A 144,179-nucleotide genomic window follows, 5' to 3' on the forward strand; every position below is an offset into this window, starting at 1 on the left:
CATCAAAAAGTGAATAGTCAAATAATCTTTTAAAAAATCTAAAAATATTCTCCCACTTTATGAGGAAGCAATATCACTAAATAAACAAAAATTTATGTTTGAAATTTTTAATTTTGATAACAAGGAAAATTAGAATTATATTTCTGATTGGCAAATTTTTAAAAATTAAAAATTTGATGCATAAAAAATTTATACTTGTACTACAATAGCCCCCGGAGTATCGTATAATAATCCTGCTCTATAAACGACTTATAAATAAATGACATGACAATTTCAGCTTTGAGATCATTGGACGCGAAATTTTATTATTTTTCCAAGCTATTTCGAGAAAAATGATTTACTCTTTAAATTATTATAGCAAAATGAGGAAATTTTATGCCGCCGACAGAAAAACAAACGACTCGATAAATCTTGTCGGTGGTGTATATATATATATATTGTAAATTCGTATTGAATATAAAGTTTAGCAACTAAAACTTTTGTAATCATAATATATATAATTCCGGAACCTCACGCGAATATAAGAAAATATGTGTGTAGGAAGTAGCACACCGGAAAACAATGTTCTAAATTTAATCATGTGCTAATCGTTTATCTAGTGAATTTCTTACAGTTTAGTAGTCTAAATAATCACTAAATTTTAGTTAAATTTTAGTAAAAAAATGTCTAAAATATTTTTTAAAAAAGTATAATTTAAAAATTTGACAGTTAAGAAATGTTTATCAAAATTTTATATGTCAAAAAGGAATTTTTATTGAAAATTTAGTGTTATTGCTTCTTAAAATATATATATAATTATAATCATCATCGCTTTATGATTTATGTAGTGCATAGTTTTATTATTATATCACTATAGTTTCTAAGAAAATTCTATCACGTGTGCATCATACACGGAAAAAATTAATTCAGTATATTTTACAAAACTGTGACGGAGTAGCGGATACAGCTCTTTACGAAACTGAGTTTTGTAAAATGTGATGGATATTTTCGGATAAACTACAGAACTTTCGTTGTTTATGCTGAATATTTCTGGAGTTTATCCTGAATATTTCGTGACATTTTACAACACTCAGTTTCGTAAAGAGCTGTATCCGCTACTCCGTGATAGTTCTGTAAAATCTACTGAATTCATTTTTTCCGTGTAAATGCATTAAACGATAAAATCTGCCAAAGATATTTTATAGTGCACTTCATAAAATTTTATTTAAAACTATGATGAAAATGTAAAAAGAAACAAATAAAGTATATGATAAAACAAACAAAATGAATCAATAAAAAACCTTCTATACATTTATTTCACTAAAACAAAATTCTATTATATTAAAAAATCTTTTATAATAGTTAAAATAGAAAATGTAATATATTCTAGAAAATAAATAAAAGGTAAAATCAGTATTTTACGAAATAAAAAGACTACACTATATGGTTTCCCAAATGAAACTAAAAAAAATAAATAGGTAATGTAACACACAGAACGTGATAATGTGCTACATTTTAGTTTCTTTTTTTTCTTTAAAAAAAACAAGAATTAGGGCGAAATCGTGGTTAAACAATTTCAATAAATAGAAAGAAAGATCAATTCAAAAATATATTTTTTATAAAGAAATAAAAAAAAAAAAAAATTATGAACATTTTATTTACTTAATTCTTTATTTAATGAAGAATTAATAAATTTCGACTTGATAAAAAATAAATCTTGACTCACAAATTAAATAAAGAATTAATTTTTGAGTCAAGATTTAACATTTTTTTCTCTATTGAAGTTTTTTTTATTATTAAAATGATTGTCTTTAATAAATGAGCACGAGAAATGAGGAAACTCAAGATAAACTCCCACAATAGCTTCTTGAATAATTGTAAAGAAAATAAATAATGCATCACACAGTACGTGACAATGTGCTACAAGTTATTTCGTTATTTTTCAAAGAAAATATATAGTCGTGCGTCTCATAAAGGAAAAATGATAAGATTTTTCAAAAGACGAGAGTTTAACTGTAATTCCTTCCTCGGAAGTAATATAGAAACTATTAAAATATCTAAACCCAACGCACACATCCGAAAACGATTTTTTATACATATAAAAGTAGGTGTGAATGAATAGAAAAAAACATTAAATTCCCTCCCTCCCTCCCCCTTTAAAAAAAAACTTCTACCTAACTACCTGAAAAATTTGTCGTTTTGTGAAAAAACGATTTTGTTTAATCAACAAAAGACATTTTCAGCTATATGTATATGGGTTGTTCCATATATATATATATATATATATATATATTTGAAAGACACATTTTACTCTATACATGAAGGAGAAAATGCTGGTACAAAATTTAATGATGTTTGTGGTCTCTATTGTCAAAAGCAAAGGGCACACGTTCTACGTGTCATGGCGTGTCTGTCATTCAAAGCATCTGCAGCTACTGTCATTGGATCACTGAACAAGTAAAACTATTTATAAACCGCAAGCTAATTCGTTCCTCGAGTGCGAGAGAGAAAGAGAGAGAATAGGCAACGCTAAGAAAATGAATCTGAGGTGTATTTGATTAGTGACAGGCAATGTACTGTCAGCTTCCGCTGCATCATCCATCAATTATATCCATGCTCATCAGCTGTTCGTACAGCTTAAGAAAAAATGCTCTTCTTATTAAAAATTTCAAATTTTTCATAAATTAGTTAATGATCAATTAAAGACTCTCTCCAGATTGTTTAAAAGGCACAGCCTTTTTTCAGAAATTAATTTTTGTAAAACAGCTGTTATTAAAAAAACCTTCATTGTAATAGAAGAGTGTGGGGGGCAAGATCAAAGGTGTGTCCTCTATTTTGGATCAGCCATTTTGAATTTTTGAAAAATCATGCCAGATTCGTAATCAGCGACCCAAAAAAAATCCCGAGTAACAAGTTTCAAGTGGAACTGGTCGATTTTTAGAAATCATGATTTATATTTTAATTACTTTTTAACTTTTTTTAACCCTTTTTTAACACTGTATTTTCAAAACAAAGGTTCCCAATCAAAAATTTACTACTGGCGCAGTACTGGCACCCAGTATTGGCGCCAGAGTTGACGTAACTTTGGGATGATAACATATTTTACCAGTATTGGCTACCAGAGTTGGCACCAGTACTGGTAATTACTGCTGGTTCAGTACTGGCCGAGTACTGGCAGTTTTGTAATTTCTTGTATACGAAAAGAAATCTTTAACTGTAACAGAGATAAGTTTCACTCCAGGTAATACTTTTTGGTATACTTAGGAAAAAGTGTCTGAAATTTTTAGTAACCCAACACAAATTAAATATTAATTAAATTAGTCAACTAACTAATCAATATTTTATTATATAAAATCGAAAACACCAAGAATTTATATTCTTTATTTTAATGTAAATTGCAAATCATCATTTTAAAAAATCAAAAAATAAATATAAAAATATGTTTATTATATAAAACCAAAGTTCTGCGAAAAAAAGTATACTTAATTTTTTATAGGTTTATAAATCGGGTAAAAATTTTTTAATTTAAGTTTTTTTCAAAAGTATAATATCTATTTTAATCACATATATATTTTCATCAAAATGAATTTTTGAAAAACTTTTTTAAGAAAATAAAAGTTGTTTTTTGATTTTTAACAAGTGTTGTCAAGAAAATTTGTTTAAATTTTTATTTAAAAAAATATAATTTTTTTATGAACAAATTTATTTATTTTTACACTGAGGAAACTGTTTGGTATCATCTACTGAAGTTTGGTTCTCCAAACCAAATTTTTTATTTGATATATGTGCAACTAATCCGTTTGGTTCGGGCTACTAAATTTTTTCGTTGAATCATTTTGTTCGGTCTACCAAATTTTTTGTTTTGCACAACTAACTTATTGTTTTTCAGCAAACAAAAAATTTAGTTAAATGAAAAAAAAACCAAATTATTTTTTGGCTCACACTTATATTTTTTATTTTTCACTTAATTTTATCACTTTTGTTATCCTCTTTTATTACCCTATGTCTACTTAAATTAATTTCTATTGCGGAAAAACCTAACACTGCTGGGGATCGAACCCTCAGACTATGCAACGCAAATCAAGAACGCTGACCACTACACTAAGAATCCTAGTGACAATGTGAGTGTAAATTATTTTCATAAAGTATACAGGCTGGAGAAAAACTTCCGTTCTTTTAACAAGCTTATTCTCTCTGTTCGATATGCATCACTACACACACTTTTTTACCGAATTTCTGAAACACATAAAAATCCCGAAAACACTTGAATAAAACTGGACGACACGAAGAGCGAAGCATGGTTAACGTGTGACATATTTACGAGAACAGCGCATGCGCAATTGAGCATTCAGACGGTTTGGTTTGGAGAACCAAATTATTCAGTTAACAGACGCAAAAGCTTGAACGAAATTTTTGGTACAGCCAACTAAATTTCTCGATTGATTGCTTCTTTCGTTACTGTTATGTCAACTAAATTTTTGTAATCTTAACTAAAAGTGCTCCACCAAATTATTTTATTAACATTACATTATTACTTTTCTCCGTGTAGTTTCATCGTTTAAAATTTTTTTTTGTTTATTGCATATCTGAAAACAATAAGAAAATCTTGCAAAATGTTTTAGGCTTGGTCTCAGGAAACTTTCTGTTTAAATAATTTTACCCACAGAAAAGCAAAATAAAATACATTTTAATTTTGAAGAATAAACTCAAGGTGAAAAAATTTTTATAAACAAAATATTTAAACAAAAAGATTCATTAGGTTCAATCTAGAACTTTTTGTAAACTAGTATTAATCAAAAATAAAATCTATTTGAGCCAGTGCTGGATCAATATCGGCTCAGTACTGGTTTGCCAGTACTAGGAGGGTGGTACTGCAACAGTACTGATACAATGAAAATACCAGTACTGGATTTAAAATTTTTTTTTCGAAAGTACAAAAATTCCAAAGAGCAAAATCTCGAAAAGTAAAATGTCCTAAAGTATAAAATTACGAAAAGAAAAAAATTTTAAACTGTTCAAGAAATAAGAGTATAAAATTTGTTTAAAAAAATAAGATAAAAAATGTATGTTGTAGCCGATGGCTTTTAAATATTCGAGAATGTGTTTCACATTGTTCTTATCTGAATGTTTATAATATAAAAATTCATAGTAAAAAAAATTATTTTTTTTTTACAATTATAAAAATAAAACTTTTTAAAAGTATAAAAAAAAAATTTTCATATATTAGTTCTGTCATAGTTATTATTTATCTACAGATGTAGGTATACAGAATGTATTTCTTTATTATATACATAAAATAACAACACATGAATGTTTCCTGACTTGAAGTTTCACTTTAAAATTTGAAAAATAAAAAAAACAATTTTCGAAAAAAAGGACTATTGAAAAGAAAATATTTTGGAAAAAATGTCCTTTGGAAAAACAATAACTTGGGCCCTTAAGAATTGGAACTTTTGTTTTGGAACAGTTGTCTCCATATGGAGAGTTGCATAAAAAAAGGGGTGGTAGAAATTATTCGTTTCGATAATAATAATTATAATAATAATAATTTTAATAATTTATTAATTAAATAATTTAAATACCAATAAAATAGAATACGGTGATTATCAACATATGGTAAAAATTGTTGAGGTCAATAATTCTTAATTATTTAGAATCCTATACTTTATATAATATTATTCTAATTTTAAACGAAAAATCTTACCTTACATTCCATTTGACCGTCCCTGATTTCCATTCTGGAGTGGTACTTAAATTTATTTTCCAAAAAAATTTCACACGCGATTTCAAAAAAGTCAAACACTCCGGAACTCACAATAATAATATTTTATGTTAAATAATACTTCTTAAGGAACGGACGCGGTTTTAAGAAAATGCGAAAACTACCGAGATCACGTGAAAGTCAGAATTTAAAAAAAAATTAAAATTTTGGAAAAATATTTAAAATTTTTATGACGCAATTTACTTAAATTTAAATATTTCCGAAACAAAAATAATTTTTAAAAAAATTACGGAAAAATATATTTAAAGAAAAAACAAAAAATCACTCGCGGTTTTGAGAAAATAAAATTATCACTCCCGAAACAAATAAAATATTTGTAAATTTTAATTCCTAATGGTATTCTGACCTGCTATTTGAACCGCGTCTATATTGTTCTCAACGTACCAATTAGGTCAACACACTGCCCGCCTGAAGATGAAAACTGAAGTCCCGTCACTTTTGTTGCATTTCCTGGAAAACGGACAGACCCAACTGATTATATATTACGTAATTTTTATTTTACATATACGCATATTTATGTAAATGTAATAATCTTTCTCTTTTATAATACACAAGACCCAATATCAATTTTTCCCAATAATTCTAATTGCTTAAGGTCATGTGATTGTGGTGAATTCACATGTAAATATTCTCCTCTCGCAAAATACTGGACAAATTGAGTTTAAAATTTTGTGGATAAATTAGAAATAGTAATAATAATAGTGCCAAGGTATATTATTATTATTAAAAAAAAAATTATTCTAAAAAATCTCAATTTGAAGAAATGACTAAAATCAAGAAAACCTGCGAAGAACATTTTTACATGTGAAATTACAACAATTGAATGACTTTAATCATTTAAATTCGAGTTGAAATGTTTTTGTCAAATGTTATTGTTTGGACAAATTTAATGGTTTAATTTTAAATAAGATTTCTGCTAAATGAGAATTCGATTAATTAAAATTAGAAAAAATAATTAATTTTAGGTCTATATTTATACATAGAATTTAAATTAATAGTGTAATTTAATGTACAATTAAATAAACAAATTTTTTTTTGATTTCAAATAAATTTTACTTTATAAATTTTCACAATTTTTTCCACGGATATAATTTTTTATCTCCAATGTTTTTCCCTTATATTTGAATAGCTGTGCTTATTTGAAAACCAAGTAAATCAGTGAAAAAAAAGAAGAAGATGGAAAAGACTGTAGAAGGAAGAAGGAGGGAACTTTTTTTTTTGTGAACCGGATAGTGACAACAGCTGTGTCTGGCCCAAAACATAATAAAACAATGGTCGATGGTGACAGAATTTGTTTAGTTTGGCATTAAGTTGAACCTATAGCTGATCATTGGGTTTGCACTTTTGACACTTTCTGTAACTAATGTTTTCCGCCTTTTCCTGTCTCTAAACATCTTCTTTCAACATGAACATTGAACTTAAAGTAATATGATATTGACACAAATATTTCGGAAAGAAAAATGCCATGAAAATAGCAATATCGAAATTTGTGAACACTGTTTTGAAATAATAATAACTCTTTACAAATTTACATTAAAACAATTTTATAAATGTTATAAAAATAATTTTTGTTTTTTCAACAAAGAAAATTCTTCAAAAAGAATTTTGTAAAAATGATATGCAATAAGTGACATTTTAACTAATGTAAAATAATCTAACTTCAAAAATTCCTCTAATGTATCTATAACATTATCCCAATCAAAAATTTACTAATTGCGCAATACTAGCGCAGTACTGACAAATACTGGCGCAGTACTGGCACCCAGTATTGGCACCAGAGTTGGCGTAACTTTGGGATGATAACATTTTACCATTATTGGCTACCAGAGTTGGCACCAGTATTGGTAACCACTACTGGTTCAGTACTGGTCGAGTACTGTCAGTTTTGTAATTTATTGTATACGAAAAGAAATCTTTAACTGATGTAACAGAGATAAGTTTCACTCCAGGTAATACTTTTTGGTATACTTAGGAAAAAGTGTCTGAAATTTTTAGAAACCCAAATTAGTCAACTATAACTAATTAATATTTTATTATATAAAATTGAAAACACAAAGAATTTTCATTCCTTCTTATAATATATATTGCAAATTATTATTTTAAAAAATCAAAAAATAAATATAAAAATATGTTTATTATAAAACCAAAGTTTTTATAATATATAAAAACAGTTCAGTAGAAATAAAAATGTTTAAAAAAAAATTATAATGTATATAATTATGCAATTAACTATTTAATTATTTTATTATTCACTTTGATTTATTAATTATTTTATCAAATATAAAGAAATTAACGCAATGAATTCAATTCAATTTACATAAAACAAAATTAGTTTACAAATTAACTCATCACAAATATAACGATTTAATAAATAATGAATACTAAATTCTTGAAATTAGGTAATTATTAAAAAAATTATCTAAATTATTTTTAAAGTAACATTAAGTTTTTGTTTATAATTCACTTTTGGAAGAAAACTGAAGAATAACATCCAGAAACAAATTACAATAATTTTATTGACCATTGAAATATATAAGTTTGTAGTTTTAACTATTTTTTATAATTTCTATTAAGAAAGGTTAATTATATATTTTATATTATTGATAATATAACATTTGTGCAATTTTACTTGCGATTGTATTTAATTTTTTAAATTAAATTTATATTATACCATATATATATCTGAAAATAAAAAGAAAATCTTGCAAAATGTTTTAGACTTGGTCTCAGGAAACTTTTTGTTTAAATAATTTTACCCACAAAAAAGCAAAATAAAGTACATTTTAATTTAGAAAAATAAAATCAAGTTGAATAAATTCAGTACAGACTGCCCAGCCTCGGGAGCCAATACTGAACCAGTACTGCGCCAGTAGTCAACTCTGGTATAATACTGAAATTTTTGGTTGGGATAGAGAATCAAATATATTTTGTTTTCTCGAACAAACAGAGGGTAAACATCTGATGTGCTACTGCATCCGAAATTAATTATTTTTTTGTCGACAATCTCACGACCCTAGAACTAAGATTTAGACATCTGCCAAAAGTCGGCCGTAATAGCAATTAGTGGTTTTTACGTCTCGCAAGAATTCAAGGTTACTCAGGATCTTGAGTAGTCTTCTTTTAAATTTCTTTTGAAAATTTGCGGTTCAAAAAAAAAAAAAGTTACCGGGCTCGTCCCGTCTGTTGTTAATGATTAGGCGAGTCGCATAGCGCATTTCTATAAATATATATATATATACATAGAAGACGACGATGAAGAATACGAATGAGGATGAGGGGGGAAAAAGAAGAAGAAGAAAAAGAAGATGCAACGGAGACAGAAAAATTATGCCTTTGGACGCTTTGAGGGAGAAATCGTCATCCGACGGTGGTACAGAGTGTCCTGAAAGGGACAAAGTGGTCGTTACTATAACAGCACATGTTCAAAACGTGTTCTCTAGTATAGATTTTTGGGACCCGGTAGTGGGATGCTACAAAGAAACTATATAAAAGTAATATATATATACATACAGGAGTGGGTCGAAGGGAAAGTCCGACTTGCCTTTAGGGATTCAAAATATTAAAATTAACTGCACTTGAATTTAATCAGCGCCAGGCCATTTGAAACATGAATGTTTTGAAATACACAATATAGTATTTAAATTCAAATGTACCTGCTAAGCTGGATATGGTCTCTCGGTGTGCTTTTCCAAATTGAATTATAATAATTCAATGAAAAAAAAAATATATCACATCATTCTCTGTATGTACATAAATTAGATCTGACTTTGATCGATTGTTGATTTTCCAAGTACAAGTTTATTAAAAAATTATTTTGAAACATACAATATTTTTTTTCTATTTATTGTATATTATAACTTTCTCATTATATAAGGTATATTTTGTAGGTGTCAGATTAATGAATTTTTAATGTTTCAATCAAATGCATTCATTCTTTACATTATATAATGAATTTTCTTCTGTAATAATTGTTTAATTTAAATTTATTCAATTAATCTTAAATCTATTAACACGAAGAAAAATAAAAAGATTAGACGTTCCATGAGAGTGAATATGTATTCTATATAATATTCTTCCAGTGAAATATTATACGGAAAAAATTTTATATTAATCAATCACAATCGCAATTAAATTTATAATAATTTAAATTGTTTTAAATATGAGGGAAAAATCTATTTTTTGTTTTTAAGTTTGTCATTTTTATTAATTGGTGCGGCAAATGTCAAAGCTGTTTCTGATAGGTTTTTTTCATACTGTACACGAATCTGTAAACGAAAAGTTTCTATTAGTTCTAGTTTTTTGAGAAAAACGAGTTTAAAGTGTTAAAAAATCGCGTTTTTGGCAAACTTTGAGTACATCTAGCACTGAAACAAAAGGTCGTATAGAACCTTCCACTTGGGCTTAAATTGAAGTTACTACAATCCCCGAAATTCACCTTTCCGGCATCATGACCTCAAAGTCATTTGTATTACATTTTTGAGTTCCAAAAATTCATTTTGGAAAAGTTTGAACGCGCGTACCTCTAGCAATGAAACAAATGGTTATGGAAATTAATTTTCAGGAATCGTAGCACCAAACTTTAGTTTAAACCCAAAAAAAGGTTATATATGACCTTTCATTTCATCGCTGAAGGTATACGCACTCAAATTATTCCAAAATTAATTTTTGCAACTCAAAAATGAATTACAAATGACTTTGAGGTCATTGTATAAAAAAAGGTGATTTTTGGGGATAGTTGAAACATTAAGCTTCAATATTTAAGCTCAAATGGAAGGTTCTACGACCTTTTGTTTCAGTGCTAGAGGTACTTAAAGTTTGCAAAAAAATGCAAGTTCTTATTGATATTTTAAATCCGTTTTTCTCCAAAACTAGAGCTGATAGAAACTTTTCGTTTACGGATTCGTGTTCAGCATGAAAAAACCTATCAGAAACAGCTTTAACGGCGGGAAAAAATTCAAATGCAAAAAAAGAAAACTGTTAAATTGCAAATCTCTGAATTTTTGTTGACTTGTCAGAAGGGGGTGGTGAAAAATATATATCGCGGGTGGCGGCAAACGTTTTGATCGCGTAGTGGCACACGCACGTGTGCGTACCGGGTGTCATGCCGCGTCAAACATCTTCCATATCCTTCTCTGTCGGCATATTGTATAGTACGGGATAAGAAGAAGAAGAAGAAGCAAGGGAGTAACGTGGAGTAATGCCAGCAAGTGGTGGGGGTGTTTGGGGGCTTTATTTAATGAGGGGTGGGGGTGTATAAAGGGGGGAGGACGGTAGGGCAGAAAGACCTATGGTTGGCGGAGGGAGTTGTGATGAGAAGCGAGCGGTTATTTCTGGCACTACGTCTCGAGCTTCCAATGCGCATCCTTCCTACACGTTGTTCACTCTCGTATATGTATCTCTAAAGTGTACTAACTTTCGAGTTTCATATGAGTGACATTGTTATTAACAAATTAGACAATTTGCTTTAAATTAAAATTTGTTTCCATTAAAAGAAGCAAATTCATCGAGATTCTTAAGAACAAGGATTCTTAAATCACAAAGTGTCAGTTTGACTATAATTTATAAAAACAAGTGCTTGAAATTTAAAAAATTGTGACCTGTGTCAATTGAGGATTTATTGGTTGCAGATTTTTGAACAAAGTGCAAAAATTAAAACTTGAGTGTTTGTTTTTAAAGAACAAAAATTGAATTAAGTGAAATTTGTTTAATTAAAAAAAAATTTTTTAAAAACAAAATAAGTGAAAAATTTGCTTCAGTGACATAGTGAATTTACAAAATTCAAGTACAGTGCTTTTCTTGGAGATTAGTGAATGAAACGAGGAATAATAAAAAAAAAAGTTGGATAAAAATTTGCATAAATAAAAGGTAACGGAAGCTGTGTGAAAGACGTGGCGGGAAGATACGATTCGTGCTAAAAGGCGCCGGGGATTTATAACGACGGGTGGCCTGAAATAACAGCAGAGGGTGCAAGCTGGAAACAGTGAATCAGCACAGCATCCAGTAGTGAGAATCTCCTGACGTGCATCAAATTCAATAATGCTTAATCATTGTGACAATAATTAATTAAAAAAAAAAAAAAGAAATTTTACCATTTTTAAAAAATTTTGAGACACTAATTTTTGATTCTCAATTCCACAACAAATTGAAAGAAACCAGAAGCTCATTCAAGATAACACATTGCTTGGAACTAATTTTCCTAGAAACAATTCAACGATCGGTGAGTAAACTCTCTTTTGCGTATATCTAATTTGAATTTGGGATTTTTGTGTGAAACATCCATGGTCCATGAAAGTCGGCAATAAATTTAAGAACTTCGTTTATATGCAGATTGTTTTAAAAATGAAGAGAAACTAATTCACACTAAATCACAACTAAAGTCCAAATATACATTAACTATGAGATATAAACGCGATAATACATTATCGAAATATATGTTGTTGTTTTTTTAAATAAAATGCTCACAGGAATGTGCACGTGAATAATATAGAGATGATCTTAATTGCCATTGCACGCGGTTCGACAATTAGAAGCATTTAAGTCATTTATATTTTCTGATAGAATCGATCGATCGTTCTCAGTCAAACTTGTTTTCTTCACTCTTATATGTCCTCTCGCAATCGTCTCTGTACATATATAAATACATATGTGACAAATGAGGCCGATAGACATCTTGTAATTATTTTAATGCTTTAATTTTATCAAAAAAAAAAAAAAATTCACATGTCATATAAACAAACAACTCAATTTCCATTCAGATTTCACTATACACGCATAGAAAACAATTTTTATGTGCAATATACTTTTGTGAATATTTCCATTATAAAATATTAAAAGCATAATCTATTGTTCATTCTCTATAAACAATCCGACATTATTCTAAATTTGTAAAAAAAAAATAATTTTTGTTTAAATCAAACAAATTTTTGGCAACTGGTCAAATTAATATTTATCCGATCTAAATAAAGATTTATTTGAAAAAAAAAGTTATTGATTTTTTTATGTGTTTATTTAAAAACGATAATACAATTAAGTTGAATTAATTAAATTAAATTATTTTAAATAATTTTATTATTCTTAGTAACCAAATTTAGAATTAAAATTAATTTAAAATGACTTCTCAATAACTGATTATCTTTACGCGCAAATTTCGAAAAAAATTCAAATGTACAATTTTCTTTTTTTTTTTTTTGCAAATATCAAAATTTCCATAAGATTTCGTGTAACTGTTTGAGGAATTTGCGATATAATTTTTGTAACTCGTGTACACGCAAAGTGCCGTCAAATTACCCAATTGGTGTCATTTAACAAGAACAAACTGGAACTTAAAAGAAGTTATGGAAGACGACACAAAACGGAAGAATAAATTATTCAAAACACAATTTTTTAAGGATCTTTTGTTTTTTTTTCTATTAATGTAGTACTATTATTAAGAAGTATAAAGCAAATTATAAATAGTTATTTCCAATAATGGAAATACTAAATTATTAACTTATAATTAATGGTAATTTTAGTCAATGGTAGTTTCAATCAATAGGAGATTAAATTAATATATTATTTATACTAAATACTTCGCAATGGATGGCAATCTCATCTTTCATAAAATTCAATAAACAGAGATTTATTATAATAGTCAACAAATGATAAATCCATTACCAATTGACAAGATACATGCGTCGCATAAACTTCCTGACACAATGTAGACATAATATATGTATATACATAAAAACTCTCCGGAAGAAGATGAATCTGTGATTCGGATATATGCAATATTGAAACATACATTTAACAAATCATCTTGAATCGAAGACCAGACACAAATGTTTGTGAGTCACTTGTTTAATTGAAACCATAAACTGAGAAAACGTTTATAAAAGTGACACTGACTGACCCGAATAGGTCAAACGATGCAGCAAACCAGCATTATAAAATTAATGTCTCAAGCGGAAGTATAAGGGGGCAATAATTTCCGGTATAATTGTTTGTTTGTTTTAAATGATTTATGAGATTTATATCATTCTTTCCACGCGTGGAAAATTAGAGATTTATTTCGATTCAAGAAAATGAATGATCATCTATTAAGGAGTCTGGAATTACACTCGCAATATGCTGTGCGGGTAGCAGATATTATATGGAGGAAACCAATAATGATTACATTCTACAGACAATTAAATTTCGAATCAACCAACTTGAGATTATAGAGAGAATAATACCTCAAAATCAAGATATATATTTTTAATCAAGGCTTTTGTTGCCTTGAAAAACAAGAAATAATAATTTTATCACTATTAGTAGTTTTAAATAATAATTTGAAACTTTGAATTTCATAATTTTAAATTCATTGATTATGAGTTTAAAATTATTATTTATTAAAAATATTTATTAAAATTTATAAAAACTATTATTGAAAAAATAAATTGTAATAGAGAATCAATATTATTCTATATGTTTATGTACGTATATAGGAAAATAGAAATCATTCTTCCAATTCAACATAATAATTGTTCTTTATCGTGGGACTTATTGCGCATGGTGGGAACACTGCACACTGCACAGTGCCACTTATTGTTGGACCCTTCTTCCCTTTTTTTATTTCTCAATCCCCACTTGACTTGATTTTCACGAGACCCACTCATGCCTATATATGAGATTGAACATTTTATTTTTCTTTTAATATATATATATATATTATATTTTACAACGAAATTGATACACGCCTATTGTCATACCAGAAGCAAACTTTAATTTCATAGTAAAAAAAATCGAATTTTGATATTTTTATTTAATTTTACTAAAATAATGAATATATTTAAAATAAAAATAATAATATATTTCAAGGTCATTTTACGTTTCTTAAAGATATTAAGATTATATAGTGAGCAACAGTCATGAATACAAATAGCCCATCTTCAATTATGAAAAATGGTTATTTATGTTTCTGATTATTTTGATATACTTTAAATAGAAGTCCAGTATTTATTCGAATTGGTTAGATTAAATTTTTTTTTTATTAATATAATGATTTATCTCATTGAAAGGGTGCTTGAGAAAATCAAGTGGTACATTTTGTAATGAAGACAATCGCACCTAATGCCTTTAATAATAGGGTCTTTTAGTTATATGTTTCGTTTTTTATTTTATATTATTTATAACTTTTATCAAATTTAAACATTAAAAAAATATAGTGCAATTTTAATTAATTATTTTGATATATAACTAAATATTTTACTCACATTAATAATAATAAAAAATAAAATAAAATTTCTTTCATTGTGAAAATATGTATTCAAACCAGAAGGAAAAAATTCTCTACATCCATATAAGAGTAAATAAAGTTTCTGTATAGAAATGCAACTTGATGGAGAATAATGTTCTCTCGCATAGAGTAAATGAATTGTGCCCAAGATGCAAAACTATAAGAGACCAGAGGGAATTGAAAAATTGTGGAAGAAGGAAAAGAAAGAGGTAACAGGGGAGTTGTAAGTAAGCTGGTAAGAAGCGAGAGGTTACGATTTATTTGACAGATCGTGCCGGTCAACGCGCGCCTCTCGGTAGCTAGAGTGGTTTATTTTATAAGGCCAGATTGCCGGCATCACTTCGTTGGAATAGAATAATGGATGTTTCGTTCCTACTCTTCCCTTCAACTCCTTGAATTCATCTTTCTTTTTCTTCCACTTTATTCATCCCTTTTAGTCTCGCGAACCGCTCTCTCCTCTTCTCATTTCCTTTTATCAGGTCTCTGGCCTTCGTCTCGAAAGTCAAGTGTCATTACTGAGAGAGTAACTCTATTTGTTAAGGAATTATTTTTAAAAAGGGCAAAAGGTATCGCCAACTGGAAACGTTAAACACATCATTTCCCACGTTATATAATATATATTTAATAATATAATACACAATAATAAAATATAAAATAATATATTATACTTTATTGCATATAAAATATTATTATATTAAATAAATATAGTGTTATAAATTAAATTATATTCAATAAACTAGAGAAACTTGGAAAAAACTGTGGTTTCTAAAAGAAATTATTTATCACAAACCGGAAATCTGCGTTCTTTTGTACAGCTTTACGATTAGAACGTGACAAATTTCAATGCGGAAAACTGTTCATTTTCAAATTCTTTACGTCTAATAATTCACACGAGATTCTCAAAAGACATAGAGAGAGAAAGATTTCAATTCTATATAATGGCTCCTGTGGACATTTTCTATATATATATATATTTATAAAACAATTTTACTATAGAGAAACGTTTTAAAAGTGTGCGTAAAATTTATATTCCGTGCGTCTATTTTTGAAAAACAGAAAAATTATGTTTGACATTCGGCAAAGTTTGCACATAAAATATCAAAAATTTTTCATCAAAAACAAATTCTTTCGAAGTAACGTGTACGCGCGTGCGGTGAGACAACAAAACGATAGATCAGTTGGCGCCATGCATTGTGTAAGATTCGCGATCACCAAATAATCTTTTAAACAAAAGCAGCTATATATCTATATAATATAGAGAAAAAAAAAGATATATATCTTTCATTCTATTTTTCTTTTATATACGAATTAAATTCACTAAGCAGATAAAATTGTCATTGAAAAATTATTTAAATCAAATAAATATCGTTTGCTTGATAAATAATTATATTAATATTTACCTGAATTATTACTTGAAACAAATAATATTTATTTATTATTAAAATTAATTTAAGTGGAATAAATTTTTTGTTCAAATAATAGAGCAAAATAAAATAAAAATTGACACACGTCATTATAGAATAAAATATAGGCAAAAATTAATAACTGTGTGTGCTTTTCATGCTCGAGTTATTCAATCGACAACTCCTTGTCAACAACTCATGTAAGCAGTAAATCATCATTTGGCGATTGGACACAAATATAACAGATTTATTTCACAGACTCGTATATTTTATTTATCTTTAATATTCAGTTTGTCGAAGATATATATATATAATATAAGCGCTCCAATTCATAAATCATTAAACATAAAATATATGTAATTACCGGAAGAAGTAATTTATCAAAGAGATATACGTATGAGTTTGTAATTTGCAATCTCATAGAAGATCAAAAATGATGCTATTGATTGTTAATCATATTTCATTGAAAGAAAGAAAGAAAATTTATTTCATTCAAATAGTCGGTTATACACTTGACTATTATCAAAATAGATATTTATTTGTATTAAATAATTATTACTTGATTCAATTAAATGGCAGTAAAATTATTGGTTCCAATATACAGTTTATTTGATTGAAATAAAAATTATTTGCTTCATATATTTACTTAATAATATAGTAAAGTAATATCGTTTATTTTATTTGAATTATATTTTAGCATTGTGAATACCACATAATTTTGAAAGTATATAACAAAAATAAGAAGAGGAACAAAAAATAACCAAAAAAAAAATACTTCTATATGAGTAGTTCCAAATAATAATATTTAAGTAGAAAATTGAAAAATATAATGCAACTTGTGAGACAATTTTCTAAATATATATTGCAAGAATGCAAGATGCATTTTCACATTCAGATATAGCCATTGACGTGTCAAATGCCATTCAGTAGAAATGAACACTAAGTTTATAATTATAACAGTGAAACTTGGTTTAAATCTCCCCCTAATTTCTGAGGCGTCTTCTTAATGCTCGGATGGTTCACCTGACAGAGCAAGCGTGTCGCCTGGTTTTGCGAATTAATACATATATACATATACATAGTACACGCGCGAATACGCTAGGAAATGTCTCATCCGCATCGGTAGAAATGCAAATACAACTGGTTGCTAATGTTGTTTAACCTCTGTAATTGTCAGACGAGAGCACACCATAATTTATTGCAAAGCGCTGGCACCAACGCATATATATATTATATATATATACGCATATAATACTACTATAATACACATTATCAGAAAAAAAGAAAAGATAGACATCTTAAAATAAGATAACCTCCATTATTATGACCACATATATATGAATTATTCACAATTTATTATATTCCATGTCAAAATGCACTATCATTGCAACATGTTAGAAAAATGATCTTTGAGTGTATAATTATACAAAACATTTCGTTAAATCAAAATAAGTCATTCATGAATTTTTAAAAATTGAGTAAGTTAAATTTCAAATTTATTGAATATTATTTATTTATTATTATTATTTATAGTGATATTATTTATAATAATAAATTTTTTATTAATTTATTTATTAAATAAATTAATTTTCAAATTAACAAAATATTCACTCTCAAAATAATGATTTACTCATTATTTTACAAAATAAAAAAAGAAGTATATAAATATTATAATATTTCACAATTTGCAGAATATTTTCGCACCTAATTTTAGATTATTATTAATTTCAATTTGAATGTTGCTGGTGAATATATAGTATATGAAAAAAAAAGGAAAGAGGCGACGATTCCAAGTAGAAATCTCGACAAACAAGTTTTCTCATGAGTAATATATTTATATTCTCGTGAAAAAGATTTAAAAACAAATAATTTTTATTACATTCAAAAAAAAAAAAAAAAAAAAAAAATATTCAGTTACTCGCTTTTTTCTTATAAATGAAATTCATCATGATTTCTTCGGAATATAAAAATAAAAAAAACTTTTCCATCAACATTGATTTTGTAAAACAAAATCATTATAATAGTTTTACTATTTATAATAAATATTCGCTGTAATGATAATTAATATAAAATAAATAAAAATTATTATACATTAAATATATAATTTCACGAGTTTACAAATATTAAACTATAGTTCAATAAAGAAATTAGATATAGTTAAGTAAAGTTATCAAAAACGGAAGTTTGCAAAATGATTTATTTTTGACCAAACAAAAATTCATTGATTTTTCCAGACAACACGCGCGTAGTACAAAAGTTATTAATAAACCAACGTAAATATATTTACGAAACACGTTCCTCATTCAATACAAAATTCTGAGAAAAATGGTCATAACCCACGTATTAGAATCAGCAAGTTAGACATTTTTATTAAACGAATTTGATTCTAATTTCTGCAATGAAAATGATTCTCAACAAACTGTACTTCAAGGCATGAAAATGTTTCAACCAAAAAATAAAATTTATGTCTGGCTTTTCACATATTCTTAGGTCAAATGTTCTTGTATAAATTGAATTAAAAAGAAATTTTGTTGTTTATATTTCAAAGTAAAAATATTCCTCTAGGGTATAAAAAGTATAACCCAAAACATGAAAAAAAATATCTATACCACTGGGAATAAAAGAAACACTATACAAATTTGTTGCCTAAAGTGGTTTGATTTATAGTAGGAATTTTTAAAAAATGATGCTTATAAAGTGTATAAAGGGTTAAACACGGTCATGTAAAATAAATGTCAACGTAATAGAAGAAAAAGTGAGGGGGGAATGAATGGGGTTGTGGGGGATAGGTCAGAATTAACGCACTATATTTATAATGGTACCAAGAACCGGCAGTCATCTGTCTTCACTTACAGTTTGAATTATACTATGTCTTAGACCGTTTACGTCCCTCTTGTCGTCTATATACACATGGCAGCATATACTTTGCGCACATGGGTCTTTGAGTATAGAGATTATTTCCCTCTCTCTTTTTTCACCATACGCAGATTACAGTACATATAATGACTGAACAAAAGTATATACACACGTCAATGCATGTTGCATTTTGAAATTTTGACATTTGTAATTTGAATTCTCAACTAGCGTGACACTATATTTATAGATTTAAATAATCATATTGAACTGACATTTTCTCGAGAAATTATATATGTACATATACCATAAATTATTGATATACAAACTATTTAAAAATATACACTCTGAATGAAATTTATTTGAAATGATCGCAAAACTATTTTCAATTATAATCGAAAAAATTTAAACAAAAAAAGAAAAAACAGACAAAACAAAACGTCAAGAGAGAATTGTTGTTTCAAAAAGTTCGTTACAGCATCTGAAAGTATTATTCTTACCCTTAAAAATCTTAAATTTAGAAAATTAGTACATCAAGTATACATATGGTTTTCTTGAATCAATGATACTTTTTTTTCAGCTAGTGTAAGCTAAAATAATCTATACACCTATTTTTTATTTGTAAATACAGAATCGAGATAATTATAAATCTCGATTCGCTAATTACTTATTCTCGTAATACGAATATGTACGCGTAATAATAATAATAAAAATGATTATGAGAATAGTCATCGCGTCGTCGTTTCCCTCTCACGCGTTAAAGGAAAGCACGAAGTTCAAGTGCCATATATATATATACCATAATATATATATTTACTGTGCTGTGAAGAAAAGATCTTGCCAATTACTGGTTAGAAAACATAATGAACATGTGTGTGTGTGTGTATGTGTGAAAGTAAAAAAAAAAAACGTCGATGTTGCGCTGCAACCGTAACAATTAAGAGTATTACAATGTTATCGCATGTATCTATGTGAATGTATGAGGCGTAATATTTGCTATCACGCTCATATACGTTTATGTACACTCAACACTTTGTATTTGAATTTTTGGTCCTCCTATTTTTGTACAGAAGTCGTTCTGTAGATAAAATTTTATCCTTTTATTTATTGAAAAATAATTTCCTAATAACACTATCATTTTATATATATTTATAAAATTTTGAGATAATAACACAAATTTTCAAGTTCATTTCGACCCTAAAGAATTTTTCATACCTTTGCAAAACCAGCATATCTTTACCATTTCATTAAAAATAATTGAAAAAACATGTCTGTTACATTGCTATATATAATAACAAGAAGAAAAAAGGTTTTCTCAAAGATGCGCACAAAAACCAAAGTACAAAGGACAGAAATCACGTAACGAATATGGATCCGGTTTCTTTTCTTGAGTTAGTTCCGTATATTTGATTGAACGAGGCGTTACCCATAGGGTCGTCGAAGAGGACAACAGGTAGTTCTTTTTTTGAACAGATGATGAGTGCTTCGGTAATGAGTATACAGGAGAAGAAGCAGTAGCAGCAGCAGCAGATGCGATGAATGGAGAGAAGAAAACCAAGTGAAAGAAGACGTGTTACAAGAGGTAACAGGTTATTTGCCTAGTGGGGAAAGATTACGTCGTGTAGCAATCTCAATATAATACTTTCGGTATGGGCCAGGTGGGTCTTGTCAGGCGCCTCTGACACCACATGTGTATGTAAAAGGAGTACACACACACATTTATTTCCTTAAGAAACACACATCACATATGTGAGAGTACTTGGCGTTTCACACGCACGCGCCAAATCAGCACTTTAAATGTAGTCATTACCGCGCCGACCACAAGAGAGTATATAAGTACTACCGGTGTTACATCGAAGGCACGTGGGGAATATACTCTCAGATTACATCAGTGCATTACATTCGTTTTCCTTTAATGTAATTTCATTGCAACTTGCGACTTCCTCGCAAGAAGATGAAAATTCATAAGATTCTTTCAAACATTTATGTATGCGAAAACGTCCGAGTGTGAAGATATGAAGCTAATTGACGCTTCAAACCGATAACGTATTTTTATTCATTAAAAACCATTGAATATTTAGCAAAATATTATAGACAATGTTATTTAAACATTTTAATGTATACATAATATTAATTTAACTAAACATTTATACTTCAGTATTGGAAAAAATTTGTATTAAATTAACATAATTTAAATTAGTTGTCTACTTATTAAAAAAAAAAAAAAAGATACGACAAATCCTAAACAAATAAATTTGATAAATATTATTCTGTTTCATAATAATTATTCAGATTTTAAATTTTAATACTCAGATTTTGCATATATGGACCACGAATTATTTATAAAATAAATTATACTACATTATGAAGTATTAAAAATATGCGCATTGTAGCGCCACTATTTAACATTGGCTCATTTTGAACTGTAACAAAAATAAGCCCAAGTTTTTTCTGAGCAATAATTATATCGTAATTTTAAAACAGTTTTCATTTTATACGAAAAATAGAAAAATTTAATTCAAAATTTCAAAATTAGCGCTTATATGGCTGAGGTCAATTTTACAGAAGTACAAATATGCGCGTATGTGAATCCGATAGAGTAGGGTTCACAACAATTTTATTGCATAATAATGACCGCATTTATGACATATTACTCTTGGGATAAAAGTTACTATTGAGTATATACCAAAACGCTCTAAAGCTATATAATTTATAGATTCTCTTACAAAATAAATCCTCTTTAAAAATTTCTGACAGAGCAGTTCTTTAAAAAAAAAATACCATGTAATTTTCTCACTTTTGATGATTCGTTTTATTTCTAAATTATATGAATCTAATTGTTATGGAAGAAAAAAATTGCATATAACTTCCAACCAAGAAATTACAGAATGGCATCTTGAGCACTCAAGTTGTAATGATATAATTACATAATATTTAAACAAATCGAAAATGTTGCCAAGACATACATATTTTTTTCTTTGCAATATTATTACGCAATTTTCTCAAGCTTTTTTTTGCATAAAATAAATAATTGCCTGATTTTGAGTATTATAAATAAAATTAACGTATAGGAAAATATCGTTTCGAACTTCGTTGCGCTTATTTCGCCAATTAGCAACGACTTGCGCTGCATTATTGCAATGAGTCGAAAACAAAAAAAAAGAGGGGACCAAGAGGTTCTGGGAACAAACTCTCTCTCTCTCTCTCAATCTCTTTTTGTGTCTTACTTATACATCTTAATGATGGAACAGAAATGATTTAGCCAAGGGTCGCTCTATCAAGCGAAGAAATTTAACCGAGGCGAGAGAATCATTAAGTTACAATTTGTCGTACGTCGAAATTCATCTTCGGTTTCTCGTTATATATATTATATAGTTAGGCTAACATTTAAAATTGCATCCTCGTGTGAATATTTATTAGGTTCTTATTTTTTTACTCTGAATAAATAAAATTTGAAGAAGTCAATTTTAAAAGGAATTATCTATCCTGAAATGATCTTATACAATATATCCCAAGCACATGTGACATACTAACATCTAAATAAAAACGTTATAACTCCATATCAGCATGAAGCCCTGTACCAATCGAGATCTGTATCATATAACGAGGATCCCACTTTTTTTCAATGAATTCTAGTCCCTTGTGGTTCAGCAAGAAAGGACTGAAAAGTGTTTCTCCTTAAGCTTTTTGACATTATATATATAAAAACCATATTCCCTGTCCTATTTATATGAAAAGTAATGCCTCCTAATCGGCTTCTTACTCCTCTATTATATACACTCCCTTCATTAATCTTTTATAAAAAGGGAATAATCTACAGTTAAAGGCATAAAATCTCAAATATGATAGTTGATTCAATTGCATATATGTATATGAATATATATAAGTACACGGGGTGTGCAATAGCTTCTGAAAATGAATTGGCTGAGCTGCAACTCTTTCGGGATGTGAGTGTGAATAAGACCTCTACTGCATCAAAGTTATTTAAATGAACAATTACGCCTACCTCTGAAGCGCGACGATTTCCTAATCTTTTCTAATTATCTCTTTCGTTATTCGGCTGAGCTACCTTAATAGGATATGCTAATTGCTCGAAAGCACATACGCACGTGATCTTGAAACTATACTATTCTTGCATTTCCTATAGGAATTAAAATTATTAAAAAAATAAGAAATAAAAATGATTCTTAACAAGAGTACAAAATTTAACGAACTACATATCTATATAGTTTCGTCTGCTATTTACTGAATTTATAATTCTGATTTGGAATAAATTTTATACAATCTACTGATCTACATTAATCTTTCATTATTCAGATGGAGCGAAATAAGTGAATTTTTATATATATATATTATATTCTTCATTCATTAACGCAACGAATATAATAACTACTAATAATATATTACTCCCATTAAATAATATAATCAAGATTTATTTTTCTAATTATGCACACTGAAGACGCATATCATACCATTTTATTTGTATTAACACAATTTTTTCGATATGTAAAACAAAATTTGTTTAATTCAAATAAATATTTATTTAATCTGAATAAATGTTTACTTTCTTTTAATAAATTTTTCAAACGAAGAAAAAAAAATTTCCCTTTATATATGTGAAATGACTTTTACATGCGTAAATATATCTCGGTAAAAGTTATATACATATAAACGCAAAATACGAATTCTCTGAAAGAATATATGATTCCAGAGAATAAACCGGTAATAATTCTCCATAAAAATTGGTCTTGAGAAATTACTGTTAATTTACTAGAATTTTATCAATCTCCATATAACGTAATACGAATATAACGCCTATATAAACAAACTCTAAGAAACCCTTTCAAGCGCTCATCTTTTCTAGGATTTTAGTTACATTTGATGCACCAGTTCACGTACATTTATATATATATATATATATATAACTTTGTAGAGAAACTTGCAATCTTGAACACGCTCCTGAACATGTACTTATCTCTCTTATCCTCGAAGAGGATCATGGGGTGTGCATATCATTCACAGCACAATAAACGCACCGACAAATATCATCATAGCGCGATAATATCTTATTTCTTTATGATTTCACGTTTCTTGTATATAACAGCGACTAACGTGTTTCATTTTTGAAAAATTTCATATGCATATCTTCTATATTTATACATGTTGCCTTAAGGTGGAAAAAGTCAAAACGAGTAGTCCATTATATGGTGTAAGTATATGCTAGAAAAAAATATACTTATATCACATATATTTTGCATAATATATGTAATATTTGTGTGTGTGTGTATATATATAACAGAAAACGTGTAAATATATAATATACATATATATACAGGTATACGTAAATGTGGTAAAAAATCATCGAAATCAATGTGGAATTATAATAAATCAAAAAGTAAAGAAATTTACATAATTATTTGTTTTTTCATTTAAAAAGCGTTAATCGAATTACAAGAGAGAGAGAAATTTTCAGAGCAATGTATATAGGCAACTTTTCTCGCGCGATTACTGTACTGATTTCTTCCTTAAAAGATGTTGTATTATAAGAAAATTGCATTCCTGAACGTATACACCTTATCTTGCGGTGATCATTGCGACTGACAGCAATCCATTTATCGTATAGTCCTCGCAAGCTTTAAATCCATGTAAGGTTCTGAGGCACATATAACAACCATGCAAGAAAATCAAATGCTGCTGAAGATATCATTTGCATCTGTGTGCATATCTGAGAAATCCCTTTCGTGTATAAGCTTCCGTGTATATATATATATATATATATATATATATATATATATATATATATTTTCTAAGACTGTGAGTACCACCCAAGTGGCACCTCCAAAACTTGTACTTGCATTTGTAACTACATATGAATATACATATATATATCTTATCTCGATATACATACACTGTGCACGATTACATCTTTTTGAGAGATGCAATCTCACAACGTTTGTTCATCATATAAATATATGATGATGCGTTGCGCTCAGAATGTATACATCTTAAAGTCCTCTTTTATATCTGCCAGTATAACCCATTAATATAATTCATTCCTTGAATGTGTCCAAAAATTTTTTAAATTAATATTTGAAATAAAAAACTATATAAATTTACTATACAGATAAATATTTAAAAATAGAATTTTAATTTTTGTAAAAGAAGTGAGTTATTATTTCTTTTAAATCTATAAATGAAATTTCATTTTTCCTTGTTTAAAATAATTTTTTAGTAGAATTTATGAAAATGGTAATTGTTATTACCTACAACTATATAAGCCTTTCCATAAAGATACGCATATTTAAAATTTGCTGCAAAGCAAATTACGTAACACTAATCGATATAATTTCTCACATGTTTTTAGAAACTACTCTAAAAACATAGTAAGTAATAATTCTTGATTGAATAAATCAATATCTTAATTTACATATATAAAAACACGTTTTATCTTAAAAACTTTAACTAAAATCTTCAAAGAAGGGAAAAGAATTTTTCTCCATATATGATGATATTACTAAAAGATAGACGCTGGGAATATCACATCAAAGAAGAAAACATAATTTTCAATTGCTAGAAACGAGGGAGCAATAAAAATAAATTTATAAGAGAAGAAATTTGACGATAATAAATTTTTATGATTATAACTGTTCATTGTATTGTCATTAGAATATTTTTCCATCCAATATATTTTCTCTATATTCATATTTGGAATTTATAAAATAAAATATGAAATGACATTAATGTAGAAAATTTCACACTTTGAAACTTTGGTTGGTGAAAATTTGGAAGAAGATAACTTATTACAAGCACGTTTCTAATTATGATGCCGGCACTTTGAAGATTGAAAGATGGACTTTTATTTTTACTCTGAATTCCCAAAATTATATATAAACTTCTACCAAAAATGGCCTCTTTCAGGTTAAATCCTGAATATCCGGATGCTGTTCGGGTATATTTATAATTAAACCATATTGCTTGTACTTAGAACAACCATAAGATACCAGCGATTGCATAACTATATCATCTCTTGAAATCATCAACCAGAAATTTAAAACATCAATTAACGCTATCATTATACATGAAGCTACAAACATATTTAAATGCCCTTCAACGATTAATTTGTTCTTATCTTAACGAGCATGTGCGCATGCATAACATTTTTCTGACACTAATGGTTGTTTTAATTAATAATGTACGTGAGAGTCTTTAATTACTCCGGTATTTGAAGTTTATATATACAAGAGAATTCGAAGACGTTATTTATATATATTCTTCTTCTTCTTCTTTAGGAGAAGAAATATTATTCTAGTAGCCACATCAGTAGAGAATGAATAATTTTTTCGCACATTGCGATACATACTCATAACTACATCATTCTCGTTGATTATCACGCGACGGTTACAGGAGGATGAACATTGAACACAGTGCAGCAGCTCCCTTCGAGTATAGAGTATATACTTTGGACAAAGAGGTCAGTCAGAGTGGGTGTTTTTAAAAGCAAGTTGACGGAGGCGAGACGTGACTCTGCGCGAATAAATTGGCTCTACTTTTGCGCACATACACTCTCTAGAATTTAGATTCATATATATATATATATATATTGCGAACAATTTTATAATTTCTAAATATACTGTAAAATTATTCCCACAAATGATTCTCATTTACAGAGAAGAAAATTGATCCTGTTAAGGAATTGATATGCAATTTATTTCTTCATCGGGAATGAAGGTCAAAATAGTTCATATTTTTTCAGCATAAAGAAGAAATGATAATTTTATTCGTAATTTCGTTATTCATTATTAATTATATTGATATAATTACTATTTTTTTTTTATTTTATTATTATTTTTTTTTTTAAATTTCTAAAGTTCACCATGTCAATTTTTAAGTAGCCATATTTCTAAGGGATGAAATATTGTTAAAATAACAATATAATTTTCCGCTATTAATTAGATGGTAACCTTGTGCGAGAAACGAGTTAATGACGGCAATCTCTATGCCAATGACATTCGAATATGTTTATATGCATAGCACAAGAATTGCACATGCTGTGACAATAGAACGTCGTAGTAAGACCAGCAATGACTATTGTTCGGCGTCATTTTACAGCAAAGAAGGTATTAGCATACCATAAATTGACCAATAATGATTTTAACGACATTTCATTTAACAACAAGTAGCTTTTATATTTAATTATACATGAAACTCGATTGATTATCGTTATGTATATTGTTTGAAACAGTTTTTTGTATTAATTTTGGATTATTTCAAATATTTCTTTGCTTCCATTAAATATTTATTTGATCTAATTATAAACGTTTGGTTTATGTTAATAAAATTTTTCAACAAAAAAACAATTTGATTGAACCAAATAAATTTTTGGTTGATTCAAACAACACTTTGGTTAACGGTATAACAATGCATTTATTTGGTTGTTTCAAACAAATTTTTTTTTTAGTATATAACTTATAGAGAAACTTATAAATTAAATAAATTTGCTTAAAAAAAGCTTGATGAACCAGATTTGGAAATCTGTTCTTGAACCCCAAACCTATTTTAACTAGTTGCGTATTATCGAAGTAATTGAACCAATCTTCCCAACATGTTGCGTATATAGTGAGTCACGTTTGATCGACTAAAATAACCTCCCACTTGAATGATGGACAATTATTAATAAGCACTAGTTTTGAGCCCACGGGAAAAAAGCCCATAAATATTGTATATATATGTATATATATCCCATCTGTGAATCCCTTATATATTAGAATCGAGATTATAACAATATACAAACAAATCGTTTGAACAAAATATACTTTTTCCAATCACCCAATTTTCATTGATAAGCATCTCTTTATTTGAAAAAAATTGTGAAAAATTATGTATACATATATTAACAATTTAAAAATTTAATTTTTTTTCTAACAAACTTATTCAAATACAAATTTATCTAAATTAAACATTTTGAGATTGAAAATTATATTTATTATATTAAATTATATTTTTTTATTATTTATTTTAAATTTGTTTATAGATCAAATTTATTTTTGACTTTTAAAATAAATTTTTTTCTAAAGCAAAGAAATAAATTTTGACTATAAATAAAGAATACGAAATATAAAAATTCCTATTCAAAACTTATGAATATACTTAAAATTTCAAATTTAAATATAATCTAAAGTCTTTAGAATATATAACATATATATATAGGATATAAAGTATAAGAGAAAAAGACTATAAATTAGTTATATATACATAGAAAAAAAGTAAAAATAAAAATCAATGATCTTGGGTGGGAAAGTAATATAATATGTATAAAAAGGTTCATTTCGCGGTCAGTGGAAATGTAATTTATTCGGTCATTTCAGGGCTTCGTGTACAAATTGAGATCCAAGGATTTTGTGCAGCCGCGCGAGTATTATAGTGTACATATACGTGTCACGCCAACGGCCAAAAAGAGCGGGTAACCGCCAATAGTCAAAACATGTCGAAAATAGAATTAGGCCGATTTACGAAACTGATTTTAAGCATGGTTCTCCACTTTAGAAAATGATTATATATACTCTCTTAAATGCATAAAAGCGCCTTCCACCAACCTAATGAACGCGTATACACACTCTTTACAAAAGGATGAAAAAAATCTCTTAAAAATAAGAGATTCTTTAAAACACAAAGAATATTTATATGCTTTAGTACTTTAAAACAAGCACTCGTTCTTTTTAATTTGGCGGGACTGCATTTTTGTTTTCAAAACGAACATAAGTATATACAATGTTTTTCTTATACACTTGCAAGGAATTTTAATAATAATAAAAAAAAAAACTCACGACTTTCAAAAAACAAAAAAAGAAAAACCACCGTTTTTATATTAATGCACTAAAGAAAAAATTTATTTGATTTAAATAATCAATTAGTACTTTCTAAATCTGAATTAGGAAACAATTTTGAATTTCGGGAAACAAACGAAATTATAGGTTATGTTTACGTCAGTTTTACCTTTATTAAAAGTTCCTTTTTATTTCTGTAAAATCAAAATCAGTTTTTATTGAATATTTTGAATGTAATGAAGATCTAAACATCAATGATTTGTATTTTCACTTAGAAATTTTAAAACATAACCTATAATTATTTGCTTCTCGGGTCCCTTTCTTCAGAGCGCGTGATATAATCTAAAACCACTTATTGAAACTACTATTATTCATAATCACTTCTGCGAACAAAATATATTTATTTCATTTCTTTATAAAGTCAATGAATGAAACATATTTATAAGATCAAATTTTCTTTAAAAGGATTCAACCTAAATTTCTTAATTCAAATATCCCCATGAAAATGAAACTTTACGAAGAAGCAAATATATGAAAAAGTATGCAAAGGTTTTTGAGCGACTGCCAAACTATTTCCAAGCTATATAGCTATAGCTGGGATGATTATGGAGTCTGATGGCGCGGGTGGTTTGGATTCCAAATATTTTCTCACGTGCAGCTGTCGTCACGTGGCACCTATATACATAAGACACATATATGCATATACAACACAAGAGTCGAATTGCCACTTGTTCTTTGTACATTCAAATATAGTTCTACGTATTGTCATTTCATTGTGTGCCAAGACACATTATATTCTTCATACACATGCACAAGTTGTTGGCGTTTATACGTGCGGGTCCATTGAAACAACCCGCCACGGGCCATTATATTGTCCAACTCCTTCAGCACAGTTCACATTTTGCGATCGCTGACCGCGGAGTCGATATATACATATATATAGAGAGAGAAGAAAAAAATGTCGTCTTTGTCAATTCGTTGAGGTTTGGAACGTGTTTATCCATCCTTCTTATTCGACAGACGATGACAGCGCCTGGGTCGTGGGATAACAATTCATATTTTGCAAATAAGAAAGAAAAACACATGAGTTATCACGAAAATAATTTTTTTTTCTTCCTTTAAACGATAATTCAAGAGTTAAAAAAGAGAATAAAGAAACGGTTGAAAGGAACGTCGTCGCGTCTTTATTGTATATATATATATCTTTTATTGCAATTTTTTTTTCTTTGCATAAATGTTTGCATAAACACTTATCGTCCAACAAGGTATACACACGACGTTGTCTCCTCTTATATCGCGTGTGCCAAACCCTCTCGTGTAGAAAGTTAAATCACCACATTTAACCGCAACGGCGGCACGATACACACTGTCAATGTGCACAGCTATCTAATACAAGTTATAGATGTTGCAGTGAACATTAAAACCATAAGAAACAAACAAAAGATAAGATCATAAGGAAAATCTCTTTCTCTGCCAATGCGTTTGTCTATATTCGATTTTATGACCTTGTCCATACAACATATAAGTGGTTTGCAAACTTTTATTTCCGGAAGCAAAGACCAGTATTTGTCTTTATTTTCTATATTATAGAATAGAGCTTTTAACATTCCGCAACTATCAGGATTTTTATTTTCTTTTATTCATATTTTATGTGACAATGTCATTTTAATTTATCACTTTTGTGTAGCATTATTTATCCCGCGGTCAAATTTCATTCAGAGGTCAATTTTCCAATCTCCGGTTTAATAAGTACATAGACGGTTTATATATATACATATATGTGTGTATATTTTTGTGTATACATTGAAAGAATAAACCACAATACATTCAAATAATTATGTACTTCCGGTTTATATGAGTCAGTAAGAAAAAAAGTCGCAATTTTCATACTTGAGTTAATTTGTAAAAATTTGAAAGAATTCCAAGATTTAATAATTGCGGATAACAATTACACCATAAAGCAGTGTAAGTATAGCCATATTACTGAACATATTATTGTTGTAAACACTTTTGAATAGAGAAAAAGCAAAATTTTATATACTTATATATGCATATATAATGCAAGGCTTGACACTGAAGCCATTGACTGAAGTAATAAACGTGTTAAATGAATCGGAATTAGTGGAAAGAGGGTCTTATGTATATATGGCGACACCCTCGTGTCCCGTTCCGGATGAGATTGCGTTGCCATTGCCAGAAAATCATTTATATGATGGACCTTAATCTCACTCTGCGTATATATATATATATAAAGAGGAAGCTGTCTATAATTGATATTTCTTGAAACCTAATACTCAATAAACTATAACAAACAAAGCTAATAAAATGTTCATTTTAAACTTGCAACAACATCGCACTTTTAATATTAAATACTCCATATTCTCAAGTCCAACACCATAAACATCATCATTGATTAACTGCTTCCTCATAAAAAAAATTGACCCCCTTCACAAAAACTCTTCCTAAACTACAACTGGGTCCTCTTATTACAAACATATTTTTTACAATGTAACAATTTTACAATATTTTCCTACAATATATACGCGTGCTTAACTATTTCGAACAATAGGACAATTTCCAAACTAGTAAAAAGCAACCAATTCATATTGTAACGTATAATTTTTCTTTTTTTTTACTACATATAATTGCTTTTTAGTATATAATTTCCTTTTTTTTTATTAGTATGTGTAATTGTATTATAATAGTCTAATTAGTGTAAACATCATATATTTATTGGTTCGCGATTGATTAAACCAACAATTATACGTTATAACATTGACACAGAAATTTGAGTAAATTAGGGTTCTTTGTGATCTGTTCTTGTAAAGCAGTAGTGTAATTTGAATAATTACCGGTCGAGAGTAATACTACATGCTGGCAAAAGAGGTCCTTGAACTGTATCTTTTTTCAAAATTAAATTGCAATCTTTTATAGAATCTATATAACAAATAGATTGGACCTTCAGTGCATGTAAGTTGAAAAGTAACATGGACCCTGCTTTAATTTACATATACGTCGTCCCATGTGTGATGGACATGTAATTGATCAATTATTTTCAAATACATAATTTGATTTCATCAACGCGATCGTAATATCGTAAATGTATATATATATATAGTTCCATGAGAGGCAAATCACACTCTGACAACGATGAAATGTGTCAACAAGTCTTATTTCGTTCGAATTAATGACGTCCTAAACACATCACACTAACCTCCATCGCAATGTTACGTGCTTTAAAATAATAGGTATTTTAAACAATGCATCATATAATATAAATTGTTCGAGCAAATTATGGGGTCTATATTATATTTTACAAGAGTACTCGAATTATTATCAACAATACTGTCATACACTGAACAAAAAATTTTTATTTGATTCAAATTAATCGGTTTTACTTGACCTATTATCAAATAAATATTTATCTGCATCAAATTATTATTATTATTATTATTTGAGCCAATTAAATGATATTTGTTACAAATACAGAAATTTTTGGTTCAGATACAGTTTAGTTAATTCAAATAAAAATTATTTGGTTCAAGAAAATATTTATTTGATAATAGTGAAGTAATCGATTATTTGAATCATTTTTTTTTCTGTGAGAATAATAATAATTGAGGAACCTTACGATTTTACTTCTGATATAAAGCATTTTAATTATATATGTGACCTTCCACGAGAGAAGGGACCTTACGTCAACAAAATTTTAGGTTATGTTTAGTGATTTTTGAAGTGAAAATAATCACAGAGAATCAGCTCTTAATACGAAACATTTATGTTTAAGTCTCCATAACGTTCAAAGAATTTGATAAAAATTAATTTTGATTTAACCTAATTAAAAAGAAACTTTTTATCGTATAAGCAGCACCCACTCTATGGGTACAATCAAAAAATTTTGATAACCATTTTTCTTTTCTGTTCGCGAGTCATCCTTCGTTAGCGATACTAGCGCTCTCACGGGAAAACTGTTGCAACTCAGGTGAGAAATAAATGGCGGACATGTGAATTTAATTGAGCAATCCAGTGTGACGTTATCCTGCCTACCAAGTGTTAATTTTGTGCAGATAATAAATTATTTTACCGAAGTTCATATATATATATATATAATAACACTGATTTCGTGTCATTAAAATAACTATTTGCGCAAAATTACCACCTGGTAGGGAAGATAACATGAATTAATTTTTGTAAATATTTTCCACAAATCGCTATTTTGTTTAATTTTCCTAATTTACAGAAAACATCAGTTAAAAAAAAAGACATTTTTCGAGAGATTTTGTATAAAGAAATTATGGGGGGGGGATTTAATGAATTTAATTCGTCGCGTCTCTCTGTGAAATAAGGAAATGTCAACGAACGCATATGTGTACATAGGCCTCTCTTGTGTTTCATATTATGCGGGAGAGCCAGACGAAATGAAGTGGGCCCCAAACAAACATCTTTCTCCCGCGAGACTTACATACATATATCGAGGGGTCAAGATTCTTCCTCATCGTATTCTTACATCTGTGGACCGAGGCGAATAGCATGGATTATATGCTTCTGCTTTGCCACTCGAGTGACCGTCTGAGTCTGAAACCTCCTCAGGAAACCGTCCATTACGATGATCAGACCCAAGCACTGCGTGTTTAGTGCTCATTTCATGTGTATTATGTCCGAGTCAGAATGAATCAAGAAAAGCTATGAAATGTTGCCTTTTACACACAGGGGGGGATATATGTTTCTTAGAATATAATTTCCAAATAATTATCCACGTGCACCAACTTAATTAATTACATAGAGAATATATACATAAAACCTATAGCTTCTGATTTGAATTTAATTGCATACAATTCATTATATTTTAGAATATCATCCTTATAGAATAATAACTAATGTCAATTCTTTTATTTTTTATGTTGCAGGTGAGTGTATTAAAATCTCGTTATAATCAATATGCCTTCGTGTGAGTATCAAATATACATATATTTTATTTATGTCTATATAGATAAATTTTTTTTTTCCAAAAATGCATTTCGCATTTATCTGTATTACGATTTTGGATAAAAATAATTTTAATTCTTTTGCTAGCGATAAACGAATACGATGTGACAAGTTTCTCACCTTTCTTATCAGAAGAATATACAAATAATGTTAGGACCACTCTTGGGACGACAGTTTAGATATTATTCTGTCAGCTTTTTCAAAGATGGCAAAAGAATATGTTTTTTTTTTTTTAATCTCAATAAGAAATTCAACAAACATTAAAGATAAGAGAATACCCCTCCGTTATATCGTGATAAAATTGAATATATCGAAGGGCTATCCATCATCCAGAATAGCTCAATTTTAATCGAAATTGATTGTTCGGATGTTCAAAAACCACTTTAGATTAAGGAATACCGATGTAAGAAATAAAAAATATATGTTTTTTGAAGAAGGTGCAAATATAGTAGGAAAAAAAAACTTATCGCCATCTCTTTGAATTCCAAGTTTCGTGAATACAGACATTGATAAAACAATAATTGTATAAGATTTGTTTCAAAAACAATGACAAGGATATACAATATCCAAGTCCAAAAGAACTCAAATTCTGTGAATGAAATTAGATTCCTCTTTCATTCGAATAGATTCATTTTCGACCTACATTCTCTCTAACTATATGTATATACTAAACCAGAGTTGTTCAAAAATAGTATTGGATCTTCTGCACATAACTCGGCAAAAAAATTTTCTGTATTTATTTCTTCTCGTGCAGATGTTTTCGAAACAGTAGGAGGAAAGGAAGTTGCTAAATGGCGCCGCGTTCTTGAATGGATATATCCATTTCTCAAGGATTTTCAAATGTTATATAAGTATTTCTAAATATTCTCTAAAATTTAAAACAATATTTCCTTCAAATTTTAAATAAAGCACAAAAAAAAAGAATGAAATTGACTAATAAATAAACGAAATAAATATCAATGATGCAAAGAAATAATTTATGAACTGCTATAAGGAAGATATGAAACTCGTAAAGGAGATTGTAAAGAACCAATTCTTTGGTTTTGTGTCGACCTTGTTATGCGTAAATATTTCCTTTACGATTTATTTAATCGGTCCTCTTGAACTTGAAATACTTGAGTGTCTTCCTATCGTTATGCGTGCTCGGGAATACCGTAAAGGAAGATAAGTGTTTATCTCTTTGTATAAGGTTTTCCTTAAATAGGCCAGTACCTGTAAATCTCGAGTGTTATATGCATATATACGTCGATAGAGAGTCGATATCATTCAACAAAAATAACCAAAATAAGGCGAGTGCTTTTCAAGTATATTAATTTTTTCCTTTTTCTTTATCAAAAAAAAAAATTCATGTTCAAGAAAAATGTTTTCAAAACCAAAAAACTGTTTTTAATTGAAATATCACGTCGACATGCAAATTGAAAACAGACCAGAAAGACGTCTGATCGCGCAGTTTCCCGTTCCCGGAAAAATTCTTTGTCTTTCTAATATTATTATAAGAGTATGGACACACGTGACTAAAATATATATTTAAAAAAGATAAAAGTATAATAAAATTTATCGACGGTTTCCAAATGTAGGATTCAAAAGGCGATGTCGCTAATTCGAAATCGACTGTGAAACGATCTATACGCACACACCTTGTCTCCCATAAATATTCCAGCATCGTGCACGATTATTTCCCCGCGGCCCCTGCGTCCTTCTTCTCTCGCCTTGGGGTCTCGCAGGAAGCGTTGCACGTCCCGAAAACGTTCTCTATGCACATCACGGGATTGCCTATCGTCACTCTCCTTGTTGTTCACGTGACCACCCGACATGCGACACCGATTTTTTTTTCTCTCTCTCGCTCTCTCACCCAACTTGGCAAACCTATCCAAAACTATTTAATATTGCTTCTCTCTATTAATTTTCCATTTGACCATCAAATGCATTCTAACACAGAAAAAAAATGGTAAAAAGTGATTGTGGGTAGAGGGTAAAATGCGTTTAGGTACAGGGTAAAAGGTAATATTGTGATGGGTAAAAATGTTACCAAAATATTACTAGAAAGATGGATGCAATTTTTCAATCTGACTAATTGAAACATAAAATACGTGTTTTCATGGATTTATAACTTAATGAAAAACTTACAAAATGTATTTTTAAGATGAAAAATCCTGAAAATGTTGTAAATTTAATAAATTAAATTATTTTTGTAAAGAAAATGTGTTTGCCAACAATGCCAGCTGACACTTGTAAACAAACAGGTTTGGGAAGCAAGTGTTCAAAACCAGAGTTGGGAACGATAAAAAACTTGTCCAACAATAATTTTCGTAAAGCATATTATTAAATATATTGTTTTACAAAAACAAAAATCTTATAGATAAATAAAAAATGTTATAAATAAATAAATATTTTTAGGTTCATTAATTAAATTTATTAGATAAACCATAAAAGATAATCAATTACTACAAATTTTCTCAGGAATGCACAAAAAGATGCGCACAGATATATGGCGCGAAATTCAAATAATGTCAATTTAAAAAATCAATAATTTAATTTTTTCTCCATTTTGAATTCTTACCCCACGAGTAGAAATCTTTCTTTTTTGAAAAAAGGAGGAGTTAAAATCTTTTTTTTATTGGCAAAAAAAACTCCATTCTTTATTTGGGGGATGCGACTAAATATTGTCAATTTATAAAATTTAATTTTTTCTCCATTTTGAATTTTTGAGGCAACAAATAGAAATCTTTCTTTTTTGAAAAAAGGAGGAGCTGAAATCTTTTTTTTATTGGCAAAAAAAACTCCATTCTTTATTTGGGGGATGCGACTAAATATTGTCAATAAAAAAATTTAATTTTTTCTCCAATAAAAAAACAGATTTCAACTCCTCCTTTTTTCAAAAAAGAAAGATTTCTATTTGTTGCGTCAAAAATTGAAAATGGAGAAAAAATTAAATTTTTTAAATTGACAAAATTTGGTCCCAACCCTCAAATAAAGAATGGCGATTTTTTGCCAATAAAAAAAAAGATTTCAACTCCTCTTTTTTTCAAAAAAGAAAGATTTCTATTTGTTGCGTCAAAAATTCAAAATGGAGAAAAAATTAAATTTTTTTATTGACAATATTTAGTCGCATCCCCCAAATAAAGAATGGCGATTTTTTGCCAATAAAAAAAAAGATTTCAACTCCTCCTTTTTTCAAAAAAAAAGATTTCTATTTGTTGCTTCAAAAATTCAAAATGGAGAAAAAATTAAATTTTTTTATTGACAATATTTAGTCGCATCCCCCAAATAAAGAATGGCGATTTTTTTGCCAATAAAAAAAAGATTTCAACTCCTCCTTTTTTCAAAAAAGAAAGATTTCTATTTGTTGCGTCAAAAATTGAAAATGGAGAAAAAATTAAATTTTTTAAATTGACAAAATTTGGTCCCAACCCTCAAATAAAGAATGGCGATTTTTTGCCAATAAAAAAAAAGATTTCAACTCCTCTTTTTTTCAAAAAAGAAAGATTTCTATTTGTTGCGTCAAAAATTCAAAATGGAGAAAAAATTAAATTTTTTTATTGACAATATTTAGTCGCATCCCCCAAATAAAGAATGGAGTTTTTTTTGCCAATAAAAAAAAGATTTCAACTCCTCCTTTTTTCAAAAAAAAAGATTTCTATTTGTTGCTTCAAAAATTCAAAATGGAGAAAAAATTAAATTTTTTTATTGACAATATTTAGTCGCATCCCCCAAATAAAGAATGGCGATTTTTTTGCCAATAAAAAAAAGATTTCAACTCCTCCTTTTTTCAAAAAAGAAAGATTTCTATTTGTTGCCTCAAAAATTCAAAATGGAGAAAAAATTAAATTTTATAAATTGACAAAATTTGGTCCCAAATAAAGAATGGCGATTTTTTGCCAATAAAAAAAAAGATTTCAACTCCTCCTTTTTTCAAAAAAGAAAGATTTCTACTCGTGGGGTAAGAATTCAAAATGGAGAAAAAATTAAATTATTGATTTTTTAAATTGACATTATTTGAATTTCGCGCCATATATCTGTGCGCATCTTTTTGTGCATTCCTGAGAAAATTTGTAGTAATTGATTATCTTTTATGGTTTATCTAATAATTTTAATTAATGACCTAAAAATATTTATTTATTTATAACATTTTTTATTTATCTTTAAGATTTTTGTTTTTGTAAAACAATTGGGATCGGCTAAACTGCAATACGCCATCTGGTGGGGACCCATTCTCTCCCTCCATTTTCTTTCTTTGTCTCTCTTCAATTAATAGGTTAGAAAGAGTAGAAAAAACAAAATGGAGGGAGAGAATGGGTCAAAGTTACTAGATTGTTACTAGACCACCGTTCCCAATATATTTAATAATATGCTTTACGAAAATTATTGTTGGACAAGTTTTTTATCGTTCCCAACTCTGGTTTTGAACACTTGCTTCCCAAACCTGTTTGTTTACAAGTGTCAGCTGGCATTGTTGGCAAACACATTTTCTTTACAAAAATAATTTAATTTATTAAATTTACAACATTTTCAGGATTTTTCATCTTAAAAATACATTTTGTAAGTTTTTCATTAAGTTATAAATCCATGAAAACACGTATTTTATGTTTCAATTAGTCAGATTGAAAAATTGCATCCATCTTTCTAGTAATATTTTGGTAACATTTTTACCCATCACAATATTACCTTTTACCCTGTACCTAAACGCATTTTACCCTCTACCCACAATCACTTTTTACCATTTTTTTTTCTGTGAATATATAATTAGAAAATATTAAAAATATATTAATAGAAAGAAAAAAAAATATTAATTAAAAATTATTTTTATCCATTTTTTATATATTATCAAACAAGAATTTGTTTATGTTGCAAAAATTTTGCCCAACAAATTTTCAATAATTAAAAATTTTCCCATTGTTCTCGATTTTGAAGAGGGATTTTTCAATTTAAATTTCAAACTTGATTCAAAAATGTATTTTTTTTTTTTAACTTTTTTGAGAGAGGAAGTTTTGTCTGATTTCTCTCAATAGATTGTTTTGTATAATCACGTGAACTGTATCCTGGATTCAACTTCTCAATGTTTATCTACAATCATGTGGTCTATATCACAACACATATATATGCCATTCGCGACAAATTTTCGCGAGATTACATTTTAGATGTATGGAGGAGTCAAGAACTTTATTTTTCTTTGACAACTCTGTTTAGGGAGACAACAGGAAACGAGATATATCCTTAATTTACTGCCTTAATGCAACCATTTAAGAGCCTGCCATCTGTTTCTTTGGCACGAGCCATTCTTCAAATGAAGGTGAACTGATTATCAAAATAATACGAACAGACGAAAAGGAATTAAAATTTTTTTTTTAAAATAATTATTTAAAAATTAATATAAGAAAAAAAAATTATTTTAAAAAATTGTTAGCGACTTATTGCCATGAACTGAAATATTAAAAAAAAAAATAAAATATTGAAAACCGCTATACCAACCCGAAACAAATTTCTTTAAAATAACAATGGAATAGAAGAATTTTCGTATTATTAGAATTGGGAGTAAATAAAAATTTGAATATTTAAAATGCTGTAAAGATATGATGGACCAAAAAAAAAAATTGTACCTCATCTGTGACCATGAGAAAATGGTCGAAACCCTACTTTTTTACGACATACGTTTAAAAGCACATACTAAAATATGCATGAGAGTAAACTGCTTTTAAACGTGAACTCATGTAATTCCAGCATAAAAGGTTTCTAGGCGCCTATAAGGGTACATAAAATTCTTTGTTAACTAAATTAAGCACCACTGTTTTCAAATTATGCAAGAGTTATATATAGAAATTTCTTCATTGAAAACAATCAATTTTATATATATTGCTCTACATAAAATCAGAATTTAGGACAATGAAATTAAATTTTTAAAATTATTTAAAAGTATTAAATTAATTTTTAAATTAAAAAAATGAAAACCTAGTTAATAAATCATTTTTCATATTAATTTACAATTTTAGCTAAATTAGTTTATAACGAAAATTGAGTTTAAATTGAAAGATATATAGATTTTTAAACGAAAAAAATATATATATACCCAGATAACACACATACTAGTACGGTAGTAGTATAATACTAGTACGACGTACTAGACGTACTAGTACTGTACCAGCCATGTACCTTCGCACGGTACCAGGTACTGTACTAGTACGGCGTACCGGTATGCAATATCGGTAGAATACGAGTACTATACGAGTACGACGTACTGAAAACTTTTGTGACTTAGTATAACGTACTGTTATTGTACTGGTACAATACTAGTATGATGTACAATATAAAATATTATATACCCTCCCCTTTCTCTTCCCACAATAGTATTTTCATTATTTTCATTTATTATTAAAAGAAAATCTGTGGGAGAACTGAAATAATAATAATTCATTTTTAGTTATTTATTTTTATTCAATAATTTTTTTTTATTTATGTGATATATGTCTTTGCATATATTATATAAAATATGTAACTTGTATTCTCACTTATCTTAAACTATCCGGTGTTTTATATTATTTTAATTACTTATAACTTTATCAAAAATTAATTGATTATTTGTTTACATTTAAACATTATTTCAAAAGAATTTAAACTTGATGTTTAAAATTGCTTTGATGTTAAGAAAAACATATTATCACATCCTAACCTATAAATATGTTATATGTATAAGAGTAACTATAACGAAATAACACACAATTGAATTTAAAAATATATCAATATGATCAAGACCGAATTTATGAATTTATCTCAATATAAATGTATAAAAAAGATTATAAAAGAAAAGATTTTGATGTTTTTCAATGAAATAACACCATGGCACAAAGCGGCATGGCAAAGTAAAAGAATATAAATCTTATAAAGATCGATAATTTAATATAAATTTAATATTGGATATTCAAGATAAGTACAGAAGCACAAGTTACAAACGTTAAAACTCTTTTGCTGCATCATAAACCACTTTTTTCACCAACATTTATTGTACCGTTTTCAGTGACGCGTTCATATTTGACAATTGTCAAGAAAGTGAGGTTGGGTTGGCATTACCAGCAAAGATTCCCAGTACGACGTACCAGTATTATACTTGTATTGTACAAGTATGTTGTGCTTCTTATTTCAGAAGTACGACCTACTGGTATTGTACTAGTACTATACTTTTATCGAGTAATCATATTTTATAATTCTAACAGTACGACATACTTTTATTGTACTAGTACCGTACTGGTACGACATATATAATTATTTTGTACTGGTATAAAACTAGTATAATACTGGTACTTCGTACTCGTAAATAACGATTAGTACGCTTGGTTATCTGGGTATGTATGTACCTACATGGCACTTCAACTTATTCTTCGAACATCATTTGTAAATGTACATTCACTTTTGCTGAACAAGAGGAAGTTAAATATTAACAAACTAAACGCATACATTATATACATTCTTTGAAAGATGATCAAATATATAATCAAACATGTTTAAAGAACCGGACAAGTCATTGACAATGACATTAACCCAGCGTTTGGTGCAATTTTTGAATGGTATACTAAAAATAAATCATAAATTTAAAATAATAATAATTAATGTTGATTAAAATAAAATTTTACAATGACTTTTATGGATTAATTGATTTAATTTATTTATTTTATTTTTAATAAATAAAAAACACCTCAAAAAGAGGGTATCCATTATTATTAACACTACATTTGGATTGTGGTTTTTTATTAAAATTTGGTAAAAAAAAAGTGAAAGTTATTGAAAGCATTTTAAAAAAGTGAGGTTATGTAATTAACATAACATACTTCAACATGCTTTTACCATGTTTTTTAAACAAACTTTTAATAAAAAAAAAACCACAATCAAAATTTAGTTTTAATAGTAATGAAAATACTCTTTTAGAAGTGTTTTCCATTTATTAAAGATCAAATAAATAAATTAAATCAATAAATCCATAATGTCATAATGATAATAAAATAATAATAATAACATAGACCTGATGAGGATACTTCTTGTATTGAAACGTCAACAATTAAAATTATATGACTACACTGCAAGAAGAATAGTATCTTATTTTAAGATGTTTTGGTAGCCTTTTTAAGATGTTTCTTATAACTTGCTTCTAAGTTATCTAAAACAACTTAAAATGCATTAGTTACTTAAGATATAAGATGGATAGGAAGATACTTTTGGTAACTTGCTTCCAATGTATCTTATAATAAGATACTTCTTTTTGCAGTGATACAATAAATGATTAAATCAGTAAAAGGCCTTGTAAAATTATTATTTTAATCAACATATATTAATGAAATGGATGTTAAAAAAAAACAAATAAAAAAATTAATATTATACAAAATAATTTTTAAAACAAACATTTTTTCGTCATGACGTTTAAAATTCTTTTGCCGCAAACAATTGATATGATAAAATTTATGCGTATAAAATAAAGATTATAAAATGAAAATTGTTTTTTGCCTTCTGGCTAAAGAAGAATCACGGTATATAAAGGCCACCCACGATTCTGACAATTTAAAAAAAAATTTCTTATCCGCCCAAGCGGATATTCCTAATAAGCGGATTACGTGAGCGTTTCACACTCTCTCATGATATGCCTTTCCGGCTCCCGACCTGCTCAACCTGATGTACACCATGTCTAATTTTCAGTTTTCGATTTAATGAGAAAAGCAGTACATATAGTTGACTCTCAATTCAGTGGATATATATATATCGTGACACCTACTTCAATATATATGTATACAGTCACGGAAATAGTCTAACGAATCCTATCCGAATAGTTTCTTTAAAATAGAATTAGGTAAAAATGATTAATGATCGATTTCCAAAAGCTCTTAAGTTTCAGCAGCAAACCACATTAATTACATAAAAAATAGACTTTCGTCACAGTAAATCTCAATTGTGATTTTTTTTTTTCTTAGAGAAGCAAACGTCTAAGATAATATTTAAAAAATAAATTAATTAAACCTATAGTCTAAATTGAAAAGTAACGTATTTTAGAAAAAAAAAACTTTCACCATAGAAAAAAATAAATAAAAATTTGCAGAATCAATGTAAAACTATCACTAAACATGATCTACAATTTCTTTACCAGCATAAGGTCCCTTTTCTCGTGGGGAGCGTCACATATATAGATTTAGACTAATTGTTTAGTTAATTCAATTTAAATTAATTAATTAATAAAAAAAAATTTTATTTTATGTTTAATTTTTCCTCACAAGACAGGTTGACTTGTTTTCCATGTAACGAAATCATTGCTAAGAGTTCATCTGTTCGGGGTACAGGATATGCGCAACATTCATGGATGAGCACGTGCTTCCGGTTCCTTGGGTTTTACTCCATTTTTACATCTGTTTGACACCAGATTTATGAGATAGTAAGAGTTCACAGTTCAAAACTAAACTTGACATCGCACGACAGAAAAATTGACAATTTTTTTTTTCTTTTTTTTTTTTTTTACTCATAACGAAAGCTAACAGAACGACCTTTAAGAGTACAAAAGAGAGAGGGAGAGAGTGAAACAAAATTGAATTTATCGGCGTTATTATACGACTGTCCTAATGAAACTACAATTTCGCTTTTTATAGCCATCTCAGTCGTAAATTACTTCAAACATTAAGTAAATAATTTTTCACTTAAGGTATAAATTCCTCTGCAATTACCGGAGAGACGCTTTATAATTTTTATGTGTCTTATTTTCTAACGATCATTTTCATATTTGGCGTAATATATAACATTCTCATTTCTGATATATTAAACTTCAAAAGAAATTAGTGAAATATTTGAAAGATTAAAATTTTTTTATTTCAATTAATTTTTATAAAAAATTATTAATTCGAACAATCAAATTAATTAGTTGTCTATGCAATGTATCATCAGGACTTCTATATAATTCCAATGAAAAAAGAAATAGATTGCACAATAAGAAATTGTGAAAAAAGTGAAGCTTTTTTTTTGCCTGAGGCGAACATTTTCTAAAAGATTCATAAATAAAAATAGGAGCATTTTTCGATTCGTTTGTTATATATATAAAAAAAAAAAAAAAATTCGTCGAAAGTATAAAATTACCATTTCTAGAGGAGATCATAAATCGAAAATTTAAATACCAAAAGGATAGGTCCCGTATTATTTCATAGACTTTTTTCATAAATTCACCTGTTGAAAAGGCCTTTATTACCTGAAGTTCTATTAACGCGGCACCAACCTACCCCTCAACAGGGAGAATACTAATTGAATAGAAACGCCTGAATCTACTTTATGTGTTCTCCCACAGCCTATAACTATCCCTATAATTATTATACTGCAAGACAGGTCGCTTAAATACTGCAGTCAATATTGAAGGCTATAAACTTCTTCTCACAATTTAACCTCATCCTCAATCTTTCTATTTATCCGTGATTGACGGACGGCATTTATTAATTTTTTTCTTTTTTAAAATAATTTGTTTTATATTTATTCATTCTATTTCTAATAATTTAAAAATACTTTTAACAAGGTCTTTAATGTTTTTAAATATAAAAAGAAAAGAGTCTTTAAAATTTCCTATACACAACTTCCTCAAATTAGGAAATGCTCTCTTTAGCAAACTTAATTATTTTGATAAAATCATTATAAGATACAATTTCTTCATATATGATTCATTTCCGTGAGAAGTTCCTGCTCTTCATCATATCATACGCAAGTTTCAAAAGATCCATTATAACTTTTGAGAGAAAAGTTTTACGAGTATATAGCGTGTGTGATACGGGGGTTTTTGAGACTTGTAATTACGAGATTAACTCATGACACGTTCCTCATAAGATTCTTTTTATAAAAGCCGACGATGGTGTTGAGTTTAAAGACACATATTTTACTCTAACTATACAAAGCTATACTGCTATGGTTATAGAATTAGTGCTTCAGATTGGGACATATGTTTTTAGAAACGCAAACATTCTCAGTTTTCTTTTTCTTTGACAGTGAGACAAACATTTTCATAAACTATACATATCATAATATATAAAAGTCCTAAAATCTACACCATAAGCGCCCTTTTCCGCGCATGGGAAATTTTAAACTCAAATTTCTCAGAAGAAAAGAAAAAAATGTTATTTATTGCATTTCTGTTAGGAAAATATCATTTTAACGTGAGACACAACCGTAGAAGTAACGACAAGGCGGAGATAAACATAAAAATTTCTTCTCAAAAGAAGTCATTTTCCTCTTCGATCGAGAATTTCCCTACCAGGGGTAGTTTAAGAGAATAGTATTAATGGAAACATACAACTATTAAAAATTACTAATTGCAATATTATGTACTTTCCTATAATTAACCTAATTTTTTCATTAACCGATGAACACTCCGTAATTGTCTCTACAGAAACTTTTCTCAACAAGTAGCGTAAAAGTATAAATAAAAATTGAATTGTGACTTGTAAAAGTCGCATTGTGTTTGTGTGTGTGTGTGTGTTTTTTTTTATACAAGTAAATCTTAATTACATTTCGCGGAAATATTAAAATTCTACTATTATAGTGTGTGTATATATATAGTTATAGAGAATATATTGTTGAGACTTCTGCGCGAAATTCCAGAGACGCTTCCCTCCTATAGCATAAAACCTACAATCCATTTCTTCTTTCGTAGCATTTATAGAGCCAGTCGAACATGAAGTAATTAACGTTCTCTCTGAGGCATTCCAAACTCTTTTGCAAACTAACACTATTTTGTATTATTAACTTTTTAAATTCTCAAGCATCGTTCACAATATTCCCAAGTCAATCATTTTCTTTTCAAATTTTGAACGTTGACATAAAAAAAAGAAAATTGGGGCTAATTTTAATTTTTAGTCTTACAAAAAATGTCAAATTATAACAAAATGTCTTAAAATTAAAAAAAAAATCTTAAACTTAGACACCATATAATTGTCCGTATGTGATCCACTAATAATTTTAATTCAAGAAAATTTATTTCAAAGTAGTAAAATTTTATTGGATCAAGAAAATATTGAATCAAATATACGTAACATAAGTTTTCTTGATTCAATACTATTTTTTCCAGATGCGTAGGAAAAGAAAAATTTGTTGCATCAACAAATTAAATTGATTTTATATTGACCAATTTTTGTCGATGAAACCATATTGTTGTATCTACAAATATTTGAATTTTCTAATAATAAAATTGCCCTCATTTCACATACTAAACATCAACAAATTTATACGAGAAATAGGAACAGTGTTCATTATACGAAACATCTGCATTTATAACAGTTTTCTATATAAGAGTATTTGATCTTAAAAACTGATAACAAAAAAAAAAGTGAAAATCTATTTTGACACATAGTTAAATTTTACTAATTAGTGAAAAATTTGTTTTTCTAAAAAATCATTAGAAAATTGTAGTTAATTTATTAATAGCAAAAATTCAGTCTCTAATATTAAAAATATGAAAAATTTGTATTAAAATTTTTAAAGATCATAGTGAAGAAGAAATTTGATGCGCGTAATGCATTTGTAATAGAAATAATGTAACTATAGAATGTGAATAATCTGTACTTTTATAATATAAGATAATACGCCTAATTTCGTACCTAACCGGAAACTCTCATTTCTTTCCTTGCAAAGTCAACCTACGTATATATGACCACATGTTTAGTTCATTACATAATTCATGCTATATATATATGATGCTTGAGCGAATTTTAATGACTCATTCTCCTTAAACGTCACTAGATGACAGATTTAATGAAGATTAGTCCCTTCAGAATGCAAATTTCAGACAGCTCGGTGCCTTGTTTATTTCCAATTTTTCCGTGACTCGAAATCTTCAAGAAGATATGATTTAAAATTTTAAGAAATATAATTGAACAATATTATGTACAAAAAAAACTTTTTGAAAATTGTGAGCTCTAAATTTGAATATTAAACAGAATTATTAAAAATAAAACTAAATATTTCGACAATTTTATTTTCAAAATCTGTTTATCACGTGTTTTTCACTTGCCAATACATGTTTGTATTGTTTCAATATTTTTCCAGACAGGAAAAGCTTCTTTCTTTTTGACCTCTGTTTGAATATAACGATCCATAATGGTGAAAATTATCAAATTTAACGCTCATTTTGTTCTATATTACTTCCTCATAACATTTCAATTTAAAACACAAATTTTTTATTTATAATTAATTTTTTTTTTTTAAATTTACATCAAAACATTAAGAATGAATTTAAATTAGTTTTGAATAAGGTTAAATATTTTTGAAAAATGGTAAACTTAGCAAAAATTTATATTCATAAGAGTAAAAATTTAAAAAATAAAATAAAATATGTCGTGTTCATTATGAATCTTGTATACTTAAAAGCATCAACCAATTTAAAAGACATAAAAATTTAAAAGGTTTTTCAAACTTATTTTATATATATATATATATATATATATAAAAGTTGAAGAAGTCTTTTAGACGTTGAAATGTATGAGTTGTCTATGAAATAAATATAGAGGGGAAAAAACAGTTAAAAATATAAATATATTATAAAGAATCTAAATGTCATTCCTCTTGATTTGAAAACGGAAGAAGCTCTCGTCTCGCTATATTTATCAAAATTCAAGAAAGAGGAAGAGAGAAAGATGCGACGTAAACATCAGCTGTGCACGTCGTAAAATTTTTGCCGATATCCACACGATTTTGTCGGTGACCTACGCGCCCATGCGTATTTTCGCGTATGCATATAAGAAAAGCATGCGCGTATATATATATTTTAAGGGAAGTATCTAAAATCGTTAGAGCTGTCCTCAACGGAGTGCGTTTTTGAGTTTTTGGCAACAGGCCAAAAGATGCAGAGAAAATCCACGTCGCGTACACATTCATGAGAAAAGAAGAAAGAAATATATATGTACAAATAAAATAAAAAAAGATTGCTAAAAAGTGGTAGAAAAAGAGAAATGTAATCTATATAGAGGGGAAGAGACTAAAGCGACTTGCTTCAATTTTTTTTTTTTTTCGTTTTCTATTCTCCTTGGAAAGACTAAATAAAATGGTTGCTTTTGTCGTCTGTTTCAGAAGAGAGACTCATGTCGCGTCGACATTAGCTATTGTTTCGCCGATTGACAGGATGGACGGGATGAAGGCCAATAACTGTTTTGTCCTAGGAATCTTTGGGATCCTGCTTCTCGGGACAATTCAAGGAAGGATCATTCGACTAGGTAAATTAAATATTCATTTCATTTAAATCAAATAAAAAAAAAACCATTTTTCTTTTCAAATCTTCGAATTCAAGTCTGATGAGTTTTTTTTTAATCTATTGAAATATTTATTTATCAAAAAACAATTGAAAATAAATTTTTTTAAAATAATATAATGATAATTGTATTTGAAACCAATAAATAGTTATATTTAGCACTGAGATAAATATATTTTTCCTTAATTCAAATACAATTTTATTTTGGTTTAAATAAATAAATTTCTCTATTTGTAGGTATTATTATTATTATTTTTATAATATAAAATGTATTTTTATATTATAAAAAATTCTAATTGCAAAAATGGTCTTATTAAAAGGAAACCTATATATAAGACTATTAAAGAAAAAAAATCATTCAGTTTTAAATACTAAATTATATTTTCTTTTCTTGTTTTTGAGAGAACACGGCAAAGAACAAATTAATACAGAATGCGACAACGATGACACAGTGAATACGAAGATTTGTAAAGAAAACTTGTTCAGTATATTTTGGTGGTACAAAACGAAGAAAGAAAGCAAAAAAAAAAGTTGGTGCAGACAGCCACGAAAAGAAAAATTCAAAAGACAATTTTAAAAGAAACATTAAAAAAGAGTCAAAAATATCTCTTTAATTTATATTGTTTTAATTAATATATTTTTTTTAACAGTTAAAATACATTTTTTTTCTATTTTGCTATTTTGAATAATTTTTATTCTTTGATCTAGTTTTTATCGGCAACAATGTCAATATATAATGAAATAAAAATTTGTGATAGAATATATAAAAAGGAAAATTCCTTTTAACTCCTAATTACAACGACTGCCATACTTGATAGATATTTATCTTCTAAATTATATGACACCTCAACACTGATGTGATATCTGACCACCGATATATTTTTACGATCCTGTTTCTACTTCTGAATACAAAACGGTGTCGGGCAACTTCCCAGGATAAAGAATATTGAGATCTCAATGTCGAGATCAATGTCACTATAGAGAATCTGAGATCTGCCAAAAAAGAAAAAAAAACAACTACTTTTCTTGTCTATATAGCTTCCTGGTGGTAGGTTACACCGTGTTTTCATGTTCGTATATAATATATACATATATATATATATCTATTCGAAAAAAAATTCCCTTCCGCCTGTTTTTTACGAGCTAAACACGCCTCTAATCTTTAAGATCAACACCTGATTTTCAAGATTTCAAACACCGGAGAATGAGCGTGACACGTTTTTTAACACTATAATACAGATGATCTGTTGATGAAAGCAGCAGTTATAAGGACAGTTAGATGATCCCAAGATTTAGAATAAAATGAAATGCTTTCGCATTTCTCTTCAGCGCAGGTAGGAAAAATCCCATAAAAATGGAAAATTAAGTGAAACATAGGTAAAAGTGATAATCACAAATCGTTAAAAATGAAATTTATATTTATTTTTTGGGGAATTTTTTCAAAAAGAGAAAAAAATAGTAAGATTTGTGTCTTTCTTCTTATTATAAGGGTAAAATTAGAATCGCATAAATTCGAAAGGCAATAAAAAAAAAAAATTGTCAAAAGGAATTTCATGTAAAAGACTTCCAAGTAAGACGTTTTTTTTTTAAGAAGAAGAAGAAAAAAAGAAGAAGCGGTGAGATGCAAAACAGTTTCGATACATCGATAATAATGATTTCCACGAAATTCAATGGAATCAACGGTAAAATCGAACACAGCAAGTGAAACGTGGAAAGATTTAAAAAATCGAGACACGCCACGTAAAATTGAGGATTCCTCGACTTTTCTCTGTCAATGATAATTCTTCAATTCACGTACACATACGTTTGACGACATGCATTACAATTTAATTAGCACGCGAGAGTGCGCATCGACAACTAAAAAAAATGGCGGCATTGATTTTCAACTTAAAAACGTTGCACGAGAATTATTCTAGAATTAAGAAAAAAATCACTTAATTTTATTTAATTCTCGTTTAAAAAAAAAAAAAAAAAAAAAAAGCATTGACCTTCTCTTTCTCATGATACATTTCAACTTGGTTAATAAAAACACCAATAAGTGAGTATATTTTTAAGACAAAATGCACTTTCCCCGCAGACAAAAATAATAAAAGAAATCTCGCGTAGCTAGACACTTCGTAATAATCCGTCAGAATTGAGAATGGGCCAGAAATGTGACTAATAACCACACGTTATAAATATACATCCCTGTTAGAACAAAAAGTTATAAAAAAATTCATTTGGAAAATCATGGAAGCAAAGAAAATTAAAAAGTATTAATTTTAAAAAAAATATCCAAAAAATGTAAACTCTAAGAATTTCTTTAAAAAAAAAAATTGAAAGTTAAAAAGAGAAAAAAAAATTGCCGACTCATAAAAAAAGGGTTTCGTGCAGAAAAAGGGCGGGAATATATTTAGCTTCCGAAAAGGTGTTCGCAGGTAATCATGTGTACACGTGCTATACGTGGACAAATCAATTTACATAATCGGTCAGGATTTAATGCTTTGTAAAAATCAAGGCTTTATAAATTCTCACAAGCGCAGGTAGCCCGGACAGTGGGTGCAATATTCGTTTATGATGGTTTTAAGAACATATACCCGACCCAACCAAAAGTCAAAATTCACATCTGGTTCACAGACCCAGTGACTTTCACAGTCAGTGGTGCGCCTTTACAAAAACGACCCTGATGGGTGAAACTAGATTTTTCGTCGAAATCGTAAACTCTGTGAGAGTCGCACACACGTGCCTGGCAAAAGTTAAACATGAAAAAGTTCTCTAATATAATAACGCTCGTGTCATATTACTCACACAGTGCCGATTATTAAAGACAAAAAGTAACCTCGTTAAAGGGCGCGGACGAAATTTTTATTTCAACGCAAGACAAATCTCTTGTAACTGTATCTATATACATATAACTGACTTCATTAGCCAGAAACTCAAAGTCTGAAATAAATATTTCATACGAACTACCTTTTTTGTTTATTAATATACTTTTTATTCCGTATTTATTTTATTTTTTACGGTTTAACATTTTTTTCATTCATAACAGTCAGATTTAGAATATTTATTATATTATTATTTATAATATACTAATAATAATAATATAATTAAATATTTTTAGTGTTTTATTATCGAGAAATAATTTAACAAAATACTTAAGCGTTCCTATTTAAAAATAGCAAAATTGAATTTGAAATTTTAATTTAGAAAAAAGGAACAATCCACCACTCATTATTTACGCTTCTTTGAGTTCGTAAATGAGCTTCGAACACACGTGCTGCAGATGAACATTTATGAAACAAAAAAAAAGAATTTTTTGTTTTCAATTAACAATTTTTTTTTTTTAAATTGACAAAATCAAATAATTGAATGAAAATAATTTAATAATAATTTGAAATGGACTCAATTAAAATGTGTCATTATTGTGACATTAAACATTATTCGATGAGATATATTTTTATTAATGACGAATATATGAACCTTTAAAAAGTCATTTATCATACTTTTTTCATGTTCGTATATATTAATGGTTGCTTATCGAGAGGAGTATATAAATCACATTGTCATTTTTCTGTGTATATATATATATATAACTGTAACTATGAGTATACATATATGTATGCGTATACTATACGGTGTAAGTTCTATTATGATTGGGCTCAATTGTCCAATTGACCGGTCGGCGTGCACTACATCGAGAGGCTTTAGCAATACATTACTTTATTGCTATATAGTATATAAAAACGGGTCGAGAAATATTGTCAACTACCCTGATGGGCAAACTTTACCCGCACAGATAATCCAAACTCATGAGAACTCCTTTTGTCTATTCAAAAGCGTAATAGCGACTAATATTATATCAATTGAAAGACAAAAAAATATGACCGGACCCGTTTTACTTGTATGTAAAACTTAGTGAATCAAAATTTACACTATTATTATCGAATTCACATTTAGCTCAATTTTATAAAAATATACATCATCGAACTAATTTTTTAATAAAAATTCTTTAAATTAAAAAAATATTTTTTTGATTAAAAAAATCAATAATTCTGACAAATTGCATAATTAAGCTATTGTTTATTCATTACATGTGAAAGTCATCCAGAGACAAAAAACAAAATCACATATGTATTCACTGCGAGAGAAATCGATAAGCTTTCACAGAACATTGCTCTGTTCAGTCTCCTAATTAAAAAAATTAAATATGGAGCACTCATTAAGATAAAATCCTCTCGTTTCATGATCAATCTTTTATTATCTAAAGAAACGTTGATAGATGGAAAATGTAATTATGCAGGTGTGTTAGTCATCAAAAGAAAAAGAAAAAAAAAATTGGCGAATATATCTATGCAACAGGTGAATCCATCAAAAAACTTCAACCTCAAAGAATTCTTCATCTCGTTTTTTTTACCTATCCCTAAAAGATATAAAAGGGTACACTAAAACACATAAAAAGGAATTTTAATTAGAAACTGAATATTTAATTCAATCGTTCCAGAAATTATGAAACCTTCTTAAAATTATTAAATTAATTACACAATTAATAGTCAATTAAAATTAATTAATTTATTAACTTATTATTATTATTAATTTCTTCGATTAAATTATTCAAAAAATATGAATAAAATTATATACGAAAATCATGCTTTCAGGTATATCTTGATAGACTTTTATATGATGTTTTTTTTTTGCATATCTCATTTAAAAACGTTAAATTAATTTTCAGTTTCTGTTAAAATTGCTACATTTAATACTTTTGAGTTATTTAAAATAAACTTGAGAATGTAAATAGATGAAGATAACTTGAATTATATGCGATACAAGAATATGTGAGGAAAAAAGACTTTGAAGGGAATTAAGTTTCTTCTTTTGTGGAATTAATGTCAGCCATTAAATGAAGAGTGGAGCAAACGAGAATATATCGTAACGATTAAAAAGCTTTAGGATTAAAGGACCAACTTGTCTTAAGTGAAGTGTGAGTTTCTTGTGCTATGGAAAAATATTCCATCATCTGTGGATAATCCGCCAAAAAGAATACTTTAAAACATCTTATTTCTGTTCAAGTAAAAAAAAAACCTCTTTCAGTTTCAATGTATTGGAAAATATTAATAAAATATATTCACCAACAAAAAAATAATATTGAGTGCATTAATGATAACGATAAAATACGAATACATTTTTTATATTTAAATTTCACTTTCAAAAGTTAATAATAATAAAATAATATAAACATTATTATTATTATTATTATTATTATTATTATTATTATTATTATTATTATTAATTGAAATTCTAAAGAAATAAAGTTGAAAATTTACGTTTAAACATGAATTTTAAATTTAAAAAAAATCTAAAAATTCCTTTTGTAAACAACGGAGAATATATTTTTCGACCCTTTCATTAACTCTTCTTTCACTAAATTTGATTATTTTCCTTTCGACATAAATTCAGCCCTACGTTTTACACGACTTCACCACAATTTTAACAGAATTTGCGTAATTAAACTAACACAAATCAGCTCTAGTGATACTAACGTTAATGTAACAGACTGATTTTCATGGGGAATTTATTTCGAAATAGAATCCCATCAGACGTTAAATATATGCACTTAACGCTTCTCCTAAATCTTTCCCAAAATTTTCATCACTTCCCATAAAGCACATACCTATATATTATAATCATTTTTATTTTATTTATAAGTTCAAAATATAATTAACTTTTAAATAATACACAATTTATTGCAATAAACATTTAGGAAAAAATTTTGTTTTATAATTTTCAAAAAAGTTTTAAAAATTAAATTTACCATTTTTCAAAATTATAATAATTTTTATAAAATAATATCTATTTTAAAAAATAATAAAAAAAATAATACAAATAATAAAAAAATTAATCATGAAAAGTAACAATAATCTAACCATATAAAATCTTACGCAAATTATGACATCGCATTATCAAATACTGACTCTATCAATTTAAATTTGCATAAACATTTTCTTATTCCTATCGAAGAAAATTACATAAGAAGCGAGAGTACGCGGGGAAAAGTTTATTATAAACGCTCTTCGCGCATCTATGAGAATCAGTCGAATTTTCCGCGATTTGCATTTATATATGTTTTATTCATGAATTATGCACGATTTGCGGCTTGATGTTTTTATCTTCGCTTACTTATTTGCTGTTCACGGCTTTTATGTATATACACAAGATTGACGCGCGTCCCTACGATGAAACTACATATAATTATTTTCAACCAAAAGCAATGCATTCTCTAAATTTATATTTTAATGCTGAAGAAATATAAATAGTTATAGAATTTAACTAAGGCCCTTCAACGATTTTTATTGAAAATCATAATGATATCGCTAAAAGTAAATAAAAATCATTGTACTGAAATATGATTTTTAAGTATTTATTTTAATAATAAATGAAAATGCATAATAATGATAAATTTCAAAATATACTCTCTAAATCTGAATTAGTAAAAATGTTTACTAATTTAAATTAGTGACTCACTTTTTGCTTTAGAATTAGTTAAATTTTACTAATTGTTAGTAAAAGTTACTAATAATTAGTAAAATTTTACTAATTCAGAAGCAAAAAGTGAGTCACTAATTCAAATTAGTAAACATTTTTACTAATTCAGATTTAGAGAGTAAAGAAAATGTAAAAAAAAAATATTTGCCTGCAAAAAACATTTTCCATTGATTGTTTGACTTTTCATTAAAAATTTTTTTGCTTAAAAAAGAAAAAACGAAAAAAAAATTTGTTGTAATTTAAAATATCAAAAATAGAATCCATTAAATAAAATGACGATAAATAATATACGTATATATATTGAGATGCTGTCTCTTATATGTACGCGAGTACAAGATAATAGATTAATAGTGTTTGGCAACGCATCTTAGAAAACAGTGGCGCAAAATGTAGTTCAGAGTGCATTTGAGTGACACAATATACTTCTGACAGCTGTCAAAAACTTTCCAATTAATTTATGAGTGACACGTGCCCCTCCTTGTAAGCTTCATCCTATATATAGAATAGGGGAGTTTATATATATGTATGTTTGAAAACTGCATTTTAGGGGCGCTCTTGCCATTTTTAATACTTATCAAAGGAAAAGAAATAAAATAAAAAGAAACAAAAAATTTACGTCTAAATTAACTCTTGACTTGAATTCGTTTTATATGTTATAAGAATTAATTTCGCATGATGAAGAAAGTATTAAAATTTTTAATCTTTTTTTTAGCCAAAAATTCTAATTGAATCAATTTTTTAAAATCGAAAAAAAACTTTCATGGAATAATAATCATCTTCAAATAAAAATAATATAATATGGGAAAATTGTTAAAGTATTAGATAAAAGTTTAGGATCAGAGAAAATAAGAGAAACCACACAAGTTACTGAAAAGTTTACATTACTCATTCCACAGCTTTTTTTTTTTACATAAGATTGCCGCATATGCAATATTGATAAATACAAAATCGGTATTTTTGAATTTTCAAAGCTTTTTGACATTGAATTCGAAGAATCCCTAAGTTTTGACAGATTTCTACAGGGTGGGCTGCTTGAAAGATGCTCATCAAAACTTGACTTAAAGAAACAAACGATGGTCATAGTTGTAATGTCGCCGCAGAATTATTATGTATTTTAGTTATTTCATCTAACTTCCTAATATAAGTTTAATTTTATAAAATAAGGTCAAAATAACAAAAGAAAAAATGTTTATCCTATTTTTACAGAGCCAGAATAAATAAAATCAGAGAAAACAAAAAAAAATTTGTTTCTAGATTCTGATTACTGAATTTAACAAAATTTTCTTTCTTCAATTATTTCAAATGTTTAATAAATATATGTATTACCTGTTCATTTTTTACAAAGCAAATTGGAAGCATTAACGCAGAAGAACTTACATACACCTCACGATATATACTCTTTGACTATTCTTGGCGCCTGCATGGCGTTGGCCAGATGGCTTGTGACGTCATTATATATATATATATAAAATTCTAGTTGCACGCAAACCTTTTGCAAATCAATAAAAAAAAAAATTTACATTCTCATAACGAAAAAAATCCCCGCATGTTGATCTACATAACGAGAGTACTTGAGACGAATAAAACAAACAAAAAAATTAGAATAATAACTGTCCCTAATGCTTGAACAAATTAGGAATCTCTTCCAACTGTATCTTCTTGAGAATTCATTACACATATTTAGGGCAAAAAAGATTTATTCTCGAGTTGAAAGACCAGACCCACGAATAGTTTGTGCTCTGCGTAAACTTGAAAAAAAAGTATATGAGAGAGAAAAAGAGGGAGAGATGAAAATAAAGGGTTCACCGGGAAGTCACGTGTAGTGCAGATGAGCATGGTCCAAAAGACGACAGAGTAAAAAAAAAATAACTTTCAGGCATTCGTCTAATTTCTTTTTATTTTGTGGATCTTAATCACAGTATAAACTTGAACAATTCTAATACATGTATTGCGCCAACGGTACCTATACTTGTTTTCATAAAGCAACAAAGTCAGGATGTTTAAATAGGAGACAAAAGAACAGTCTTGTACAAAAAATAAAATGGCACGAGACTGAAATCTGTTCATCTCGCAAAGGAAGAGAATATATATATATATATATATATATATATATATATATATATATATATACTGTTATTCTCTTCCTACAATTTCCGTACACGTGTTTTGCAAACATTTTAAATAAACTTGTTAAAAATTGAAAATACTCATTGAAATTGACTTTCTCTTTAAAAAAAAAAATTCCATTTCATCGGAGTGTTTCAAAAATCTGAAAATTTGCGAGAAAAATATATTTTACAAAACAACATATTTTTTATAGGGAAAAAGATTCTTCAATAATGGAAATTGAAAAAAAAAAATGTAGACGCCTCTGAATCAGTTTCATTAATTTAACAAAAATACTTGATCCAAATCAAGAAAAAAAAATACAATCAGAAAATACAACTATTTCCAGAACCTCTGAATGGGAAAAGAAGAATTAGAAATAGAGATGAATGATAAAAATCCAGAAAAACTGTAACAAAAAAATTCTACGTCTGAGAATTTTACTCTGTAGGAACAATTTAATTCAATTGCAAAGTGAATTCTATAAATATCGCACAGTAAAAAAATGGTTTCAAACAATTCGACTCTTCGCATAAATAAAGAATTGTAAATATTTCCAAAATACTTGAAATTTGACAGAAAATACTCGAATCTTTTTCATAACTATCTAACAATGTATAGGACTATCAATTATAATGAATTTAAATAGTCAATTTAAAAATATTAATTTACTTTCAACATTTTTTTTTTAAATTTTATTTTATCAAAAATTATTTATTATAAATAAATGAAAAAAATGAATTAACGATATAAATTGACAATCACAATACAATCACAAATCACTTCAGACAAAACAAATAAAATAAAAAGCAAGCTACTTGGCAATTAATCGAAATCAAGAGCAAAATAACTTAATTCGTTCAAACGTTGACGTCAAAATTAGAGAAGTTTGCTATTCAGAGAACGAAAATAACCATTTCCAAGATTAGACTAATAGTATTAATCACAGTTTCATTAATCTAATCAGTCGGACAGGGTAATTCAGCGTCGCGCAAATGTTTCTCCACTGGAGTAAGAGATCTCTCTCATTAGTTGGTCAACTCATTCATAAGGCCACAGAATTCGCGGATTTGCTATTTGCCATTTGGAAAACGTCCAAAATTGAATCGCAACGCATTGTTCCTTTTTACCTCTCCCCTTTTTTCTTTACTCTAAATCCCCCACCCCATCTTTATTTTCAGTATTGCCATCCGTTCCCCAAATTCCCCTCTTCTTCATATATACTCATCGGCCCCAGAATGCACTTTACTAAATATAGATCTGCTATAGGTGCCATCATCATGAATCCCCCCCTATATATATATATAGATATATAATATGTATATATATTCTGATACAGCATCTTGGACTCTATTCACGAGACAGAATTTCACTGATGATTTTTAAAAGGGAGAAATCACCAAAGTCACACTCACCCCTATGTCTTAAATCTAAAAACTTGTATTCCCTACTTGCATCTGCTTATAATATTTTTTATTTCGTCGAATGATTAACGGATTACTCCCTAAAAAAGAAGAAAGTTTTCATTTGAAAATAACTTTTAATTATGTGAGAAATGAATGTCAAAAGGATTCTTTTTGCATTTAAAGAAGAAACTTTCTAATTTAAAAATTTTTTATTATCATTTTAATTAATACTTTTTTAATTTTTTTTTTCAACTTGTGGAAGATGAACTGGAAAAAAGTGTAATATCGCAACAGTTGAAAAAAAGTTTTCTTTAGATCAAACACATTTTTACACTTTTATATATATAATATATATAGGCATTATGCACATTGTTGTCCTAAATAGTTATATACTTGAAACTCACGACAAGAAAACAGAATGTCGCGTTCCTCGTGACTATATAAAATCTTGAACTGCATTTGAATGCCAAGAAAGATGCAAATTGAAAAGAACGGTGTAAAACGATTCACGAATAACAAGAAGCCTTTCACTATAAGTCGTACTTTGTTTTTAAGGACGCGTTTCACTACTGTGCGACGTCTTCTTTTCAATTCGTTCGAGTTATTATGTCATTATGTCAAGTAAATAGTCCACTCACGACAATTTATCATTGAAATCAATATATAAATTTTATAAAATACAAATGACTCAAAAAAAACGTTAACATAATAAATGTTATGCATTCAAATAGTAACTCAAACAATTAACATGATAAATTTTATTCTACCCCGAAAAATAAACATTCGATGAAATTTATTTTTTTTTTACTCACAAATCACTGACTCTTTTTTCTTGACACAAATTAGAAACTTATTATATACGTGCGATTCCAAGTGAGATTTTGACTTTTTCGGAGTAGGTTAACCGATTGCAATGAAACTTTGGAATTTTTTTATATATAGTAAGACTAATCTTTAACGTAAATTTCAGCCTAAAATATTTGTTAGTTTACGAGATTTCCAATAATAACAAAAAATTTAAAACTGCTATATCTTCCGTTCTAATAAACGGATTGAGGTCTACTTTTTTTTAAAATGTCAAGGAAAATGAGAGGAATAAATCTCTTTGAGAACATTTTTTTATAATTTTACAACTAAAAAAATTATTAAATAATAATTGAATAACTTTCGCGCGACTAACTAAAATTCAATCACTTAAACGCTAAAATGATCTTACCTGTGCGATTCCAAGTGAGATTTTGACTTTTTCGGAGTAGGTTAACCGATTGCAATGAAACTTTGGAATTTTGTTATATATAGTAAGACTAATCTTTAACGTAAATTTCAGCCTAAAATATTTGTTAGTTTACGAGATTTGCAATAATAACAAAAAATTTAAAACTGCTATATCTTCCGTTCTAATAAACGGATTGAGGTCTACTTTTTTTTAAAATGTCAAGGAAAATGAGAGGAATAAATCTCTTTCAGAACATTTTTTTATAATTTTACAACTAAAAAAATTATTAAATAATAATTGAATAACTTTCGCGCGACTAACTAAAATTCAATCACTTAAACGCTAAAATGATCTTACCTGTGTTTTCTTTAATGTTCCAAAGGATTTTTATTGTAAATGTAAGTTTAACTTAAGAAATTTTATTAATTTATTAGTATAAACAATTGAGATTTCTGCTAGTTGACGTGCAGACGACATTGCGCACGCAGCATTCTCACATAGCCAATTTAGTCCACGAATCACGTCAGTTGGCTATGTGAGAATGCTGCGTGCGCAATGTCGTCTGCACGTCAACTAGCAGAAATCTCAATTGTTTATACTAATAAATTAATAAAATTTCTTAAGTTAAACTTACATTTACAATAAAAATCCTTTGGAACATTAAAGAAAACACAGGTAAGATCATTTTAGCGTTTAAGTGATTGAATTTTAGTTAGTCGCGCGAAAGTTATTCAATTATTATTTAATAATTTTTTTAGTTGTAAAATTATAAAAAAATGTTCTGAAAGAGATTTATTCCTCTCATTTTCCTTGACATTTTAAAAAAAAGTAGACCTCAATCCGTTTATTAGAACGGAAGATATAGCAGTTTTAAATTTTTTGTTATTATTGCAAATCTCGTAAACTAACAAATATTTTAGGCTGAAATTTACGTTAAAGATTAGTCTTACTATATATAACAAAATTCCAAAGTTTCATTGCAATCGGTTAACCTACTCCGAAAAAGTCAAAATCTCACTTGGAATCGCACACCTGTATTTTCTTTAATGTTCCAAAGGATTTTTATTGTAAATGTAAGTTTGACTTAAGAAATTTTATTAATTTATTAGTATAAACAATTGAGATTTCTGCTAGTTGACGTGCAGACGACATTGCGCACGCAGCATTCTCCTGTAACCAACTGACGTGATTCGTGGACTAAATTGGCTATGTGAGAATGCTGCGTGCGCAATGTCGTCTGCACGTCAACTAGCAGAAATCTCAATTGTTTATACTAATAAATTAATAAAATTTCTTAAGTTAAACTTACATTTACAATAAAAATCCTTTGGAACATTAAAGAAAATACAGGTAAGATCATTTTAGCGTTTAAGTGATTGAATTTTAGTTAGTCGCGCGAAAGTTATTCAATTATTATTTAATAATTTTTTTAGTTGTAAAATTATAAAAAAATGTTCTGAAAGAGATTTATTCCTCTCATTTTCCTTGACATTTTAAAAAAAAGTAGACCTCAATCCGTTTATTAGAACGGAAGATATAGCAGTTTTAAATTTGTTGTTATTATTGCAAATCTCGTAAACTAACAAATATTTTAGGCTGAAATTTACGTTAAAGATTAGTCTTACTATATATAAAAAAATTCCAAAGTTTCATTGCAATCGGTTAACCTACTCCGAAAAAGTCAAAATCTCACTTGGAATCGCACATACATATAATTATATATTTATTATAATTTAAATTATTAAAAATTTGTGTTATTTTTTTGCTTTTTTGCAGATGTACAAAATCAAAAGAATACAGTGTTTGTTGGAGAAAAATTACACCTACGATGTTCGACAACACCAGAAACAGAATCAATAATTTGGTATAAAAACGGTGAAATTTTAATGGCAAAATTGCCAAGAATTCGTATTGTAAAACAAAGTTTAAAAATTCGATCATTACGAATGGAAGACTCAGGAAATTATAGTTGTCGATTTAATTCAAATCAACACATCAAATGGCGTAATATATCAATTGATGTGGAACCATATCAGAATGATGACTATCAAGACGACAAGGAAACACTTGGAAATATTCAAAGTGCCTTTACACCTGAAGAAGAAACCAATGAACTCTATATAGAAGCCAGAAGTAAGAACTTAAAATTTTATTAAATTTAGAAAATAGTCTTACGACTATTTTTGAGTTTTTTTTTAACAACATTTTTAAAAAGAATAATATATATATGTGTGTAAATTAAGGGGAAAAATATAAATTTATTTTCACAGGATTACCAGAAGCGCGGTCCCTTTACCTAGACACAGAATTTGAGAATTCAAAAATCGAATACGAACGAGATGAAAATGAGGACGTGGGTGAACATAATCAAACGGAACCCTTAAGTGCTCCGTCCTTCAATAAAAATGAGGAAATACAAGATTTAATTGTAAAACCGACGGGAAGTACATTGAGACTGAGATGTCCAGCTGTTGGCAATCCTCGGCCAAACATCACGTGGTGGAAAAATAACGATGAACCGACAAAACCTCTAGGAGTTAGTAGAAACAGATGGATTCTCAAGTTAGAGAACATTGCCTTACAAGATGCTGGAAACTATACCTGCCAAGTTTGTAACAGTTTTGGATGCATCAATCACGTCTTCAAAGTCGACATTATTGGTGAGTTTTACTGTCAAAGATAAAACGCACTATTCTTATAGAAAACTTCAAGCTATTTAATTGAAATTTATTTATTTTTTGTTTCTAAAATTATTAGATATTTGAAACTATATCCTATGCAGAATATTAATAAACAGGGTGTCAAGCAAGAAGTACAAAAAAAAATTCTCTGACCGCTGGACACCCTGATAAAATATTAGATAATTTTATTATTAATCAGTAATAAATTTTCAAATAATGCAATAAAAAAAAAAATATGTATTACATTTTTAGAAGCTACCGACAGTTTCTTGGAATCGGATTCTGATAATGAGAAATTGGACAATGAAAAAGATGGGAGTCCGGGTGAACATAATAAAACGCTACCGGAATGTCCGCCAATGTTCAATAAAAATGACGAAATGCATGCAACAGTCGTAAAACCCGCCGGAAGTATGTTGCGCCTGAGGTGCCCAGCTGTAGGCAATCCACAACCAAATATCACTTGGCTCAAGAATAACGAAGAGCCAAAGAGGACTTTAGGAATAATAATAACGGTCAAGTGGAGTCTGAGGCTCGAGGATGTTGTTATTCAAGACGGCGGAAATTATACCTGCATCGTTTGCAACAATCTCGGTTGCATCAATCACACTTTCAAAGTCGAAATCATTGGTGAGTCTCTCTTACATTATCTTATATAGGACGATTATGCTCTTGAATTACTTGTTATAGCAATTCATTCATGATCTTCAACTGTATAATTTTATCTGAATTACGATTTAATGTTTTTTTAAGTGATCCTTGCATTAGTATATTTATAAATTTTTTTTCAATAATAAAAATTTGCAATTAAGTCACTATAGTTATATAAATTACAATTCATTGTAAAATTCATTTATTAATGAAAAGAAAAAAGACTTTTTGCTCATTTTTATAATTTGACAAGTTATTTATCGAATGAAATTAAAATTTGCGTAATATAAAAATAGAACGATTTCCACACAAACCATACATCAACGAGGATTTCCCTAAAAATGTGACGGCCTTAATTCATACGAATGTTACATTTAAATGTCCAATTGTATCGGATCTCGAACCATATATGGAGTGGAGACGATTTTCAAATAAACCTAATGATCAAGAGAAAGCTCCAGAAGGGGAACAACTTGAGGTACATCCACTATTGAATACGGTGGAGGTTCCTAGAATCATGCTTATATTCTCTGTTTCTATAATTTATAATGGAGACGAATATATGAATTTTATTTCATTTTTCATGAAAGATTTCATCTTATATTTCATTTTCACTATCAATTTCATTCACAACTGTTGGTTATTGGACACACCTATATATAATATATATCTAAGCTTCATTGAAATAAAAAATTTTCAGAAATCCCTGCTGGCTCCAGAATCTGAAATATTCTCTTTACTGTACAAATATATATATATATATATATATATTTATTACATATTTATTAACTTGAAAATATTTCTACTTAGGACTTACAATTTTTTCAAATCTGCTTTTTTCCTCACTATGAATCGTTCTGGTGAAGGTTTTATTTGTATCAAAATCAATTTGTGAATGAAATAATAAAATGAATTTTAAATGTATATGAATGGTTGTCTAAAATTTTGAATTTTGAAATATTTATTGCATTGATTTTGATACAAACTATCATCTTTAAATCTCTCGTGTCTAATTTAACGAAACTGTCAATAAGTTTATGTACGTCTGTAAAAATTGGTGGTTGGGTATCTTTTTCTGTAGAAACTGTGAAACATCGACCAATCCTGACTGTAGCACCGGCAAATACAACGGTACTAATTGGAGGCAACGCTACTATGAACTGTCAAGTACTTTCGGATGCTCATCGTCATCTTGAGTGGTATCACGGCTACCATACTGATCTTGAAAACATCATCAAAACCAACCAAAGCTTACGGGTCGAGGTTAAGGTGGGCTTGCAGTTCTATCTGCATCTGCATGAAACTCGTGTGTTTTTACAGCTTTCCACTATATTTATACTACCAATTTGTAACAATCTAACTATTTTTTGCACGATACATATTATAGCTAACAAATACCATTTTATATTGAATTCTAAATTTTTTATTCCACTAACAGGGTGTCCAACAAATTTTGAAAAAATTCAAGACCTTTTCAAGGTTTTAAAGATTTGCTGCGGACATCCTGAGTTTTTAAAATCATTTACAAATATATTTTTCTTCTTTTGTGATACTATGTAACCTATTTTTAATTTTGTATAATTATTAACTATCCAAAATTAAGTAAAATATAAATTTAATAACTTGTTTTAATTTCAATTTGCATGTTGTTTTTTTTTTTGCAATATTACTCGTCGCCAATCAATATCAAAGAGCACTGAATGAACAGTAGAAAAAACTGATATTGATTTTAAATTTTGTTAATTCAAAAAAGTAATTTTAAAACTTATTCCTCTAAACATGAAAATTATTTATAGAGTGGTATGGACCACAATCCTGAAGTTTTGACTCTTATCAACGTGACTGAGAAGGATGAGGGTTGGTACACTTGTATAGCTCAAAACACACTCGGCGAAACTTTTAGCAGTGCTTATCTTCGAGTTGTAGATTGTACGTATAATTTTATTTAATTTTAGAAATAATAATTCAGTATTTCTCAAAACAAAAAGAAACGATCAAAATGAAAATTCAAGTAATTTCAAAGAACTTGCTTAAAAATATTATTATATCTTATTATTCGTTACACTAATATCGAGAGGAATCTAAATCTATAATACAATGTACTCTTTCTGATTAGCTTTGGAGGAAGAAATACGAGTTCCCTTGACCGCAAGATCACAATCGTTGCTGGTAAATGTTCTTGCTGCTGTGCTCATTGTATTCTTTGCATTTGGCGGTATTGTGGTTGGCTACATTTACCACAGACTAAAAAGAGAGAAAATGAAAAAATTATTGGCTATCGAGACAGCGAGAGCTGCTGTGGTTACACAATGGACGAAAAAGGTGATTGTGGAGAAGCAAAATCTCGTTAATGCCCAAAATGTTCAAGAACCACTTTTAATGCCGGTCGTAAAGATTGAGAAACAAAAATCAACAGTAACAACCGAGGACAGTAATGGAGGAAGTATTTCTGAATATGAACTTCCACTCGATAGTGCTTGGGAATTGCCACGAGAACATTTGGCTCTCGGTAATACCCTTGGAGAAGGTGCTTTCGGTAAAGTCGTTAGGGCTCAAACAAATACCGGAAAACCTGGAATTCCCAATATTGTAGCTGTTAAAATGCTCAAAGGTAAATGTCAAATATTTGTGTTAAAATTTTTTTTTTTTTTATTAAATCTCCCCTCAAAAAAAAGTTGAAAATTTCAAATGAATTTTGTATTTTTCCAGAGGGTCATACAGACTCGGAAATGATGGATCTTGTTTCGGAGATGGAAATGATGAAGATGATCGGCAAACACGTAAATATAATAAATCTATTGGGAGCTTGTACACAAGGTGGACCACTTTATGTAGTCGTTGAATTTGCGCCACATGGAAATCTTCGAGATTTCTTGCGCGATCACAGGCCCTCATCAGGATATGAGCTGACGATAAATGATGATCAGAAAGAAAAGAAGACATTAACCCAAAAAGATTTGGTTTCATTTGCCTATCAAGTGGCACGAGGAATGGAGTACCTGGCAAGTCGAAGGTGTATTCACAGAGATTTGGCAGCGAGAAACGTTCTTGTCAGTGAAGAATATGTCTTAAAGATCGCTGACTTCGGTCTTGCTCGAGATATTCATTGTCACGACTACTACCGAAAGACGACGGATGGCAGGTTGCCAGTCAAATGGATGGCACCAGAAGCTCTCTTTCATCGAATCTATACCACACAGTCCGACGTGTAAGTATACAAATTACTTTATTCAGAATTAGATCTGACGTATTCAACACGCAGACACTCTAGCTCATTCTCTCTCTCTCTCTCTTGTATCTTTCTCTGCCTTTATTTTCAAGTACTAAGGAAAATAATACTTGGCAAATAGACATTATAATAAATCATCTTCAGTTAAGAGATACGTTGCCTGATGTAATAAAATAATTCAAAATTCAATTTACTCCTTCCAAGAAGTAATAAGGAAACAAATAAATTAAAGAAACTCAATACGAACATTGACGAGTCTTGTATGTAATTAGTAATTATTTGATTTATAGAAAAGTTGAGTCTTGTGAAATTATATTCTTTTCAAAAGCTTAATGTTGATTAGCAACATTAAAAACGGATTTTATATGGTAATATGTGAAATAAAATTTAAAATAATATTTGTATTTTCAGCTGGTCGTACGGAATTCTGCTGTGGGAAATAATGACACTTGGAGGTACGCCCTATCCCTCAGTACCGTCAGTAGAAAAATTGTTCCAGTTGCTAAGGACGGGTCACCGAATGGAAAAGCCACCCTGCTGTTCAATTGAAATGTAAGATTTAAAATCAAATATCAAATACGAACGAAAATTGACAATCGAGCATCAAGATCATCATTTTATCTTGTTAATCGAGCGAAACAACAAAGAAAATTAATTTCCTAATTACAAATTCTAAAATCTTGAAATGAACTAAATGTCGACATTTTTTCTTGAATTTTGATTTTCACTGTTTTTTTTTTTTTTGCTAACTGTTTCGTCAATACAAAGTAAAATCGAAAATACACTAACAAGATACACTTAATATACGATAGAATACCTAATTTCTCTAATTTTAAATAATAGTTAAAAATCAAATTGTTTTTTTTTAGATATATGCTCATGAGGGATTGTTGGAGTTACCAACCAAATGAGAGACCAATGTTTGGAGAATTGGTTGAAGATCTCGATAGGATATTAACCATAACTACAAACGAGGTAAATAATGCAAATAGAATCAAAATTTCCCAAATATTATTTTCCAAAATTTTTATTTCATCAAATTGTTATTTAACCAAATTTACCAATGACCGAAAGTTCAGTTGATCAAATAGACACTAAACTTAAACTTTATTTTAGTGTGAATTAAATATTTAATTTTTGAAATTCTCACTAAATAAAAGTTCAGGACAAATAAAGATTCAATGAAATAGAAATTCTGACATTTAAAATTTTAACGTCATTTCAGTTAAGTGGCAATTAAACAAATCTCTCTAATTATATTTTAGGAATACCTCGATTTGGGGTTACCACAACTCGATACACCTCCATCCAGTCAAGAATCAAGCGAAGCAGAAGATGATGACGACGACGATGACGATGGCCAAGAAACATTTTCCTACTTGTTGTGAGATTTATAAAAGTCGAATTCAGAAAAAATAATATTAAAAATCTTCGTAAATAGTTTAAAATCGTTAAACCTTCATTATCACAACAAAAGTAAAATTGAGAAACGATAAAACTATATTGAAAAAAAAGAAGATTGAAAATCAATAATTAGCCATCAAATTTTAATTTTGGAATGTTAAGATATTATGCTAATTAATTAATCGACTGATATAATGAACACGCCAAATAATACAAATCAGTATTGTCTATTAGCGCGTACTTTATTATAAATTTAAGAACAAATTGCGAATATGAGAATAATAATATTGTATTGGGGGAATGAAAAATTTTTTTTCAAAGAGAAAATTGAACATTTTGTAAATTTTTTACTTAAATATTGTGCCATGACTAAGTGCCTTGATAATAATAAAAGGCAATACCGACATACTTTATAATTTAAAAAATCTATATTATGTATATCGGCAATTTTTTATCGTAAAATTAAATTTTGTAAAATTTTTTTAAAAAAATTAAATCAATTATTTTTCTATTAAAAATTTTGGTAAAATTTTAAATTAAATCAGAAAATTTGGAGTGGAATCTAATTTTATGTAATCGCAGTTACCATTCCTTTACCTCGTGTGTTATCGAAATTTATTGTAAATTTTAAAAATTCACATGACAATGAAATACTGCGTTTTCACCTAGTCAATTTATACTCAAGATTTTTGTACATTGATAGATTATAATGTTTATATAGAAAATGTGAGAGTTCTACGTGAGTAGATATAGTTGTTTATTGTTAATTTTTGTGCATTGTTTCCGTTGTTGTGAAATTAAAAAAGATGATGTAATTAGAGAAGCGATTGTTAAAGATAGGTACTTCAGTATATGAAATTTGTAAATATCCCGTCCCTATGAATGGAAATATCTTGCTTCAAGACAGCAAACATGGCCAAAAAGTTACGGAAACGTATTCAGTCTGTATAAACAGTGAATCACATCAAAAGTCGTGTTTAATATGTAATTTAAAAAAATTATTTATTATTATGCATAATCTTTTAATTAATCGTTTTTTAATTCTTTTTTTAAATATTTAATTTACATAACAACTTGAAATTTGTCTTTAATTATAAACTTGAATTTGTTTCTATAAACAAATATGAATTCGCATTTGAAGACAAATTTGAAGTTGTTAAAAAAAATCCATGGAAAAATTTTACTATTAAACCGACTATTAAATAACCGCATGTAGAACTTATGTGTAAGAATTTTATTTAAAAAAAATGTATAAATAGATATGTAAGCAAAACGATTAGAGATAGATATTTATTCTGTGTAAAATAATTATTGATTATTTGTATTATGAACCTTTTTTACCCATAATTTAAGAGATTATTGTTGCAAGACAGTCGATCATGAAGAGTGAATCTTCTTTCGACATTCTTATATTCTTAAACAAAGAAATAAAAATTTTGTATAATTGTTTATTCCATTTGTATTATGTATTTGACGAAATGAAAAAAAAAATTAAGGCTAGTTTAAACAATATTGTAAATAGTAATAATAATATTTTGTGCATTATTTAAAAAGCAACCAAGGAGTAATCAATATTCAGAAAGTAGCCAGTAAACCAGCATTTATGTGCGTAATATGTAAAAGAGAACATTGTCCATGAAAAATGATTGTAATCCAAGTTCAAACTACAATAAACCAAATTTATACTCAATTTGTGTATTTTCATGTACCCTATAATCCTATAATATAAACCTGATAATTAAAAGATAATTCAAATAGTCAATTTTCCCATTATTCAAACGATTTTGAATAAAATATAAGGCTAACCCATGTCAGTACTGAACATTACGCTTTTATAGTGAGCACCCTGAGAGTTAATAAAATTTTAAATAAATAAATAAAATGAAAATTATTAGTTTACTCACCACCTTCTTGCTTGCACTTTTGCGGAGATCGGGAATCACACTAACTTATTTGAAAAAAAAACACAAGCTGCTCTTCTTCACCAACATCCATCCTGTTCTTCAGGTATTACAGCTGAAACATGGGCTAAAAAATAAAATTATGCCCTTAATTATTTTCTAAATAAATCAGATGATGTTTATTATTAAATAAGAAGAATATTATAGATTGACAAAAATGATACATATATTATAAACAATAGTCATGTTTCAGATTTTTCTTATTTTTTGTTTATAAGTAGTATTTTAGGTCTTAAATAACTGTACCAAATATGAATTAGATATTTTTATCATTTTTCAAGACATAATTGCAAATTTATTGTCATTTTTTTTCACTTGATTACAATTCCTTTATTTTTCAAAATTTTAAAAATATGTTAAAACCTTTTCTCCGTCAAAAAACATTGAAGTTTAATAAAAAAAAAAGAAATTAAAAAATATCAATTTTTTAAATAATTTATTTATAAATTAATGTTTATTTTCAATATTTAAATATGTGCACCATCTTGAAAATTTCATTGTTTCTTAATGAGGTCGCAAAGTTTATAAAAATATTTTCTTAGAACACTAGCGCCATATGCTGTTCATGTGTTCATTTTCCATGTTCATTTATTCCATTTAAAATGAAAAATAATATTATTTAATTTTAAATATAATTTTACCCTAAATTTCAATATTGTAATTTATTATTATTTATTTTGCTTTATTAACAATACAATTTTTTGTTGCATGTCAAATTTCTTAAATTATTTTTCATTTATAAAAAACATTGTGAGTCAGTTCATTATATTTCGCCGAAAGTCGTTGCGGCATATTTTTAGAAAAATCACATACTTTGTAATAATGATTTTTTAAAATCCGTACAACATATTTTTGGGCAATACCTTTTGGAATTATATGTATTTGACTAAATTTTAATTTTCTATTTGAGTTACACGGAAAAAAGCTTATTTTGACAGTAGTAGAAATTTAAGATAAAAGCACGGAAGTAATTTAGATATAATATATATGTTTTAACATATTGATATTTATGTTAAAAATAGTCTATTTATAACTTATTAAAATTAATTGATTATTGTGTAAAAAGATGAAAATCATTAGGTGAAAATTGGTTTGTAAACTTATCTGTCAAATGAAAAAATTTATCATATTTCAATTAGAATTTCTTTGAAAGTCAATATTAATTTAAATATATATATATTTACAAACTTTCGAAACAATTCTAATTGAAATATGATAAGCAGTCTCTCTTAATTTGAATCAGTCAAATTTTCACTGTTTTGAAATCAGTAACCGACTTCTGGCTGCTAAATCAGTGAAATTTCACTGATCAGGTTAATATTTTATTTAAAATTAATTTGTTTAAACAAAATGTTACAAAGAAATGGAAAAAAATAAAAAATACAAAAAATAGATGTCGCCATTCGATTCTACGGGAAAATTTTCTGCAGGAATATTTATTACATGCCAATTTTTTTTTTTAGTAATTTTTCCCGCAGAATACTAGAATGGCACCATCTATTTTTTGTAATTTTATTTTTTTTCCATTTGTTTATAACAATTTGTTGAAACAAATTAAAATTCTTAAATTTATATATATATATTAAATATATAAATTAAATATATAATATATAAATTATAAATTAAATATATAAGTTTGGGGGATGGGGGATGATGTGTTACAAATATATATAAATACTTATAAAAATAGTCAATTATTTGGAAGTGCGAGCGGCGAGCTAATCAGAAAAATATTCATAACTTTTTAAATATCGGAGGTTACACATTTTTCTTTTTTTTAATTTACTCGTTAGAGTTTTGCGCATCAAATCAGCCTAGTCTTTTTATTGTCTGACATTGAGAACACATTCTAAATTGCAATTGTTTAAAAAATTGTTAATAACAATTAAAAGTTTTAATTTTACAACAAGCGCTTTGATTAGACATGAAAATATAGACTTTAAGCTTTAATTTAAAACAAAGTTCACTCAATTATCTTTATTCGTTTCCGAGTAATAGCAAAAAGAAAATTTCATTACCCAAAACTTTCACCCCCCCCCCCTCATTTCCAAAATAAATAATATTTTTGAAAAATATTTTAGGGGGTAAAAGTATATGCATATACCTATTAAAAAATGTAAATAACTTAAAAATCGGAGACAAAAATTTTGCAATTGGCTGTTTTCACTTATTTTCGCTCTATTAGTTTATAAATTTATAATCAGCAATGAGAAACAATATTGTGTAGAGCTCTTATTTCATTTAATCCCAAATTTAGTGATCCAAACAAAAAATTCTTGGAACAATTAGAATTAAGCAGAATGTAATCTTGCTCTTTTAATGATAGTGCAAGTGAATTTAAGGAATTTCGAGTTACATTAACTTTTGAAGCTATGGTTCCAGTGACATGTACATCATCTATCCAAAAAAAAGGTTCTTTTTGAGCTTGACGATATAATGAAAATGCAGTATAAGGAGAATAAAAAATATAAGGGCCTAGGCAATATTTTGGATAATAACTTCCTGTATATTCTTTCAAAGATACTCCCCATTTTGAACTATTGGATCTTATTACTGGCGCCTTTGTTAGGGGATTACAAAGTATAAGATGCTTGCTTCTCCTAGGAGGTAATTTATGCTTTAAGTAGTCCAATACTGCAGTGATATGCACATATACATCATCATCCAATTTTAATATATATTTGGCATCTAAAAAAAATAAAAGGATTAATATTACAAAAGTTCTTATTTATTTTATTTCTTTCAAGAAAGCTTCCAAGTATGACAAATGGCAAAATTGGAGCACATGAATATTTCCCAACTAATTTGGTCAAATTCAACTCTAAAAAGTAATCATGTATTTTTTCTTAAATTAAACATTAATTTTACTTACAAGAACAATAATATATGGCCCACTTTAGAGCCATAATATGTTTATAAGTCAAATTTCTATATGTATCAAGAAAATTCCCTTGGATTAAGTCACCAAATTTAAAATTTTCATTTACAAGCTCTGTTTGATATTTTTCAGACCATCCAACAAGGAAAACAGTAATTACAGATGATGATACTTGACCCCACGTTTCACGAATAGTATTTCTTCTTTTCAAGTTTTGTGGAGCAGAATGAACCATCACTAATAGATACGGTTGAGTTCTGCTGCATGTATCGTGATTTAAAATAAAGTTGAAATTTTTCAAATCAATCAAAGTACTTTCATCGCCAGCCGGAAGTTCATTTATGTTAAACGGCAATAGATTTGGAATTTGATAAATGTTGATAAACAAGAAAAAAGCGTATCCAGTGACCGCGAGAGCGAGCACAAAGATAAAGTACCTTTTATAGATCATAATGTTGAAACTAATTCAATATATTTATTCCAGCTATAGTAGAACACAAAAATATTTATAATTAGGTAATATCTCTATATTTTAAAAATATATCATTACGCTTAAATAATACAAAAAATATAGCTTTAGATATATAGTTAATCTTACATTATAAAGTTAAACATAACTTCAAAATTTAAGAGCATAGGTCAAGAGGCGAACGTAAATTCAAAATTAAAAATCAAATGGCAAAGTCACACACTGAAAAATACCATAGAATAATTATTCACTTGTCTAAAAATTGACAAATAAATTTTTAAAAAAATGAAATTTATTAAAAATAATTAAAATGCATCATTCTAAAATAAACTGACTATTTTACAGAAATTCAAGTTACACTGACAATTGTCACTATAATAAAATGTCAAAACGATTTATGAATAAATTAGATTTTCATCCATAAAAAAGATGATGCTTTGGAGGTTTTATCAAACAATGAAAACTCGTATCAGCGGAAAAAACAAATACAACAATTAATACTCTATAACTATAACTATACTAACCGCAGCGCCTCCGAGACTTCTCATATGCAACACGTTTGTTTACTAATTCAGAGAAAATAATTAAATTAATGTAAGACAAAATTAATTTTTTAACTCATGAAAATAAAAAAAAACTACACATAACCTGACAAATTTAAACAGTAATAGTTCTCCTAAATCTGTATCTTCATCGAAGATAGTATAAAAATCTTACTGATAAATTATATCAGTAACAGATAACAATTCAAAAAAATTATATGGGTCGTTCCACGTAAAAAATAGACATATATACCTAGAAATGTTGAGAACATTTTGCAAAAAATTCTTGAAAAATTATTATTAGCATACATGATATAAAATTTATAATAATTTTTAAAGCATATACATATTGAATATATATATATATATATATTGCCTTTTACCTATATATACTTTTGGTAGAAATGTTGTTGATTCAATAACATATTATTTTAGTGTTACTTACCCATTATTCACATCAAATTTTACACTTTACAAAATTTCAACTCAATGACAATCTATTTAGAATACAACAAGAAACTTAACTGATAAATTAACATTGCGGTGACCACACCACGTCTTCTAATAATCGAACTATCCATGCTCAATAAAAACTTTAAACGTTTTTTAATAACACTGCTGCACGATGTTGAAATCTGCCACACTGGCTGACGAATTTTTGTTTTTTAATATATACGAATGTTATTTATGAAGTACACTTAAATTATTACCAAATAAACATATATATATATAAGAAGTTATAACCCGACAGCTACACGAAAAATCTTTCTAGTATAAGATTAGGGGTGCTAAAATAGTATATTGTACATCTAGGGAGGAAAGTAATTGATTTCCACGAGTGTGAATTGTCAGTTAAAGGTATAGCATACAATGCACTAATATAATATTGTTTAAGAATCATAAAAAAATTCTATATAGACAATAGCTTATTTCTTGCGTATGTAAGAATACTTTTTTTCTAGAAAATCAATTAGAATATTTCATTTTTTAACTGACACAGATTTATTTCTCTCATTTTTGTATAAAAAAATTTATTTTCTTCAACTTGTTAAAACAAGGAGGGGGTCCTTTATATTTATTTCATAAACATTTTGCTTCCTCATTGTGTGAAGCAAAAAATTTGCTTCCTCGTGGAGGAAGCAATGAATTTCTCCAATTCAATTGATTGATTTAAAACATTTCGAGTTGAAAACTTGTTTTAATTTCTTAAATTTTTTGAAAAATTAAGAAAATTTTAATTAATTTTGGGTGTAACGTATATGAGAATCGATTCGTTTCAATGCAAGAAATACAATTATTTTATTTATTAACTTGAATTTAAATTAACACAAATTTTTTTTGGCTAAAATATGAATTTTTGATTTTTTAATTTTCATTAATTCTTAAAATTTAAATCAAATCTATATTTATATATATATATACCAAACGATTCGTCTTGACGTAAGAATGACGATTTTATTATATATACCACCTTAAATTTTTCTATTCAACAATTTTTTTAATTAAAACAAAATTTTTGGAAAAAAGACGATAAAATTTTTTTTTTGGGTATTTTTAAAAATCCTCTCGTCATTTTTCAGAGATTAATATGATAAATAACCATACCAAATTTTACCCAAATCCATTAAAACCTGTTAATGATATCGTGTTCACAAAAAAGATTCACCCACCCGCCCACCCACCCACACACACACACATACACACACATAAATACATCCGGACAATTGAGCAGGATCTCATATAACATGTTTCTATATAGAGGAAAATTTGTATTGACCATTTTTAAAAATTTTATAAACGAAAGGACTACCCAATAAACGAAAAAAACCATAAATTTTGGGACTTTTTTTATGGTTTTCACCATAAAAATCAAATTTTTGGGTGTATTGTCACTATGATTTTCGTAATCAGCGCATCAAAATACATAAAAGTACGTAGTATAAAAAAAAACCAAAAATATTTTTAAAAAATTCAAAAATTTTTGAAAAATTCCGAAAATATAGTAAATATCGTTTGTCTATTATCGGGCTAGGCTTAAAAGTTTCGTTAAAAGAAGTAGTTTTTTGGAAAAAATTTTGAAAAAAATCAATCAGTACGTCAAATGAGAAAAATGACTTTTTATCATTAAAACTCAAAAATTTGATAGTAATATCGTTTAAAAAAATTTTTTGAATTTTTTTTTTAAAGTACGTTTAAAAACGCACATTTTGAAAAAAAAGACTTTTAAAATTGATTCATTTTTAAGGAAGTTATGAGCATTAAAAAATTAAAAGTCATGAAAATTCTCCAATTTTCAAAATTCCATAACTCGAAAACGGCTTGCTAAAAGAATTTGAAAAAATTCATGGAAGCTAGTCTCAATTAGTACTAAAAGAAAAAACAAATTTCAAAAAAATCGGAGATGCAATTGCAGATGGACTTACACTTTGGCGTGGAATACATCATATATATAATGATATAAATTGTAAAGACTTACCGATGAGTGATGACAGCGGCGAAAATGTGAAGACAACGATAAATCAGCCACTTTTTCTCTTCAATAATATCGATCTTTCATCTTTCGAAACTGAAGAAAATTTAACTGAAAAAAATATACATTTAAAAATTAATATATTAAAACTCACTTGAGCATACATATATAAGTTTTTATAAAATTTTAAACAGTTTGACACATTGAAAAAATATTTTTCACGTTAAAAAAAATTGTTTTTATATTTAAAAAATTAATTTCTATATTTTAAATAATTATTACATTATTAAACAAAAATAATAGAATTTAAATATAAGAAACATAAAAAATTTATATAGAAATAAAAGAGAAAGATGAAATATTTTTATTTATTAATTTTCCTTGTCGTTTATTTCGGAATAAATGCAAAAATGAAATTTGTTTATAAGTGCTATCATTAAATGATAAATGATAATTAAATTTAAAGAACAAAATCTAATAAAAAAAAATAACGAAAAAAAACCTATTCACATTTCAAAAACATTTTTTAAAAAAATATTTTGCTAAAATTAATTTAAATATTATTACTAAAAATTTAATAATCAATTTATGTAAAAGCTTGAAGTTTGTTTAAAATCGAGACCTATTAACTATGACATAGATAAAATAAATATTGTTTATAAGAATTTGTCCTGACATAATGTAATAAAAATTATTTTAATTCTTTTATAATTTAACAATTATAAATTTCATGCGTAACTATATTGATTTTTTCCACAACATTCCATGGGATATCATCTTTATAAATTCCTACGGCACGTTGTCATGGAATCGAGTCAACAAATTAAAGTAGTATTAGCATTCAGTTACTCTAAAGTGATTTGATTTTTTCAACAAGAAGTTAAATGATTATTATAACCATTTTGTGTCAGAAAATAAATATTGTGTGTAAAATAAAAGTTATGTGAATAAAGTAATGGAAAAATTCAAAAAAAATTTAATTCTAGTTTCATAAAAGTGTAATAGTATTTTTTGTATTCAATTATAAACATTTAAAAACAAAGTGTTTTACTATTGATTAAAAATTAATTTTTAAAAGAAAATAGTGTTTAAAATATCATTTAATACCAATCATGATGGAAATGGAGATGAATGCAGAATTAGAGAGGGTATGTAAAAGAATATTTTACATAAAAAAAACATAGGTTAAAAAAATTGTGAAAAAAATTTTTTATTACCAACAAAACATTAGGTTTACATTTGTGCAATCAAACTTTTTTTATTGACTCAATAAAATTTTTTGTATAATCTTAACCAAATTTTGATTAAAATTCAAATAATATTTAGTTATCCAAATTAAAATTTAAAAATATTTAAACTTTATTTAATTTTAATTAAAAAGCCAAAAATTTTATTTTACTCACTAAAAAAGGTCTGATTGCACAAATATTTTGTTGACAAAAACTAAATAATTTTATCTTTGTAAGACTTCAGAAAAATGCAATTTTTTTCATTTAAAGGATGGTGGAAGTGAAGATGCAGAGCAATCTTCAGAAGGGAGTTCTGCAGGAACAGTTTTCTGCACTTTAGAACAAGACTATGCAAAAGTAAAATTTAGTTAAATTCACATTTATGTATATAAACATATTGATTTTATTTTCAATATTTTTATATTATTTAATAACATAATTTAAATAAAATTATATTTAAAAATTTATAGTTAATAAAGGAAATGAAGAACAATGAAGCACTTGCTCCGTATGAGGAAGAATATACCAGACTTTTTGAATCTTTGTATAAAGCCCATAGAAATGAAAATGAATTAACTGAAAAATGCAAATTATTACAAGTAAGATTTTAAACAGGTGTATAATTTATTTGTATTTATATAAATTTAATTAAATTTATATTTTGTTATAGGAAGAAGTAATGCAATATGTTGAAAAAATTGACGAACTTGAAACAAATTTAGAAACTAATGAACAAACTATAGCAAAATTAAAACATGAAATTACCAATTCAATGAAACTTGCAGATGCTGCGCATTCTAGAGAACAAAATGCTCAAGAAATAATTGAAAATTTACGAGGAGCATTAAAAAAATTTAAACAGGAACTTAATCAAAAAGATAAATTAGCTTCAGAACAAGTGTAATTATATTACAAAAATTTAACGATCACAACTAGTAAAAAAAAAGAAAAAATATTTTTAAAATTATATTATTATCAAAATTTTTTCTAACTCTTTCCAATGAAAAAACAAAATTCAAAAATTTTATTTCCGATGGTTTTTGAATTTTACTAGTTATTGATAAAATTTCAGATGTAATGAAACCATTGTCATTTATTTATTTATTAATTTTATAGTGATTGTATCTTAAAATAATATTTATCATTTTAATATTTAATTTAGGACATTAATGAATAAACAAAAAGAAGGTTTGGGTTCTGATCGAGATAAATTTATAGGAGAAATAGAAACATTGCGAGAACGATTGAAAGCAACAACCAAATATAATAGCGAACTTGAAATAAGAAGTGCAGAGCTAGAAAATCAAAGGACCGAAATCCAAGAAAATTTAGACGCACAATTAAATGAATACTCCAAAGAACATCGTTTACGTGAAAAAGCAGAAGAGACGATTCAACAGTTACAAGAGGAAATAAAAAAAAACATCAATGAACTGCAGGTAAAAAAGGAAAACCGGTAATTGTTAACAATTTTTTTTAAATTCTAATATGTCTGATAAATAATAAATAATTTTACATAAAATTTTAAAATTATAACAGACAATAAATTCATCCTTGAAAACTATGGGATCTCATGCTACAAAACTGGAATTTCAATTAAAAGATCAAAAACTTACAAACGAAACCTTACAACAAGAAATTAATAAATTATTATCAAAGAAACTGAACATACAGTTAGAATTTGATAACTTAAACATTCAGTATCAAAATAATGAAAAAAAATTATCAGAATGTGAACGAAAAGTCGATATGATGAAAATAGAAATACAGAAGTAATTGAATAATATACAAACATGTCCACTATTTAAAAAAAAACATTAAATTATTATTGTTTAAAATTTACATTAACTATGAATAATTTATTTCAACTTTTTTTAAAAATTTTAGAATGCGTGATGAAAATTCAAAATTAAAAACAGAAAAAGAACAATTGTCTAAAAAAATTATGAAAGAAGAAAATCTAAAATCTACTGCTCAAGACAATTTAAAACAAACGCAAATTAGTCACAGAAATGCCGAATTAGAAATTTATTCATTACAAAAATTTCTTGAAGAGGAAAAAAAAATAAAAGAAAAAATTATTCGTGAAAAAGAAGCAAATGGAAAAGCTGTAGCTGGCTTAAAGGAAACCATTAAATCTTTACAAATGGAAGCTAATATCAATGAGCAGATACGTAGAAAAATGGAATTAACTATTGAAGATGCTGGACAGAATGCTGAAGAATTGAAAAGAAAAATTTTTCATCTTGAAAAAGAAAGAGATAAGTACTGTCATGAGGCTCAAGAACTTTTTGATAAGGTATACAGAAATAAATTTCAAATTAATAATTCATAAATAAAATTATATACAATTATTTTTTTTCTGTTTGCAAATAAAATTTTTTTTTTTTTCAAGAAAAAGTTATATTGTATTTATTAAAGTAATTTTTAAAATAGGTAGAAGATCATATTGATGATTTAAAAATTAAAAGAACAGAGATATCTGATTTTAAGAAACGTCTTTATGAAGCAGAATCGAAATTGCGACAACAACATAATGCTTATGAAACATTAAAAGGCGAAAATAATTCACAGTTGACAAATTTATCAGAAGCAAAAGATGAAATAAGAGAATTGAAGCAAAAATTAAAAGTAACAAATAAACAAGTAGAACAATTGAAAGAAGAAGTTGCCCTAAAGGAAGTCAGTATAACCAATGGAGAGTTTTGTACGTTATATGTAAAAGAAAAAGTAGAAACAAAATATATAAATATGCGTAAAAAAACATTTCTCATTTAATTTTAATGTAATTTTCTTTTAGTGTTGGGAAAAGCAGAAAAAGAAAAAGAAGAATTAAAGTCTGAATTGCAAAAATCTTTTAAAACAGTGTCAATGTTAAAACAAAAAATTGAAGAAATGAAAAATGAAGAAAAACATTTGAGACTAAATGAAAATCATGCACAAATGAAAATAAATCGACAGAAAAAAGAAAATGACGCTGTACTTGTTGAACGTGACGTTCTTGGTACACAATTAGTAAGACGAAATGATGAAATTTCTCTTCTTTATAATAAAATTAGAGTATTGGAAGATATTATTCAACGAGGAGAAAATCAATATGCCCAAAGATTAGAAGAAATAAGATTGTTTAAATTAGAAGTACAAAAATTAAGAAGCGAAAAAATTCTTTTAATTAAAAACATAAATAATACGAGCGATCTAAAATTTGAACTCGTTCATATGCAACAAGATTTAACAAGAGAAAAATTAAAAGTCACTGCATTAGAAGAAGAACTTCAAAATCCATCGAATATTCACAGGTGGAGAAAATTAGAGGTACATTTTGCAAATATATTAAGAAAAAAAATATATTTTAATAAATTTAAGTGTAAAATACATTTCACTTGTGTGAGTCTTCAAATTTAGTATTAAAGTTTTTATTGGTTTAAGGGAACTGATCCTGATATGTTTGAGATGTTAAAAAAAGTTCAAATTTTACAAAAACGTATTATAAAAATGTCTTCACAATTAATTGTTAAAGAAAAAACAATTGAATATACAGAAAAACTTTATACAAACGTACGAGAAATACTCGGAAAGCAACCAGGATCTGAAATGACGGAAATGTTATCGAAAACTCGAAAAGCTCTCATAGATAGAAGCAACAAGATAAAAGTAAGATTTTATTATTAATTAATTACAAATAAAAAATAAATTTTTTTAAATTAAATAATGCAAACATTCCGATGGTATATTGAGAATTAATTTTATAATTTACTATCGGACTATCTGCATGATTTGAAATGGTTCCAAAAGAATATGTTTCATATTTGACAAAAATTTGTTTTTAAATTTTTAATTTAATATTAATAACCTTTTATCATATTATCAGTGCATACTTGCAGAAAGAAACATGTTTGAGTCCTTAACAAATGAGCAAAAATTTGAAAATGAAAGATTAAACAAAGAATTAAATGATTTAAAAATAAAATATTATAGTTTAAAGAATAATGGACAAAATTATAATAAAAACAAGCCAACTGCTGTAGCTATTTTACCATCGATATCATTTTCAGAGAAAAAAGTTTATGGCGGAGGTTTTAATATGACTGTGACTAAATCACAAATTAATAAATAAAATTATATATATATATATATATATATATAACGATTCAAGAATGTAAATATAAATAAAATGTAAAAAGTCTTTCTAATTAAAAAAAAATCTAATAACTATAATATTGTTTAATTTTATTTAAAATTAATTTTTTCTAAATAATATAATAATAATAATGATTTACCATTGTTGTCAATTGCCTGGATCCATATGCGGTGCTTTTCAAATCATTAGATCCCGGAGATCCCTCCTCTAGATTAGAATTCAAAAATCCACATAATAAAAATTTGAGAAAATAATCTTTTGCAAGGAGACCGGGTTCTAAAGACATGAATCACTCTATAAGCTAACAAATTATCTGGATTCTCCATAATTATGTATAGTGTCCACAAAAAGAAGAAGCTGAAAAATATATATATTTATACAAATCAATTATTACTAATTAGCTCATTAAAATATTAACACATTACACAAAATGAAGTGAGAAAAGTCTATAAATTTTTTGGCATAAATATTTACTTGTTGCCATCTTGAAAAAATATCATTGTTGTAAAATTAATCAGAACTTTTTGGGTTATGCAGAACATGTTTTCAATATAATTTATAACCTAAAAATATTACCACGTGTATAAAATTCCTTAAAAGTAACACAATATGCAAAAATTTAAAGAAATTCCCAGCAATTTCATATCAAACTTTGATAACACGTTTTTTTCCAACAAAACGCACAGAACAATGCGAAAAGGACTATATTACATATTTTAACGATTATTAAACATATATTATTTATAGTTTTAAAAAATACCTTATCTCTCAACACAAGAAATAGTTAAAACAAAATAAATTTTAGTAAAATCAACACAATTTACCAATTTTAGAAGAGAAATATGTACATCGAACAATTTACACAGACAATTTTTGACGGGAAAATACAGGTAAGAAAAGAAGTGCTCTGATTGGTTAACTGTAATAATGGCGGTAAAAGTGTCTAATTTTGTAAACAAGTGGTTAACTGAGAGTAGATATTAATTTTACCGGCGCGTTTTAACTTACACAGTCCAAATGTAGATGGCGACAAAAGAAAATTCCCCAATTTTCATTTTAGATACAAGGGAATTTGGAATTTTTTTATTGGATAGAATCATAAAGGGCTAATCAACATGCATGTTATGTCAGTTTGTATATTATAATCAACGCATATGCGTCTACATTGTAACTAGTTTCTAGTATTGCTTATATATTATTAATGTGTACGTTGCAAGATAGAAATAACGAATGAGAATTGTCTCATTTTTTTACGTGAAATTTGGAATCATTAAAAATAATGACCAAGCCGCAATTTATAGCGACTGATGCAATCGACGGTATTTGGCCCTTTTTACTCAGTGTAAGTTCAACTTCCTTTTAAATATCAAATATATGCAGTGATAATAATAATGTTTTTATATAAAAGGGTTTAACAATAGAAATTTTTAATGAAAAGAAAAGTTTTTATGACAATTTATATATTTCACCGGTTTCGTATACTACTCCAATCAAAGAGCTCATAATTCAACAATATATATGTATAATATAAATATACATGTTATCGTACACCCAATTCGCAGTGAGATTGCACATTATTAAAAACTTTAGCTGTAGGTAATGAAAACATCGTAAGTAGCCTTAATGGTGTCACACTACATTTAAACAAATACCGGGTAGAGTTTTACCTTGAACGTACATTAATTAAATGTATACATATATCAGTAATGTATGACAGCAATGTCTATTCTGTAAAATATATATGAAAATTATAAAATTAAATTGAACGAATAATCGATAGGATTTTATATAGTTCATTACGTAATTATAAAGGCGCTTTATACGATTTTATATATAGCTGTATTATTTTGCTAACATTAATATTTTAAATATTATTTTTTTGAAATAATTTTTTTAAATTTCCATAATTTTAAAAAACTGTGTTTTACATATCAAGTTAATTTAATTTATTAAAAATTATCTTTGCCAATATCATTGTTTTCTTATTTGCGATTGTAACGAATGAGACGTGTAAAAAATAATGATATCAGTAATATTTAAGTACCTGCCTATGCACTTTATTATGTTTTATCTGACAAGTACGTAAAAATTCACGTACGAATGTATTTTTTTAATTTAACCTTATATATTTGATTCAGACAATATTTTTTTAAAACAAATTAAAAAATTATATTTGAATGGGAAAAAATGTGTTTTGCAAATTAGGTTTAAATTAAAATAAATTTGTAAATCATATAAATTTAATTTTTAATAAGCGCAAAAAGATTGAAAATAGTTTTAATTTAAATAATGAAAATCATTGATAGGAATAATGTTAAATCAATGAACAATTTTTTTCAGATCGAATGGAGGGATCCTTGGTTAGCAATTTTATTAACTTTTCATGTCGCCATCACAATGACAGCATTGATGACGCGGAATCATGCTAATTTTCAAATTATCCTTTTCCTTATACTCCGTAAGTTCAAATTAATTCGATTATGTTAATTACACTAAAAATATCAAATCATAAAATAGTGTTTAAATAAACAACTTTAAATTAATCATTAAAAGAATTAAAATAATAATGGTAATAATAAGTATAAATAATAACGACATTGTTAATAAAAATATCTATTAATACAAAGTAACTATGTATTCTTAATTATTTAATAAGAATGTCGATAAGAATAATTAACAAAAAAACATTAAGTGAATTAATTTTGTAATAAAGAAAATAATTAAAAATTAATGAAAGTTTATAGGTAATTATTATATAGATTAATTGATTTGACCTAATTAATAATTTTAATTATTATTTTTTATTTTTCTAGTACTATTAGTCTACTTTTCTGAAAGTATCAATGAAGTAGCAGCCACAAATTGGAAGTAAGTTTATACCTGTTTTCTGTTCGTACAGATTATTCATTTATTTATGTAACAATTGTGATATAATTATTTTCATTTTTTGCAGGGTATTTTCTAGACAACAATACTTCGATTCCAAAGGCCAATTTATATCTCTCGTTTTCTCAGTGCCTATTTTAATTAACTGTATGATTATGGTGGTAAGTATTTTTATATTTCTAAAATTTTTTTTAATTATTTCATCGTTTGGATCTGAGCAAATTTCCCAAAATCAAATTATTGCCTTTACACTGGATTATAAAGAAATTCATTTTTTTACCCAAATAAAAACTGTTTCGTTTAATTTAAAAAGAAAACATTTTGAACTGATTATTATTTCATCAATTTGATGAATAATAGAATTTTTCAATTTAAAGAACTTTATGAGCCAAAAGTATTGAACGTTCAAATGAACAAAATTCTTTTTGAAACTTCTTTAAATACGAATTTTATTACAAAATATTGTTTTAAATATCTAAAAAGAAGTTATTAAATTAATATTAGTTTAATTTACTGTTTTATTTTACATTGACATTATAATTTTTAATAATTTATAGATTGAAAAAAATATTTTGTTCATTTGAACGTTCAAAACTTTTGGTTCATAGAACTTTTTGTTCACTTGTATTTAAATTAAAAATATTAGTAAATAATAAGAATTTACCTATTCGTAAATTTATTTATTAAATTTTTTGTTTTTCTTTTTTTCAATCTTGGATTTCTTGGATTTTTCGAGAAAAAAAACATTTCTCGTAAAATAAAGAAACCAAATAAAATTTAAGAGAATCATTTCTAAATGGATAAATTTTTTAAATTTTATAATAATATAAAAATATAATTTTGAAGGCAAGTTGGTTATACCAATCAAGTCAATTAATGACAAGTTTGAAAAGAGCTCAACTACGACAGAAGGTGAAATCGCGACAAATTGAAGATGAATCATTGAATTCAAATGGAAATGTCATCAGGCAGAAGCAGGATTAAATTTTTAATTCTAGTCATATGGAAATGTTCATCGATATAATATAATTTTGGATAGCTTATTTACCTATAACAAGACCAGAAAAACAAAATGTGATGAAGCTCTAATTCCTTATAAATTATGTAGTTTTTGTTTTCATTATAAGAATAATCTGCACTCCACAGAATTTCAATCATTATATAGGTTCTTAGAGCAATACCAGAATTTTGACTGTACAGTTTTCCGTCTTGCAGCATTTTACAACAGTCACGCTGCTCTTTTTTAATAAAAAAAAAAATAACATACATAATAATAAAAATAAGCATAATTAATATAATGTTATTCGCGTTATATCAAAACTTGAAATAATAATAATTAATATCCATATAAATACCAAGGAATGATAGCCTAGTTCGTATAAATGGATGTCGATAAAGATAAGAATCCCATCTGAAACATATAATATTGCAAATGTGATAATATCTAGTTTGAGAAATAAATTATGTGTAAGATCTATAACTTTTACAAAGAAAAAATGCGTCGAGACATATTTCTGAAAGTTTTCTGAATCTTTTGATATTCATTTGATGCATTGGTATATTATTTCCATGAATAAATAGAGTTGCCCTGTTATTATAAATAATTATCTAGATATTATATAGGAATGATGTACTTATATTAAGAATGCAACGATATTTAAAATTTCGTTTTTTTTTTTTGTTTAATTATAATTGTTAAAGAATTCGAAAGCCTATTTTTCGCACCTTCGATATAATAATTGTATAATAATGAAAGAATATGTAAATGTTTTTAAAAAATTTGCGAAGGCGTCGAAATATTTTTCTTTATTGATAATATGAGTCCAAGACTCAACGAATTGTACGTATTTTTTTTTGTAATTTAGTATAAGCTGTAATAATTTTATGAGCATTTTCTTGCCTTAAGTGCATTGTTATCGGAAATGTTATTCTCGATGCTTTTATAATTTATAATATATAGTTAACGCACTACTTATATTGCAATATATACATATATATAATATTTATGCGTAAATTGTAAAAAAAATTCATTTTATAAAATGTGACAATTGGTTTGTTCATTTAATTAACGATAAATTTTATGCTTTTCGAAAAATGAAGATTTTGATTATTTTGATTATTTTTGTATACAATATACATTATAAATATTTATAAAACAACACTACATCTTTAGTCTTATTTATAACCTTTTAACTCTTAAATTATAAATGTAATTATTATGAAATATAATTATTATAATTTTTAGGAACTTTTTTTAAATTATGGCGGGATCATTAATATTTACAATATTATTATAATTATATTTAGAATTTTAATATTTAATTATGTAATTACCTATTCCATGCACAAGTTGTGTTATTGAAGATTATAAAATCTAAATTTCTTATTTTTGTTATTAGCTTATAGTAAAAAACTGTTAATTTTAATTACTTTCACTGGTTTTATAAATTCACTTGATTAATAAGTTACTTTTAAAAATTTTGTCAAACTTTATTTAAATTTTTTTAAGAGCGTAACTATAACAAAAAATAATTTTTCTGGAATTCTTACACACTTCGTTAAAAATACATTCTTATTAATATAAAAAAATTTAACTTTAAACGTTATTTACGATTGATGATATAAAAAAAAAATTTTAATGCAAATAAATAAAATTTTTGCTCTTAAGGCGCTCTCTCACCTTTTTGGCTGCATGCAGGTTACCATGGCAACGCATGAGAGTGAGTGCGACAGAAAATTTAAAAATTTGAATTTTCAAATTTTCTGTCTCACTCACACTCGTGCGTTGCCATGGTAACCTGCAGGCAGGCAGGCAGCCAAAAAAGGTGTGAGTGCGCCATTAAACCAGAGTGGTTCTTTAAATACGGCATTATGTGTTTTAGTTCCACAATTCGCCGCCAGAGCGCCTGTCAAAAATTGTAATTTTAATATAACCTAAAAGAAATTCAGTTATAGTGTGATTCAGCGCATTAAAATTGTTATTTTTTTAAATAAAAAAAGTATTTTTAGAAATGGCCGAAAAGAAATTGTATTCTATGCAAACAAATGAAGAAATTATTGAAGAATTGACAAAAGATTTTAAAAGTTCCTGTGTGAAGGAAGATAAAACTAAATCTGTGGAACAAGAAAATTCAGAGACAAAGAGCAGTAAAGATGATCCCTGGGAAAATATAGGAAAAAATCCTGAGGAGGAGGAGGAGGATAAAAAGAATGAGAAAGTTGATACAGCTCAAGATTTAATTGAGGAAGATTTATCCGATGAAGAAGAGTTAAAAGATAGAGATTTAAACCTAAGTGAAAATGATAAAGAGGTTAGGGCTTATTATTATTATTATTTATTAGTCCTTTTGAAATAGTATTTCAATAAACAAAAATAATTCAAAACACAGATTAAATAATCAAAATATATAATTTAAAATCAATAGATTAAGGAATTACATTCAAAAAGAAGAAACAAGTCATTTTGAGGTTATGGTTATAAAACAATAAAAGATTTACACAATCTTTTTAGATTATTAATGTTAATAATAAAAAGTATCTAATATTTATCATTCTTTCAGTTATTAAAAACAGAGGCTGAATTCCTCAGAAAAGAAGCTAATAGTCAATTTAATAGTGGCGAATTTGAAACAGCTTTGTCTATGTATTCACAAGCTCTGAAAATTTGTCCACTGTGTTTTACTGAGGAAAGGGCTTTTCTTTTCGCCAATAGAGCTGCAGCCAAATGTAAACTTCCGGTATGTGTATATAATATACAATTATAATTATACGTCGATTGTTATTAATATTTTATAACTGTTTGTAATTTTGTTTTATTAACAGAATGAAAAACAATCCGCAATTAGAGACTGTACCAAAGCTATTCAACTAAAACCAAATCATGTAAAGGCTTATTTAAGACGTGCTAATTTATATGAAGAAACGGAGAAATTCGATGAGGCTTTAGAAGATTTCAAAAAAGTTTTAACTTTTGATCCAAGTCACAGCGAATCTAGTTACGCAATTCAAGTAAGATTTTTCACTTATTGTTACACTATTGTATTTTCCCTTAAATTTAGTTGAAAATGGTAATCAAAAAATTTAATGAGAAAACTTTTAAATCTCAAAGTAATTAAAATTCTTTTTTTTATTTTATACATTTACGTATAGAATGTGTGATTTTTAAAAATAAAATAATCAAATATTTAAAAAATATTTTTCTCTATTAAAAAATTTGGCTCCTTTTAACTCAAATAAATTTTTTTTTCTTCAGAGGTTACCTGGTTTAATTGCAGAAAGAAATGAGAAATTAAAAACTGAAATGCTTGGTAAACTTAAGGACTTGGGTAATTTAGTTTTAAAACCTTTTGGTCTCTCAACAGCAAATTTCCAATTACAACAAGATCCAAACAGTGGTGGATATTCAGTAAAATTTAATCAGAATCCTAGTTAAAAGGAAGTTTAATTATTAATGAATAACTGTGTTTACAATTTATATGTTGTTACAAAAAAAAAATATATATATATATAGAATAAGGGAAAATTTTTAAAGTCTTAAATAAAAAGTAAGTTATGTTCCAATTTTTTCTATAAAAAATAACAAGTTTTGAATTTTTTCTCGATCCTTCCCATAATAACTGTGAAACCAAACTTCAGAGATGTTTAAATATACCTGAAGTTAACTTATTAAAAATTTCATTTTATTTATTTTGAAGAAGGTTATAAATGTGATGTGATGTGTTAAAACAAGAGGATATGATCAAAAATTTGGAAACAAAAACTTGCAAATATGTTAGTAAAAAAAAAATATGTTCACATTTTCTACATTTCTATTTTCTTAATGCATTTAGTTTTGTCACTTATTTTGTTTTTTATTTTACACACTATTAAATTAGATTTTTCAAACTATTATTTTTTTCATTTATAGTTCAAATAGACAACAATATTTTCTCTTTTTAAATTGACATGTGTTTAAAGTTTAAGTATCAAAGTCATATTAAAATTTCATATTTATAGAAACTTTTAAAAAGTAACTTGCTGTTATACGTCTTAATAATAAAAAAAGTTCTCCGTAAAACTTCTTCTTTTGTTTACTCTTTTCTGTTACATATTACATAAATTTCTTGAATCAATTTTATTTTACTTTCCTTTAACATATTTATTAATATACTATTAATATTAAATTATTATATATCTATAATTATCCATTTTTATTTATTTATTACGAATTTTATTTTTAACATTTTCAATTTGTTTGATAATATTAAAACAAAATGTATTAAAGAAAATATTGTTTTTAAACTTTTTATTATAATATCAAAATTTAAAATGGTAAAAATGAAGCGGATTCTCTTTTGCCATCGAAATTTTAGCTTCGTGATCATTTTACATTTATCGATATATATCCATAGATACGTGTAACATCTAATATATATACGTCAGTAGAAAGATAAATAGTTACATGCTCGTCACGAACAAACCTTTATGTATTTTCGAACGTGCTCTCTTTTCATCCTTACCCTTATAAAAATTTCTTAAAAAATATATCAAGAAACGAATTCGTAATTTGAAATCTCTAATTTCAAAATCCTACTATACACACATATATATATACCATATTTTAAATACAATTAATTTTATTAAAGCGTTTAAGAAATAATTTAAAAAAATTATTTAAAATTTTTCAAGAGAAAATGATGAAGCTGGGTTTTACATATGAAGAAAATTTTATTTTTTTACTCTCTGTATATACTTATATTGGAAATGTCAACATTCAAAGAGAGATTTTACATAATATGAGAGTTGATAGTATATTTGCATTTAGTTTATAATGATTGAATTTTATAAACTCGCAGATTCTATTCGAACTCTCACATTATAAAACGACTTTGAGCCTTTGAGTTTGAAAATTTTAAGCTTAATTCCAAAATTTAAAGCAAATATAGAAAATCATATTTGAATTGTATGAGAAATTATGTAACTATGATAATTATCCGTTACAGAGAAGTTCCAAAATATAATATTATCTAATGAATCTGGCAATAAATTTATATTTGTATTTGAAAATCAAAGGGATTTTACTTTCCTTGGGAAATTGATTTTTTTTTTCAAAGAAAATACCGTGAAATAGATTCTTATTAAAAAAAAAAAAAAAAAAAAAAAAAAACTAGGTATAGATAGCGTCCTCGAGTTTTGATATCGCACTCTTAAGTTATTGGAGCTAGACATTCAGGCGTCCTACACCCGCCTCGACTTTCTGGCGGCTAAATTCATTGCCAATTTTTCATGTGTTGCTATATTTTATTTTCAAAATTTTTTATTTTTCACTTTTGTTGCATTTTCCAAAACAGTTTCTATAAAAAAAATCGTTAAATAAATATTTATTTGTTTCAAACAAATTTTAATATGTATATATATAAAAAATTTTATTTTTTCCAAACAACATTTTTATTTAAAACAAATAAACAGTTATTTCACTCTTAAACAAATATATTATATTTTTATTAGAATTAGACGATCGATTATTTTTGGATTAAAACAAAATATTAAATATATCTATTATTAATAATATTGTTTTTAAGAATTTTATTAATTAATTAAGATTAAAATTATTACCTATATTAATTTTTACTAAATTTTACATTTTTTCTGTTAATTTTGAAAAAATTCCAAATCAAATTATATTGTTATTTCATGACTCATTTATTAATATATATATAATTTTTTATTTTACGATTGATATTTTTTCATTCGCTATTAAAATATTCGCTGTTTCTTCAATATATATTATGACTGTTATTATAAAGACACTTCAGACAAATTTTTTTTATACTGAAGATATAATCAATTTTTCTCATTAAAATTAAACCAGTCTGTCCAAATTTAATCGTCTACCTTTCTATTATTTGCTGAAGGCCAAAAATACTCACCGTTATTTTATTTGAAGTACGATTTGTTCCGTCTGAATGAATGAAACTAAAGTTGGTCACGATTCAAATATATAGGAAAAGTCACACAATTTAAAACCATTATTTTATAAAATTACTGTAGTATTTTGAACAGCCATTAATTTTGAAACTATTATATTTTAATTATTTAATTATATCAATTTTTTTTAAATTGGTATATTTTAGAAACTATTCTTTTTTTAAATCAATAAAAATAAGCTTTATTGAATGATTCATACATTGATATTCCAATTATAATCGAAACTGATATTACTGAAATTTTAATACTTTTTTCTGACTAAATTTGACTTTTATTTATATGAGAAAATTACAAGACTGAAAAAATGTTTATTTTCAACTCTTCATAAAACTTATTCTGACAATTGATGTCTGACTACAATTGTCTCTTACTACTGATAACAAGTTTTCAAAGTTCGATAAAGTTTTGTCTGACAGAAATCGACTTTTACTACTACTATTATAATTTCAAGAATTTAGTAATGCTGCCTGACTGAAATTTTCTTTTACTACTAATAATATTAATACCGCCAATTTTTTATTTTATATCTTTTTCTAATTTTTTTGTATTACACTTATGCATCAGGACTGCAAAAATTAATTGAATAATTAAATAAAAAAAAAATTATCTCTGCGCGAAAAAGCTGTCTTTAACTACTGATATTGAAATTACCAAAATATAAATACTTCTGCTTGACTGAAACTTAGTTTTATCACAAAATCATGAAGCTGAAACTGGCACCCACTTATTTCAATTTTAATAACGAGATCATGAATTTAGAAATGACAGATATAACAAATGAATAATTTAACTAAATCTGATTTTATGAATTAGCAATATACTTGTTTGACAATTTGAAAATCTGCATATTATCCGCTGACACATTTTCCATTGGATAATGAAATTAATATAAAATTTTCAACCATAAGTTTGATATAGTATAAAAATGATTAATTCATTCCTATTAGTGTCGCGTTTAATCCAATAAAAATAAAATAATAAGATTTATAAAAAATTATTAATATATATATATATATATATATATATATATATATAAAGTGAATTAATATTTATTAATTTTTTATTAATTAAAGTTCTAAATTGGTTATTATAATTTTAAAGTTAAACAAAGTTTTTTTAAACAAATAATGCATGAAACGAAATTTTTTAAGAATGTGATTTTTGAATTCCTGAGATCAAAAAACATAAAAATATATCAAAAAATCGAAAAATTTTATTATTATTATTATTATTATTAATAAAATTTTTGTATTCATTTGGTACATTCCATGAGGAAGCAAAATATATGAAATATTAAAAAAAAATTGACTAAATATAGATTCGAAGAATTTACATGTGCTGTCTGAATAAAATTTTCTTTTACTACTGATACATATGGGCTACACGTGAGATTTTACTTATCACATTTTAAATTCAGATAAATATTTTGTTTTTTGTAGAAAAGGTATATTTACGTATTTCTTATTTTTTTAAAAAATGCCCAATTTTTCGAGTTATGAATTTTTAAAAATCTGGATTTTTCGAGGTACATCTAATTTCCATGGCATTTATAACTTTAAAAGTATTGAATTGAGGAATTTTTGCCAACAAAAAAAAAGTTTCAGTTTTTCATCTATGTATTTTCAAAATATGTTAAGGAAAAAAAGTGGATTTTTATATTAAAATAACGATTTTTTTAAATTTTGGGTATGATTTTTTTAAATTTTTTAAAAAATTTTACATACCTAAAAATACTAAAAACATTTTGCAAAAATTTTTAGAGTGAACCTGACAATGCTTTTTGTTTAAATAGTTTGTTAAAAAAAATTTTTTTCTTTTTTTTTTTTGTTTTTCAATATAAAATACATTTTAGTTTGATTTTCTATTAGTAAAGAGAAATATCCTATAGTGGCAAAAAAAAAACGAAAAAAAAAATATTTTAAAAATATTTTATTAAAATGAAACTTACTTTCATTTATAAATTTATTAATATTATTATTTATTAGTACTGAATAATTATTAAAATGACAATAATTCGAGAATTTTATTTGACTCAATTTTTTTTGTTATTGAATTCTAGATAGTTATATAATAATGAGGTAGAGGGGTGAAAAATATTTTCACGTATAATATATAAGAAAGGAATGTATGAAAATATTTCCAATAATTTTATATTGGTTAATGGGGCCTTATGAGAAATCCATTAAAAATGTTTTTAATTAAACAAAAATTTGTTTACTTGAATATGATTTTATAAAAAATTTTTTATCGAATGAAATTTTTTTTCACTTTTTTCCAGAAAAAATCTTCTCTAAATTTAAATTAGTAAGAATTCTTTCACTTATAAATGAAAGAAATGTAGAAATGTTCACTATAATTTTAATTTAGATTTCCATTTTTTAAATTTTCACCCAAAATGATACATTATGTCTTAGAGACAAATAAATATTTATTTGTTTTAAATAAATTTTGATTTAAATAAAAATTTGATTTTCCCTAAATAAAATGTTATTTGTGCTAAATTAAAGTTTTTATTTGTAACAAATAAAAATAGTTATTTCGCTCTTAAATAAATATATATATACTTTTTATTTGTTTTAAATAAATTTTATTTTTCTTATAATAAATGAAAATAAAATGTTTTTTTCAATTTATATAAATATGCTTCATTATTAATCACACGCCCTTTAAAGTTACATAACTCAAGTGAATGATGATTATTTTTCTCCGCATCATCATATATATGAAATTCAAGAAATATATTGAGTGAAATGCTTTTCCGTTCGCGTTTAAAATGATAGTCTGCGGGATAACTCATCGAGAAGAATAGAAGACGAAGATGAAGAAAAAGAAGTATAGTGGGAAGAAGAAGAAGAAAAAAAAGCATCACCCTTTGAATATGTTTGAAACTATTTATATTCGCACAACTATATATATATATATATATATTTGTAGGGTGGAAGATAGCAGAGGATAGAGAGAGGGACGGAATTCATTGGTTTTCGTTTTCACCCACATTTCGGCGCAGGCGTTATAAAAGCGAGAGACTGGTATTATCAGAGAAGGAGCGTAAACGTAAGAGCAGGAGTACCGGCCGTCAGATCGGGGGCTGAGATTCGTGTGGTGTAGTACGGGGGTGGCTGTACGTACAACGAACAAGGGTTCCACGAAAAAGCTTTCAGTTACGCAAAAGTGGTGGGCTCGTTCGATATCGGAAACTCTCTCAGTGTGTATTGTATTATAATGTGTCATTTAATTTAAAATTTAAAAAAAAGGGAAGATTGCACTCACTGCCACATATACACTATATACATTACAATACGAGGGGGATTTTTTAACACAAAAAATTAAAAGAGAGAGAGAGAAAGAGAGAGATATGTAAAGACTCAAGTGATCACGAAACACGGTGTTCAACTGTTTTCTTTTTGGGTTACTTTTTCCCGCAAAAAAAAAATCAAGACAAGAGAGGATCTCGATGCGGCATGTCTTCCGTGGTGATTGCCGAAAAGGTGGGTGAACCATCGTAACCACGTTTTCAGGAGGCACTGACATTGTCAATGGCTACAAAACCGGAAGTTGGTGCAGGGCCTTCACGCTCGGTTTATGTGTGAATCAATAAATTCAGAATGCCGGTGTAAAATAGGGTTTGCGGTAAACTAAAAATATCTTCCTCGACCCCGATCTAAGGATAACAATGTATTTTACTTCTAGGAACATATCAATGATTATATTATGTTATAATTCATTTTCTTTATATTTTTCTTCAATTTTTATTTTGGGAGATTTTTTTATTTTTTACATAAACAAAATGAAAATTGCTTACATCACACCGTGCCTGAACCAAAAAAAAAGTTTGACTAAAATGGATCCAAAATCGGGTTTTTGGGGATTATTCTACATCATATCAGAAGTAATAATTCGTTGAGATCAAAATCCTAGCTGCTCCTTTTTTCGAGATATCGGTATTTTCGTTTATTTAATTTTGCGAATATTCTAAAAACACTCAGTTTGGAACTTGTAACTTCATGTAGGCAAACAAATCTTACAAAAAGTATCTTAAATATATTTTTTATATGTAATTACATGTAAAATCCTTTAAAATAAAAACTCAATGAAGAAAATTTGGTTAATATTTATCAATGTATTAGGTTTTTTTATATTGAGCTCAATTAGGAGTCGATTTTGAATTTTTTTTATATTTTAGGTCATATCTATTTCCAAACCCTTTATATTTATGTTAAATATATTTTTTATATTTTAATACTTTTTGCACAACAAATTAATTTATATGATTTAGAAAGAACGAAACAAATTTTTTTATTACAACTGGTAGAGAATGATATTCATAAAATATCATAAGCGCAAAATAAGCAGTTGAATAATTTTCAAACTAAACAATAGATTTAAAATTTTGAAACAAAAATGAATATAAATCGATGTCTTGCATGAACTATAATAGTCAGTATAATACAACTCACTTAAAAGTAACGAAATAAAAATTCGACAATTGTTCACATAAGTTTCAATGGAATATTTCTCATTTTTGAATTCATTTCGTAGAGATTTTAACTTTTAAAAATCGACGATGGACCAAATCACTAATCTATTCAAAAGAATAAAACATATTTTTTTAAATAAAATATATGTTATAGTTTTTTAAAAATTAAAATCTCTACGAAATGCATTTAAAGATGAGAAATTTCCATTGAGACTTATGCGAACAATGTCGAATTTTTATTTCGTTACTTTTAAGTGAGTTGTATTATACTGATTATTATAGTTCATGAAAGATATCCATTTATATTCATTTTTGTTTCAAAATTTTAAATCTATTGTTTAGTTTGAAAATTATTCAGCTTCTTATTTTGCTATTATGATATTTTACGAATATCATTCTCTACCAGTTGTAATAAAAAAATTTGTTTCGTTCTTTCTAAATCATATAAATTAATTTGTTGTGCAAAAAGTATTAAAATACAAAAAATATATTTAAGATATTTTTTGTAAGATTTGTTTGCCTACATATAGTTAAAAATTCCAAACTGAATGTTTTTAGAATATTCGCAAAATTAAATAAACAACGAAAATACCGATATCTCGAAAAAATTTAGAATGATCCCCAAAAACCCGATTTTGGATCCATTTTAGTCAAACTTTTTTTTGGTTCATGCACGGTGTGTACAAGAGAAAATTATTACAAGGCATTTTAGTTCTTCAAAAATATTCTTTCTCAAAAATATACAATTTTTTTTCTTCTACAAATGTTTAACGAAAAATGGAAATATATTAATAATTTTAATAGAATACAAAATAATAAATTAAAATTTTTATTGACATTTTATATTAATAGTATAAAATTTGTTTTTTTAATATTTTTTTTTGTGAATGTTATTTATGGTACATAAATTATATTCAGTTATTTAAATTTTGTCTAATACGCCAATTTTCAGTGAGGTGATTTTAAGGTAATTGTTTTGGTATATATCCTTCTAAAGAGAAGATTAGGTAAATTAATCTTCACAAAGATCGTGGTTTTGTTTTGAGAAATTCTGAAATATATATAGATTTTAATAATCTCGGATTAAGCGATTGCTGGCGATGAATATTTCTCGAGTAGAAAAAATGTTGAAAGAAATTTGACATAATTTCTTTGAAACTTAAAAGAGAAAATTTTTTAGCTCGACTATATACTATAAAACAGTTTCTTTTCAAATAGAATAATTAGATACTTTATACTAATAAATTCCATAGTACCTTTAATATTTTATTCAATTTGTAAAAGAATTATATTTGTCAAAGGAGAACTTAATTTTTATATGTTTTTTTTTTTAAATTCCAAAAAAGAAATTTAAATAAAATAATGATTTAACTGAGGAATTTAATTTTCATATTGGAAACATAAATTTAGTGAAATATTTTATAGAAATAATTATTTTACTAAAAAAATTATTTGTAATTTTGGAAAATTCACGAAATTCCAATATTTATAAGATTATAAACATATTTATTTTAAAATTATGAAATTTTTAAGAATTAATTTAAGAATAACATTTCCGTTCAGTTTTTTCTTTTTTGTTTATTTATTTATTCTTTTTAAAAAATGCTTCTAATTATACAATAAATTCGATGAATTATATAAAAATTACTAATTCTACAAAAAAAACAAATATTTAGAATATAATGTTACTATAATAAGTTTACTAAACAATTTCTCCACTACTAGAATATAATTACTCCATAAAAGAATTCTCCTGGAATAATCACTCTACTATATAATGAATTTCACTAGAATAATCAATATATACCAAACAATTTAATACGCACCAGATAGATATTATTTAACTTATAAATGTTTGCTTCAAAATAATTCGAATAATGATATGATGATAATTAAAACAGTATAAAAGGCACTTTGAATAATTACCATATATATGTATTCAGAATGATCAATTTAAAATAATTATAACAAATGCAACATTCGAATTGATATAAATTTCAAAATTATTATTCTCCTCTCTTCTTTTTTTTCAACTAAAAATAATCATTTTGTGAAAACTCGTCAATTTATTATTAGTTTTTTCCATTATTATTTTTTTTTTTTTTACATCAATATAACAATTTCAATGCTCGTAAATTTCATTTTATTCCATCATCTCTTTCCTTTTGAAAAGAAGCGTATCAGGAAAAAAAAAGAATTTAATTGATCCTCCATTCCCCTATTTTCTGTCACTGAGATCTTCATTCTTTTCTATTATGCAATGTCCCTGGACAACTTTAATGTCTATTAGACTTAAGTCGAAGCGAAAAGGGACTCATTAAAATTAAACTTTGCCTTGAAAGTGTATATATATATATATATAACCCCTTAGAGAACTGTTTCGTTTCTTCAAAAAAAAAAAAAAAAAAACGAAGAAAAAAAGAAAGTTCTTAAACTCCCGCTTTTGTTCGTAAATTTTCTTCTCGCGACAATGAAAATATTTCTCCGTCTTGTTTCTGATGGCGCCAAATTGAAAATTTGGATTTTTTTTTTTTTTACAAAAATACGAAAATTTAAATATATAAAAGCCGTTTATAACAAACACTGTTCAAAATCAAATTGTGGAATACCAACTATTATTGACTATAAACACAAGTGCTCTATACAGTGTGGCTGTGTTTATATAGAGAATAAACTTGCTAGATTTTCAACCACAAAATGGTTCTATGTATATCTATACATTGAGGGTTACATATATGTGCATGTAGGTTGAATGGACAGTTAGGGAGAAAGGGGGAGGGGGGGGGTTAAAAGCTGTGAAAGATGTAGCTATATCATCATGACTTGTGACGTTTAACGATCGACAAAAGCCCGAAGCCACATTTTTGCAAGCAACCTCTTGTTCTTTCCTCTCTTATCCCTATTTGGCCTTTTTTTAAATTTCACTCGTGAACTTGATATATTATTGTTCTAATTAAATCGATTAAAATAGGAACTTTACAAAGAGACATCTAGATTTTCTAATCAGTACTTTATTGGTCCTTTTGTTTATTATAAAAATTATTAAAAGAAAAAAATTTATCATTTCCACCCTTTTGAATATTTTGTTTCTTTTTATTATATCATATTTATTACATTTATATGTAATTATTATTTTTTTTATCAGTGAAAGCTTCTTTTATTATACAATATTTTCTTCTTTTATTTACATTTTGTTAAAAGCTTTTTTTTGAAAAATATTTTCTCTTTGTTGAAAAACAATATTATTGGTTATCATATTTCGATATAATTTTACAGATATTATTTTTTATTTTTACTATATTTTTATTTTATTTTATTATTTAACAATATGTACCATAATTTATAAATATTATCGTAATGACATATATTATAAATAATAAATATCCTATTCACAATTCATAGATAATAATAGTAATATTTAAGTTATATGACACGAGCTATTATTAAATCTTCCCCTCGTTTGAGTAACATAAAAAATTTATTCTTTATATATATATTTTTTTTTCTGTATGACACATATTTATAAATGTCAATATAACTGAAAGATTTACTAAAGTCCTTTAGGAGCTATAATAAATTCTGTCAAAAATTAGAAATTTCCAATATTTCAAAATAGTATGTTTATATAAAATTAATATAAAAATGTTGTGCATAGAAAGATGACTCTTTCGTCGAGGGGAAAAAAATAACTGTCTTTGTAGTGGTAAAAGCTGCTTCAAATTTTTTAGAATTCTCAAATTTTTCATATTTTAAATTAAGCTCTTCTCGTCATAAATCATCAGAAATTCTCTTTATTATATCAGGTTCGTTGTAAATGTAAAGTAATTTTTCAAATATAGAAAGTAATTTTTTTTTCATCATGAAATAAGTGGTCATAGTTTATGTAATTTTTTTTTATAAATATCATTTTTTAATAAAAGTTAAATAAGAATACCTATTTCTTTTTTTTACGACAAAAGGATTTTTATTATTTCACTGAGAGTATCTGAAGGACTTGACTTTTAATAAAGTCAAGGAAAAAAATCTCTAAAGAAATTATATTTAATTTTTCCCCTCATCTGCTTCAATGTAGAATAACATTAGAGGGTGTAAAATACCTTGAATTCTATAATCTATATATTATATATATATATATATATATATACGCGGAGCCAATTAGGAATAATATTCAAAAGTGCTCTTGTATATTGAAAGCAGATACATCATTGATACGATTATGTCAATGAAGCTGAAGTTTATGGTAATGACAGACCGTGGGAAAATTAATTCAATTTCCCGAGGAGGATCTCTTTTTTCAAGATAAAATTCTTAAGAGACGATGAGCATTATTGGTATCGCCTTCAAGATACGCAATTAGAAGAAGAAGAAGAAAAAAGAAAAGAAATACGTTTTCATATATACGAACTTTATGAAGTCATGAAATGATATTATCCAATTTTCTTTAAGTATATTTTTCCACCATATATATATATATATAGAGGGGAGATTATGGATAAAGATATGACTAAGCAACATTTACACAAACAAATGTACACCCCTTATAGGATTTTCCCCCTCCATCTTCAATTTTTCCGCCTCATGTATATTGTTTGCAACCCTCAGATTTTGATATGTATGTGTATATAAGGGGTAAATAGGAGGGGAAAAAAATTCTTTACTTTTTTTTTTTAAATATTCCTGTATTGTATTTCTCAGCAGTTCAAAGTAATCTTAAATCTCTTAAATCGAATTGAGGGCAGTGGATAGAAATTATTTAGGTCATAAACACTGACTTCGATTGTCATTAGGGCTTTTGAACTTAAGTTCGATTGATAAAATGTCATATATGTTAGTTTTTTAATTTGTTAATTAATCAATTTTAGGACATTTATTTCTTTTTCTTTCTTTCATAAATGTTTCATAATGCTAATTATGTTTTTATGATTTGAAATATGAGTGATATTTTTATAACATATTATTCTATAACAATATAATTGTAAATGTTTCACAATTAACTTGAAAGTATCAAATTGATATACTAAAAATATAAAATTGCATACTACTAAAAGTATCAAATTGATACTAAAAAATATCAAATTTATTCTAAAGGAATCAAGTTGATCCACATTTTTATAAAAAATTTTATATTTTTAAATTAACCGTGATTTTGACAAAAAACATATTCAAAAAATATAAAGGACTTGCAATTGACTTTTAACTTAAATTACTTTCCAGTCAACTATCCAACGGTATAGTTGAAGATCTCAGTTAAATTTTTAATTAAATTTTTAATAATACCAATACAATATTTATTTTTTTATATTTTATATAAGACCGAAAAGGAGGAGGGTCAAAAAGGCCGTTTTTTGGGCCAAGGACGTCGCATTTTTTCCATTGCATATCTGAAAAGTATGCGTCAAGAGCTTTCCAAAACACACAATAAAAACCCTTTTAAGTTGAGATAAGTGGTAGTTATGCTTGATCAAAGTTAGAAAAACTTTGTAAAATGAGGAGTATAAGTTTACTGTATAAAATCTTAAAAAACAACAGCAATTGCACGAAACTTGTTACTCGGGGGTTCTCAGGGTCGCTGATGACGAATCTGACGTCTGTTTTCAAAAATCCAAGATGGCGGATCCAAAATGGCGGATGAATTTTTAAAAAATTAATCATATTCTTATGAAACGTTTGACTCGGGGGTTTTTGAGGTCGCTGAACACGAATCTGATGTCAGTTTTCAAAAATCCAAGATGGCGGATCCAAAATGGCGGACACTTTTTCGAAAAATGCCGTCATGGCTGATACACTTAAGAAATTTTTACGATGCCATCTTGAATTTTTGAAAACTGACTTCAAATTCGTAATCAACGACTCCGAAAACCCCCGAGTAACGAGTTTCATGCGATTCCGATGAATGTGTTAGCCATTTTGGATCCGCCATTTTGAATTTTTGAAAACTGACATCAGATTCGTGTTCAGCGACCTCAAAAACCCCCGAGTCAAACGTTTCATAAGAATATGATTAATTTTTTAAAAATTCATCCGCCATTTTGGATCCGCCATCTTGGATTTTTGAAAACAGACGTCAGATTCGTCATCAGCGACCCTGAGAACCCCCGAGTAACAAGTTTCGTGCAATTGCTGTTGTTTTTTAAGATTTTATACAGTAAACTTATACTCCTCATTTTACAAAGTTTTTCTAACTTTGATCAAGCATAACTACCACTTATCCCAACTTAAAAGGGTTTTTATTGTGTGTTTTGGAAAGCTCTTGACGCATACTTTTCAGATATGCAATGGAAAAAATGCGACGTCCTGGGCCCAAAAAACGGCCTTATTGACCCTCCTCCTTATTCAGTCTGATAGCAATTGACTTTTACTATTGGTATACGAAAATTACAAAAATGTGAATGGTTCTGTCTGACTAAAAATTACTGTTACTACTTGAATGAAAATTATTGTCACTTAAATGATCCTTTTGGACTGTAACATTACTGTTACTACTCACACTTTGACTATAAAAATTTAAAAGAAACAAGATGGTTAATTATTAGCATGTAAAATTGTTTTCGACCAATTTTTTTCATTTAATAGTTTTTTTTCCATTCTTTTTTTCATTAACTACTTTTTCTCAATCATATCGACAGGCTATAAATTTGTGCCGCAGTTTCATAAATTTTAAATGATATTTTTTACTTTGCAGTTGAAAAGCAAATTATTCAATTATATATAGTCGACGCATGAGAACTCAATTTACTTAGAAAGTAAATTTATTATTTACGAGACAACACGTCTCTTTAATAAATCAATATATTAGCGGTAAATAATAATAGAAATAAAAAAAAAAAATTCATAAACTTTCATTAACAATATGTAAAATATTATTTATTTTTAAAATTGCGTTTTTTTATAAAGAAAATTTTATTATTATGTTGCAAATTGTATATTACGGAGTTTTTTTCTGAATACTCTAAGAAAATCATCGTCATGTATGCCATTTTCCACTATATTAGGTCAATTGTTCCCCTGGTAGATATTTCAGGAAAATCCCTCTGACATTATATATTTTATAAAAGTTATATTCTGAAAATATAAATGTTTACCATCAAAATTCATTTGCATGAAATCGACAAGTTTAACAGGGTTTTTTTTTTTTTTATTAGATGAAATAAAAGAAAAATTTTTAAAGAGAAAACAAAATTGTAAATTAAGTTAATGAAATTTTTAATAGAAAAATAAAAAAATTCTAAACTAATTTCTTGTCAATAATTAAAATTTTTTTTTCGTTATTATAAAAAAAATGTATAATAATAAAACACTATTTTTCATTAAAATTTAAAGAGAATATAAATTTTGAAAAATAATTTTGAAAACAAATTTGAAATTGTAAAATTGTTCATAAATAAAATTTTATACTTTTATTGTAATGTAAAATGTTTCTATACGAGAAAAGCAACATCTATATTTATAATCGTATCTAAGAATAATGTGCATTAAAATATTAAAAAAAAAATTTATTGTTCCGGTCTAGATTATTTGAGTCAATAATATCTACAATTTTACAACCGGAATAATGAAAAAGCAGATTGCGATAATAAAAATAATGTTCCACTCTAATATGCAGAAACTTTTGTGATTATTAAATATAGAAACATGAATATTATATCTATAATTCTATGCATTAAATAAATTAAATTTACATATAATAATGAATTGTTTTAACTATTTAAATAAATTTTTCAATTTACAGTCGCATTTTACGAGGCACAGAACGCGACGTCTCACACGTCGTGAAAAATGGCCCCTACATTTGGCCTTTATTCTCATCTACTTTCTGATTCATTTGATTTCATCATCGACAACATCGCCATTGGATGTTGGGAATTTAGTTTCAAATACAACGACAACATCGACAATAGAGACGGCGATAAAATCATCCCAATTAAATTCCAATCAGTTGGAGAATGAAAAGGGGAAAAACGATGACAAGAATAAAGGATTACCTGCTTCCAAGGATCAAGTGAAGGGAAATAATTTAAATGAAAATACAAAGCCAATGGAAAGCGAAAAAGAAAATGAAACTAAAGAAAGTGAAAAGACGAACAAGAATAATGTGATAGACGATAAAACGGAAAAAGAAAATACGGAGCCTGATGGCAAGGATAAAGAGGAGAAAAACGAAAAGAATGAGAAATTTTTTTCGAAAATTCCCAATTCAACAACCGTAAGTTATTTTTTAAACGAAAATAGAATTTTTTTATTCGTAAAACTAAATAAATAGATATTTTCTTTAAATTGTTTTCAACTTTATTTAATTTTTCTTAGATTTGGAATATTTTTTAAAATAGTTTTAAAATTTCTTTTTTTTTTTTAGGAGCCTTCTGTTATATCAACGACAATTTTACCTGAACATTCAACAGTGAGGCCTAAAAGAATTAATTGTTCTGCGCCAGCCATCGAACAATTTCCGAGACCGTTGATGGGCCCCAGTGCCAGGAAACATGGTGGTCTTATCATTCATATAATAGTAGCAGTCTACACTTTTCTTGGTCTTGCCATAGTCTGTGATGATTACTTCGTATCCAGCCTCGACAGGATTTGTGAGGGTAAGACTCTAAATCTCTCAATTTCCTCATTCCATTTTCTTCTTTCTTTCCCCAACTATTATTTTTTCCATTATCATTTCTACAGAGGTTTTTTTTTTAGATTTTATAAATTTCTCTATTACCAAGTTTTTTATTATTACTAAATTGTATATGTATTTTTTTAAAAATAAAAACAATAATAATTGTTGATTTACAAGATACAACAATTGCTCAAAATTGTTTAAATGGACATATATATACTTTAAACCATTTTTTTTTCATTTAACTCAAAAAACAGGAATGCAATATTAAGAAATATTCTGAATTTTAAGCCATTTAATTTCATTCTCTAAATTAAAAGTTAAATTTATGTTAATTTACGAAAATTATTCTTCATAAATAAATTTTTTAAGACAGTAAACTATATGAGGTATTAAAAAGCATCGTAAATTAAATTAATATAACATGGAAAATTAAAATAATCCATTTTTTGAATTTAATGTTTTTTTCAGTTTAGTGAAACTAAACGTTTCTAAGTTCATTTTTTGGTAGTTTTTAATTTTAATCTTCGGATAGATTATTTTAATTTTCTATGAATCAAAACGTTGCATCTTATTTTAATCCATTTTAGTATTAAAATAATATCCCACAATTTAGGTACTGTATTAAAACGTGTCAAGCTATATTATTTAAATTGACTACTTATTTTTTTTTCTTAATTGAATGAAAAAAACAAAACTTGTTTATTTTTAATGGTTTAAAAGATATGTATCCATTTAAACAATATTTTGAGCAAAAGTTACGTCTCGTAAATAAAAAATTGTTTTTTTTTTTATTCAAAAAGTTGTATTTCTGGAAAAAATTGATAAAAAAAAGTGAAATATATATTTCTCAAGGAAATAAACATAAATAAATAATATATAAAATAGATTATTTTAATAATAAAAAGATATTTTCATAATTTTTTCAATTAAAAATGAATTTTTCTCTTATATAAAAAATTTGTTCGATTTAATAATTTACTTCATTTTAAAAATTAAGAGACATTTAATCCGCAATTTCGACATTTTGATTTCCAATTAAAGTAATTAATAAAATGGTAGTTAGTTATATTTAACAAATAATATATAGATAGATTAAATTGTAGAATAAGCGAATTTTATTTCATTTGACCTATTTTTTCACTAATTAAATAAATTCCATTATAAGGTTTGATAATATTATTATTCACATTTGTTAATGAAATTCTGTTTGATAAAAAATTTTGTACCCAGCAGTTATACATAGGTATTTGAAAAATTAATTTTCTCCCCTACACAAAATTAATTTTCATTTGTGAAAAGTGAATTCTGCTCTTTTATAGAGACTCTTTTCACATATATATATATATATATATATATATATATATAACACATTCACTTAGTGAGAGAAAAATCTTGTTTGACCCAACAACTTGTTCTACTTAACAAATCAATTTTATCCGACGAGACGAATTTTTTTTTTATTTTATTAAGTTAAAAAAAATATCTCAAATAAAATTTATTTTATCTAATTATTTTCTCTATCTATTAAATATAATATGAATAATCTATGTTTAATTATTCATGCGAGTTTTACTGATTACAGTAATTTAAGTTTTAAATTTAATTATAAGTTTTTAGTTCATATTACATTTAATTTAATGGAATGTTTATTAAATTTAAATTAATTTCATTCAAAATTAAATTATTATTGGAATTCAAATATAAATTTTCAGGATATAGAAACAATATTTTTAAACAAGAGAAAAAGGATATATATACTATATATTTAACGTACGTGACATTTCGCAAATATTGAAAAAAATGAATATTCAATTTTGTTTTGAAGTAAAGGGTATATATTTATAGCACAGTTTTTGAAATGACCCCTTTCCCGTAAAGTAATATTCGAGGCCAACGTGGAGGAAAGAAAATACATTTTCTCCATATATTTAAATGTTTCAATTGAACTTTGATCTAAATTTTTACAGCAATAGGATATTGAGAAATATTATATCAGATTATTTAATTTTTTTTTTATTTTTTTTTTTTTGCAGAACTAAGATTGTCACCAGACGTGGCAGGGGCAACTTTCATGGCTGCAGGATCGTCTGCACCAGAATTGGCAACTGTTGTAATAGGAGTCTTCTTTGCGCAAGACGATATTGGCGTAAGTTTCATTCACAAAGAAAATAATTATTGATCTTATGCATCAGTATATAGTATACAATGAAAGCAAATACTCATTTTGCAATATTAGATCTTTTAATGTTTTCCTTCTGTCATCTCTTTTTTCTCGCTAGAGCTTGCCTCGCGCTTTTGTACTTCGTCTCATTTTCTTCTCCTATTATTAATTCATGACTTTTTAATTAAGTTAATTTAGTTTTTATCATTTATTCTTTTTTTTGGTTCACTTTTTCTCTTTTTTAATTTTTTTCCTTTTTTTTTGTTTTTCGTTATATTTCTCTTTTTTTTATTTTGCTTCACTTCTATATTTATTATTTTCTTCATTAGATTTTTGTTTTTATTGTTTATTAAATTATTGTCTTCTTCTATTTCACTTATTCTTATTTAAATGTCATCTCTATTTTTTGCTTTTGTACTCCGTTTCATTTTCTTCTCCTTCTTATTAATTCATGTCTCTTTAATTAACTCAAATTAATTTTTCTCATTTTTTATCTTTTTAATTTTTCTTTCTCTTTTTTCGCTATGTTTTTTTTTATTGTTTATTAAATTAATTTTTTATCTTCTTTTGTTTAACTTTTTGTAATTGTCTGAAAATTTTATTTTTTTTCTTCTTGTTACTTTGCTTCCAATTCATTTTTTTGTAATTTATTTTATTTTCACTTCTATTAATTATATAATTTATTAATCAATTATTTTATTTTATTTTCTTATTCGAATTATAATTTTTGGTTTGTCTTTTCTTTTGCGACAATCCAGTTTCATTGTTATCCTATTCATTTTTTATTATTTAATTATACTTAATTTTGTTTCTATTTTTCATTTTACTTTACTAAAATTAATATTTTATATTTTTTTAATTTATTATATACTATACACTGAAAAAAATTTATTTGAATCAAATAATTTTTTCTCAGTTTACAATTCGAAGTTCTTAATTTTTTTTCTTTATTTCTTCGTATCCTTTTCATTTTTTATATTTAATTTCCTCTTATTTGGACTTTAATATTCTTTTTTCAATTTCTTTAATTCTATTTTTCTTATTTTACTCATCTGATCATAAAATTTTCATTTACGCGAGAAAAAAAATTATATTCGTTCACAGAAAACGTGTTTCATATTTCTAAATGAAAAAAAATATATATCTACGTAGGTAATAGTATTTGTAAAATGAATATTTTATTTTCTCGCAAACTAACACTGGATAAATAAAGAAAAAAGTAAAATTTTGTTTTTATTTTGAAATTAGGTGAGTGGGGTCATCGGAAGTGCAGTATTCAACATAATGTTTGTAATATCCGTTTGTGGCTTGTGCACAACAACTGTATCTAAATTAAATTGGTGGCCCCTTTGTCGTGATTCATTCTTCTACGCTGTTTCCATTTTAGTTATGCTCGGCACAATATTCAACGAGATAATTTCATGGTAATATATAAATTATTTGCAAAAATATTATCATCATAATATATATATTGAATTAATTGAATTTATCTATCCTTTTTCTCGCAGGCCTGAAGCACTTTTTATGCTCATCATGTACGTTGTTTATTGTGTGACATTATCGTATAACGCTTCACTTGAACGTTGGGCAAAGTCCTATAATCTTCCATTCCTTCCAAAAGATGAAGAGCCCGCAGAACAGAGCGCATTAGTCACTTATAAATCATTGCAAGAGGAAAGAGTGTCTTACACTGCGCCCAGTTCTCCTACACCAGTTGATCCTTGGAAAAGTCCAGTTGGTCCGTTATTTTTCAAATTTAACATTAGAACTTTTTTCAAAATCATTTTTGAAAATTATACTATTATAATTTTTTTTAAATATTTTATATTACTTAAATATTATTATAGAAAATAGAGAAAAAAATTATTATGATTGTAATTTAAAAATGCTGAAGTAAAAACAATATTATCAAATGTGATTAAGAAAAAGACATTGAATTTTATTTTTTAACTAAATTTATTTGCGTAGAGAGTGCAATGCAAGCTTGGGATGATCCATCTTCACAGCAGGAGCAACAAATTCAGCAGCAGCAGCAACCAATTCAACAGCAGCCACAACCGCAACAACAACAACAACAACAGCAACCGCAACAAGCAGCTCCCGTTGCAGCAAAACCGCAATATTACAAAGCGAAAGAATACGATCCAAATGAGGTTTCACCATTAGAGAAACCAGTTGACGGTACACAATGGCAAATGTTCTCCTGGGCACTTGTCTATCCCATTCATTACATGTGTCGATTTACAATGCCTGATGTTCGACAGGAAAAATATAAAAGATTATATCCCTACACTTTTTTCATGTCAATGCTGTGGATCAGCTTTTACAGCTATATTATGGTGTGGATGATAACAATAATAGGTATTTTATATTATAAATTAATTACAAATTATTTCAAATCATCAAAAAAAAGAATATATTACCTATTATAATAAAACCGTAGAATAAAATAAAATGAGAATGTCATTTTTTTGTGAATTTAGGTAGCACACTTGGAATTCCTGACACTGTTATGGGTTTGACATTCGTTGCGGCAGGTGTAAGTGTACCTGATGCACTATCTTCATTGGCTGTTATCAAAGAGGGCCTTGGTGATATGGCCGTCAGTAATGCTGTTGGAAGTAATGTCTTCGATATTTTAGTTTGCCTCGGTCTTCCGTGGTTCATTCAAACTGCAATTATCAAACCTGGCTCACACGTTAATGTCACCAGTAGAGGTAATTTTTTTTTTTTTTCAATTTCTTTATTGAAGTTTACAACCGAACAGAAAATAATGAAAAACTATAGAAACGAGGATAATAATATAAAATTAAAAATTACAGAAAAATTAACCCTTAAATTCTATTCTTATTTCAATGAGAATTTTATTCCCCCATAAAATTTATTATTATATCAAGGTGTTTATAATTTCATCTTCTGTCCAGGTTTGACCTACTCGACCCTTTCTCTTCTCTCGACAGTTCTATTTTTGGTGTTAGCGACACACATGAATGGATGGAAATTAGATCGACGTTATGGAATAGTACTAATGATTTGGTACTTAATATTCATCGTTTTCGCTTCATTGTACGAGCTGAATGTTTTCGGTCAAATGAATCCACCAGTCTGTCCCAGCGTATACTAATTTCATTATATTACGCGTAATCTCAATTTTGCGCCAATGCATCATTCACGAAAATATTTATAATTATATTCTCATGAAAGTAATAGCTCGAAAGGGGTAAATGAAGAAAAAAAAAAATATAACTATATAAATTATGCCGATGAAGAACATATATATATAGAAAATTCAATGTTTAATCGAGAAAAGTGGAAATAATATCTAGGAGAAAGGTGAAATAGTTTTAGAAAATTAGAGAAGGAAAATAAGATATAGAATGACGAAATCATAAAAGAAATAGACAAAACAGATTTAAAAAAAAATGAAGAAAAATAATGAAAACGAAAAGAAGAAATAAGAAATTAGCCAACAGGAATTGAGAATTGGTTAGAGAAATGACAGAAACTGCAATGATGAGTGTTTAATTAGACGAATTATAAAAGACAGTTGAGAAAAATAATATATAATATAAATATCAGTATTACAATGTTAATTGTTATATGATTTGCATTTAGTTTAAGCGAGAGTATATCAAGTGTCAAAGAAGCTCCGCGTATATATATATATATAATTATAATAATAAATTGAATGCTTACTGTACGTACAAATAAACATGATTCCATAATCGTGCTGCGGCAACGATTTCACTTCAGAAAGTATAAGCAAATCCGTACCCCGAGCCACGATTTACATGTGATAAATAATAATCTATGTGTAATTTCCTTGAAAAAAAAAGAGATGAGTATAGAGAATTTTTTAAGGAATCGTGGTTCCATTAATCGTCCTGCTCGAGGATATAATCGAGAATTTATTTAAGGGGAAACTGAAACATCGAAACTGACTAGAAAGTATTCACAAACGTTTGACAAAAAAAAAAAAAAAAAAAAAAAAAATGCTTGTGCACACGCGTCAAATAATATCTTCCGTATATATTGATGATTTTTATTTTCCTCTGCGCCAATGTATAGAGAAAATCAAAAACAATTTTTTGGAAATTTTTTTATTCATAATTTTCTTTTCTTTATTTAAGTGTATATGCAAAAAAAAAAAGGATGACATTAAATTTTTTTCATGATTTATAATTATCTATTGACAGATCTTTCTGTCTGTTGCAGAAATTGAACTTTTATTCTTCTTCTAATTTCCTTTAGCAGAAAAAAAGATTCATTTCCTGAAAAAAGTACATACTAATAGACTGATCAAGGAAAATAAAAATTCATCAAAAATCAGATATTTTTGTTTTCTAAAAAAGAGGGCGCGGATCAATCGAAACGAACCCTGCTCTTTTTTTAGCCTTCAGTTAATTAAACGTTATCAAAAATAAATTATATATATATATAAATATATAGCAAATTATGTACCTATAATGAGAATTAGCTCGCAGCTGTTTATATATTTATAACGATTGTTAGTCGTTAAAAAAAAGTATCGCGGTAGCCAACGAGTGGTAAGAAATCGAGAAAATTCATCAGGGATCCTGAAAATCGCTTCTTCCGGTTATTTAAATTGTTCGTCTCACTGCTAACTTCCAGCTGCTTTTTTCTCTTTACCTATTTATATAATAATTTTTCACGAAAATTCATCGATTTCAAATCACTCGTCTGTGACCAAAGTTTATAATATTATATATATATATTATATACACTTAATGTATTAACGTATTAATATCTGTATTATTATTATTATTATTCGCTAGTTCCTTTACGAGCTATTTATATTTCTTAACTGACCACTGCATTGGTATAAATTCTACAAAAATTAATTATACACAATATAAAAAATATCAACAAAAATGATTATATAATGATTATGATTAATGATTATTTATAATAGACTAATTTTTTTAATAATTATAATAATTTATATTAAAGTTATCATAAATTATAAAAAAAATTAAATAATGGTAATTTGGAAAACAAAAAACTACTCAATTTTCTTGTGCAAAAATTTTTGTAGAAATTATATCATAATTAATATAAATTCACAAGTAATTTTTAACAAAAAGTATAAATTTGCCGGTTAAACGTCCCCTTCTTTTTTGATTATTAAAAAAAAAAAAAAAAAAAAAAATTAAATAAACTCGTAAACTTGCAGTTCTATATATCTGCAAGGAAAGACCAATGAATGAGCTCATTTTTCTACATAAATGTTCACTAAATGTTTAATAGATAAATGTTGTCTATAATTAAATGTTCCAAAAATAAATGACAAATATATAGTGGACGTTTAATCGACTGCAATATATTGTATAAACTCTCCGCTTAGTTGTACATTTTTATGCACAGTAGTTTTTAAAGGAAAAAAAAAAAAATGAAATAGCTACTGCATGAAAGCAAATAATATAGAAGCGAGACTGAAACTTGCACTATAATAAAATTTATAGAAAGTACTGAAAATTTATAAAAAGATTTATCAAAAATAAAAAAAATAATAAAATTACCCGACTTTATAAAAAAAAACAAACAAATTAATTAAGACAAAATATGGCAGAGGCTTATAAAAATGGACTGAGATAAATCTGGATCAAAATTTTCACACATTTTTGTGAATTAATTATATTACAGAAAGAGAATAATAATTAGATTTTTCATTATGTCAGTATATTTGCACGAGTGTTTCAAAAATCAAAGTACACGCGAAACAATTTTGAAAAATGTGTGCAAAGTTCACGATCGAAGTAAAAAAAAAAAAAAAAAATAATAATAATAAAAAAATAAAATAAAAAGGAACTCCTACGAGCGTGAGTTTTAAGGGTGTGCGAGAAAGACAATAATTAACACAGCCTTAATTGATGAAAGTATTTTACAGCACGGTGGCTGCGCGTTCCTTGTGACCTTCTTGAAAATCTCAAAATTCCCGTTCAGGGTCCTTCTATTTTTTTTCGACCGCGAGCTTTATAATTTGACAAATTTTCTTTAATTTAATCCAAAAATTAATTGCAAATTCAAAAATTGTATAATTAATTTATAAAAATTTGATAGATTTTACTCAATATATAGTGATTCTACTTTATCAAATCTGATTAGTTCAGATTTGAATTTTCTTTTAAGGAAGAATAAGTACGTTAAACTCAAAAAAAAATGCCATACAAAAGTGTAAGTACAAATTCATTTTGTCAATGACCTCTAGAGCCAGAATAATTGTATTATTTTTTTATATAATTAATTTTAAGACACAAAATTTTTCATTAGACATTGAATAATAGATTTTGTAAAAAAAAATTATTACTATTATTAAATCGCAAGGATCGCGCAGACGTAGCAATTTATTATTAGCACATACAAAAAAAAAACGAAAAAAGTGAAATTTTAAGTCGTTAATATTTAACGTGTTGATTGATTTGTTAATTATTTAATAGTAATAAATATTACGTAAGTGTGTTATTAAATATTACACCAATATATGTATATATATATTGTGTGTGTGGGTTCGAGCCGATCGACAAGATTTTATGCTTCCCTGTATGGCCTATCATAATCTACGACTTCATTCTATAAATGATATTATGAAAAAATATTAGAAAATTAATTATTATATTACATTTAAAAAAAATGAGTAGAAAAGCAATTAGATAATGTAGAATATGAAATTATATTATATTATACGTATATAAATCATTAAAATCGAATGATAAAAATTTATCATCAAAAGAAATTATAATTATAGTAAATATTTAATATTTTCCGAAAATTAAAACAATACTATATTATGTAATATTTCAAAAAGAATCTTCAAACAAAATTTATTTGATTGTTCATAAATTAATTTGTAAATTATGTTGGAAAAATTTATATAAAAGTGTTATTGTAAAAAAAAATCGCCATCGTTGACTTGGCCTAAAATAGTTAATTTTAGAATTGTTAACTATGAAATGTTGAGAAAAAATAATTACAATTACCGTTTATAACAAGAAATTATAGTATGTATCTTCTATCTTATCTTTGTGATTGATATATTTAAATTTTCATTTTCAAAAAATAATGTGCGTAAAAATAAGTTTCCTTTTTAAGAGTTCATGTATAATAATTTTTGCAATTGTTTATTTGTCGGTCGGACGATATGAATTCAAAAACTAAAAAGAATAAGAAGCTTCCGGTGATTATGGAATGACTATTAGTCAGAAAATTTTGATAAAAAAGAGTCTTGAAAATTTGGAGAATCTTCAAATTTTCTGGTAAAAGACACTTTTTTTTCTTGTTATCCGTTATAATTATTTATAAATAGAATAAATTTTTTGTTTTGTTTTGTTTTGTAAACGTAAAAACATTCAAAAAAATTAAAAAAAACAACTTTAAATTAATTTTGCTAATTAAATTTAATAATAATCAAATTTTTTCATTCTAAAAAAAAATTAAGAATACGAGAAAGTTTGAAAGAATCTTCAAATAAATAACTATAATAAATTAAAAAAGAATATGTCTTCAATTCAATTAATTAGACAAGTGCTATAATTTACAGAACGGGTTTTTCTCAAACTCAAAATAATTGTTTTTTGTCAATCAACCAATATCTTTATTAGTCTAAAAGTTCAATTCTCTAAATATGCACTAGTGAAAAAAGTGAGATACTAATATTTAAAATACTTAAAATCTTTATCGAAAATTAATTAATTTTAATTTTGTTATAGTTGAATTGAATTACAATTAATTAATTAAACTATAACAAAATATAATTTATTAAAATTTTATATTAATGAAATTAAAATTAATTAAATAAAATATTAATAAATTTAAAACAATATAATTAATTAATTTTAGAAAATAATTTCAATAGGTCAAATTTGAGAATAATTTTCAGTGTGTGTCTTTTAAAATATCACATGCCCTTAATTATAAGAAAAAATTAATAATATGACAAAGAGAAAAAGTTTCATGAAATTTTGAGAAATTTAATGAGCCAATTTTAAAAAGATATATCTAATTAATTGGAAAGAAAAACGAAATAAAATGTGATGAGATGATTCGTAAGAATATCAGAGGAATTCAATTTCAGCAAAATAAATGAAAGAAATAATAATGAAGAATAAATTGTAACTTATCGCGTACATATATAGGCTGTAAACAATTCTTTGTAGAATTTTATTATAACAAAAAAAAATATATTTTTGTCCATTTCTTCCTCTTATATGTATATTTATTACTAAGATTAATTCAGGAATTGGTATGAAAGTCAATCTCTAGATGTTATATTATGCGTGTAAGTGTTTTTTATTAGATTTAATTAATAAGCGTCGATCAATTTTTCATGTGTCCTTAACCAAAAAAAGTAGCGTGAAATCAAAGTCAATATTTTTAATTTTTAGAGCGAAACAAAAGCAGAAAAAAAGAAAGCGATTACCAATTTCTGAAATGGTCAATTTTTAGATTAGAACGTGTCCCAAAAGTGTGCTCACGACTGGAAAAAGTAAAAATTAAATCGACGAGGTCCATTTTAAAGGAGCTTTTGAGTTTAAAAATAAAAATTATCCCAAGTGACATCCAATATTGGGGTAATATTGACAACGTTACATAAGAATCATAAATATTATTTATTAATATTTCTTATTATTATTATAATAATAAGTATATTATATACTAAATCGGAATATTTAGAAAAATTCTTTATTTAATTAGTTATTATATTTACTTGTTGTTTTTTTTAATTAAATTAAAATAAATATATTTCAAAAATTGTGAAAAATATTTTTTCAATATTCCCTTAATATTTTTTTAAAATTAAACTTTAACGTGAAATTTTTCCGCAAGATACACACATGAAATATTAAGGGAATATTACTATAAAATACTTTTGTGCAATATTTCTACAAAATATTGGATGTTATTTGAACGACAACTTGTTGATATTGATCCTGATGAATATCTAGATTTATAATATGCGATTCTGCAAATGAATGTTGATGTATATATTTATAAATAATATTTGCAATTCTAATCTTTAGAAGCTAGTTTGCACAACATTATTGTTATTCAGTTGAAATATGTAATATGTACAGTAGTCAATTCAGATTTGAGCCTCGTCGAGTCGCTAAACTTATTTGCATTCTCACGAAAAGCGTAAATCGAAAGCATCCTAAAGCGTCAATATAGTTAGTCTATAGCTTGTAATAGTTATGTACATAATTGTTGTAACTGCGTCTTAAAATGAACAAATAAATATGTATACATATACATCTATATATACAAAAAAAAAACACATACACACTGTAGTTGAAGAAAAAAAAAATTCGCATCACGCACCATTTATGAAAAACAAAACAATGAACGTATATTGCAAAAAGAATGATGTAATATTACAGTTGGATTGTAGTAAAGAGTTAAGACACTATTAGGTGTTATTGTAATCCAATGTACTTGACTCGTTTAAAAAAATAAAGCTATTGCTAATTATTGCAGTCACAGACTTTTTTATTAACCTATAATAGAGTACAAAACGAAATTATCAACTACAATTTAAAATATATTTTTCATTTTTCTTCTTTGTAATCTTATTTGTTTTTTTACTAACTGTACAAACATACAATGAAAAGATTTTTCAATTTTTAATTTAATACAAAATATGTATTAAAAAAATTAATTAATGTAATAAAAAAATATTTAAAGAAAGGAATCAAAAAAAATTTTTTTAAATGAAACAGAAATATGTAAAAAAAATGAGCCGAAATTTTTGAACGTTCATATGAACGAAATATTTTTTTCAATCTATAAATTATTAAAAATTATTATGACCATGTAAAATAAAACAGTAAATTAAACAATTATTAAATTAATAACATCTTTTTAGATATTTTAAACAATATTTTGTAATAAAATTTGTACTTAAAGAAGTTGCAAAAAAAATTTCGTTCATATGAACGTTCAAAATTTTTGGCTCATTAAAAAAAAAAAAAAAAAAAACAATGAAAGAAAATTAATTTAAATTATTATAAATTTTATAAAATAATTTAATGTTGAATAACGTAGTAAACTTCATGGCATTGCATATGGGTTTGTAATGATATTTGATCGATAAATGCTTTAGAGCATTTATGGCATTGATAAGAGCGAGCCAAGTGTTCTCCTAAATGAATCTGGAATAAATTATTGTCACTAAAAATTTCATTACAAATATTACACTTCAGTTTCTTTACCGGAGAGTTTAAATGAATTTTTGTGTGCACTTCAATTTCCTCTAATGTAGAAAATTCCATTTCACAAATATTACACAAAAACTTCACTATTTTTGTCTTAGATTTTTTTGAAATTGAACTGTCCGGGGAATTGTTCGGTGCGTCCAGATATGTCTGTTCTATATGCCTGTTGAAAATTAACGAGAATTATTTAATACAAAATTTGATTGATTAGTTACTTACTTAAATTTTGTTCTTTAAGATTCTTTGATATTTTTTTCATTTTTATAAAAAAATATAATTCCGTTAATTAAATAGAAAATTAAATAGAAGCAAATTCGGTTTAATGAAAATTGTGTCAAAAGCAAATTCGATAAAAAAAAATTCTAGCAACATCAAAATTCTTACCTCGTAGTTTCTTCTTCTGAATCACAATCGAGACGTTCATCAATATCGGTAAATGACAAGTTTTCAAGTTGTGTTTCAGGTCTTAAATTGTGCATATTCGAAATGTGATCTTTCGCTAAATCCTTAGTTTCAAATGGAAAATCACAAATGTGACACTGAAAGGGACAATTCTTATCAGAGCTTTCATGCAGCGTCATATGACTATTGAATTTTAATTCCGAATCACAGAAAGTATAACAAATGTCACAGGTAAAATGTTCTTTGATGTGATTAATAAGCAATTCGGTTGTTGAAAAAATTTGATTGCAAGTTTCACACTGGAAATTCTCTTCTTCCAAATCGATTATTTCATTCTCTTGATGACTGATATTCTTTGACATTTCCATTTGATTGTTTGTTTTTTTTATTTCATTCGGCGCATTTGTCTGTACACTTGTTTTGAATTTATCTTGAATTTTTGTAAAGTTGTCATTTGATGTTTTCAATAAACTGATTAATTTTTTCGTCTCATTGTTTGGTATTTTCATCAAATTGTTTGAATCTATCGATTTTTTTGGCGTTTTTAATAATTCATTTTCTTTCTTTAATTTATTATTCAACGTTTGCGTCTGATTGTTTTTCTGTTTTAATTTCATATTTGGTATCATTTTTAATAATTTCTCCTCTTCTTTCGACTTTTTTAACATTTTTAACAAATCGTTGACATTTTTCGACTTATCTTGTAATTCCTTTAATAAATATTTTGCTTTCCTCAATTTATTCTTTGATATTTTTGTCTGATTATTTTCCATCAATTTATCTTTATGTTTCTGTAAAATGTCATCTGATATTTTTAACAAATCGTTTACTTTCAAATGAGTTTCATTTTCACATCCAGATAAAGATTCTTGAATGTTAATTGAGAACTTTGAATCTTTTTTATCGTTATTTGCTTTTGAATTGTTAAGATTTTTTTTCAACAAATTTTTCTCTTCTTCCTCAGTGTCAGGCGAAGAAGTGTCATCCCAAAAATTGGAGGATACATCGTCTGAATCCTCCAGTTCATCGTCATCAAAGAAATCACTCAGTACATCATCATTCACATTATTAGGCTCATTAACTGAAGAAGGTAATTGTACAACTGTTTCAATTGACTTATTGTAATAATTACCACAATTCCTGCATTTATAAGCTTTGGTTTCATCCCAAATTGTGCTCTTTAATTCACAATTACCACCACAAGAATTACTATTTCCGGTAGTTGTAAATATCAAGTGTTCAGAAAGCATTTGTATACATTTTTTTGATTCCGATAAATTCATTCTAGTTGTACGATCATTAGATTCTTTTGTTTTGTCCAAACAAAATGTATTGTTTGAAATTTCTTCCTGTGATTTATTTATAACATTGTAAATATTATTACAATTCATACATTTGAATGATATATTTTCGTCGCAAATTATTTTCTCTAATGCACATCCATTTTTACATCGATTATCATCGGCATTACTCCAAAGATTCTTACATTTCTCTGACAGTGTTTGATGATGGTCATTTTCTTCAATTGTTTCGTTTTGATCGGAAAATATTAAATACTCTTCTTCCATTTCCTCATCTTCTTCTTCTTCAACGTCATTGACTTCATTTTTTGCTTGATGTAAATCATTTGTTGACTGTAAAATATCTTCACTCATTTCATTTTGATCAGAAAACCATGAATATTCTGCTTCACCATCATCATCTTTTTTTTCTTCTTTTTCATGATAGTCATTTGAAATTTGCATTCTTTTTTGTTCTGGTTCAGTTGTCTTATTCTGATCAGAGGAGGAGAAATATATTTTTTTATTAGAAGATTGCAATCTGTCTTGATTCGCTTTAATATTTTGATCCGAAAATTTTAATTTTTGAACAGAATCACTTGAAGGTTGCAATCTAATTTGATTCACTTCAGTATTTATATTTTGACCAGAAAACCTTAATTTTTTGACTATTTTTTTTTCTTCCTCTTGACAAGAGTCATCTGAAATATCTATTATCTTTGAATTTTTTTCAGTTTCCACATTTTCATCAAGATATCTGAAATTTTCTTCATCTTCTTCTATTCCATTTTTCACAAATACATTTGTTTCTTTTCTTTTTCTCTTTTGAATCGCATCCCTCTGAATATTATTTGAACTTTTATCATTTGTTTTTATAGAAACTTGAGAAATTTTATCAATGTCAATTACCAAACGGTAACGAATAGGAGAATTCTCTGGTGTTTTTGATTTGACTGGTGTTTTTAAAGAGTTCTTTATAGTTCGAGAATGAACTATTGGTAATTTTGGTGATTTTCTTTGATTCTGAAAATAAAAATTTAAAATTAGGTATTATTTTCAAATTTAGAAAAAACGTGCTATTCTTACTTGCAATGGAGATTTTTTAGTCACTTCTGACGATGAATTTGGTCCTTGTACTTTAATTTTTTTATTGGAAGAGCCTTTAGTTTTATTTCTATCATAAGATAAATTTTGATGTACTTTTCGCCTATTTAGATCCTCTATAATAACATAAAATTATTCAAATTTCAATTTCATTTTCAATAGAAAAGTATTTTTTAATAATCCAAATTTTATTTTTAAAATTATATTTCGTAAGTAATATAAATTAAGACGTTGAAAAAAATTGTTAAATATATCAAATAAAAGATAAAAATTATCAATTAGTAATTAAGTAATTTATGAAAAACAAATTTCAGTCACAAAAATGTAGTCTTTCCATTTGAGGTTATGTTAGGAACTGAAAATATACCTTTAATTAAAATATATTATAAAAAATCTACACTTACCAAAAACACTTGGTACTGCATTAGGTTTCAGTGATAAATCTTTCGTAATATATCGTTTTTCAAAATGCAATTCACATAAACGAAAGAAATTGTTATCTTTAACATGAGAAACCTTCTTGCAAATTGTTTTCCAATGTTCTTGTAAGCTAAAATAAAAATCATGTTTTTAACTAATTTGATCAATGACAACATATTATAATGTTTATTTTAGAAATTATATAATTTTAAATTACGTTTTATCCTTTGGATATGGATAAAATTTTATCTGCCGACCACCAATTTGAGTTGACAAGTCAGATTGACAACTCCACACACTACAGCTCCAAAACATAATTAGTAAAATAATTAATAAATAAGATACGATGCTGAATATTATTTTACATCTTTATACACTTGACTTATAATAAAACTAATAATATCATCATTGTTATTGTTTTCACAGAGCCATGTTATCCATGCTTATCTATGTAATTTTGGACATCCTCTTAAGTGACATCTGTTGATCAATTTCCAATATAAAAACTATTTCATCGTTGATAAATTAACGTCTTTCGATAAATAAAATATTTCAAAATTCAGAAATTCCTTTTTGTACAATATTTTTTAATGACAAAAAGACATTTTTACAATAATATTTACAAACAAGTGAAATTTTTTGTTTTTTACAGTAAATAGAATTGTAATCTACTATAGAACGTTGCCAACTGTAGGAATCTCGGAAATTCCGCTCAGTCGGTATATTAACGTTTTGAGTGAAATAATAAATAAAAATAAATTTTAAATACAATTAGACTATAAAAAATAATTTTTATGATATATGTTAAATGACATTTTAATGAGTGTAATATTTTTAATAATGAAGTTGCATTTATTATTTTTTAAAATAATTGAAGTTTACGTACAGTGCTGCCAACTACTCGAGTTTTCGGGACTTCCCCGCAATAGAAATATTTGAAAACTGCATTTTTGAATGATACAAAACATTTCTTACAAGAATTATCTAAAATAGGGTAAGGGGTACAGTGACCGACACCCTGGGCATACTTTCAACTTTAAATGACATTTTATCGTAATTTATTAAAGATTTAGTTATAAAATAAATTTTAAATAAAAGATTTGGGTTAAAATTTATAGTACACAAGTTTAAAATTAAAAAACACCTTGATAAGAGTTTATAATATTAATTTAAAAATGTATGGTATGAAAACAGTGAACGACACCCTTTAATAAAATAAAAAATATTTAAACTTCTATTTAAGTAACATGATATTTATTAGTATTATCATAAATTTTATTATTCAGACTTAATGTACAAAAAAAGTTGCTTTTAAAATATAATTATTTAACAATTTTTTCATATTTATAAAATTTGTAATCAATAAAGCAAATTTTTTGAGGTTAGTTTTCTAGAAAGTATTAAATATTGAGGAAAATATAAACATATAAAATTTTGTATAAACTGTATAAGTTTTTAAATATTGTATATTAATTAATTTACTAGTGATATTTAATTAAATATTATTATTTTTATAGTTATTATCGTTTTTAATAGCAGGTGTCGTTCACTGTCTGGGTGTCGGTCACTGTACCTTTTACCCTATGGGTTTCGAAATTGTGTAATTTAGATTATTTAGATTAATTAGCGTAATTAAGTCATAAAAAGCACTTGAATTTCTAATTGTTTAATAATTTAAATTCATTATAGGCTGATTATAATATTACAATGTTAATTTCAACTTTTTTTTATTGTAATGCCGCCTGTCAAAGTTAAAATTTCAAAAATTAGCTTTTAATTTTAAAAATTTATACAATTACTTAACAAAATTAAAATTTTTTTACTCGATTTAAAATATGTTCAATTTTAAAAGAAAATTAATATTTTTTACTTTTAAATATATAACATACAATATATCTATTTATTTAAAAAATAAAAATTTTTTTTTATTAAAATAAACAATTAATTCTATTTAGTAAGTAACATTCATTTAATTAAATATGTTTTAATTACCTAAAAGATTTAACATAAACATAATATTAAAAAATAGAAAAAATTATTAATAAACATAATAAATTTAAAATAAGAAAATGTTTAAATTAATAAAAAGAAAAAAATTGTGAAAAGAATTTTATTTTAATGAAATTTTTTTTTTATTTTCAGTATATTTAAATTGTAGTTATTTTTGATATGTGTACATATATTACACTGTGAGGTAGAATTGTTCCTTGAATTGGGAAAAAATACTAAGCCAGTACACAGTTTACCAGTAGAATTTAGTGATCCCCATTTCAATTACTAGAAAAGTTGCAGCAATAGTAGGAGAATGAAGGCACGATGGTTGACAGAATTGGCCTCATCGGTCACCAGGGAAGCGTGGAACACGTTGAGGCTCTCTTGCTACCCCGCTATTCTCATTTGTGGTTGCTAGACCATTTCTAGCAATCCTTTGAGTCGAACCAACTTCGTCCTTTTTAAATCCCCCCACCCCCCCTTCATTCCAACATTTCTAGCAATTCATTTTCAACGACTCTCAGTCACACCATAAACCTCTTTAAACATATATCTACAGATACGGAGTGATAAATTGTTTTGGTCCTTTCCTTAGAGAAAGTATCAGAGCACATACATTTGCCTAAGTGATATTAAAGTTTCAATTTAATCCACTTGAAGAATTCAATTTTCAATGGAAATTTTTTACTTTTGTATAAAATTAACATAATTTTTTTGTTATTATAACTTAAAATAATTTGTAAACTTTAAATTTTAAATTAAAGAATAATTAGAATAAAGAAATATTAAAAGAAATAAATATAAAATTTTTTTAATAAATTAAAAAAATAAATTACTTATTTTATCAGAAAAAAATAATAGTAGATATTAATTATATATATATATATATATATATATGAAAGCAAAAAGTTCTTGATAAAATTTTACTATCAAATAAAAAATCTTTTCAAATTTTACAAATATCTGAGGAATTTCTCTAATGTTATGCGACCATGAATGTCTTTGGGCTTCTAAAATGCAGTTTATGAAAAAGGTAATTTTATTGTATAGAAATTTTTTCTTCATACTTTTTTTCCAGAATCATTATTAATACTTGTGAGTTTTGAATATTTATAATGATTCACTTTTTTAAATATCCATTTACTACAGAGAAGGGTATAATAAAATTTAATTCAATATTAATTTAACACTTTAATATTTATAAACATCCAATTTTAGTTTATTGATTCCTCACTTGATCGAGTCCATTAAAACTTCACGATTAAAGTTTAATTATTAAATATTTTTTTAAAATTACATCTTTAAAACACTGAAAATTTTTTTTAATTGACTCAAATAATAATTTTTTTATACAAATAAATATTTATTTGACAACAGTTAAGTAATCAATTACCCAAGCAAAAATTTCTGTCAAACGCCGATATTGACAACAGGCGCAATCATGCACCAATACTGGCTGGCCGACAGTTGGCTTACCAGTATTGGTTCAGTATTGATATGGATTAAATTCTGTACTTTGTCAATACCGGCATGACAGTATTTATTGAGACAGTAATGGCAAACCAGTACTCGGTCAGTATTAATTCAATACCGAATGCCAGTATCCAGAAAAATTATGAAAATTTACCTCCATGATGTTGGCGTTAACGCTCAGTGCCGAAAATTATTTTTTACAGGACAAAAAATGTCAAATTATTTTTTTAAAAAGATTTTCGGTCCAAATATGTAATGCCTTTAGAAATACTTTTTAAAGTATTATGTGAACCCAAAAGTTTTTTAAAAATGATTTGTTATTTTTGGTCCCGTGAAAAATAATTTTCGACGTTGAGCGTCGACGCCAATTTCATAGACGTGAAAATTGTGTATTTTTGTTATGGTTAGAAATTAAATTTACATACATATTTGTTTTAAATTATTTTAATACATCTTTTCGATTACTGCAATGCGTTCGTTAGCGGAATTATGAAATTTAAATTTAATATTAAAACTTTTTATTAAAAGAAATACATAATTAATGAAGTTCTTAAATTATTTTTCTTACACTGAAAAAATATATTTGAATCAAGTAAACTCTATTTTAACCAATAATTTCATTCAATTTCGGTAATTTAAAGAAATACAAATAAATATATATTTTATAATATTTGAAGAAATTATTTGAATAATAAAATGTTAATATAAAAAATAACAATTTAATAGTTATTATAATAATTTATTATTATTAATAGTTAATGGTTCGAGCGAAATGTCGGTTATTCTTCGATCCAGCTGCTCAATTAATGTAAAAAGCAAAAGGAACCCTGAATTTTGAATATCTACCAGTGCTGGCTTATTACTGGTTACTATAATTTTGCCCGTACTGGCAAAATACAGAATTACTGCTAAATTTCAGTATTGAACCAGTACTGAATGCCAGTACTAAGCCATTACTAATGACCAGTACTAATAAACGTTATCATCCCAAACATATGCCAGTATTGATTCATTATTGGCGGTCAGTACTTTCCCAGTAATTGCCAGTACTGGCGCAATACTGCGCCGGTTGTAAATTTTTGCTTGGGTATTTGAATCAAATATAAATTTTTTTTCAATGTAATAAGATGGGGTAATATAAAATTTATTTCTTCATTGTACACTTTTTAAGTTTCAAAATTTAACAATTTAACCTTATTTTTTAACAATTTTAAATTCTTTATATTTTTGCAGATATTTACAATAACAAATTTTAGCAATATTTTTTTTTCTTTATTTATAGGATATATTATTTAAAATTAAATAAAAAACAAACCCGTCTGCAGATATGAAAAAAAAAGATTTTTTTTGCTGGAAAAAAATTTGTTCATAAAAAAATAAATTCTGATATAATGTTTGTTATTGTGCAGTTTAAAGGCATCTATAACCTATGCTGCTCATTAAGGCATTTAATATACAAAAATGATAGTATGTTGCTTAATGAATGAAATAGGAATATGAAAATAACTTTTTTAATTAACTCTGTAACAATAACCGAGGAGAAAGTATTGATTAAAAGCAGAGGCAAACCCTATATGTGTGTGTATGTTTCAAAGTATATTAATTAGTTTATCATCGTAACCCATTCCTCTCGCTTTACTGGCAATGCTCAGCCAACCTGAAAAATGCTCTTTCGTTCAAACTCTCACTATTTGAATTATTTCTCTCTCCGAGAGCAATGTTAATTTTTGCGCACATTTGTGTCGTTATATAGTGATAAATGAAATAATATGCCCCACCTCCCGAGTGATCCTATATATAGCTACAGATGGTGTAAATATGTATTTAACATAAATTAACAACCATAATGAATGTGTTGGCTTATTTTGCTTCTACTATGCGTACATATATATATATATACAATTACAAAGTTTGTGTCGAAGCGCATAATACTCCGCGATATGAAATCCGAATTTGTATCATGTGGTGTTTTCAACGCGTGTGACCAGAGCTTTTGGCCTGTATATTATTTAAATGTCGTTATTATATGCGTCTCGTTACAAAAATGAAATGAAATTACATTTCGCCCCACTGTACTTGCTATACATATATACTCGCCCCACCATTATCACTAAAGAAAAAAAAAAAAATGTATCGCATTTGTTATTCGTTTCAATGGATTGTTTTAATTAAATCCTGCATGAAAAACTCACGTTCTGAATGGACAAATTCAAAGGAATTTCCAAATTAATTATATTTCATGTTAATATTCGATATATAGGGCTACAAATTTATTTTTCACCGAAAATTCATTTTTTGTTACAAATGACCGCGAACGAACAATTGACAAAAAAATTTTGGCGCGATTTTTAAAAGTAAATCACAATTTTATGGATAATTTTTGATTGGTTGATTTTTAAAAAAGCATCGAAATTTTTCTGTCAATTGTTTGTTCGGCCATTTGAAATTTTGGACAAATATGAAGATTCTATCAATTAGAAATTCTGTTAAATTATTTTTCAGTTAAGTATAAATGAAAATTCTGTGAAGTGAATTTTTGATGATATAAAAATTCTTCAAAACAATAATTCGAACAAATAAAATTCGGCTCAATGAAAATTATATATATATATATATGAGAGATTCTTTTTCAATCGCCCCAGCCCAAAAAGTCAATGTTCTGGGATTGGCTTCATACTTTGGTAAATTGTTCTCCTATATGATAGTAATAAATCCCTAAAATATAAACTTATTAAAAAAATATTTGTAGAAAGTAGAGGGGGTTGAAGTTTTGACGTTAAGGGTAACATTGTCATTTTCAAATCCGTATAACTATGACAAAAGTTAATGGATTTTAATTTATCTATAATGAATTTTAATGCATTTTTCACGTACTTTTCAAAAATGTATACAAAATTAAAAAAAAAAATTTTTTGACCCCTTTTTTTTCAAAATCAACCCTTATTTTTCGATTTTCACCCCTTCGGGTATTTTTTTTTTTTTTTATTATTTTCATTGGAAAGCTGAGGTTTTTTCCCATGAGCTATGTAAATATGAAAATGGGACAACAATAATTTTGTGAGAAACAGAATATTAATGTAGGCGGTGCCTACCTAAATCCTCGAAGATGATCTTTAGGTTTACCAGTTATCGGCACCGCCTACATTAATATTCTGTTTCTCACAAAATTATTGTTGTCCCATTTTCATATTTACATAGCTCATGGGAAAAAACCTCAGCTTTCCAATGAAAATAATAAAAAAAAAAAGAATACCCGAAGGGGTGAAAATCGAAAAATAAGGGTTGATTTTGAAAAAAAAGGGGTCAAAAAATTTTTTTTTTTAATTTTGTATACATTTTTGAAAAGTACGTGAAAAATGCATTAAAATTCATTATAGATAAATTAAAATCCATTAACTTTTGTCATAGTTATACGGATTTGAAAATGACAATGTTACCCTTAACGTCAAAACTTCAACCCCCTCTACTTTCTACAAATATTTTTTTAATGAGTTTATATTTTAGGGATTTATTACTATCATATAGGAGAACAATTTACCAAAGTATGAAGCCAATCCCAGAACATTGACTTTTTGGGCTGGGGCGATTGAAAAAGAATCTCTCATACGTATCTATATTTAATGAAATTCTATTGATATTATAAAAACACAGAAAATTAAAAGGCATTAAAATAAGCTGCAACGCTTATTATTTTAATCCAATTTTGCTTATTTTTATCCATTTTGATATTAAAATAAGCAAAATTGGATTAAAATAATAAGCTTAATTAAATAATAATTTAATAATAAGATTAAAATAATAATAATATCAAAATGGATTAAAATAAGCAAAATTGCATTAAAATAATAAGCGTTGCAGCTTATTTTAATGCCTTATAATTTTCTGTGAATTGATTTTTAGAACTTATTCTTGCGTTAATGCTGTTTATAGTATATATTGGTGAAAAAAATGTTTAAATACAAAAAATATTATTTCAATAGCAAATAAAATTATAATTGAATAATTAACGTGATTCAATCTATATACGATAAATTTTGTTAATTATTTCTACTTCCCATTTAACACTTGTAATAATAGCCCATAGTACTGGAAAAGTAGAGGGCGCCTCATTACTTTAGTCTCGAATAATCCTTAGTAAAGTACTCGTTTAATTAAGTTAATTAAACGCTCTCGTCGCTCTCGCTACAATGTCGCTGATTGTCAGTTTTTCCCTGGACTCGTCCTATTAATCTTTTTCTCTTACTCTATAGCACTGTAATGTTTTTTACACCCACTTTTTTTTTGTCATTTTCAATAAACACTAATATATATATGAAATTACAAATGCATTTTTGTAATTGATTTTCTTCAAAAAAAAACCATTTTCATTAACTTTTAACAATACATTTTTTTAATTTTCACTTATATCTATATATTTTATTAATAACTAGCAAAATTAAACGCGCGCAAGCGCGCCAAATTGATTATTTAATTGTTTGTTATAAAGAAATTAAAGATTAATATTATCAATAATAATTTAATTTATTAGAATATTAAATGATAATAATGAAAATTATATGTTTAAAGGCCTCGGATTATACGACTTTTTCCGACTTTTTTCAAAAATACGACTTTTATCGACTTATTTTAATAAAATATGCGACATTTTTTTTTACATTTGAAAAAAAATATAAATAAAATACTAATAAAAATAATAATAAAATTTTTAGTATAAAATGTAGATCTTCTTTAGATCATCTTCAACTCAATTATTTAACGAATTTTGAACTAAAATGATTCTTCACTAAATTAATTATATTTAGTAATTTTAATGAAATACATCACACATTCTATTATATCAAAATTATTTTTCAATTAAAATTTTTATGAAATTTAACAATTGTTTAAAATTAAAAAAAAAAAAAAATATCACAATAAAATTGAATTATTTTTAAAAAATTTCAATTCAAAATAAACTAAAATTCAATTATTACCCGCGAAATTTTAATTCAAAATCAATTAAAAATCCAATAATTATCCAAAATTTTCAATTTAAAATTTAATTATTTACCAAGTTTTCAATTTAAAATGAAATAAAATTCAATTATTTTCTAAAATTTCTATTCAAAATTAATTATCCAAATTTTCAATCAAAAATGAACTTCAATTAAATTATTATCCAAAATTTCAATTAAAATTCAACTATCTGAAACCATTTTTCAATTAAAAATGATTTTCAAATTATTGTATTTTGTCCGCATTTTCTAATAAATTTTTAGTGAAATCATCTGAAATTTTAATTACAAAACACTTAAAGTTTCAATTAATTTCAAAAATGTGTTTTTATAATTAATATTTAATAGGTATTCGTTGGCCCCTGGTACCTTAAAAATTAATTTTTAAAAATAAATTTTTTTTCTAATTACTATCTTGTACGAAATTTCCTGGCGCATCTTTTTTCTCATCATACTTTTTGCATTTGTATACAATTTTTGAATCAATATACAACTTTAAGAAAAATTTCGTTGGTAAACGTTGTGTACTTCAGCTTCGTGAATTGAATTTTCGAATTTGGAATTTTAAAGAAACATATTCCGAAATTTGGAAACACAATTATACAACTTTGGCAAAAATGAGAAAAAGAATTGTCAAAATTTGATACGTCATAAGATTACTATTCAAAAAAACACGTGAAATCAGAAAAGGCCAACTTCAAGTTAGGACAGAAGGACAGACCAAGCATTTTATTATTATTTAATTTTTCTTAAAATTACTTTTTAAAAACAATTATTATACTTTTGTTTTTATTTACAATTTGTTATTAGTTATTATTATTTGCAATAAATTTTTGTTATTTTTTTTTTTTTTCTAAATAAATATGTAAAATTTTACAATTTGAAAAAATATTAATTATAAAAAAATCTTTAACATGAAAAAATATAGTTATAGAAGTGTTTTTAAAAGTTTTTTTTTTTTTGTAAAAGGAAATACTTTTTCTGTGAGAAAGTCGCATATTAAAAAATGTAATTAATTTAATATACTTTGTCTAAAATGAAGTCATATGTAATTTTTTCGTTTTTTCTTTTTGTTTTAGTTTTAAAAAAATGAAATTTTCATTACACTTGATTGATATGCATCAGAATCAAAGAAGTAATTTTTGAAATGACGTACAGTTTTGATAATAAAGAGAGGCAGTAGGAGACTATATACTATTCGCAAAGGGGTGCCTTGCTCATGTCAAAAAGGATTATTACTAATTGTAGTTTATGCTTTATTCCGTGCACCATTCGTCGTTCTTCTGGCATTTTGTTCATATATATCTCATATATTTTCTTCTATATATACAGTATAAAATATACGTATCAAATACGTTATTAAATTTTATTTTCGTTATAGTGAAACTATTAGTTTTATGTTTATTAGTATCAGTAGTAAATGACAATTTTAGTCAGACAAAACAAACTTGAACATATAGTGTAGGTTGTAAAACTAGAATTTTATTAAGATTAAATTTTCTATATATAGTATAATGATTAAACTAGTAGTATAGAAGTAAATATTAAATATTAGACTTTATTTATTGTAATTTTTATATCAATTAAAAAAGTTTTAGTAGTAAAAGACATTTTTTTTAAGACTCAAAAATACTTATAATAGATACAAAGATAGAAATACAATAATTCTAAAATGTGTACCAGTAGTAAAAGCAAATTTTAATCAGACATTACAGTTTAAATTCTTGTAATTTTTTGTGTCAGTTTCTGTCAAATAGGAGAACTTAAATATAATTATGTACCTTTTTAGTAAGCAGTAAAACTATACATAGTTCAGACAAACTTTCAAAATTATTGTAAATTTTGTTTCAGTAGTGAAAGTTTGATTTAGTCTGACAATGTTTTAAATTCTTATCATTTTCTTATTCGGTTTAGTATTATAAATGTTAGTTTTAATATTAATTCTAAAATAAATGTATTTAAATTTCTGTACTTACCTTTTCTTTCTTCTAAAAAAATTTTATAAAAAATCGACTATACGCGTATAAAATTAGACTTTCATTTTTACTTATTTAATTTGGTTAATATACAATCGCTTGTAAAATGAATTTTCAAAAAATATACAAACAATTTTCGCAAAAAATTGGATAAAATAAACATTTTAGATTCTTAAAAAAAAATTAAAATTTTGCTGTGAAATCGAATAACTTTGCTTTTTATATTCAAAATCGAAAACTAAACCAAAATTTGAAAAAATTGCTTTTTTTTATGTAACTGAAAAGTAAGATAATTATTTCTATGATTATTATTATTATTATTGCAAAAAAAAATTAAATTATAGGATTTGGAAAAATCGGAAAAGGAAAATGAAATGAATTTGAAAAAACCAGATGTGGTACATTTTCTATAATATATTTTACATTATAAACCAACCATACATCATAATAATAATAATATCTTATATTCTTACACCTAAACGGGTTTTATTCTGTATTCTCGTTTATATACTTTTTTTCATATTTATAATTTGTTTACTTTTCATAATATTTATATATTTATATATATATTTATATTCATCATTTTCATCATCGCCATCATTATTTATAATATACTTCATATGCTATGTTATGTATAATATCATACACGTTTTCTCACGCATGTCCCAAGACTTCTTATATGTATGTATGTGTGAATGTTTGTGTGTGCGTAATACGCGCATTTCGATTAAAAGTGTCAATGACTTTGGTTGTATGTGTGTGTGTGTGTGTATGTGAGGATGTATTCGTGCCGCTTTTTTGTGTACACATATGCGAAGGAATTTTTTTTTTGTTTTTTTTGTTTATATATTCACATCGATGCGAGTTATTACATACACAGCACTATCGCTCGATTTTTTTTTTTACTATTGATTTTTCATCGACAGCATCCCTTATAATTCCTATATGTATAAGCAATGAGGCTACCATGGAACCCCCGCGGGCTATTTATTCGTTACATCATATATATATATATATATATATATATAATATGGAAGTTTTTACACTTCTTCGTAAGCGCCTTTCTCTCTCTTTCTATAAATATATCGCTCTTTCGAACACACACATACACACAATTAAATTTCTCCTATTAATTAAGAAAAAAAAAAATATATATATGACAATTTTTTTTTGGACGTCTGATTTCAAATGCCTCCTTTAATTATTTTTCTCTTTTACGCAAATCACTTTTTTTTTTTAATAAAAAGGAGACATCGCTCATTCCCTCAAAAAAAAAAAAAAAAAAAAAAAAAATTGTTTATTGCGAGTTTTCTAAAAACTTATTTTTTTTTCTTTCTTAAAATTCCCTTCACCCCTAAATTTCTCTTGTTTTAAAATTTTATTTTTTTAAAGTCTTGGATTTTTTTTATAGTTGTTTTACTGTTTGGAATTTATTTATTTTTTTCGATTTTAAATTGGTGTTAATTTTTAATAGTTCTTTTTTGTTTATTTTGTCTTTCTTTAAATTCTTTTGAACGCGAATACTTTTTTATCATTGCGTAAACACTCTCACTCTCTCTTTCTCTCTCCCTTGGGAAATATGTCATGAACAGGCAAAAGGCACCTAACTCTTTAGCGTACGGTCGTAATGTGATATGCCGTATCGCGATGGGGTTAAAAAAAAGTGAAGAAAAAAGAAATTTTTTTTTTTTTCTTTAAAACCCCGAAAATGCGCGCACGTCGAATCGTACGAAAACCTATACGAGAAATCAAGGAACGTCGGGTGTTTGTATATATATTTATATACGATTACTCGGACGCGATAGTAATTTATTAATTGTTATTTGTTAATTATGTTTTCTTTAGGTGCATGTTCTCTCTCACAAATACACACACTCACACACGATTGCAATTTTTTATGGCACATACATACTCTATGTTGTTTTTATTAAATATAAATATATTTATATAAATTTATATATAAATATAAATATAGTCATATTAATATTTATATTTCAATATTTATATATATAATTATATATATATATATATATATATATATATATACTTCAAGGGACTCAAGGGATCCGATAGGCTGGCCACAACACTTCCTTTATAATTACGGCTCGTTTAATAACTTATCACTACGACTTTTAACACAGTATTATCACGTCACTCATTCACATCGTCGATACAATGTGAACAGTAGCGTCTTGGTATTTTTTTTCCTTTCCGTCTTTCAATAAAGTACTCGTTTTTTTTTTTTATTTTTTTTATATATTTATAATTATATATATATATTTCTCTAATTGTCATCTACAGTTACTCTTATACATTTAAGCATATGTATATATAATACACATATTTTTTTTCATACATACGCGCATATTTTGTTTATATTTTCAAGGTTGGTTCTTCTTTCATTTGAGTACCTTTATATACAAGAATGATTATTATATTTCGAACACTCTTCAAAAAAATATTTTGTTTTTTAATTTAATTTTTTTTTTGTTATTCTTAACATAAAAAAAATAATAAAATTTTTTTTTTTAAGGTTCCGGAATATATTGATCATCTTGGTATATATATTTTTTTATGTATTTATAATATATAGTTTTTTTTTTTTTTTTTTGGTATTCTACACTTATGTCACCTACTTATTTTATTTCATATTTATTTCAATCTCACTGCGCGCGATGTGTATACTTTTTTTTTTAACTCATCTTTCGTTCAACTTGCACTAACTAAGTATTCTCTGTGCTCTGTATATTGGTAAGTAATAATCGGCCTGGCTGCTACCCTGCTTATAATTGCCATTTCTCACGCGAGAATTTACCGAGGACTTCAATCCGGTAAATAAATAAACGTTGTTATAAGGACATTTCTATGAATTGTTTTAATTTCGATTTGTTTTTTCTTTTTTTTTTGTTTCTTAAAATTTTTTTTTTGTCAACTGGAGGAATCGTGCAACTATACAAACGTACATATATATATATATATATATATATATATATACTCTCTCAGGAAAAGTTTACTTTTATTAAATTATACTCGACTACTATTTTGCTTCAACGATAGAATGTTATTATAGCTCGTTTCCATCAAGGATTTATCGTGATAAAGGTTTTTCTAAACTTAGAAGCAAAATATTCTGAAATGAAATTTTTTCCCGACACGTGTATTATATCTCAAGTTTTTCTATATACACTTGAGAAACAATATTCTAATGCAGTAAAACATTTTATTTTAGCTATTTATTCATTTCTTTTATATTGTTAATAAGATTATTTTTAACTTTTCAATTTTCTAAACAATTTTTTGTTTCGAAATTTTTTTTTTTTTTTGAGGAAACAATTTTGTTTTCTAAAAGTAAAATCCAATTAAGACACAGTTCACCTGTGCCAAATTTTATTTTAAAAAATTGAGTAAATATTAATTTGAAGACAAATTAGAAAGATTTAACAAAAAAGCAAATTCACTGTGTGAATAAATGTTTTATGAAGCGAAAACTGTTTTCCATTTAATGGAATTAATTTTAAATCGTTATAGATGAACTGTCTTGGAATTTCATCATTTTGATATTTTGATTGAACAAGAAGTTTTTAAATCAACAAATCTTTTTCAGTAAAATATTTATTTTTTTTTTAGTTCACTTTTTTTTTGTTGTAAAAATTGCATTCTTTTTTTTAATTCAACTTTCATTCAGAGTTTTTGTTTTTATTGTTTGTTGTGAAATATAAAAAATATATTAAAAAAAGAAAAAAATTTTTTGTTGAAAAAACTACTGAATATATAGTTTTTTCTCGAGAAGTCAATGACGGGTAAGTAAATTTTTCATAACTTTTTTTTTCCCCCCATTTGAAAAGTTGAATGCTTAAAACTCCAAAAGCCTCACTTAAATTAGAATCGTAGCAAATACAGAGTTGCAATCTGAAATAATTACATTTTCGACTCTTTTCAATTTCAATTTCAATTCGGCAATGTGGAATTTAAAGTAGTTCGACATTTTTGAAGAATTTTAAGTTTATTTTTTCTCAATGAAAAAAAAAAGAAAAATGCCAATAAAAAAAAAAAAAAATGGAGAAGATAAAAAATAAAAATTCGCAAGAATTTCTATAAAAAATTATAAAGAAATTCTACTAAAAATTAACATCGCAAAAATTTGTATTTCGACAAAAAAAAAAAATTATATATCTATAAAGAAAGCTGAGATAAACAATATTGGAAAGAGGATTGAATTTAAATGTAAGTAAAAAGGATCAATAATGCTTTTAACGTTTCTCTCTCTCTCTCTTTTTTTTTCTTCCAAAAAGGATTGAGCAAAAGATTTAATTTAAATAGAAAAGAAGCGACTTGGAGAAAAATTAACAAAATTAATTGAATGTTGAATAAGGTTCAAGCTATACTGGCAGTTTAACGAAACGAAGATAAAAAGGGCTCAATAATCAAACGTATGAAGCACAAAGCATTATCTGAAATGAGGTCGATTCGAATGAAGTAAAACTGGGACGAACTGAAGTTATAAAAAGCAGGGTGCAAAATAAGGCGAAGAAAAAATATATATATATGTATATTGGTTCAATTGGATTTATATGGTGATTTTTAGAAAAAAAAAAAGTTTTTTTTTCACTGACTCACGATTTATGTTTTAATTAATATTTGCGAAAAAAAATTTCTCCTTTTTCTATTCAAAAATTCCAAATTGAAATCACATTTCTGATGACTTTGCAAATGGGTATTCGAGAGATCGTTTTTCAAAGCACTTACTAAACACTTTTCTATATACATATATATATAAAAGGGAAAATTTTTACCTTCTGCAGTGAATGGATGAAAGGCGAATTTTGTATTATTATTTCATATTGAAATAGGGACAGAATTTTTTTTTTTTATCATTTTCCATCGGAAAACAATATGTAAAATTTATCGCTGAACTTTTTGTTTTTTTTTTATATATATCAAAGTGGAAATTTGGCAGTAAAAATCAGTTATTTATTTTTAAATTAGTAAAATAACTTCTAAGTTTTGAAATAAAAATTTTCCGAACTAAATGTTATCACAGGGATTTATTTTAAATTATAATGCTTACTCCTTAATACTAGAGGGAGTATTTTTTATTATTACAAAAATTATTAATTTTTTTTTATTCTAAACAAAATTTGAGAAAATTGTTTTAATTATATATATATATATGAATGTATAAAAAATATTTGGCAGTGGCTCGAGTCATGAGAATAAAAATGAAAACAGTATACATAAAAGTTTAAAATTGAAATCTACAAATATTATTCTGCTTCTTATTTTTGTCTGAATTTGAAAATGACCGACATCCATAATTTTACATTTTGAAATCTCGAGAAAGAATAAATCGATGATATATATAATATGCGGCTGCCGACTGCTCGAAAGGGCATGTTTCCCGAGTGATTGTCAGCTCTCACGCGATAAGGAGACTCTTGTCGGTAGGAAGCGATAAGGAAGCGTGAGAATCGGTAATTCAGTGACGTCTTGACATTAGCACTTTATATAACTCTACTATACGCCCGTGAAACAGGCCCACAGGACTTGAGCGGGAATTTCAACTTCAGAAGCGCGCAGCTTTAAAGAGAAAGAGAGTATAGTCAAATATATATATATATATATATATATATATATATAGGAAGAAAATCACGTCTAAAGGAATAGATGATGGTGGGAGGGGGAAAAAAAGGGAGAAAAGAAATTGGATTTCATCGTAGCTCGCGAATAGCATGATTCGATAAAAGGTCGATGGAAAGGTATGGTTCGAGGTTTGATGCTGAAGCTTTTGAAAGCGCCAGCTTGCTGGGAGTCAAAACGATGTGTCGCCTATATACCCACACATACATGTCTACTATTGCGTTAAAAATCTTCGATATAAGGCAGTTATATCGAGTCAATGGTCATGTTATGAGATCATATAGAACCTCATGGAATTCCATAGAAAAGTTTGAATTTAACTCGCCAGCACAGGTGTAGCAGCCACGACACATTTGTCTCTCTCCTTTTTTCTCATTTTTTTTTTTTTTATTTCTCTCTTGCATTTTCTCACATTTTTTTTCACACACACACACACATATATATATATATTTTAACAAAAAACAAAACATCCGAAAAATCAACAATTATTATTATTATTATTATTTTTTTTTTTAAAGTAACAGTTAAACAACTAATTGTAACAAAGTCACGTATAGACGTTTACTATATTAAACAAATTTTTTTCTTAATGAGAAATCCTTCGATATTTTGAGAATACCCTACTGGATTTTATTTAACACAATTCGAGACATCTTCTTCGAATTTTCATATATTCAAATTTCAGTTTAACAGAATATTTATAAAAAGTTCCTTTTCAAAAATTAACAAATTTTTTTTTGACTAGAAACCAAAATTTAAAATTGATTGAATTGGAGAATATTGAAAGTTTGCCAAATAAAAAATTGAATTCAAAATTATATTCTTCGTTAGAGAAATTATTTTCAATATATAGGTATATAATTTATAAAAGAATAATAAAATTAATTAATTATATTTCTAATTTTTTCATGACATTGGGAAGAAGTTTATTATCTCTTAGAATTTTGTTTTAAAATCCACCAAGATTTTCTTAAAAGTAAAAAAAAAAATTCTAAAAAGTCTTTAGAGTGATATTTATTTTGGATTTTTGATATACAATAAAAATCCATAATTTTAATGTCACAATGAAAATTATATAATAATTATCATATATTGGTTGTTTAAAACTGTCAAATTAAATAAACCATACCGCGACCTTTATTTTATTTTAATATTCCTCAATCACGATAAAAATTCAAGTCTCTTTTTGACGAAAGCTTATTTTTTTTGGCCGGATGCTGTGGAAATTTTTCCTGAATATAAAATCGACTACCTTCAGAAAAACATTTATGCAGTATTTTAAACGTCAAAATATTTTAATGTTTATCATGCTTTAAAAGCACGAGAGTTAATACTCACTGGATAACATTGCGCGGAGAGAAATTTACCCGGCATGAGAAAATAACTTCATATTGACAATATTTTCTTTAAAAATACATTGTCATTTTTTTTATTAGAACACACATATATATATATCTTTTGTTCCCGCGCAAAATTTTTGATTGCAAACATTTGCAAAAAAGCGCTTAAAAAGTGATTTTAGGATCAACATTTTTGTTTCAATTTATTTCATTTCAACAAAATATTTTTCGTTTAAAAGAAATTTTCATGTTTCAAAGAAATTTTTATTAAAAAAAAAAAAAAATTTTGCTTAAAAATTAGTTTTAAAAAGAATTTATTTATTGAAAAAAATGCTTTTTTATTTAAAAGAAAATTTCATTTAACAAATGTTTAATACAAATTTAATCAAAATTGCAACTACCTAATAGAATTTTTTCCTACTTTTCACTTGGTCGAATTTTTATTAACGAATTTATATTTTAATTATTATATCATTCAACTAAATTTTTGTTTAATTAAAATTTTAATTAGCAAAAAATTCTAGCTCAATAATTTTTTTAATACAAATTTTATTTAACCCCTTGACAGTCCAGGGCCCATATGTGGCCAGAAAAAATCGTGCCACCTTTGTGCAAGTGGCCATATATGGCCATCGCAAAAAAATAATACTAAATTTAATTTGATTCGCCTGAAATTTGTTACTCGGGGGTTTTTGGGGTCGCTGAATTCGAATTTGAGGTCGGTTTTTTGAAATTCAAAATAGCGGATCCAATATGGCGGACAAATTTAAAAAAAATTTTTTTTAAAAATTTGTCCGCCATATTGGATCCGCCATTTTGAATTTTGAAAAACTGACCTCAAATTCGAATTCAGCAACCACAAAAACCCCTGAGTAACAAATTTCAGGCAAATTGGTTTGATTTTTTTAAAATTTGTCCGCCATATTGGATCCGCCATTTTGAATTTTGAAAAACTGACCTCAAATTTGAATTTAGCGACCCCAAAAACCCCCGAGTAACAAATTTCAGGCAAATTGGATTGATTTTTTAAAAATTTGTCCGCCATATTGGATCCGCCATTTTGAATTTTGAAAAACTGACCTCAAATTCGAATTCAGCGACCACAAAAACCTTAAATATGATGAAGTCATATTTTTTTGGAAACTTTTTTTTCGGACCGTTTTAGGCCCACCAGCGATTTTTAACTGGACTGCGAAGGGGTTAATAATTTTCTAAAAGGTAAAATTAAATCGAAATTATTTTTCAAAAACATTTTAATCATCATCAACATAAAACATCTTAATCAAATAAATATTGAGTTAGATAAAAATTATATATTGATTAAAAAATTTACTACAATGAATATTTCTATTAAATAGATATTAAATTCGAAATTATTTGACCAAATGTAATTTCTGTTAAATGAAAATTTTTCTTAAATAATATAGTTAAATAGATAGTTTTAAAAATTTGGTTAAAATAAAATTTCTAAAAATCCAAAAAAAAATTTGGTTAAATAAAAATTTTATCTTAAAAAATTCGATTAAATGAAAAATCCATTAAATTTCAAAATTTCGACATAAAGAGATTTGCAAAAATTTCGTGTATTAAGATCAAAATAATATTGAATAATTGAATTTCAAAATTCTGTCACATTTTCACTTTAACTACACTGTGCAATTTTTTTTTCTTTTGTTACATATATACGTTAACTCTACTAACTGGCTAGATTAAACTAGACTATGTCTAGAGCATTTCTTAAATTTTCCCGCAATTCTATATTATATACTTTAAACGCTGGTACTGTGTACTTCACGTATATTCGGTGATTTTGTTTATATACGGGGAATGAAATTTGTGTATATGAATATGAAATGTGTATGAGTGTGTGTGTATTACAATTTCTCTTGTGGTGTGCGTACAATGTCTGACGATAATTGGCTCTTACCACTGTAGGCTTATTTCTCAACAGGGTTTGTATATATATATATATATATATACCTAATATATATTAATTTTGTTTTCTTCATCGTGTGTTTTCTTAAATTCCCCTGTTTTTCCCGCACGCCCCCACCCTTAATTTTTGTTATATGTTTTCTACATACTACGTCAATTATTTATCTACTTTTTTTTATCACCTTACAATCTATATTCCATTCTTATTCTTTATTTATCATCCTCGAAAAAATTTCGATGCTGTCTTTTTTTTTTCTTATTTAAATATTATTCCCTTAAAATTACGAATCTAACTACATATTTTTCTCACGCTTCTCTCTCTCTCTCTGTAAGTGCATTACATACCTATGACTTATATAATAATGCCTTAATTCCTAAGGCGTCTGTCCCAAACTTTTTACATGGTGATTAAGGCCCATATATATCTGGACCATTATCACTTGTTCAAGTACATATCCAAGATTCGAGAGTATTGATTGAGAAAATTTTTTTTTTATATTTTCTTTTTTTTTTGTAGTTTTTGGATATTATTTTTTAAAGCGATTTTGTTGTATTTGAATATAAGTATTAGGAACGAGATGCTGAGCGTTTTTTTAATTTGTTAAATGTAAAACTGTATCGTACGCATAGCAAAATCAGTAATGAAATTTAAATGTATTGACTAATTATATATATATATATATATATATATATTATATATATATAAATTTTTCTCTTCTACTCTCGATTCCCGTGACTTGTTTTCTGTTTTTTTTCGCAAAATTACCTAATATTTTATTATATCTTGTTTTTTCCTAGCTAATAATGTACATGTTTCTTTTTTTTTGTATCTCTCTCGCACTTGCTTTTTTGTACGCAATTGCACCATCTGCTTTTTTTTCTTTTTTTTTTGAAGCTACAACACGATCAGCACTCTTTTTTTTTGTTTTATATATGTATAATATGTATATACGTCGTTCTCGTACTAACAGTTCCCATTTCGACTATGTATACATTTTTTTTTGTATATGTATAGTTGTATTTATATATCTATTTATTTATATATTTATAACACTCTTCTCTTGCATTGTCCCTATATATCGCTCGTGTCGTGTCCTTTTTTTTCATGTAAGGCTATTCAAAATCGTAACGACGAAAAACGTGGATCGGATTATCGAGAATTTATATATTGGCCACGATTCGACGCTTTGCGGATTTTTTTTTCAATTATGAACTATTTTTTTTTTAGAACACTAGCGGCATTGAGCCGAGCTCTACTTATGAACTAACGTTGTACCTCTCGTTTGAATATGCGTCTCGGAAAAATATCAAAAAATTACTGCCGGCGCATCTAGGAGTCATGTTTTATAGATAAAAAATATTTAGCTCTCTTTTTTTTCCGCCCCAATGACGATTCGCAAGGACTTTTTTTTTGTTTTAGATAAATTGTATTTTAATTGGCAATATAGAATTACTTTTTATAGATTACTGCGCGCGCTAAACAATTAAACATGAGGTACTTATTTATTTTTTTTCTTTTTTTTCTCAAAATATTGATAATTGGTTTTCTTTTAATTGCACTTTTAATTGCACCTCAGAAAATTCTTTCAGCGATTAATCGCAAGATCCTAGATAATTATCCTCGTATATCTAAGATAAAATACTCGATCTTCTTGCAAATTTTCTTAATTCGTTCATTAGTTTGTCCATTTGTCAATTTTTGTTCGATATCTCATTTTTTTTTTTCTTTAAAATTTTTTATTTCTTTAATTTAAATTCTTAATTCTTTTTTTTGCGTCAATAAATTAGAAATTTTAAATAAAGATGAAATTTTATTTCTTAAAACTTATAGAAATAAAATTTGATGAATTTAAATTAAATTAAATTAATTAATTAAAATTTAAAAAAATTTTAATTTTTACTGGACGAATAATTTTTATCAACGGAGCATTATCAGGGAAAAAATTCTTTGTTTTTTAAAAATATTTTCTATAGTAAATTATGAAATGCTAAAATACGAGTGCGAAAAATATTTTATGATTTGCCTTCAATGTTTCTTTCGATTTTTTTTTTTTTTTTTTTTTGAAAGGACGATTGTTTTCAAAAATTACAGATTATTTCGAAAATACTCTCGTGTGGTGTATAATTTTTTTGGAGCATTGCGCTACCGTAAAGTTTAAGTTTTTTTCTTTACAGTTATAAATATTGTTATATAATTACTTGTGGTTTCTTTTTCTCCTTAATCGAATCGTCATGTGGAATTTTTGTTCATGAAGCATAAAAATTTGCTGCTTACAAGAGACTCTTAAGAACTATATATTATGTGAACCATCATGTTAATTGTTTTGAAATAAATTTTACGATTTTGTCCGATCCACGTTTTTCATTTGGAGGATTATTTTTGATCTTTGTTAGTTTTTTTTTTTTTTTTTGATTTTTAAAAGTAAAACAGGGAACCTCTCTTTTTGATTTGCTTAAAGAACCGACTCAAGTGTCTTTTTGATTAATAGTATAAAGACGTTCCCTTTTCGCACGTTTCTTTCATGACTCGTTATTTTTTTTTTGTAAACAATCAAATTTCCCTAATGTCCCTTATATTTACTTCTATTTTCCCTTATTTTTCTTCTTACTAATTTTCTTTTTCTTTCTTTTTAACTATTTTTTCTAGTTTTAATTTTACCATTCCTTTAATTTTTATCTTCATAGTTTTTCTGAGGATATCAAATTAAGACCACAAAGTGTATCAAATTGTTGATAATGCAACGTTTTGATGCTGTTTATGGTCTCAATTTGAGAGCCTCAGGAAACTGTGATATTATTTACTTTTAATATTTCCGTTCTGTTTTTCTTAATCTATTTTTCTAAAAACTTCCAATTTTTCCCTTTCTCTAATTACCATATCTTGTTTTGTCAATTTTTTGTTTCTATTCTATTTTTTGCCCGCTTTCTAATTAACTCTTTTTCTCAATTTTACCCACCCTATATTTTTAAATGTCCATTTTCTCTCTTTCGTTCCTAGTTTTTATATACACGACCAGACTTCACAGCCAGATTCAACTAATTTGGTACATCAGTTGTCAAAATCATTATCCTCGTCCCACATAGGTTTAAAAAAAAAAAAAAATTATTTCGCAAATAACTAATTGATGTTTACTTACTATATAATTATAGTTACATATTTTTTTCATCTCCACTTTGAAAGCTACTCGTTCCAAGATTTCTCGATATAAGTTACAAAAATTTCCAAAACTTGAAAATTTCAATTAAATATATATAGAGTATATATCGTCTAAAGCGCGTTAGTATTGTTTTTTTTTTTTTTTTTAATTTCCCTCTGATTGTGAGTCGATTCTGCTTGAAACGATACATTATGGTTGTGGATTTGTGCGTTTAATCTCCCACGAGAGTTCGCGACGTCTGGATGAGAAGAAAACAAATAAAAAAAAAAAAAAGAGGGAGAGGAGGAAAAGAAATTTTTTTTTTTTATGAAAGAGGGTGGAAATTTCAGTTACTCTAATGCCAATCAATTTATTACTGTCACAATATTCCTCTTCATAGTATTAAGAATTATATTTTTTTTCTCTCATATAAATAATTTCCTGCAAAAAATGTAATTTTTTTTCTATTATTTATTTTCTAAATAAAATTTTCTTCAACCATTTTTTTCATCATTTTTTTTTTTAAATAATGATTTTTTAAATATTTTATTTAAAATAATTCGGTATTAGAGTTACTGAAAAAATGGGATAATTTTTGCAAAAAATAAAATCTATATGTTTTTTTTTTTTGTTTTTTGCTAAAGAGCTTATCTACGTTTTCTTTTTCACTGTTTATATTATATATATGCCTCGGCGGGAGTCCAATAGGTGGTTGTTTTTTTTTTTTCAGCGGTACGATCAGCCTTTCAGAAGTCTATCGGGAGGACAGGACACGCGATCGCAAGAAACACTTCACTTCTAATCTAACTTTCGTGCTGTGGGTGCAATATGACTATCTACGAGTTTTTTTTTTCTTTTTTTTTAAATCCCCTTCTCTCTCCTCATTTTTCAGGTTCGATTATCGTTCAAACTGTGTGCATTTAGCGAATGTCTTTTTAACATTTGACAATTCTGCGGGGGCGGTCGAGTCGAAATTCGGGGCATCCGTGGAAGATTTTTCAATTTAATAGAAAAAAAAAATATATATATATATATTATAAATATACTATATATTCTACTTCGTCAATCCTCAATAATTATAAGCTCTAGACCCGAAATATTCTAAAACACGTCCAATTCTATACATATATATATATATATATATATATAAAGAATACATAAATATTTCGCAAAGAATATAGAAAATATTCTAAAACAATAGAAATATAGTTTTCATAAAAAGTCATCAACGATATTATAAATTGAAACCTAGTTAGGAACTTTTTTTTCGCAATAATAAATCGCATAAAAAATTCTTTGTAAAAAAAAAGGAAATTAAAAAACAACTTTTTCTTCACTAAATCGGAAAAAAATGCGTTTTTTCAATTTTGAATTGAAAATTTTTTGACATTTTTTTCAATCACATTTTTTTATTTTTTTTTTTTTTTTAGGTCTATATGCTTAAAATGGGGTAAATGTCTAAGCCAAACTCCATTGGGCTTTTCCAAGTTCTCAATGAGAAAAAATGAGAAAAAAAAATTGACTTCAAGAGAATTTAGAAAAGTGCAAGGGTATACACTAAGATTGTTAATCTCTTCAGTCTTGACGACTTGCTAGTTTAGCACTTAAATCTCGGTAATAACTCGCTGTCTATATTTTTTTGTATACCGGCGGTATACGATTGTGTATAAAAAATCTAGTCTTTGGTTTAAAAACTTCATGCTTGAACTTTGACAATGTTTCGATAGTGTATGATCTGTTGTTAGATCCTTGATAGTACCCGTTTTTTTTTTTTTTGTTTTTTTTTTGTCATAATCTTTATAGAAAAATTTGAAAATTTGAATAAATTGAGATGCGATAAAAAGTTGTTTTTCTAGGTTCTGTTTTTATTTTGATCCTGCGACTGATTGATTTTGATTTCTTTCTTTTTTCGCGTGATTGCGTGATTACCATTGTCATGTT

The 144,179-nt window shown here is 26.4% G+C and overlaps 8 protein-coding genes and 1 long non-coding RNA gene across 26 annotated transcripts in view; 5 read left to right on the forward strand and 4 right to left on the reverse strand.

The window, feature by feature from the left end:
* Window positions 1-5,691: 5,691 nt before the first annotated feature.
* LOC127291497 (uncharacterized) lies at window positions 5,692-82,106 on the reverse strand. The gene is made up of 5 exons (XR_007844605.1): window positions 82,046-82,106; window positions 81,361-81,578; window positions 75,858-75,962; window positions 69,436-69,559; window positions 5,692-6,211 (listed from the first exon to the last, which is right to left on the reverse strand). It is a non-coding gene; the product is annotated as an uncharacterized LOC127291497 (long non-coding RNA).
* On the forward strand, window positions 11,054-69,221 carry LOC127291494 (fibroblast growth factor receptor homolog 1-like). Of its 2 annotated transcripts, none has more exons than XM_051320672.1 (12): window positions 11,054-11,978; window positions 48,142-48,284; window positions 61,343-61,699; window positions 61,837-62,226; window positions 62,500-62,877; window positions 63,195-63,376; window positions 64,695-64,827; window positions 65,015-65,509; window positions 65,608-66,106; window positions 66,539-66,679; window positions 66,997-67,102; window positions 67,393-69,221. In XM_051320672.1, exons 2-12 carry the CDS (start codon window positions 48,194-48,196, stop codon window positions 67,513-67,515), a joined length of 2,895 nt encoding a protein of 964 aa, XP_051176629.1. In that variant the 5' UTR covers window positions 11,054-11,978; window positions 48,142-48,193; the 3' UTR covers window positions 67,516-69,221. The 2 variants fall into 2 exon arrangements, with proteins under 2 accessions (XP_051176629.1, XP_051176628.1); XM_051320671.1 differs by lacking the exon at window positions 63,195-63,376 and adding an exon at window positions 63,980-64,167 and having other exon boundaries at window positions 11,056-11,978.
* LOC127291496 (lactosylceramide 1,3-N-acetyl-beta-D-glucosaminyltransferase-like) lies at window positions 69,914-73,929 on the reverse strand. Of its 4 annotated transcripts, XM_051320676.1 has the most exons (5): window positions 73,827-73,925; window positions 73,364-73,634; window positions 72,969-73,061; window positions 72,365-72,854; window positions 69,914-72,180 (listed from the first exon to the last, which is right to left on the reverse strand). In XM_051320676.1, exons 4-5 carry the CDS (start codon window positions 72,819-72,821, stop codon window positions 71,693-71,695), a joined length of 945 nt encoding a protein of 314 aa, XP_051176633.1. In that variant the 5' UTR covers window positions 72,822-72,854; window positions 72,969-73,061; window positions 73,364-73,634; window positions 73,827-73,925; the 3' UTR covers window positions 69,914-71,692. The 4 variants fall into 4 exon arrangements, with proteins under 4 accessions (XP_051176633.1, XP_051176632.1, XP_051176634.1 ...); XM_051320675.1 differs by lacking the exon at window positions 73,364-73,634 and having other exon boundaries at window positions 73,827-73,929; XM_051320677.1 differs by lacking the exon at window positions 72,969-73,061.
* LOC127291495 (cilia- and flagella-associated protein 58-like) lies at window positions 76,877-81,298 on the forward strand. Of its 2 annotated transcripts, none has more exons than XM_051320673.1 (11): window positions 76,877-76,999; window positions 77,351-77,437; window positions 77,551-77,679; window positions 77,751-77,980; window positions 78,243-78,519; window positions 78,620-78,852; window positions 78,968-79,379; window positions 79,517-79,787; window positions 79,881-80,395; window positions 80,510-80,734; window positions 80,952-81,298. In XM_051320673.1, exons 1-11 carry the CDS (start codon window positions 76,964-76,966, stop codon window positions 81,195-81,197), a joined length of 2,661 nt encoding a protein of 886 aa, XP_051176630.1. In that variant the 5' UTR covers window positions 76,877-76,963; the 3' UTR covers window positions 81,198-81,298. The 2 variants fall into 2 exon arrangements, with proteins under 2 accessions (XP_051176630.1, XP_051176631.1); XM_051320674.1 differs by having other exon boundaries at window positions 80,965-81,123.
* Window positions 82,107-82,332: 226 nt separating the features above from the next.
* On the forward strand, window positions 82,333-86,271 carry LOC127291424 (transmembrane protein 18). The gene is made up of 5 exons (XM_051320554.1): window positions 82,333-82,563; window positions 83,562-83,679; window positions 84,035-84,089; window positions 84,175-84,268; window positions 84,954-86,271. Exons 1-5 carry the CDS (start codon window positions 82,501-82,503, stop codon window positions 85,089-85,091), a joined length of 468 nt encoding a protein of 155 aa, XP_051176511.1. The 5' UTR covers window positions 82,333-82,500; the 3' UTR covers window positions 85,092-86,271.
* A 743-nt stretch (window positions 86,272-87,014) lies between these two features.
* On the forward strand, window positions 87,015-88,689 carry LOC127291439 (tetratricopeptide repeat protein 1). The gene is made up of 4 exons (XM_051320582.1): window positions 87,015-87,418; window positions 87,668-87,844; window positions 87,930-88,115; window positions 88,360-88,689. Exons 1-4 carry the CDS (start codon window positions 87,119-87,121, stop codon window positions 88,537-88,539), a joined length of 843 nt encoding a protein of 280 aa, XP_051176539.1. The 5' UTR covers window positions 87,015-87,118; the 3' UTR covers window positions 88,540-88,689.
* A 5,437-nt stretch (window positions 88,690-94,126) lies between these two features.
* Window positions 94,127-115,810, forward strand: LOC127291433 (probable sodium/potassium/calcium exchanger CG1090). The gene is made up of 9 exons (XM_051320564.1): window positions 94,127-94,561; window positions 103,280-103,753; window positions 103,904-104,135; window positions 106,192-106,304; window positions 107,568-107,743; window positions 107,828-108,057; window positions 108,288-108,680; window positions 108,803-109,036; window positions 109,244-115,810. Exons 1-9 carry the CDS (start codon window positions 94,535-94,537, stop codon window positions 109,441-109,443), a joined length of 2,079 nt encoding a protein of 692 aa, XP_051176521.1. The 5' UTR covers window positions 94,127-94,534; the 3' UTR covers window positions 109,444-115,810.
* A 44-nt stretch (window positions 115,811-115,854) lies between these two features.
* LOC127291432 (interaptin-like) lies at window positions 115,855-120,211 on the reverse strand. Of its 2 annotated transcripts, XM_051320563.1 has the most exons (6): window positions 119,972-120,211; window positions 119,739-119,884; window positions 119,317-119,450; window positions 116,933-119,253; window positions 116,546-116,711; window positions 115,855-116,485 (listed from the first exon to the last, which is right to left on the reverse strand). In XM_051320563.1, the coding sequence occupies exons 1-6, from the start codon at window positions 120,067-120,069 to the stop codon at window positions 116,360-116,362; spliced, it is 2,991 nt and encodes a 996-aa protein (XP_051176520.1). In that variant the 5' UTR covers window positions 120,070-120,211; the 3' UTR covers window positions 115,855-116,359. The 2 variants fall into 2 exon arrangements, with proteins under 2 accessions (XP_051176520.1, XP_051176519.1); XM_051320562.1 differs by having other exon boundaries at window positions 115,855-116,711.
* Window positions 120,212-141,487: 21,276 nt separating this feature from the next.
* Window positions 141,488-144,179, reverse strand: part of LOC127291435 (nucleolysin TIAR) — a 907,547-nt gene continuing 904,855 nt past the window's right edge. For all 12 annotated transcript variants that reach the window (XM_051320573.1, XM_051320572.1, XM_051320575.1 and 9 more), the window contains one exon: window positions 141,488-144,179. This exon is cut by the window's right edge. The gene's annotated coding sequence lies outside the window, so the exon portion shown is untranslated.

Source organism: Leptopilina boulardi, unplaced genomic scaffold (assembly GCF_019393585.1).
Source record: "Leptopilina boulardi isolate dan_hultmark-lab unplaced genomic scaffold, ZJU_Lbou_2.1 LbouV2_137, whole genome shotgun sequence".
Classification (NCBI taxonomy): Eukaryota; Metazoa; Arthropoda; class Insecta; order Hymenoptera; family Figitidae; genus Leptopilina; species Leptopilina boulardi.

Excerpts from the sequence above, each read along its gene's own strand:
- LOC127291494 (XM_051320671.1), top strand. The coding sequence starts at position 48,194 with ATGGACGGGATGAAGGCCAATAACTGTTTTGTCCTAGGAATCTTTGGG. Across the intron at positions 64,168-64,694 it reads GCTTACGGGTCGAGGTTAAG|AGTGGTATGGACCACAATCC; the intron begins GTGGGCTTGCAG and ends AATTATTTATAG. Across the intron at positions 66,680-66,996 it reads CCCTGCTGTTCAATTGAAAT|ATATATGCTCATGAGGGATT; the intron begins GTAAGATTTAAA and ends GTTTTTTTTTAG.
- LOC127291496 (XM_051320675.1), bottom strand. The coding sequence starts at position 72,821 with ATGATCTATAAAAGGTACTTTATCTTTGTGCTCGCTCTCGCGGTCACT. Across the intron at positions 72,181-72,364 it reads GGCCATATATTATTGTTCTT|ATGCCAAATATATATTAAAA; the intron begins GTAAGTAAAATT and ends TATTTTTTTTAG.
- LOC127291495 (XM_051320673.1), top strand. The coding sequence starts at position 76,964 with ATGATGGAAATGGAGATGAATGCAGAATTAGAGAGG. Across the intron at positions 77,981-78,242 it reads AAATTAGCTTCAGAACAAGT|GACATTAATGAATAAACAAA; the intron begins GTAATTATATTA and ends TATTTAATTTAG. Across the intron at positions 79,788-79,880 it reads TATAACCAATGGAGAGTTTT|TGTTGGGAAAAGCAGAAAAA; the intron begins GTACGTTATATG and ends ATTTTCTTTTAG.
- LOC127291424 (XM_051320554.1), top strand. The coding sequence starts at position 82,501 with ATGACCAAGCCGCAATTTATAGCGACTGATGCAATCGACGGTATTTGG. Across the intron at positions 82,564-83,561 it reads TTTGGCCCTTTTTACTCAGT|ATCGAATGGAGGGATCCTTG; the intron begins GTAAGTTCAACT and ends AATTTTTTTCAG. Across the intron at positions 83,680-84,034 it reads TATCCTTTTCCTTATACTCC|TACTATTAGTCTACTTTTCT; the intron begins GTAAGTTCAAAT and ends TTATTTTTCTAG.
- LOC127291439 (XM_051320582.1), top strand. The coding sequence starts at position 87,119 with ATGGCCGAAAAGAAATTGTATTCTATGCAAACAAATGAAGAAATTATT. Across the intron at positions 87,845-87,929 it reads CAGCCAAATGTAAACTTCCG|AATGAAAAACAATCCGCAAT; the intron begins GTATGTGTATAT and ends TTTTATTAACAG. Across the intron at positions 88,116-88,359 it reads AATCTAGTTACGCAATTCAA|AGGTTACCTGGTTTAATTGC; the intron begins GTAAGATTTTTC and ends TTTTTTCTTCAG.
- LOC127291433 (XM_051320564.1), top strand. The coding sequence starts at position 94,535 with ATGTCTTCCGTGGTGATTGCCGAAAAG. Across the intron at positions 106,305-107,567 it reads TTGCGCAAGACGATATTGGC|GTGAGTGGGGTCATCGGAAG; the intron begins GTAAGTTTCATT and ends TTTTGAAATTAG. Across the intron at positions 109,037-109,243 it reads CGTTAATGTCACCAGTAGAG|GTTTGACCTACTCGACCCTT; the intron begins GTAATTTTTTTT and ends TCTTCTGTCCAG.
- LOC127291432 (XM_051320562.1), bottom strand. The coding sequence starts at position 120,069 with ATGTTTTGGAGCTGTAGTGTGTGGAGTTGTCAATCTGACTTGTCAACT. Across the intron at positions 119,885-119,971 it reads CCATATCCAAAGGATAAAAC|CTTACAAGAACATTGGAAAA; the intron begins GTAATTTAAAAT and ends TTTTTATTTTAG. Across the intron at positions 119,254-119,316 it reads CTAAAAAATCTCCATTGCAA|AATCAAAGAAAATCACCAAA; the intron begins GTAAGAATAGCA and ends TTTTATTTTCAG.